The following is a 121,896-nucleotide window of genomic DNA, read 5'->3' on the forward strand; positions in this document are numbered from 1 at the left end:
AAAGAAAGAGAGAGTGGTGAGCTTGCCGTAGTTCCCCTGGAACAATATTGTGTGCCCAGATGTAGCACTAGTCACTATTGTTGTTTGCGTGTTCACGATTTGAGGGCCTAGATAATGAGCCAGATTTGTCTTTATGTGTGTAATGAAACCCAATTTCAAATTGGTCAAACCTCCTGTAGTCTGAGTCCAGCCACACACGTGACACCCTCTGTTGTTTGTTGCTATCAGCTCTTTGAGACTTAACTTGACTACTTGATCCTCCTGGACATGGATGATGCCAGTCTTGCACAAATCTGTGGAGAGATGTTGTTGCTGTTCTTCACAGGTGATTCGTCTCAGCTGCTCTTTGCTGGAGGGGTTTTGTTGTTCTACCTTCCACTTTAAAATACTCCAGGGGGACACACTCGGCCGGATCATGGCTTTCTCTTTTCTTACTATAAAAACTCATGTTGGAAGAATTCCTCTCCTGCTAAGCTTCTTGAGCTTGGGAATCATCTTTTCACTCACTATTTGAGTGTACAGACTTGCGTCCATAGTGGCATCTACAAATATCATCTGCCCTACAACTTTTACACTCATACAGCCTCATATCAGCACACCCCCCCCTCCATGTTTCATGCTTGGCACTATGCAGTCACTCTATTAGTCCTGGCCAGGTCCACACCAAACATGCTGGACCCAATCTGATCCAAACAAATTTATTTTGGTTTCATCTGACCAAAGAATGTGCTGCCAACATTCATCAGGCCTCTTTTCATGTTCTTTGGCAAAGTTCAGTCACTGTCAAAGGAAGATTTTCTGCCATTTAGTGAGTTTGGTTTACTTCATCAAGTGTCCAAAACTGAGGGAGCTGTGGTGTTCACAGGTTCTTTTATAAGAACCTGTGTTTTCTCTTTGTTCATGCACTTAGCCTCAATTAGATATCACAGGTGTGGTCGGTTTTGTTGCAGTGATCACAGGTAAGCTCACTTTTGTTGCACTGAGGTTGTACTTTGGAGCCTGCATTGTCAAATAAACCTATTTAACCTTTTTGTTTTTAGTTATACATCAGATAAAATATCCCACACTTCAACTTAAAAACGATGCAACTATTGTAAGATGGCACAATTTTGAATCATTTATATTTTTAGTGATATTACACAGAGCTGTATTTGGTTTGTTGCTCTTTAATGGAGATAGGGCAGTTACTCAGACACACATTTGCAAAATTAACCAGTTAGTATTCATCCTTTCAGTCAAGCATAAATCTTTCCTTTGTATCGCTGGTCCAAGGTATTTCTCTAAAGTGGTGTCTCCTTGGCCTGGAAGGTGGAAAATACCCACTGATACTTGACAGTTTCTTAGATCTACAGTTGCCACAAGGGGCACCAGTGAGCCCAGTGAGTTTTCTTCTTCATCAGAAGTATTTTCAAAACGTTTTTTGAGGATAAAGACTAACTGGTTGGTTTGGTAAATGAATGTCGGGCTAACTGGCCCATTTGTGTTACACTGCAGCACAAAGCCCTTTGCCTGAGCTTTTCAATGGATCAGTGGGACAAGGAAATATCATGGTTACTTTCACAGGGGTTTCACAGATACATTTACGTGGCAGTTTCTTTTATACTTATATGCACTGCATTTGTTTCCATCTTCGAACCTGAGTCCTGGGTTGCCTGCACAATGTGCTTTTATTTGAATCATTGGAATTAGGTGTAAATGATGATGTACAGAATTTTCCTGTATGGATGTGGAATACAGCGCTGTTTAAAATATATCAAAAAGAAATTAATACCATCTCCACTTTAGGCCTAGATATTTCTGACAAAGTGGCTGTGTATTATAATCATACAGTATTCAGTCTAGTCTTTTTCTCACAGACATCTGCGCCAGTTTCTCTCCCTTTTCTCTGTGCTCACTCCTGTTTCCGTTGGTAGTTTGCTTCGGCCATGCAGATCACCTTTCAAGCCCACTCTACTAGCATCCAGCCTCTCTGAGCACAGTACTCCAGAATCTAGCTTTGCCCCATAAACACTGCTGATTTCTTCCATTCCCAGGTGGCCTGGTTTTGATGAGGCTGTGCTGGCTCCTTTGTGGCCCTGGAGTCTCTTTGAGCGGTCCCACTTGCCTCTCTAGCCCCTGGGTCGCCATAACAAGGCATCCTGTCTGTTTCTCCAAGCCCTCTGTTGCCCTCCAGACCCAACTCTCTTCAAACACCTCTTTACCGTGGGCCCCTGCATCCTTGCTCTGTGTCACCTCCTTGGGCAACAGCTATCACTTTAAGGCTTTGATATAGCTGCAAGTGAATACAAGTATGATTTGAGCTTTAGTTTATGCACACTCATCAAACATGCCACTTCTTCAATGTCAAAGAGATCTGCTCTCTCCTGTCTTGGACTTAAAATTAGTACAGTACAGTAAAATCACACTGGCCAAGTGAACAAGTCTTTCTCCCCACAACACTCAGTGAAAAATACAAATACCACGTCACTCACACTCAGGCTGATCCAGAGCAACAGTTAACGGCTCAGGAATGTCACTGCAGATGTGCAACCACACTTAGCCTCACAGAACACAGAATTTAATATCTACAACGTCCTTGAGTGAGTACAGGATGTTCCTTCAAGTGTTCCTTTCAGTCAGTCCTCAGTGCCTTACCTGTATAGAGAGCACAAGCTGTTTAGGAATTATCCTTTGCACATACTGTTACTCTGGCACCAATGGATGAGCTTCCAAGGATACAGAAAGCTACTTGTCAGTGACAGCTCATTGCATTAGTCCTGAGTGGGAAATAGACATCAGGTTCCAGAAACTTTGCATTTAAAGAAAACCTGCAAGACTGATACTTTAACCCTGGTTTGTTTGCTTCCTTCACAAATGCCGGTAATGAGATTTGCTATTACACTTTTGTATGAATCTGAGGTACTTGTTTTATTTTACCATTAACATTTTCCATTTTATGCCACTATATCCTTCTGTTGTACCACCATTTTACCACTACATTTATTTGACAATTTCAGTTTCTGGTTTCTGTGAAAATGATTATTTTAAATACAAAACATATGATGAGCTAATAAAATGTGATGTATCCTTATTCAGGATTAAACTACCCAAAAGGATATAAAATAGTTAGCATTAGTGCTACCTAAGTTAAATGCTGCTTACACATGAATGCATCAGTACTTCTTATTCAAATAATTAAAGATACAGTATAACACTGTAATACTCACAGGTCTTGTTTTTATGCATTGCGAGTACATTTAATTTTGATACATTAAGTACTTTTTGCTCATAATAATTATGTGCTTTTACTTCGGTGACATTTTCCAAGCAGGACTATTACCTGTTATGGAGTGGGGTTATACTGCTATTTTTCCTTGACAAAAGGATCTGATTACTTCCTCCACCTAATGTTTTTTGTCATGTGAACAGTGCCTGATGTCAGAGAATGCACAAAGATCTCATCTGAGCATGAGTGTTGTACTATGTGATTATTTGATGTTACTTTCACACTGGTAAAATGCCTCTTCTGTCTGATTTGAAAAATGACATGCTGCTGCTATAATGGTAACTGTACTGACTTGAAAACTGGATTCATTGAGGCTGACATCAATAGTATTAGTGACATATATCAGCTGAAATTCTTTTTTTTTACATGAACACATAACAGCTGCAAATGTTTTAATATGGTTGCCTTAAATTTAGGCTGTTGTATGCAAACATACAACAACTGCAACAAGCTAAAGTAAACTAAAAATATTGTTCATTAACTTATTGCATTGGTCTCTGAACAACACAGACTGGAGCCCAGCTGTTTTCAGCTCTTAAAGGAACAATTTGTTTTGTCAAACGTGAGGCGAAGGGTGATGGTGGGGCGGGTGAGGAAAATGACATAAGGAGGAGGCTGTTTGAAGTCAATAGCCAGAGAGGTCGTGATGAGCAAGAGGTAAACATCAAACTGGGGTCGGAACAAAATCATTTGTTCTTTTGTTTCTGTTTTTGTTTCCTAGCCCTGTTAGAGCTCATTCCTTTGATCAGTGCCTCAAAGCTTGTAATGGTGCAAAGCACTGGATATGTCAGATTACTGTGGAAGGCCTGCAGGGGCATAACCAGCTCCACTCTCCCACAGAACCAACCTCAAAGTGTTCAGTTTCCTCTGAGAGATGATCTAGTGTCAAATTTCTGTCCACTGATTTGCATCTTCATTTTTAGGACTAAATGACACTGTGAAATTTGGCTAAAAAACATGCAGTGGTATGTTTTACATCTACATCTACAGGGCATAAGCAAGGTGAGCAGAGATGCAGAGCCTCTTCAGATACACAGAAAAGTGTAGCTTGGGTAAAGAGAGTATCAAATTCTGCCATTCAGCTGAATGAAGTGTAACAGTCCTGGTGGGTGGTGAGAGGTTGTGTGTTGGATTGAAATACAAAATGAAGTGAAATCCTCTTTCTCCACAGTGTTGTAAATATTTTACTGCTGAGGCTGTTGATGGAGTGATATGTGAATGGCAAGCTCAATTTCAGGAGCTGGACATATGCTCTGTTCCTTTGAATGCTTTATTGGGGGGAAAAAAAAAAGCTTGGTGAGTTGGAAAGACGTTCAACTGATCTTTCATGCACCTATTAGACATCTCTCAAATCCTCAAATGCATTTGAGCAAATTCAAGCTCAATTTCACAACTATCACGTTTAACCCCTTTCTAAGAGGTATTGCACTAAAGTTACTTTCTACAAAGATTCACTGTATTTATCTGTCAAAGAGAAAGATTTAAAGGAACATTCTCCTCAGATTCACAGAGACACTTTGACATTTTTGGAAAATGCCTTCTTGGCAAAAAGGTAGTCAAGAAGACTGATGCCAGTCACGTGTTTATATGCTACACACAAAGCAACAATGAGGGGACAGTTTAGCTTAGCATAATATCTGGACACCATGTTAATTAGAGAGGTGTAGACCTCCTAGTAGGTTTTTTAAAATTATTTTTTAATATTAGGACAGAGACAGATTAGCTGTACTTCCCTGATTCTGGTCTTCATGCTAAGCTAAGCACCTGCTAGCTGAAGCATTACATTTATTCATTCATTAATTCATTTATTTAGTCATTATTCAGGCTGAATTTCAGGCTCAGTTTCCCAAATCAGTAAAATGTTTGGGCAAAAGTTTCATTTTACTGACCTTTTTTTTTTTTTTTTCGCAACTTATGACCATTTGGCTGTGGGACAGCTTCACCCCCCCCATTAAGCCAATCTTTGGTCACACTGTGTGCCATCAGTCTCCTCTGAGGCATTTGTGAAAAACTACATTTAATTCAAGTTTCTAATTACTCACTCCCCCTATCCCCAGTGGCTAGCCAAATCAGAGAGGAAGCCAAATGAACTCTGCCTAACCAATTAGCCAAGTGGGCTGCTCAAGCTAATGACATGAACAATAGTCTGTGGCTGCTTCATTGCTGCAGGAGGCCCTAAGGTCTGCCGGATCCCTGCCTCACAGATGGGAAGATTTAAGAAGGATTTCAGTTCCTGAGCCAACTGCAACATTAATTACTTGAAGGGGCCTGGGAGTATGATGTAGCCTCTCTGCCCTCTAGGGCCACAATTGAATTTCTTCAATTGACCTGTACCAGAACATTTAAAACAAGCTGGCTTTAACAAGAGCACTACCTGAAGGGTTTTAAATGACCGTGAAGACTGGAGAAAGATTGTGAAGCTTTTACTTATTGCTATATAATGATGCAATGATCTATAATAGCTGTAATTCAGAGTTCTGCAGAAGCACCAAGTAAACGAGCTTATTTCCTTTTCCTATGCAATTTTTCTTCTTGCTTTTTTCTTACAGTGGCCTCATGTGCAGGGATAAGTGGTCTGCAGAAGGATTCACATGTTGGTGTGAAGATCTTTGTAAATAATTAGGTTTAACATAATAATGTACTGTTGTCATTCTGAGGAGTAACCATGCAGCTTTGGATTGTATTTTCTCATTAGTTTTGAAGCACAAATGTGTCAGGATCTACCTGTGCTGACAGCATAAATAAATGAAATCCCAGGCTCCTCCCCCACATTAATATGCAAACTATTATAATGGTGCCTTGGCATCATTTCTGCTCTTTTCTAAAACAAACAATAGCACATTAACAATTTCTAAATTTCCAACTAAATTTCACCAGCTGAATGCCAGAGTTCATCATGTGGCTCGGCCAAAAGCATCTTTACGTTACCATTTACTTTACCATTTTCACCATATCAATTACCATTGTGCTTTCTTTCACAATTTAGGCAGGACCTCACTCATTGGTGCATCATTTTGTGGTGGTACTAATGGATTACACAATGCTTTGTCCTGAGAAAGTGTTGTGTAGAGTGCTGTGGTAGTACACAGGGGTCTCATTTCCTGAGTTGGAATCCCAATGTGGATTCTAGCTGGACAAAACACCACCTTCATGTAAAGTGCTTTTAAAAAGGCACCCAAATGTTGTTTGCAGAATGGTGACTCCACAAGGTTTCCCTCCTTTGAGTTATGTGAGCTTCAGGGTGTCCTGGAGTTTGCTGAAGGAAATTGGTGATGAAGTTTGAAGCCTGACTAAGAATTATATTCATTATGTCCCTGACCTTTGAGCAAACCTCCATTCACTAGATGTGTTGTCACTGAATAATTTGCTCCAGGGCTCAGGATCTTAATAGCTGTGTGGACTCGAGTTCATTTTTTTTTTTTAGTCTAGGTAGATATTGGACAACTTCAGCTTTGACCTGAAAAAAATACAAATACTTTGGATTTGACTACAGTTTTGTTCAGCTCAGTGGCACCTGAATTATCTTTTTGAAGACCCTAAATCCAAGGTCTAGGACAAACAAAGAATGGCAGAATGGCTTACTGTAGTCCCACCAGTGGTGCATATACAACATTGGTCACAGGATACTTCTCCTCCATATGTCCTGTCTAAAATTACTTGCAAAGACATGATAGCCTGCAGTGGTTATGCTGCACGCGGGCACATTGAATATGAGGCCATGCAAACTCAAAGAGAACAGCACACACCTACCCTAACATCCTCTTTAAGCCTCGGGGGGAGAGGTGTCTGTCTCTCTTGCCACGTCCATAACCGTGAGAAATGAGTTGGGGTCAGCTGTGCCAAAAACAAATCAACTGAGTTAACCCAGAAAACGAGGATACAAGCTTGACAACACCAGATTCCTTCTCCTTCTGTCTGTAATGTAGCCTAGATAACATCTTCTCAATATAGTTCTTTCCTTAGCCATTGGCTATTGCACTAATTTTTCATAACTGCCTGCTGTCACTCAAAACATGTGTGCCCTATAAACCTTATTAGAGAATATCCTGTAGTGATGGTGCTACTGCAAACAGTGTTTCTGTTGTTGAAATATAGCCCTGCCTATTGGAAAAATACAATAACAATGAAGTTTTTTCTTTTGATTTCATTTTTTAAAATTGTGGTCATACACCTATCCACACTCCAAAACAACCTTTCATTATCGCACTATCCTGTAGTCCACAAACAGCCACAAAAAGTTATTTTCTAAGTTACAAACCCTTGTAACTCAAAATGTCCTCTGTGATCACAGCCTGTGAAGTTGATTTTTGTTCACTCCTGTCCTCACTGACCCTTCAGGGTTTGCTGTCATGGCTGTGTCGAGCACTGAGACAGGGTTATCCTGGCAGAGAAGCAAATTAAAAATATGAAATCCCAAAAGCAACAGTGACCAGAGGTGGCTGAGTCATCGTTTGGCTCATAACCATAACTTCAACCAACACGCTCACACCTTCACAAACCATGACATTACTTCCATGCACACATATTTAACATTCATATGTGTGCAGCATCATTTCTCTGCTCCAGCTACATTGAAACGTGTTATTTCAAAATACTCATTGTCACAAACCAAAAAAATTATTTCCCAGAATTTCATTTGCCACTGCTAAAATAATTGGTCTCCCCAAACCCAATTTGTATGACCTTATCTCCTCAGCCCTGACATGGAAATCACACATACTGTAATTATACTGTCAGCAAAAATAATTTTGGTTTCACTTTACTCTTGCAGAAACAGGACAGCAGGCTCTCTTCATACATGTATTACAAATCAACAGCATTGCAGTTTATTTGGAATTTGTATTTTCTGGTGTGAATTTATTGTGTTGTTTTCATGCACAGATCATGTGTTTGCAGCATAAATTGCCTGGACTGGAAAGAATTTCAACCTTAGGACAGTAATCTAACAATCACGCAAAAACAGTTCAAGTTCAGTTGAGAAGGAAACACCATTTAGTTCTCATTCCTTGTAATCTGTTGATGAAAGCGGCAATTACCAACCATAGTGAAATCAGCAAGGAATCCAGTATTTTAGTTTTAAAGATTTTTCAAACTATTGCCACCAATTTGCTTAGCAGAGTGCCCTCAAAGAGATGTAGTAATGATATGCAAGACGAAGAGCTTGATTTTTTTTTTTTTCACTGTACAGTAGTTGACCCTCCTAAAACCTTTCTCTGAGCACTGATTGTGAAATCATATTGTAACCAGGCAACTATAAATAGGCATGGCAAGACTTTCAAGCTTTTGAATCTTCTCGAAGTGCCAAATGATGTGCACCAGGCCACAATAGGAGCGATGCTTTCTAACCAGATCATTTGGAGGGTGGTGTCATTTTGGTGTCAGTTTTCATGTCTACTGTAAACCTGAAATCAGATTATTGAACAAATCATTTTTTGCATTATCGTGCTGACTTAGCACTGTACTGCACTGTTGAAGCCAACAAATACATACTCAAGACTGACATATTTGATCACATTTTGTCTACCATCCTAAAGGATGTCTTTCAAACGCTCTCAAATATCTTTAGAGTCAATTACAGTTACCTGTTGTCCACATATGCAACAGCATCCCTGCACTATGTTTTTATTTTTAAAAAAATGTCTTCTGCAGTGTATCAGTGTTTACCATCAGCTGAATTAAATCTGAGAAAGGTTCACACTTGACTGGATTTTGACTGCAGGGACAGATACTGTACATGCACTTTGCTAATGAATCTTCCTCCTACAAATTACACATTTCCAGTAACATGGCACATCTGTCTCTGAAGACAGGTACAGTCTCTCTCTGTCTCTCTTGTTCTCTCTCTCTCTCTCTTATCTGCATTGTGACTTAATTTCATTCATGCATCTTTTATTTTTCTTTTTGTGTCATTTTGACATTTCTTTTTTTGCTGTGACGCCCCCTAAATTTCTCTTTGCTGACCCACAGTTTGTCTATATTCGCTTCGCTCTCTCTCGTGCTATTATTGTTTGTGCAGATGAAATAAAAATATGTCATCTCAAGCAAACAAATGAAGGAACAAGCCGTGGACACTATCAATAGCATTTTACACTTCCTGGAAATCCTGCTACTGATGCCTTCACCAACATTACCAGTGATATTTTCTTATCACCTGAAACTACTCTGAGTAATCATGCTCGGCATTTTCTTTTGTCGCACTTTGTTGTTGCCTGATATGACACAATAGTGATTTACCACAAACAAGCAGGTAACATTTTACAGTTGAAATCTGGCTGTGCACACAAAGAGATGCATTTCATTTCTATGGAAGTAAACAGAACAAACGGGGTAGTCGCAGCAGAGACAGCCACTCTAAAGAAAATGTGCACCTCTCTTATGTGAAGTCAACTTTGAGTAGCCTTATTATTGTCATGGTTGTCAACATTGCCCGCTGTACATACAGCTACAGCTTGTTTAGACCTTACAACATATTAAGTTAACATTTGTGAGCTAGTACACAGTTAACTGACATCAGCTAACAGACTCACTAACTACAGTACCACAGTATGATACTGATCATCTACTGTCAAATTAAGTTGCCAAACATCTATTTAAAAAGCTTTCAAGAATACACAAATTATCCCTTTGGTCTATTGAACTCTCACTAACCTGATGGCATAACTTAAATATTGTCATTCTTCATGTTACTGAGGTTTTTTCATTTCTGCATGAGCTGCAGCATTTTGTAGTCATAATTTAACCTTCTTATGTGTGTGGTGACTGATTGTTATTCCAGAGGACTCTGTGTAATCAAACAGAGGGTGACACACACATAGCACTGAGACCCAGTGAACAGGGTGGATGGTGCAAGTTTATCGCTCCTTCACCATCCAGCCTAGAGGAGCATGGCTGCCTGCAATCAGGAGAGGCAAGGTGCTTAACGCCTTTTGTCCCTCTCCCGAGCACCTGCTCATTAAAATCACTGTTCAAAGAAAGAGGTGGCTGGTTTGCGTCGATGCAGGTTTGGTTGGCACACTTTGTATGCAAGTTGCTGATACACTGAGCCGCATATGTGCATATGTGTGCACATCTGTTCCTATATAATTACTGTATGTGCACATGCGTACACACAAATCCCAAGAAAGGTATGTCCCAGGTGTTACGCATATGCATAACTGAGCATAATTGCATTCTAACATGATTATAGGTTTAATCTCATGGATATTATCATGAAAGGTCACATGAGCAAAAAGAGTGAAACTTCTCGAGTGTACAAGGTAATGCCGTGTATTTAAAACACTACTGTAAAATAATCAGTAGGGAATGAAGGAGTCATGGTACCAGATAGAACCACTGTAGTACCAAATTTCAAAAGAAAAAAACAAATAGCCGATCTGTTTAACTATGTGTGTCTGAACAGCTCTATAAGTAGGTACTAATACTGTCAGGACTGGTGTGTTGACTCCCACTAATCCCAACCATACAAAAAATGTATGGGGTCATCCATCATGTAAGGGTGTGGTGCTTTAGGTGTCAGTATCCACCAAGTGGTATAGCTTGACTGTAACTGCTGTGCTGCAGCTGCCATTCCCTTGTACCTCGGGCTATTGCCCTCGGGCTAACTCTCTTAGTTCCCATGAGTAGGAATGAGGCAAAAGCTACTTCCTCATTCACTTCTTCAAGCATCCATCTGACTGAAAGCACACTGGGATATTTATGATGGATATTTCATGGACTGAATGGCTTTGTGTCAGGGATGGATGCACTCTTTCCTGTTTTTATTCATGTACACAGCATACTTGCTTGTGGGAAAATGTTTTTGACACGCTTAAGTTCTTTTCTTTTCTGCTTGAAGGAACAACAAAGTTCAAATTCTATAGCGTGTTATTTTCTTGTATCCATGTCTACAATACGCAGACAGGTGACAAATTAAAGGAAAACCCAACATACAGTGTCTTAGTAAAATGTTGAGCCACCACATGCTGCCGGAACAGCCTCAGTGCTTCAGCTGCAGCATTGATTCTACAGAGTCTCTGGACTCTACTGGAGGGATGAACCCTGCTCTCCCAAAAGATGTTCCCTCATTTAATGTTTTAATGATGGGGATGGAGAGCGTTGTCTAACATGTCAGTCCAAAATCTCCAATGTGTGTTCAATTGGACTGAGATCTGGTGACTGTGAAAGCCATATCATGTGATTAACATCATTTTCACACTCATCAAACCATTCAGTGGCCCCTGGTGCCCCTATAGATGGGAGCACTGTCAACCAGCTTCTTATTTTTCAGGTTTAGCCTTTAATTTTTTGATTGTTTCCTGAAAGAAGTAATTTGTGTCTAATTACATAAACAATTATTTCCCGGATTAGTTATTAATGCCCTTAAATTACTCAGTCATGCTGTCAGTTACTCCTTTGTTCCCCTAACAATAGTTATTTAATATCTTCACGGAAAATTCTGAACGTTTTCACGTTCCTCTCATCTGATCAATGCAGGCAAAGCTATTCATACTAAATCATTCGTCCCTGTCCCAGCCTGGTGCCAGGTCCAACAGATGCAGCTTCAGCAGCCCTGTCTCCCCATCCCCATGCTCCTACCAATGAACCAGCCCTACTCCCAGCTGAAGAAGGAGGTGAGCAATATTGTGTTGAATGATATGTCAGTATTCTACAATTAAATGGCCTTTCTTTCTTATAGAGGATGTCAGTCTTGCATCAAATAGTGAATCCCACTGTGTGCAGAATGTTACATGCACATCTGCACAGTTTTATATTTTTGAAGTTAGTGTGGCCTGGGGGTGGTGGAGCCTGATGCGAGATGTTTTCACAGGGCCCGAAATCCCGGGCAGCACCCCTGCTTCCAACTCCTGAGGGAGATATCTGGTTCTTTAGCTGCTAAAAGCTCCACTGTGTTCAACAGCTAGTCTCTAACTGTGTCTGCTGTTTGGCGTTCAGCAGGTAGTGTAGTGGGGTTTCGAAGCTTTTTCTCTGAAAACAGCTGCCTGCTGCAGCTGAAAACTATGAGAACAGTGAGAGTGAATGAGAACAGTAAAGCAGCAGGCCAGATATCACTGGGTGAAGGTTAGTGAAAGACTGTGGTGAGAAAAAGAGGGGAAAAAAACCTGACTTGAAGCACAAGACATGTTATGTGTAATTTAACATTTAACTGAATCCATAATCTTTACTGAGCCTTAAGGTTTCCTTCTAATGAAGAATATATTTTGATTATTGTTTGTTTCATTGGGATGTTTGACCTGCACTGTGCAGAATGATCTATGTGCAGGGTTTCTCACTTTGCATTCATCTGCTGAAGGGAGGAAAGTTTCTCTCTGCTCACCTGTCATCTGACTTTAAGAGGTGGACATACAAGCATGTTGTGACATTACAACTTGGAAACCAGTCATGTAGTGTGCAAACTTCACATCTGCAGTACATTAGAATAGAACTTTTAGTTAAGTAGGAGACTCGAGTTAAACTTACAAACAGTAATTTGCATATTCATCGGTGACGCATTTTTCAGTGAGGGAGCTGTAGTTGCAGATGTCATTAAATTTTTAAAAAATTCTTTAAAAAAAAAACATCGGACACAAAATATTATTCTAAGCAAAGTGTTTTATGTTTTAAAATGTGACTGGATTCATGTATGAGACACATGTACACCATTCACCCTGATCAGGCAGCAATAACATTTCCCTGCAAACATCATTTGGAAAACAATATATATATATATATATATATATATATATATATATATATATATATATATATATATATATATATATATATATATATATATATTATGCTGTAGTGGCTCCACTGACTCTATTTAATGATAATTGGCACAAAAGTTGAAGGATCCCTTTGAAAATCAGCAACCATCCAAACCTTGGTTTTGGTCACATTCCGCTGAAGGAGGGACAGCGAACACAATCATCTACAACTGGCCCGTGGGTCATCTCCGTATCATGGAGGAGACTAACAATGACTGAGTCATCCGCAAATTTCAAGACGTAATTACACTTTGCCGCTGTCTTTGGTGGACAAGTGCTGAGTACAAATGAAAGTGAGTTTTGAAAATGTGCCCTGATGTCATTAGGCAGTAATAAGCCTTCTGGATGAATAACTTGACAATGAAAGATATTGTGGTCAGTGAGGGCATGAAGAAGAAGTACAATTTAGAAGGTGGGAAGCAAATTATAATAAAAGTGATGATGATTGTGATGAATAATCACAGCTGAGGTGATGATGGTGACGATGATGACGATGATGATGACGATGATGACTGATGATGATGCCTGGAACAGAAGGTCTGCACATGCAGGCAAATCGCTCCTCAGGAACTCAGGGGTTAATCATAGTTTCAAAGTACTTCACTTATACAAGCAGAGAAACTCACACAGATTCACAACTCTTCTGTGTGTTCTTCTGTGTGTTCTGAAAACTACCAATGCTTCCAACAGCCTTGTATCATAATGCATCTTAGCGATCACCATAACAGGCTAACACACTTAAATACCATACGCTTCTATATGCACTCTAACCTTTCAACTTTTGGCATGGGTAATATATACCACCAAATGATTCCCATGGTACTGTCAGCCCCTGGATTTACAAAAGAAATGAATGATTTATTAATACGTCAGAGTAATTATGAGGTAAAAATCAATCATCTGATATCTGATACAGGGTTGAGTGTTATTCCAGAATGCTCTCTCAGGAGACGGTGCACATTTCAGCAAGTCAGAAATGTAATTAGCCTTTAGCCTGGGGCTAGGCTGCGTTTAGGCCAACCTCCTCCTCACAACGCCTGCATGGGCGTCACTGATACCAGACCAGGTATTCAGTCAGACTAATGCAGAGATAAATGAGTCACAGACAGAAGAGGAAATGTTGTGGAAATTGCTGTTTAGTAACTGCAAAGTGCATTCTGCTGCACCCAGGTTAAAGCTTGAGCTGCTTATGAAGTCACAGCCAACACTCAGCAGTCTTATTTAGGATGAATCAAAAGGAGCTCAGCTATACCAGTCTGTTCTGTGCTGACTTTTGTTAGCAGAGTTGTGTGGGATGGCAGAGAACAACAGTCTTGCCTTGAGGTAAAGCTAACCAAGACGGCTGTTCATTTTAAACCCTGAAAAACCATGTGGGGAATGTTTTGGACATAGATTGACTGAAGCATGGCTTGAATTTATCTCTGCGGATCCTCCTACACAAACCAGACCAAGTTCTCTTGACCGCTCCAGAAATGTTGAAGTTCAGATGATTTTGCACCCTTTAGCTTTTAAAAGCTCAAGACAGTTCAAGCCTTTGACAGATATGTATAAAAACAAATCAGTAGGATGATCCCAACTATGTAAAACAAGGGATTTCTTTTTATGTAGTAAGCAGTTTTGCCAAAAAAAAGGGGGGCGTGCCTTGCATTGCCTGACCTGTGCACATAAATACAAGATGCTGTGTACACTAAACTAGAAAATGGGAAAAGTCCAAGGCAAGACCAAGCACACCAAAGGTTCTGTAGTTCCTAGCAAGAAAAAGAATGAGGACAATGCAAGATTCACTACGAATTTTCTGCTTAAGGAAAGCTTGTAGTTTCAAGTCAAGGAAATTTGTTCACCCTTGCGTTCTTTATGTTGGCACTGTGCACCACACTTACAGGTTCTTAGTACAAGTTTGTATCAAATGTTTACCTCTCAAAGTGTGCTACATCAGAAACAAAAAAAGATGCTCTCTGCAAAGGTAGCAAAATGAAGATGGATTATTTATCCTCTAGCAAGTGGGGAACCACTAACCTTGAGTCAGGATGTTACAGTGTGTGTGGCACATGGTCGTTGGTCAACCATTAACTGGCCAAAAAAAAAAAAAAACACTCTCCAAACTACTCCACTTGAGGTGCAACCCCAAGGCTGATGAGACCCAACAATTTTAGATAGGCCAGGGGCAAAGGCCGTTGCTGGGACCAGTGTTGTTATTAACCCATTTATCATCGTTGGCCAGGTTTGTAGACATGTCTCTGTATGAATAAACAATGCTCTTCTAAAGAAGCAAACCTGAACCTGTCTTTGTTGATCAGCAGCCAGCTGGACCAACTGTTGCAAGGGCAATACTTGTGCAAAAATATTCTTTCCTGGAACTACATTTTATTGTAGTAGCCTAGAAAAACTTAGATCCATTAAGTGTCTACATGAGCGTTTATTGTTTGACAGTGCTATATTCGGTTAGATTTAGGCACAAAAGCATTTTGGCGAGGGTTAATGAAATATAATGCTTTGAGTTAAAGATAGAGGAACTTCATTGTGGTTAACAATAAGAGGGCAGTGTGTTACTTGTGCATAAAATCCCTCATTTATGCTTTTAAATAGGCAGTATGTCATTGTAGCAGTAAGAAATACAGTTAGGTGTTACTATAGATAATGTGGTGGATTAGGGAGGAGCATCCAAAGCTTGAACAGCAGGTTAGCAGCATTGATTCCTTCATATTGCTTTACTCATTCCCTTTGTCCTCACTCCCTAAACTCTCTGTTTCTCAAACAGTTGTGATGCAACTTTGGATGTTGTTCCAGCAAAGCTGACCACATTTGGCTGCTATCAGTCCAGTGCACACACTGTACTATGGGATGCAGTGCAAAATAAACACTAAAGATGTCAGGTCACAGACGATCTGAAAGAGTTGCTGAAATTTAATGCAGTTTTGTTTCATTACATGGAAATACTTTATCCTTTTCGTGTTGCCTGTTAAACACATTATACAGTATTGTCTTTAATATTTTAAGAATATTTTACAGCACCATATATTGATTCAGATTCAGAGAACTTTATTGTCATTCCCTCTACGTTCAGATACATATTAGGAATGAGATTACGTTGCACCAGCTCAGCAGATCACAGTAGAGGTAGAGAAGGAAAACCACAATAAGAAAAATAAAGTACCATAAAAATAAGGATAAAATAACATAAAATACAAAGTATTTACAAAGTAACAAAGTAAGTATTTTCAGCGGGACTGTGCATAGTGGAGGTTGAGGATGGTAAGAATATACACATATACATTTATATATACACAGATATATATCTATATCTTTCCAAATATATACATATTTTTTTATTTTATATTTATATATACATACAGCCATTAATATTATTAATAATAATAATAATAATAATAATAATAATAATAATTATTATTATTATTATTATTATTATTATTATTATTATTATTATTTATTTATTTTAGTATAAAAGTGTAAAAATAGCAACGGTTATGGTATACCTGGTATACAGTGTATACAGAGTACTATATATATATAAATATAGATATAGATAGATAGATAGATATTATATAGTGATTTTTATAGTAATTCCACATCTCCAGGGTAAGATAAATAATTATACATATAGGAATATGGTCCCTGAGAGAACTATTGCACATGTAATGCAGCAGCTGTACCAGATACGTATTTCAATATAAAAGTATAGGTCAGTGTCCTGTTGGAAGGCTACAGGGCATTCAGGAGTCTGATGAATGAATGAAGGAGTTGTGGAACCTGGTTGTTCTGCTTCTGATGCTTTTCCTCCGCTGTTGATCTTGTTCTGTTGCACCCACAGTGAATTCCATCAAATGAACTACTAATTTGTGCATTTAAGGTAGCCTTGACAGAACACTTTGAATGATCAGTTGCCATTCATGGTATTGTGAATTTTACTTCATTTAGATTTAATATTTGTAAAGCTTTCTCTGTGGGTTGTGTGCTTTTGTGCATTACATCACCTCAGTGATGTCTGTGGCACAAGCCAGCTGGGCCAGACGACATCACAGCGGCACAAATCTTCTGAGTCACACCGGAGACTCTTCAAAGGTTACTCTTGGCCTTTGGACTCACCCTTACAGCCTAGCCGAGCATCTAAGCACTAATCTGCTGCTTTGTTTACATCCCCTACCAGTAAAATAAAAACCTGAAACGTGAACCCATTTCTTTCAAAAGTCAGCCTTCCCTTTTATAAATCACAGTGTGGTGGTGACTGGCTTCTGCGTGTACATAAGCAAAACAACTTTTGGGTCTTTTATTAGTGAGCAGGGATGGACTGGGAATGAAAAATACAACTGGACCTTTAACTCAGACCCACCAACGTTCACGGACATGTTTGCGTATTAAATAAACTGTATTGAAAGCAGCTGGATTCTGACCATGATCTATGATCATGAACCGTGATCATGGCTCCCTCCTCAACCATACTGGGCCAGTCTGGCCCACTCAGTTAATGTTCAGTGTCACAGCCCTCAGTTGATGTGTGTGTGTGTGGTTTTTTTTTCTTTTGCATTGTGTTGCATCAGCCAAAATTGTCAAAGCTTTAAATAGACACTACTGGCAAGTTGCTTTTTTTCTCATTTTGCCAGGAACTAGAATGACTTGCACAGGAAGTAAGATTGACAACTGTGTTACAAGTGTCATTAATGTAAGCAAGGTCCAAAGCTTCCTCTCCACCTCTTTGCTGCAGAAAAGAAAAAGAACACATTTCATATGAAGGACTTGCTCTTGCTTCCAGAGCAGTGGGTTAAACCAACTTCTCACACTCCATTACACTAAATCTGTCATATTTTACTCTTATTTCTCCTATTCTACTCCTATTTCACACACTAGATTATACACAAGGTTTCCTGGAAAGCAGCAACTGCACAAAATACCCAAATGCTTCAGTGGACAAATGAAGATTGCTGGAAGCGAGGAGAGAAGCCTTGCTTTGAAATCCAAATTAGCACCAGTACAAAGGCAGCCTTGCCACCACTCTGCTAGTTATCCTTCTGTTTTCTTCTTCTTTGTCATAGTTTTAGGCTCATACTACTGTACACATGCATTCTGTTTCTGTTGCTGTCCTCACTCTGATTTTTCCCTGACAAATTTATAGACAAAGACTACTTGTCTTTTCATCTTAATCATTTTAAACATTACTTTCATTTATACAAATTTTTTGTCTTCATGGGCAATTTCAGGTTCACTGTCCTGCTCAAGGACACTTCAGCAAGTGGACAGGAGGAGCTAGTGATTAAACCACGACTCTGTGATAAACAGCTAGCCTATTCTGTCCTAACATCTGGGCTGCAGCTAACCCAACATTATTTGTACCATTTACATTTGTATCTTGATAAAAAGAAAATAACACAAGGTCCACTTAGAATGTAAATGTAAAATGTAAACAAAAGCCATGATGACTTTCTGTGCAGGTATTGTAATTCCTTATTTATTAAGCTCACTAAAATGTCTCACCAAACATCTTACTTTAACCAAAATAAATTACTCTGTACATGTTGTCTGTGAAAGTGACCCAAAGAGAAAATGCCCCCAAAGTGTAAAGCTATGATTTTAAAGCTATCAGGTTTTGACCAGCATGTCCTCAAAACATAAAACATCCGTACTTAAAGCCGCATGAATTAACAGTGGGTCAACTAACCGTGTGTGTGTGTGAAAGGCGTCTCTCGCAGTCAGAGAAAATGATCTTCCTTTGCAGTTCCCAGCACCTCCACTGAGCCTCATAGCATCTTTTAACTTGTTACAGCCTGCAGTTTTGCTGTTTACTGTTTACAAAAGGCAAATGTTTTCAGTGAAAAACACTCTAAAAACCCACTGTACACTATTTGTACCTGTCCAGCACTGAATGGCAGACTGACAAAGTTAACAGCTGGTGAACACAGTGGAGCATTTTAGCAGCTGTAGAGCCAGATATTTCCTTCTGGAGTTGGAGGAGGCATTCATCCAGACACGACTCCAAATGAATGCTAATGTTGCTTCATATCTGCTGGATTAGCCACTGTTTGCTAATGAGTTTGCATTATCAACCTAAAAGAAGATAGTATGTCAGAGTTGTGTTTACAGCTTCTTCCAGCAGTGTGGAGTGAGGGTTTATCAGAGCGCTTTTTGCTGGAAATGGCTGCCTGCAAGAGTTGAAGAGAGTCCTCACACACTCACCAATACTGTAAATGCACAAGCGGTTAATCAGTGAACTTAAAGGAGACGTAAAACCTCTGTAGGACTACAGAGCTGAGTGATAATTCTTAATATAACGTCAGCACGAGCAATCTATTCCACACCAACTTACAGACAAAAATATTAAGTAAGTGTGACAAGATGTTTACAGTCAATGTATAAATATCCAAATGCTCAAATTAAATAAGACACGTGTGATAGTTTGTACTGCCATGAGAATTAGCTGCACACATGAGAATGTTGTTGGAGGGGACTTCTGCGGCAGCCATGTTTGAATTCATAGTCATTATCGCCAGCATCTCAGATGTGTCCTGGTGTGGAGGTGAGCGAGTCCATGAAGAAATCCATAATATTTTATTCGCTGTGATGGCATGGAAGACCTTTAGGTGTGTGTGTGTGTGTGTTGTTTGCCACAGCAGATAAAACCTGTGTGTCATGAACCCCATTAGCTGAGAAAAACGATGGATATTCCCATTTAATGAGCTTTAACTAAGTGAAAAGCAATAAAAGCTTTATTTGTTGACACGCAGCTGCCGTTTTGCTTCCTTAATATCATGAGGTCAAGTGTCTTTATAGCCGTGACAGGTCTAAACAGAAACCCCTTTGTTTCCTTTGTAGAGCTTTTACACACGCATGGCTTCTAATTTTCTTGGTTCAAACAGGGTGAGTGTTTTCAGCCTGATGTTGGATTTGACCTCTTTAACTCTGACTCAGAAGCTACATGCTTTCAAGGGGCTTTCATGGTCAAAAGCATGGCCGTTGCTGGCCATATCCCGCCCTGTGTGACAGCAGAAGGTTATGTCCAAAATATATGAATAATATTGAGATCTCTTCGCGCTTTGCCTGGAGGCAGAGACCTAGGAATAGTGTCCGTGTCGTTTCAAAGTGGAGCAATTATCCCAGGGCAGGCTGGACGAATCGATTCCTCCAGACTTTCGAACTGCTCCCGGCCAATTATAGGCTAAAGGCAGTGCATCCTCCCCTATACTGCCTATCTGTGGTGTAGCCATCACCAACTGATAAGACTGGGCCTGGAGAACTGTCTTTCTTTGCATTCTTTTTTTTTCTTTTCTTTTTTTTAAATATTTATTAGTCCCAGTCTGTCTTCCTCTCTTTTACCTACTCCACCAATACGATACTCCAATTATTACTGAGGAGCCAACCCCCCTCCACCCCCACCCCCTTCGCATCATACTCCACGTGATCATAACCAGCTGCTGGTGAAAGAGAGAGAGAGAGAGAGAGAGAGAGAGAGAGCGACCAACTCGTTGCGACTCTGAACAGACACACAAAGTAAACCGGAGGACCGCTCCGTTCGTGTAGGAAAGCCGCTCGTTTCACCCGTGGATACTATTACACAACTGCCGTCGTCTCCAAACCCTGTCCTTGGGATACTCTGGCTACATCCTCTCAGTTTTACACTTTTATTGCCGCCTTATCTGTCACCCTCTTTTTTTTTCCTTTCCCATCTTTCCTCCCTTCCCCTCATCCTTGAGCATCCTCCTCTCCTCGCAAGTCTTCTTGCCTGCCTGGCTAACTTTTTTTAACCCGACTCCATCCCACACAGCCTCCTCCATCGCACACCAACCCCTCGGCAGTTTCACCCCCCCTCCCTCCTAGTTCTGCTCTTATTGCAGCAGCGTCCCCTGGATCGGGCGGAACCCATTTGGTCAGTCTACACGGGGCACTGCTACATGGGGCGCACGGTCTCGCTCGGAAAATGGTCTGCTGTCGGTCTCTAGACGCCCCGCTGAACCTGTCGGGATTGGAGTTGTCGGTGCGCGTCTGCGTCTCTTTCCCACCTCGCCTGTGCTGTCGGGGCCAGTGAGATATGGGTCTGTCCGTGGCGGCGGCGGCGCAGGCACCGCTCGAGGAGCCCCGACGGCTGCGCCAGTGGAGCGGGACGGCGGGAGGCTGGCTCAGGATCACCCTCGTCTCGTTTCTCGCCACTTTACCTGTGGAGCAGCTGCGCGCCTTCCCTTCCTCCCTCAGCGACTGTCAGACGCCGACCGGCTGGAACTGCTCCGGTGAGAGTCATTTTATGAAGGCAGAGTTGCAGTTTTTCTTATTATTTTGGCTCTGTGTTTGTCTCCAGTTAACTATGCCTGGGTTTAGAGCTGGTACCGTGGAGAATTTTTTTTATTTTTTTTCTAATGAACGCTGCAACCCAACGATGAGAGGATGCAGAGTTTTGGGGTTGCTTGATGCGCATTTAGCCTTGTTGAGTTTGTCTCGGAGCATGACAGCAAGGCATGCGCCGCTGATCGTGTGAGAATAAATGCGTGGCAGGCAGCGGGTCGAAGATTTCGATCACTCTAAGTGGAAACGGCAACAATAAGGATCATTTTTATCACACATATAAGCAGAGAATGATTGGGAAGACTGTCGCCAGAATAACGTGATGTGCACCACAATAATAACACAAGCACTGTCAGATCCAGGCTACAGACACTCTCGTCAAGTCAAAATACTTAATGTGATCTCTGTTCAACTTAAACAGAAATGGTTCTGGTCAACTGTTGTGGATTTCATTTAAAAAAAGCTTTGAGCGCTGGCTTTAATTCTCCAAATTGTCGAAACAAATCGTACCGAGAAACAATAAATCTAGTTTTATAGGCTTATTTGGCATCCCGGTTGTTTCATCAAGTGTTACTTTAAATATGCAGTCGTTTCTTTTATAGGCCACCGAGCTGTAAACTTGTTTCCTCTCCTCGGTGCCCAAGGCGATGAAAGGAGCGGATGGGGCTGCAGAGCACAGCGCCTCGCCTCCCTTTGTAAATCAGCCGACTGTGCCGCCATATATTTCCCCTGTCGCCCGTCCAAGTCTGAGCCCTTAAAATAGCTCCAAGCCGCTTCTACACAAATCATGGGCAGTACCAGTATTGATATTGTAGCTCATAACAGTCACGCATCCGTGTGGAGTCATGACTGCCGTTTGAAGCCCGAAACAGAGCAGGTCTACCAGAAGGCTGTTTTAATGAAAAAGAAAGGGGGGAAGTGTTTTCATGAAACATGACAAACATCACAGAAAGATGCTTTATGGTGACCCGTCGCTGGCAGATTCAAGAAATAGCCACTAACACATGTATGATGAATCTACAGTTGACTTGTCACTAACAAATTTCTCCGTCACAAGATAGGGATCTCATTTGGATATCAAAGTTTTCAAAATGAATTTGATTATGATAATCGGTTAATTAAACAGGCTTAATTAAAAACACACACTCATTATTTTAAGCATCTCTGGTGTTTTAATGTTTTGAAAATGATGCTTCGAAGAGATTTCAGTGACAAGTTTTCATGGTGCTTTGTGTATACAGTGTTACTGGTTTGATTTGTTGTAGAAATAGTTTTAGCCTTAGAGTTTTTCTTCCATGAATCCATAGCAAATGCGAATAGAGGTGATGAATTAGCTCATCTGTTTAAATACCGTGCATTTCTGTGATTCACTCTGGCATTTGAGTTTCCTGATCTCCTTAACATATTATGTATTGTATTGCTCTGGAGTTTCTTTTTTTTTTTTTGCTGCTGCTGTCCATGGTGGTGATGATTTGCTTGTAATGATCAATAACAGTACACACCCTGTCCAAATACACATTTGCCTACCTCCCCACTTCCTGACACACTCTCACATGCATTTTGGCGAAGGCTTTTATCCAACACGCCTTGAGGAGACTTAAGTGCATATACTGAGCCTAATGCACAAACAAGCACACACACACCTTTCATAAAGAAAGATAAGCCCCATATAACAACACAATAATAATATTTATAGCATAAATATATGCTATATGCTATATATATATGCTATATATATGCTATATATATTATAATAACAATAATAATAACAATAATAATGACAGTAATTGCCAGGGCTTAATTACTGACTTCTTCCTGCATATCGTGCTCTTCAGCAACACTGGTATTGAGTGACATTTGCTGATGATTTCAGTGTCACTTCACTGAAAAGACACAGATAATTATGAGCAGTAGTGTCATGACAGTTGGGTACCAGTTTCTGCAGTTCTGCCTTTGAACGGGTAGTGAATGAGAGTCTGTTCCACGGAGTAAAACAAAGAGTTGGTGTGACAAAGATTGCCATTCTGTTCGGCTGGCAACTGTTCACAGCCATGAAAAATTACCACTGAAGCCTTCGCTGAGGCGGAGTAAGTAATAAGTAATGTGAAAAGTTGCATTAGGCAAGATTTGTGAAAAGACTAAATAAATGAGTCCTATGTCAGTGAAAATGCAGCAGAAAAGAGCGTTTGTTCTCACTGCTTGAGATACCGCATGTTGTGCAAATGAATTATATCTAGATGTAATATTTGGATGTGGAAATCTCTAATGTACACATAAGAAGTGCCAAAGGAAAACCTCACGAGATTTAAAGATGATGACTGAAATGTCAAAATGTCTGCTGAGAAATTGCTATTTATGTACATTGCTACATCATGACCTAACTAGTAAACTAATTTATACTCATAGCAAGCTCATTTTCAGGATGTAGAAGTAAGATTTGATATGAAAATGCCAAACCCTAGGGAAAAAAACTTTTTTTGGCATTCATTCTGACATACTGTAGGTGTAGACTAAGAGCTGGAAATGACTTACAAATGTTTTTTTTTTTCTTTTTTAACTTTATACTTCCTACTTTTACTCTTTGAGGTATGAAGTTGTCCAGAGCAGCTTTAAACAGCATCAATTTATTTTTATTTATTAATTTAGTTGATATTTTTTAGCCAATTGGAGGAGCTAGAAACAAGATGAAAACACAACATATATTATCAACTTATCAAGTTAATGTGGCACACGTGTTAGCAAACATTTTCTTATGATACATCCACCAGATATGGAGCAACATTAGCATTCATTTGAAGTCATGTTTGTGTCCATCTGATGACTGCAATTCCAATATTGTCCCTTTTACAGCTCTGTTTTGGTCTCCACCATCTCCTGAGGGAAATATCTGGCTCTTTAGCTGATAAATGTTCCACTATCTTCACCAAATTGTTGTTAACTGTGTCTGTTTAAATCTGGGCAGGTAGAGCACAGTGGTTTATCAAAGCTTTATGCTTTTTTCTAACTGAAAACAGCTACCTGCTGCATCTGGTAACAGTACTCAAGTCAACCAGAACAGTAAAGTCTTGGTCTATAAAACCAAATCAGTGAACTAAAAGAATCTAAGACATTCCTACAGTTGATGGGAACTGCACAGTCTGTAATAATTCTTGTGGGTTTATCAATTCGAGCGACCTTTTTCACATACTCATAGTCATTTAATCCAATAATCATATGAAAATATAAATTAGTGCAGCCTTCTTTCTACATGAGGAACGTGTTGGTTAAAGTCTTGTTATGACGGTAATTTTCCTTCATGAGCACAAATGCTGGCGCTCTATTAAGTTTTTTAAGTGACCATGGAAAGCCAACTCTTTTCAAACAAGCATGGTAGGTTTTTAAATTCATCCAGCCCAGTTAAGTGTGTGTTCAACATTTTTTGTAATTATCACAGTCAAACCATTGGTGGCATTTTGCCTGTAAGTTTTGGCTTTTATCCAGTCTACCTTATCTTTAATAGGTGCACTTGCAGACTTTTGCCAGCTATCAGCTCATGTCTTTTTTGCCATTTTATTCTTTCAGACTGAAAAAGAAGTTGATGCTCAGAATGGTAATGTTCATCTCTTGCCGAATGCCTCCTTAAGGACACACTCACACACTCAGTGCAATTCAGATTCATCTTTATCAGAATTAAAATTGTTTTTCTGAGATTGCAGAGTTAAAGTGGTGGCACTGTATGAATGCCTACACATAGTTTATTTACCACATGATACATCTTACATTTCCTGTGGGGGAATTTCTGCGAAGAGGCCACAATCTCTTCTTCACTGAATCCCCCTGCTAAAGTTATCTCTGAAAGGCCATGTGATGCTTTGATAGTTGAAGTGACAGGGATAAGTACAGAATATGCAAAGCCCCCTGTAAATCCCATCAAGTGCAGTGAATTACCAGTAGTCTGGAGAGAATTGGCCATCTGCTTTCAAGCTTTGTCAACAGACAGGTCAAAAGTACTTCTCTTGCATGCAGGCTCCACATAACTGACAGAAAACAGAGGCATAAAACTGTGAATTATAAGACAAGGCAGTGTTGGCAAGGTCTAATCCAAAGGGGATGAAAAGTTACTAAGTGATAACTTGCTGTTTTGAGGGAGTTTTAAAAATTGGGTAACTGAAAATGCTTTATTTTCCCATGTGGAGAAGCAGAGTCCTACTGTAATTTAAGGACCTCATTCACACTGTGATGTGAGTGCACAGTTATTGTGCCTTTTAATAAGCATAATGCTAATAAACTATAACTCCCTCCATGACAAACATTTGAAAACCTGTTGCAAAGATAGAGAAAAAAAGGCCAAGAGAGGTCAAGAAAGGATGTCTCACCACTGTGGTTGTTCAGCCTTCATTATTAATTTAGTCTACTTAATTATTGATCAGCACAATGCTTAAAACAGGGGAGAAGGACTCCTTGTTCTTCTCAGTGTTGTGAAATTCCAGGTAGGTAGGAGGAGATGCATTTGGCTGACAAGCGCTCTCTTTTAGACAAGTAAGTGCTTCGCTTGCCATCTTAATCGTTAGCATATAAACATTACCTTTTCAATATTTTATGTTTGCCAGCTTGTTTTCGTTAATTATTCAGTTCACTGTAATCTCCTCCTGGAACGGCAGGGCAGGAGCAGGAAGTGTAAGTTTTCCTGGCCTCTGACACAGTGCAACTTGGGCTGTGCACAGAGCCTGTATCAACCAGCACCCATTAACATTTTGTTGAAGATGGTACGAGAGAGTGAGATTTCATTCTAATCTGTGTGCTTATAGTAAAAAAGGTACAGAAACCATACAAAGTGAAAATGTACAGAGAACAGACAGACATAAACAACAAACTGAAAATTGGCACCGCACCGTCCTTGTGATGAAACCTTACCTAACAGGAAAAGAAACAGGGCTGGTTTTCGTGCCATGTGCTACATCTCATTTAGCTCCTCTTTCTTTCTCTCTCTCTTTCTCTTATCTTTTCTCTCTCTGTCTCTCCCTCTCTTTCTTTCCCTTGTAGTGCACGCCATAAAAGTAGAGCTGAGTTTTGTTCAGGTGGCACATCATTTACTGTGAAGCTCAACCTTGCAGATTCATTCATGTTTTAGACCTACTGCCAGTGTAGGTAACAGCAGTAGTAGTAGTAGTAGCATGAGTATCCCTACTAGCTTTGGTACACCCTGAAATGTGATAGCAAACTTTACAACACCGTGAAGCAAAATGTCACAGCATGTGTCATTAGCTAACACGATAGGTATCTTTAGCCAACAAGTAAGGTATCGTTAGCTAACACATCACTTATCTTTTGCTGACAACTTCGGCATCGTTCGCTAACACAATTGGTATCATTAGCTAGCACATTAGGTCTTATTAGCTAATGCTGGACACCTGCCCAGTGCTACACTTGCTGCCCTCACACTGCAACTTAGAGTCTTGCTTTCCTCTAATCCTTGCCTGGTCCCTGTGCCTTGAACACCTAGAAGGCTGATCATTAAAAGTCTGGTGTGTGAGTATGAAAATATATTTTCAACCTCAACCCTTTCAAACCTAGTTGTAGGATTCATATTTCTTATTGTTGAACTTGGCCTAGAGTTTGGCAGCTCTGTGTTTATGTAACATACATCATACAACAGCTTCTCTGTTTTGGGGTGTTAAACCACCAACGCTACTGAAGTGTATACAAACTTTTTGAAAATTCAGTTTCTGTATTACTTTTCCACACATTCATGAATAGGGAGGCCAACCTAAATGGTGCTCTTTAAGCTTCTGATTTTGAATCAGGGTGTAGCATTTAATGGTTGATAGTAATACAGTTTTTAACATGAGTTTAAATGACTGAACAAATATTCTGTGACTTACTGAGACTTCTTTGATAAACTGTACTTTCAAAATTTGTTCCAATCAAAAAGACTTAGCTCCCAGATGCTGACTGCTATGGGTGATTTATGTCTTTGGGTGATTATAGTTCTGCACATGCTCATCTTGAAAGATAATTCTTATCACAGGGAGTTTTTTTTTTTTTAAGATGATTTAAAGTATTGGAGATCTAAGCCCAAGTGTTGGTACTTTTCTGAAGTATAATACAGACACACTATTTTTTTCTTTTTTTTCAGACAAGCACTCTCTAGTTGTCAGAACTAATTTTCAGCTCTGAAATCGATCCCAGATGTTGGAGATAGAACAGTAACAGTAAATTCTTTACTTTTTTTAATTGGCGTAAATGTGGTTGTTACAGACAGAAAATTCTATTGTGTGCAGAGCTGCCAGGGTTGGTATCATTATCTGCTGAACAGGGAAAATGGTTTAGTTTAGATAAACCTAGAGGCTAAAGCAGTAAATGTGTCATTTGAACAGGAACTATTGAACAAACAAACAAAACAAACAAAAAAATCCACATAAACTACATTTTTAGCTGTTTTTTTAACCCCCTTTTTCAGGCCAAGACTTATACTCATGTTTAAATGGCACAGAGACATGTCTTATTGTAACAAATCTAGTTAATATTAATGCTGCAACATATGCACTCAGATTTTAGAACTGAAAACAGCTGCCATTTAAGAACATCTGAAAAGGGACTATAGCAAGGGCCAAATTTCTTTTATGCTTGAAAGACACACATCCCTAGGATGATGAAAACTAACTTGCATGTCAGGACGATTGCACGTCATTTATTACTGTGAAAGTAAAAACATTTTTAAGAATATTGTATTCCCTAAGCCATTAACTGACAAGTATGAGAAATTACCTCTCAGGTTGTACAGTACTGTAAATCTATATCTGTCCTTGCTTGAAGGCAATCATTGTCATATAACTAATTGAGATTTGTGCTCTTTTTTCTTTGAAGCCCACACCCTGTTGGCCCTGATGATTCTGAGAAGTGATCATCGGGGAGATTTATTCTATTATGTTTTATACTTGTTTCATTCAGAGGCTTGACATCCACATCAAAAGCTGATATGTCACTGGCATCCTTGTAAACACATCACATTTTTTTCTGATCCTATTGTAGACAAAGTGCATTTTTTTTATTTTTTATCTATAATTCTTGGTTACACTATTGTTCATACATACAGACAATAAGGAAATATATCCCTCTAAGGTACTCTTTACAAGATATATGCATTCTTTCTTACTGCCTCTTGAAGATGTCCAAGCTTCACATCTGTTTCTTGGTAAAGAAGACAGTTTAATGGCATGAGGGGGAGTCACATTCTCTCTTTTTCCTTTCATTTAAAAGTGCTGTTTTTGTTTTCCATAGCCTGCTAACCACAGGAAAACTTGTTGAAACAAATTAAAATCAAACTATCAAATGAATAGCTTGAAGTAATTTCCACTAAATAAATAAATAATAAAATAATAAAATGAAACAACATTTCCCGACTTTCCAGATTCGACTGGCTGGTCTGAAAAGGATGTAATATTTCCGGTTGTTTGTATACACCTAGGCAGTACTATGATTGTCATCAAAACAAATCCTCTCTCCAGTCAGCACCATTAACATGCCAGTTGCCTGGGTGCTAGTTTTTTTTTTTGTTTTTTTTTTTTTGTGGCTTTCCACATTGCCTCGTATGGCCCTCTTTGGGCTAAGGGCTTTGTTCCATCCGTGCACTCCAAGCGTCGAGACCTCTCATGTCACTGTTCTTGGCTCGATGATTGTATATTTGCACAGAGAGCTTGCACTTTATGGTCATTCAGGACCCTGGCAAATAGCAGGTTCGTTTTAGCATGGGCTTCTCTTCCATGGGGTATTATTGCCTGATAGGTTGTTCCATGCCAAGGAGGGCTGTTAGAAGTGGAGAGGGGCTCTGGTTATTATAGTTAAGTTGCAGAAGGTTGTGAGTCTAAGTGTCCATTATAATAAGACATCTATGAATAGAAAATAGCATTGTAAAATATCTGGCTCGTAAAATGGATGGTAGAGTCCAAAACACTGAGAGTATTTCTTTTTTTTTTTTTTTTTTGGTGATAAAATTCGCCTGTTAAAGTTTCTACAGAGGCAAAAGGCAACCTTTTCATGATGTCTATTCTGAGTTTCATTAAACTTTTTATTTGAGTACATCACTTATGAGGTTTTGTACCACTGGCACCTTTAACCCTCTTGGAGATTAAAAATATAAAGATGGCTTCAAAGTGTTCCTTCTGGAGAGCTGGCAGTGATTATTACCCGTACAGTACAGCTTTAAATTTATTTTTTAGGTTCTCTTGTTTGTGTTCTTGCTGATGCAGGTTGGTTGGTGAAAGTTATTTGAATGTAATTTTTTTGAATGACGTTAAAACCTTGAACAAGTGTGACAGAAACAAAGAGCTACATACTGGGGTGGCGGGTTGTAAGTGTGTAACACGAAGACATGCTGCTGAAGTGTCCTTGAGCCTGACAGTGATGTCTTACCTGCTCCTGGAGAGCTGTTAGCAAGCTGAACTTGACATTTGTGCTCCCTGTAGAGGACGGCATGCCAACAGAGAATATCCGTATGAGATCAGTTAAAGACTCAATTAGGAGATTTCTGTTCACACTGGAGCTGCCTGGTTAAATAAGGTTAATTAAAATAGCCTGAAATTTAATTCTGTAACATTTAAAAGACGTTTGTACCAACAGTATCTCACCATCTGGAAGAACAGACACATTTTTTTTCAGGTACTTAGTAACAAAACTTGTCACTAAGAAAGGGACACGCACACATAGTTAACTGTAGGATTTAAATATTTACAATAAAACAACTATCAACATGTTCAGTGCATACTTGCCTGTACTGAGTCACATTGGTAAAATACTTTGCATGCATAGCTTTCTGGATAAAATGATTTTCCATGAGGCCACAGAGCGTGAACTGAGACAAATAAAGCAACAAACTGCACATCAAAGATGAGCGTCTTTGATGTTCATCCTCAGTTTCAAATTCTAATTTTTCCATGCCTGTCTGGACTTCAGGCTTTTTCCCAGCTTAGATTATTTGTTTCATGTATTGCTTACTAACATTTTATACATGTTGAAACCTACCAAGCCCCAAAGCTGCTACAAAGCCACACCTGAAGAAAAATGATGTCTGAAGTTTAAATTAATTATCTTAATCAGTGGCTCACATTTATACCTGTTATATAAGGTGTTGCCTCTATATCCAGTCATGTGATCAGTCTGCTCAGTCTGTGAAATGCTGTATTGTGGATTTAACTATATTGTGCTGGCGTATAGTGAAATACGTATCAACTTCACGCTATGGATGAAACAAAGTACATTGCGTAAACTGGTGTAGTGATTCAATTTCCATGATGACTTCAGTAAGATGTTTAGTCATTACTATCTTCTATTAGAGGGCGGCACGGTGGTGCAGTGGTTAGCACTGTCGCCTCACAGCAAGAGGGTTCCAGGTTCGAACCCCTTCTGTGTGGAAGGGTATGTTTGCATGTCCTCCCTGTGCCTGTGTGGGTTCTCTCCAGGTACTCCAACTTCCTCCCACAATATCAAAATACCATGGTTGGGTTAATTGGCTACTCTAAATTGCCCGTAGGTGTGCGTGTGTGGTTGTCTGTGTGTCAGCCCTGCGATTCACTGGCGACCAGTCCAGGGTGTAGTCAGCTGGGATAGGCTCCAGCTCCCCTGCAACCCTGACAGAGGATTAAGTGTTAGAAAATGAATGAATGTCTTCTATTAGAGGCTAAATGATGTGGATATACACATTTTTCTATGCTGTCACATCCACAGAAACAGTTTAAGGGTTAAACTGTGTTATTTTTAAAAAAAGAAGCTTCAAGTAATCAGTGGTCACAGTCTGATCCTTAAAATATGAGTTGTATTATCATCAATGATGATGGTAAATCTCATGTTTTTAAACTGTATAACGGTTAAATGCAAACTACAGCCTTAAAAAACACCCTATGACTCATGAATGAACTATATTTTCTTTTGCATATCTGAGCATTTATGCAGACAGTGACATAACTGTGATAAGATAATATAAGCATTGGTATATCGGTCGGGCTTTAGTGTCTTTTAAAGCTGATGGAGCAGATTATATAGTTTCATTCTAATGCTTGATTTGTATTCTAAGCTCTCCACATACACACAGTACAAACAAACTGAAAGTCAGAAAAGTCTTCTATGGGGACTACACGACATCCTGAAACAAGGTAAAGTCAGATGGCTTTATGTTACTACTTCATCAGAATAACTACAGTGTATGTTTTTACTTTTGTTTTGTTTTTCTCTGACTTTCCCCTTAACAGCTCAAGCCTCTGCAAAAAATAATGCTACTGAAAAATGTGTATCTCCTCATGAATTAGGATGACTGTGCAAATATCTTCTTTTTCATACTGGAAAGAGTTGGACTTTTTCACCAGTAATTTGAATTTATATCTACAGCAAACATCACCGCTGCTTCCTTCACCTTGGCATTAATGAGATTATAGCCTACTGTTGGGTAAAACGGGGCCACTAGGATAAATCATAATGCTTTAACAAGGAAAAGTTCCAGCTCGATGTCAGCTGGAATTTGGTTAAATTTAGACCTATGTACTTTGAAATGCAAAAGCCCACTTGTACATGGGGTTGCTTTTTGTAAGCAATCAGTTCAGGTAGCCTAATAGCCTTGAGCTCAGTCTACAGTCTCATGCCCATGTGACTCTTTGATTTGATTCAGGATGCTTTGTTGGAGTCATTTGAGATCCCTAACGCAGCCTGAATCAGATCATATCCCAGGTTTGCTTCTCCAGGACAACGCCCCGGGAGTCAGCCTTGTTGTGCACAAACAAATGTCAAAGGAAAAACCTAAATAACACGATGAATACAGATGCTTCCATACAGGGCACAAAATTATGTCAGTCATATGCCATGGCCTCTACGGTCACCAGATGTCACATTTATTGAGCACAAATGGGATATCATCAAAACACCAAATGAAGAAATATATTTTATTTTAGTAGGGTCCAAAGACTAGTGGTTTTTGAATGTATTTTGTCATTGTGGCAGCTAAGGACAGGGACTCGCATTGTCTTTTTAAAGTGCACAGTATGTGATCAAACAGTGCGTCGTGCTGTGGGAGCCATGACTAATGGCAGAAGCTCATTATGGACGACCCTGAATGGGGCTCAGGTTAGAGTTGCTTTAGGGCTGAACAGAGAAACACTTAGTCACTGATGTCTCTTGTTGGCTTTGGTCCTCCAGGTTTTGATGACCGGGACACAGACCTTTTCTTGTGCGACACCAACACATGCAAGTTTGATGGCGAGTGTCTAAGAATTGGGAACATGGTGACGTGCATTTGCGATTTCAAGGTAAGACTTGTGATGTTTCTATTTTTATTTTACTTTTTTTTAATTTTTCTTTTGAGATGTAATTGGCTAGTCGCTGAATGCTGACTGTCTCAGCGTAGCAACTGTAACTATTAATAGCAAGCCAGTCACACTTTGTATTAGGCTAGGCTATAGGAAGCGCGATACTCTGTATTCAAAGAGTTTGAAGGGAGGTGTCTCTTTTTGTATCCTTTTCAAAACCAAAAACTCATGAGAAAAAGTGTAAGGAATGAATTAAACAGTGTCTTTATCTGCTCTAACATAAGACGGAATCATTACCATGTTTGGCTAACTAGCTTACTATCAATTGCAGTAATCAAGCGCAGCTTCAAAAAATGTTTAATTAACACATTTTTTTTATCAGGGCCACTGAAAATTCTGGATTCTGATTGGCTGGTAGGTGTAGATTAACTTCATTAATTAAATCAACAACAGAGAAGAGGCATGAAAGACAGGAAGCTTTGATATGTATTTGAGGATTTGGAACGTGAGCAGCTGATGGGCAAAACTCTGTGAGCTGTGTGTCTGCTTTCAGAAAACACAAAATTGATTGATCGATTTCAACACAAGATGTCTTTATAAGAAAGTAAGACCATATGTCCTTAGAACTGAATAAATTCAGATGTCAGGTGTTCACAGCACGATTCCCAGGACTTAAAAGTGCTCTTGAAGAAAACAAAATGGATGTACATATAGAAAACTTAGCATATGTTAATAAACACTTATGTAATAAACATTTACGTTACTGGAAACATGTTGAGGTGAAAGGTAAAATATTTTTAAAGACTTGTATAATTAACTGGATCGAAGTCCATTGTCTTGATAGGACAATATTAGCCCTGAGGGGAGGTGGATGCGTAGCATGAGCCCAGTTTATAGTTCCCCGTGAAACCCCATGTCACTATCCTGGACCACTGTACACTCCCAACCGTCATAAACAAGACTGCCATTGATGAGGCCAAGGACTGAAAGGCTTACTTTAATGGCATAAATCTGGAAAATTATGCCGTTCTTCATAATGACTCTTTCAACTTTATGGCCAGACCTATAATAAAAAAAAAAGGAGCAAAGCAGTCAGCTGAGTATTGATTTTGGTGTAATGTTTGCAAGCTTTGCAGACTAATATGCTATGCAGAGCCCTAGATAAATGAAGCCACTGAGATCTGAAGACACGGCACGTGTTCTCATCCGGCGCTTTTATCAGCACGTCATCAGCACAAGCAGGCACTAGGCAGGCTGACACTCGATTGGTCACCAGCTTTTATCTCAATTTCGTACTTCCCTGGGAGCAAACGTTAACAGAGGCCTGTAGATAAATGACATTACTGCTCCATTTCTCTTCAGGAGATCTCACACTGATACTGGTGTTACTGTGCACTGAGGCGCTCTCAATGCTCTCAGAAAAGAGCAGGTCATACCACAAATTCTGGCTTAATACCGTGGGTTTGAGGTCAGCTCAGCTATGCATCATGTGTTTGTTGGTGTGGAAGGTTCCTGCTGTCAGTGTCTTTATTTCATCAGTCAACATAAACATGACCTTCCTGGCCTAGCAACTGTTACCATGCCCCAAATAATCAGTCACTCCCAATCAGTGTCAAATAAATAGGTCCAAGACTTTCCTCCTGTGGGCAGTTCGTTCAGGACTGTCAGAGGAGACATTAAAGTTGGATAAATTCTCAGCTTGGATGGATTTTCTTTGTCCCGGCAGAATCTATGGATGCATGTGCACACCCTCTCACACACTAAAAAACCCCAAGGAAGAGACACGCAAGGGGCTCTGTGAAGAGGAAGTGAGTTTGATGTGGTGGAATCAATGGACACTATTCATTGCCAAGATGCATTAGATTCGCCTCACACTGACTCTTGAAAGAGCCAAGACTTTCACTCACTAACTGGAGTCAAACTGCCGCAAAGCAACATGTTCTCTCTCCCATACCAGAAAATGAGTTGCTTTATTTGTCAGCTAACATCACACCCTGACTAATCACATAACATTTCTTTGTAATTCATCTCACAATAGCTGCTGGGAAAAGCCATTGTTGCCAGTTTGGTTTTGTTAATGTCAGGTCACAGTGCTGATTCCCAAAGGGGTAGTCCATTCTAAAAATATGTGTGCTCATGGCGCTGTGAAACACTTCAACTAAAACTGTCCACCAAAGGGTAAATGGCACATTTCATTGCTTTCTGTAATGGTGCTTTGTAATATATTGTGAACATGGGGAATCACTGGAACTATTTCTCATAACTACACACAAACTCTACATCCAGCTCTGATTTTCTGTTGTTTTGTTGTTGTTGTTTTTTTTTTTTTTTTAATCCTGGTCTTTATTCTGCCTGAGATTCTAAATAAATGCAGTTCGAATGCAGAAATCACAGGAAAGTATTTAATTCCAAATTGACAAACATATATATTGTTTTTCTAAAGCATGGTCATTTTATGGATTTTTAATGTTTAGTTAGAACTACTTTGCCAAGTATCAAACAAAACATAAAAATGCATTTTGCATTGCATTTTGTTTAATTTCCAGTAGGTCTGTGGTTGCATTTAGTTCAGGATTGCGTTTTTCTTCCTGCAGTAACTGGTAACAATGGCTCCTGTATATTACTCTTGGAGACGTGATGTTACTGAAACTTAAATACTGCTTACGGTATTAGTGCAACAGGTCAAGCAGTTAATTCAGTCTCTGGAGAGGAGATGGGAGGGTTTGGGGTGGCTGAGAGTACTGTTTTACATACCAGGAACATCATCCCTAGTTCATGTAGGTTGTGAATAACAGTAATTATATCATTTGTTCATCCGTCCGTCTTTCACACTGTAATTTATAAAATTGTTTCATGTCAATGAAATAACCGCATATTTCTTAGACTGATTTAGAACAAATGTGAATGTTGTGAATGTGATTTAAACAAATTGGAGGGTAAGAAACTGAAAAACCAGAGGATAGTGAATATTTGCCAATACAAGCAGTTTTTGTTTCTGAATGTGAATTAACATGACAGTCTGTCAGTGGTAAGTTAAAATGGCCAACAGTGGAAAAATAAACAGAAATGCATTGCAAGAGTTTGGAGGAAAAGGTCTAAGCAAAAGTACATAAGAAAAAAAACATCTAATAAAATGTGTGCAAGCTCATCTTTTGAAAGTTCAGCTGGAAGGAAAAAAAAAATCCAAATATACAGTAACTATTTTTGAAAGGTGTTCAAGTCACAAAGGGCAGGGAGCTGCAAAGCCGCGTCTGTGGTTTTGAGGGTAGCAGCAGGTTTGTTTACAAGTTAGACATTTCGTTGCTGCATGTTGTGAGTGGAATATCTGCAAAAGTGCCCAAGGTTTAGGGAGACTCCTGTGGAAGATTTTGCAGATGAATGGGAGGCAGATGTTAACACAGCAGATGTAAGTAATGTGATGGGTCATTTATGTCAGTCAGCAGCACGGTGCTGCAGCACAGGGCTGCTGACTGTAGACAAGTCAAAAAACGAGTTATCCAGATTCAGTACACATGTCAATAAAATAAATACAAGAAAGTTCTGCCAAGTTCTGACTGCAAACTCTTTTTTTTTTCTGTGGCTGGCACCAGTAACCTCACATCAACTGAATTTTCCTGATATAGTATGCCCCGAATAATGCCTGAATGAGGCATGGCTTGTTGTCAGGACTTAGAAATATGGCACTGTCAGAGACACAGCCTGTAGCCAGATGGGATATCTTTAGGTTTGACCACAGGATGATGCTTTCTGGTTTTGAATGTTTTGCAGAACAAACAAGACAAATGCATCCAATTATATGCAGTGATTGTGTTCCTGCTGTTTTAGGGCTCTCACTGGCTCATGCTGATGTTGCCTGATCCCTCTGTCCTCTTTCTGGCTACTAGCATTTATGAAGGATGCTTGATAACTATACTCATATACTATTTTATCTTTGTGGTTGTTGGTATGTTTGTGTTATGGCGTCAGACGTATAAATCCAAGTGCTCTTGAGTTATAATTGACCAGAATTACTACGTGTGTAGTGCTATATAATTTGTATGTAGACCCTCAGATGACTGATGTTAATATTATTATAAATAATTCATAACTGCTCAGGTAAATTCCATTATTCCACTCATAAAAATGCAGTGTAATGCAAAACGCAATAATTGTTCAGACTGCAAGCTTCAAGAATGAGGTTTCACCCACATTCAAAATGCATTACACAAAATATCTACCACACGGTGTGAGAGTGCAGGGAAGTATTTAAGTGGTAGTTAAATTTAAATGAAAAGGCAATAAAATCAACATAACTTAGAGAATTTTATGCCTCTTCCTTCAGGCTGTTTTGAAAACAGCTCTAAAGATTTCACTTAATGCTGTTTCAAATAGTGTGTTAAAACATCACAGTTGTGTCTGAGTGTGTGGAAAAAAAATAGAAAGAAATGGACATTGCAGTCACGAAAATTAATTGTACTTTTAACTCACCAGCATTGGCTGGGACTCAACACAGATGCCATGGTGGCAATCTAAACATTCCTATTGGCACATGAAACAGAATGCAAAATGAAAACATTCTTTAGTTGGACCCAATTCATGGGCACCTGCAGCATTACATGAGAGATTATCCTCTCCAGAAAAAACAACAGCACTGGCTGTTCATTTAAATACGTAAAACAACCTGCGTGCATGTTCTCCTGATAAGTGACCACTTGTCGGCATGCAAATAATGTGTGTTTCGCAACAAAGATGGAAGAAGTGCAACACTCCTTCACGGCAAAAGATCTCAGGGACGAGGTTTGGTTGGGTGGTCTGATGAGTCAATGAATGGTCTGACCCACTGATTAATTGTACTGATTAATATGCTCCTAAACAGACACGAATGTAGACGGCAGGATGGACAGCAGGTGTGGACTGTTTCTGCTACATGAAGGGTCTCCAAACGTGGGCTCTGTAAGACATGTCCCTTTGTTTGCATACAGTCAATACTGTCATAAACAGAAATCCTAGCAGACCCTTGTGGACATGGATAGATGAGTAAATTTACATCACCCAGACCCTCATGCTACGCCATGCAGAAAGAGGAAGTATGATTGGATCTTCTGTAAGCTCACACAACAGTAGCTTGTAGTCGTTCCTTTACATGCAGACAGTATCCTCCTAAAACACAGTCAGCATCATAAGGTAGGTTCAGCTAGCATGGCGTACTTATTGACTTTATATAAAAGAATTTAGCATAATGTTGGCAGCACATTTGGTCTTCAATATGCTCCCTGCTGGTTGTTTGATGTGGCAACTATTGGCTGTAATGCCTGACCTCAAACTGCTCTCCTGCTTTTCACTGCCAGAAGCCGTCTAATGTTTGGGTTGTGATGGCTGGACTGCTGAAGCTTGCAGCGCTTCAGAGAGGGGATGAGAGCTAATGTGGGTTTATATGATGTTGATGGGAGGGTGTGGAAGGGCAGCGCGCCCTTCATATTGCACTAAACAAGGACCTGTGAAAACGCTTTAGTACACATCTTTCAAAAACACACGCAGGCCACAAAAGCTCGTATTCTCCTCGAACTGCGGAAACACAACTGGCCCGCCCTTTCCCTCCAACCCTCCTTTCACACAGACGCACACATACACAACTCCCACACAAATCCTCACAAAGAGGCTAACCACATGGAATGTAAAATAATGAAATACCTACGATTACACAGATACATATTCACACAGGCCCAGGTGGTACGACACCATGCTTCTGATGCAGACCCCATTCCATATATTTGCATTCATTTACCATCTTTTTATCCAGGGCCATGCAAACGGACTGGGACTGAGATTTTGAATAATGGTGAAGTTCCTGATTCTGGCTCGTGTGTCTAACTGGACACACGTTGAAGCTGTAACAGCAGGGAAAGATGATGATAAACAATCATCTGTGACTAAAAGATGATGTTAAGTGCCATCATGGACTAAAGATCTATGGATTGATCCTAATTTTTTAAAACAAATCATTTCCAAACTGCATTTTGAGTCAAATATTGTTTATTGGCTCATTTACCCTCCAAGGTAGTCTGGCTCCTTACATAATAATAATAATGTGACATTGCCAAAAGCGAGTTGCTTTCTAACACCCACATGCATGACACTTATTTCTGTAAATTTAAGATAATCTCATTACTTAATCAGTCATGTTAGTTGCCTTCGGTGAAATGATATTAACGAGAGCTTTTGCTGTGACGACAAAGCATGCCACATACATTTATTGTGGAACTTTAGATCCACGTCGTATCTCTTTACTGTTAGCTTCTTTCACACTGTACTACTCGACTCTACATGCTCGACTGTAAAAGCAGAATTTTCACTAAACGTGACCTTGAATACGGCAAAGTTTTGCTGTTGAATTTGTGTTGATGTTGTGTGGTAGATAAAGTCAGTTCAATGCTCTGTTGCTTTACCCAAGCAAATTAATGTATCCCTATTTTACATATAAGATAAGCAGTGGATTGTTTCATCAGTACTTTGCATACCATAATCCTCTCAACTCCACTTCTTTCAACCCTGCATCTCCCCATGTCTCTACGCCGTCTGTCATTCCTTCCATCCTCTCATCTGTCTTTTTCCAATTACTGCTCTCATATATGTGGTCTTCCAGCCGGTTTGTCAGTGCCTGTAGGAGAGTTGTGAGCCCTTTAATGTTAAAGTTTCTGTTCATTCTAATCACAAAGTACAAAAATATTTAACCCAAGTGGATTTTTTTCCATGCTGGTAGACTCTATTTTATCTGCTCAGCTTTTGAGATATACATCTGAGATTTCTGCTGCAACTCCATCACAATGGGGGTGATGCAGCAAATAGAATTTGGTAGTTCTAAGCATTTTGTTGTTCGTCCGAATGCTTGTAACTGCTTCATAAAATAAAAATGATATTCCCTACAAAGATCTTTGGAATATCCTGGGTAGTTTGTGTAAAGGTTTCCAAGTTTCTAAAGTACTATTTTAATGCTTTGAGGAAGACAAATGAAATCTCCACCGTCACAGTAGAGCAGAAGTATCAAAGCCGGATACTTCAATGCCGTGGCATAGTAAAACCAGAGCGATGTGTGCAGGCAAACACCACCTGTGTGAAAATATTTTTGCCTTTTTGTAATTTGGGTCAATTAATTCTTCAGGTTCTCACATCTCTTTTATCAGAGGTCTCTGTGGTGGGGCACAACCACCTCTTGTCTTTGCATGATAAATATACCAATTAAAATCAGCAAGATCAGTTGGTACAGGAGGCGAGTTTCTAAGCCGCACATTTGTGGTCTGAAAATGTGAGAGCGTGCAGCCAAAACAAAGCAAGTAACAAGGAATTACATATTTGACACATGCTGGTGTGTTGCATGGGGTGAGCTGTTGACATGATTTATTTAACATGTGCTGTTATGTACTGTTTGCTATACTTTTAGTTTTCTTTTTGATGCAGACTTTTTAAGTAAGCTTTAAACAGCATGCACAAGCACTGATAAGCTGTATGAATGTGTAGCACAACAGTGAACAGAATTTTTATGATGCATGTGGGAAGCCTGTGAGTTTAGTGAGAAAGTATTTTCTCCACTGTTTGTACAGCCATGTTCTGCTGCCACCACAGTGTTGGGGAAGATGAAATGATGATGATTTTTTTTTTTTTTTTTTTTCCTGAGAGGTCAGGTGAAGGGTGCTCATTTTTCTACTCAGTCTGGGAGGTCGCTCTCTCCACGCTGGTTGCCCAAGGGTGCTTTAATATATATATACATTTGAATATAAATCCTGTTCAGTTAATCCACAGAGTGTCATTTCTGAATTGATTACTTGTCCTTAAAATGTCAGAAAACAGTGAAAATGTTCATCCAGTTTCCCAGAGTCTCCATGTGATAAAAAGTGACAAAAAATTTTAATTGATTTGAAAAAATATTTGTTGGACAGCTGTCGATTGAGATTGATTTCAGCCGTGTCCTTGTAGCATAACATTCAGTACCTTTCTGTCACAGTAAAAATGGCAGGATTCCTAATTTTGTGGCTAAGTTTTCTGGTTTGCTGCATTTATCTGTGGTGTTGTGTTTTCTGACCGGTTGATTTGTTTTGAGAGATGCCACTGTGATGTCTGATTTGTTAATGTGTTTTGCATCTCAGGGCAGACGTATTAGTGCGCTGTCTGTAATCACATTAGGTTTTGATTAGGTGATTCTAATCACAACTGCATTTTATTTTTTTCCTAATTAGAATTAGAATAAAACACAGAGATGTGTGAAAAAGTGGCTGCTTCTTTATACCTCAGCCCCAAGATATACTGCATATGATTAACATTTATCAGTGACAACATTAATTTCTATCACATATGGGCTTGAAGTTGTCCATTACATTCAGACCACTTAGAGAAAGCTGAGAATGCAGACACAGGACTTGGGCAGGAATTGTGTCGGGCGTCTCTCCTGAAAAACGGAGCATCTGTGTCAGCTCCACCGTGGCTCTGGCTGGCCTGTCAGACACTATTACAGAGGAGCCTGTCTCCTGTGACTCGGCTGGGGAGACTCCGCAGGGACTGGCGGGCTAGGCCCTAATCAAGAGAAGACTGCCAAGCGGTTAAAGAGCAGAAGCACAAGCCAGCCACCTCCCAGTCTTCCTCAATCTCTCTCCATCTTTCCGTTGTCACAGTAACTCCCGTCTCTTCCATTTCTTTCTGTCTCTTTCTCCCCCTCGTTTGTCCAAATAGCTCACCCTCCCTCGTTTCTGTCCTCTGGTACCCTCTCATTGTCTTTCTTTCCAGTGAAAGGACTTGACCAGTGTTCGTAAACATAGCAAGGCATCATGGGAGAAGAGTTTGTCACTTACTCAGACAACACTTGACACTCCTCTGTCCAGGCGGTCTGTATGATACAACACAGTGTCAGGCACAGAACAGATTTGTCACTGTGACGGCACTCCTCAGGGATCCGTTGTTGGTTTGTTGGTTTTTTTTCTGTTCACCTCCTCTGACATTGACTGTTTCTAAATGTCTGGGGTAGTGTGGCATGGCTTTGCTAAAGTTTTTCTCAGGCAAAATAAAACTTTGCCCGGCCTCTGGGTCTCAGCATTTCTCTGGAACTTTATTTCAGTTGGTACTAACTCAAACCAAGTCTATTCTGTCTAGAAAAACAAGTTTGACATAACTAGAACTGGAAGAAAATTGAACCCAACTCTGTCAGTGACCATTATCTCAGACAAACCAGCCACACCAGTCACTACTCTTCTTACTTAGGGTTTTGGTTGTCCCTGATGCCCATATGAAAGAAGGACAGTTTCCCAGCATGGGGCTAATAATCTGACAAGTACCTGTTTCAGACTAACACAGTGACATGGGATAAACCATGGTGACATAAATGGGTTTAACACGTGTTATCCAGTTTTGGCTTTGTGACCCTTTGCAACACCAACCAACACCAACACAGTTTTCATATTTTGAAATGAAAAGATTTCAGAGACGTGAATTCAATTGTAATGTTTCTGACATTTGATCATATTTGTTACCGGCCACTTGACTGCACTATATCTTGTCTCAAAACAGCCCCGATGTGTCTTTCCAAGGACTGTTTCATGATAATTCAAGTTTAAAAATACTAGAATCAATGGAAACTGCTCTGGGAACAAGTAGAATTAGATAGATAATAAGATCATTCTAAAGCTATGTAATGGATTAATCATTAAATGTTGTGAAATTCAAAATGCATTTATATTTTTCCTTGATGAACCTTTTTTTTAATATAAATATGCACAACTTCAAAGCTTTAGAGGAAAAGATAAGTATGCCCACCCCATTCTTGTGTCAATGAATCATTAAGAGGTCTGTATCTTGAGATGGTAGGTTAGGTTAGCGACTAAGCTTAGCTCTTTGATGTCCTCCAGAAAAAAGCAACTGATTTTTTTTTCTCTGCATCTTTTATTTCCTTAGGGTAATCAGATCAGTGTGTTTTTTTTTTCTTCTTGACCCATCAGTTAAAAAAAAAAAAAAAAGAAAAAGTCATATAAAATACCAACCTTTTTGGTCATCAGATCCATTCTGGTTTCTACCTTATTTAAAGTACTTTGACAACTTTTTTTTTTTCAAAGGAGTTGATTTTTTTTTTATAAAAAAAGTTTTTTTGTCTTTTTCCTTTGTCAGCCACTGATAAAATGATACTATAATACGACATAGTGAATCAAAAAGTACTCGACTACACAGCTGAGCAGAACATTATTAGAGAGAGGGGTGGTTTAGTTACTGACTTTTATCCTTTCCACATTTCAAATTGTCCTTGAGAAAGACACTGAATTGAAAAATCTGCAAGACCTCCCGATACCTGTATCAGCTAGAAAAAAATTAAACAGGATATCCTGTTCTCTTATTAGAAAAGAGTGAATTCTCACTGGCTTTAACAGTTCTTATGAGTGTAGCCATTGTACATGTTCAGGAGTACGCTGAATAAGCAGTCTGTTCACTGTAACTTTTGGAAGAGCTGCACGAGAAGAATATGGCACTGAAAACACCAAAATGCATGTGAACAGTGTCCTGTGGATGCATACATGTGCATTCTTAGATAATATAAACTCAATAAAGATAGACTAATAGAAATGGATAAATGAAAAAAAAAAAAAAAAAAAAAAAAAACTTTATTTTGGTAAGTCTTTGCTGTTACCAGACCAGAAGCAGTAGAAAAAAAACGATGTTTCAGTTTTTAGCAGTAATGTGATGGGACAACAGTCGCAGACCTGAGTGTCAGCAAGCGACATGAGGGATTAACCTCTGACAGAAGTCCCATGTGAGTAGCTCAAACAGAATGCATATTCATTAACATCCGACAAGATGTGTGTGTGTTAAAAGACGCACTTTCTCCCCCCGTTTCTGAGCTCTCTTACCAACCCCACCCTGGGTCATATCACAAACACTGAACCAGCCATCAATCACATGACGACGGGACTAGATGATGGAAAGAAAGAGGCCACATCAGAGAGGCTGAGGAATCTTGGACGAGAGCGTCTGTCTCTTGTCATGAGCCACAGGTGCTCTCAGCCACCACCATAAGCACTGAGATGTCTGTCAGAATTGATAGAGCTGCAGCTTTGATAAGTGCGAGAAGGCATAAGTAAAGATTGTGCCTGGGGGTCTCGGCAGCCGAAGACAAGTCGTGTGGAAAGCAAATGCGGTGCTCTGTATAGGCCGAGCAGGCAGAGGGTTTCATCAGAAGTAGAACGTGCTGGGCGGTGCCGTCTCCATCCTCTGAGGCTAGCCCTAGTTTCGTGGAGATGTTTATTATTGATAGAGGTGGATGATAGCCTTGGGATGAATTGCATAATCTAGAGCCGCCCCTAATGGATACAGGAAATGGATCAGGCTATCAGTCAGGTCTCTGTGGATGAAGGATGTGTCTGTGTTTGTATCTGTCTCTTCTTCTGTGTGCATGCATGCCTGTGTGTGCGTGTGTGTGTGTGTCTGCGCTCAGTAAGCCTGGACAACAGCCTGCCACTGTCAACTAACCATCGGCATACACTGAATTAAGCAACACCTCTGCATTGTTTAACTGTGTAACACCTCTGAATTAAACTACAAAATACACAATTTTGTAACTTCTCACATGAACAACATATGTAAGGCTAATCTGATGTCTGAATCGCCACTGGAAAAATAAATACATTTTCTGATCTGACTACACTATGGTTACAGTTTTGTTAGGTTTAGATAAAACATTAAGATTAGGGGACAATGACAACCACGTTGTTGAAGTTAGAGAATGATTGTAGTCACAGTTAAAAGAAACCGACATGTCTGTTAATAGCGTGTATGTAAATTTACATTTATGTAAATAGCACTACTGTTTATTACTGGACAAAGTTCTTAAGAGAGCAGATGCTTTTCTTTGTTGGAGCAGTCTGAGGAGTCCTCCAGTAACTTGGTAAGAAATTGCTTTCTTTCATGTTTCCTGCAGCCTACTTGATTGGGGAGATGAGGGGCATCCAGGAAGAGAGATTTAACAGGCAGACTGGCTGGAAGGCTGCAGGTAGTCTGGTTCCAGATCTGTGAATCACCCCCACATCTCAAATTTGCACATATTAATTTGAGGTGAAACAAAATGGCAGTTCAGTCTGATTACCAGGCTGAGCTGTGGGGGTTGTAGAGGAGACCGAAATAGTGTGAGAGCGGAGTCAAAAAACTACCGGCCATAATCTCTGAGAGACTCAGAAAAGGTTCACGACAGGTGGAAGAAGAGGGCAGCAGTTCTTCTTCAGGTGAACTTCTTTGATGCACAAACAATGTCAGAATTGCTCTCAGCTCTGTCTCTGTGGCTGTCCTCAAATAGATTTGGATACACTCAGACATTTCAAAGGAAGGACTTGAAGGCCATGTAATAAATTCTTGCTTTAGCACCTTAGTTCCCAGCCGGGATCAATGGATTCCATCCTCTTGAAACAGTTTTCTGCGCCCCAGAAAATGTCAAAGTTGTCATTGAAATTCTATCTATATGCTACACATGCTGATGAAGGGATAGCGGCGTAGTGAAGCATTTCAAACCCTGCCTGAGATGCTTGCACAGGAAGGTTCCCAAGAGTGTCCTTCAGCTGAATGAAATCCCTTTTCAGCAGTTCTGAGCCACTGACTCTGTATTTAGGAGAATACTGAGCTGGCCCTTGTGCACGATTCTCTTGAGGAATAAGCATTCGAGTGAAAGTTGTTGAGTTCACCGTGTAATACTACTTACAGTCATATCATGTGGACTGTGGGTTTCTTCTTTGTTGCTTTAATGCATCTTTAATAACTGTCTCCCACTGTTAAATCAGAACTTTTAGGAAAAGCTTGGGAGACGTCATGATAGTGTGATTGTTAATAGAATGCATTCCAGGTTGTGCACGAGCTTGGCAGCATCCCTGGGGCTAACATTAGCTGGGTTACCATCAGTGGCCTGCATTGCTGTAGAGGCTCATAAACTGAAGTCTAGTCCTAAGTACTCTGCCTGTGTTAGGATGCTCGATTAGACGTTTTGTAACGGGGCTGTCTCAAACAACTTAGGGGAGAGTGGAAGAAACTATTAACTAGAACCTGACCAGTGCTGGATTTTCTAAGTTGATAGGTATAATTTTAAACATATGTTAACAATGAACAACAATCACTTTTGAGAAGGATCTCCTAAATTTAATCAACATTTATATTAAGTAGGAACATTTAAAGTTGAGCTTGTGTGAAACATCATTGATAAAAAAAATAAAACAATGTACTTTATGTAGTTAGTGTACACCTCTTTCTCTTGGTCCCATTACACTTTGAAAATGTGCAATGACACAAAGTCTTAAATATCTCTAAACAGTTTATGTAGGGATTAGCAAATAATAATAATAAGAAGAAAAAAAATACAAAAAATAAAGTGATAATAACAAATAAGTACATAGAAAGAAAAACAAATAAATAAATAATACAGTGACAATATTTATATAAATGTTCCACCTTGCCACAAGAATGCCATGCCTCTCCATGGTTGGTGTCGACACCCCAAACACTTGTGGTTTTCTGATTTCATGTTCTCGCAGGTGCAAGCACCTCCAGCCCTGAAGAGCATGCTGTGTGAAAAGCTTTTTCTTTTGTTTTTCTTTAGACTCAGAAAAATAAAAATGCAGCCTATATAATTCTCACTGTACAGTTTGATGTGTGGTTTTTTGACACTGTGTGATAAATAAAGCTAAATTTAGCTGATTATATCACTCTGGCTCATGTGCCAGTTGGGTTCTATATAAAAACATATAGCAGCAAATCTGGTTTGATGCGGGCAGGCAAGTCAGCAAGAACTTTCTACAGGTTATTAAGCTGCAGCCCTGTCATGTAGGTAGATAGGCCTACAGACATTAGTCTTTGGTGTGAGACACTGGGAGAGGAGACATCTGCCTTGCTGTAAGTCCAAACCAGTATGCTGTTCCACGACTTAGAGTCGCTGGCAGAAAGGCTGCCACAGTAAGTCCATTTGAGTTAAGGCCTTCTTGGGGAATAGCATCTGCCAGCTTGCCTGCTTTCACAGCGGTCCCTTGCTGTGCTAGCATAGCAGCACTCTAAATTTGCCCAACTGAGCCGGTCATATCATTAGCTTGTGATATGGTCTCTGTTGATACTAGTGCAGCTGCTTTCTAAATCTGATTCAAAGTGGCAGGGGAAGTGTTCAGTCCCCTGTGTTTGAAGTCACACAGTACAAGTCTGCTTTAAGTATAATGTATTTTTCATTGCGGTAAAACACACTGCACATAAATACATATTTATATATTTATACACAGACTTCACATTTTGTCCTTCCTCTTCCAGTGTCCCAAACACCTTCATCATTAGAAATTTAAATAAGCACCAGGATCTTTTCATGACTGTAGTTTACTGCTTAGCTACCTTGTCTGAGTGTTAAGCACTTGCTGGTATTTCATAATTGGCTTTCAGTGGCAGAGACACTGGGTCTAACAGCAGCTTATATGTACATCAATGGTAATTGCTGGCTGTGGAGCTTCTGCTGGTTGACATGGTACTCCTTAGGGTGACCATATGAACAGCTGAGAGTCATGGTCTTTGGTCTTTATTGATGTTCCTGTTTCTGATGTTTAATTAACCCTGCAGAAAATATACTAATGGGGAAATGTTCTCAAATATAGATATTGGTGTTGCTGGATATTGATGTTGCTGTTATTGTTTGGAGGATGTGTTGCGGGGGGGGGGGGGGGGGGGTCATGGGTGATTCTTTTTACCTAATTTGTTTGCTGTAGGTCTCTGGTCTTATTCGTTGTCATCGAATTGGACATTCTTTACATCCCAGCTGTTCCTTGAAACTCCATCCATGAATATCAATGATCTTTATGTACTGTAAGGCTTTATGTCTAATCATCACAGACTGAAACCTCTAATGGGGCTCTAGAGGCTTAACTACTCATCTTTATGTATCTGTGCGCTGAAAATTAGCCGTGAAAGTTGGGTTCTTCCTGAGTGTGTTGCTGCTGAGTTTCCCTGTAATTAGCGCAGTGCTCAGGAAGAGTACAAGTACAGCATGTATTGTCTTGACTTGGTAGATGCAGATTCTCAACGTCGGGGCACCTATATGGTCATTATCTGACCACTGCTGAGCATGGCAAACTGTGCGTAAAGGAGACGCTCCTATGGGTCGTGGGCCAACCACCAATATGGAGGACTTGCTGGCTAGATGCCATTCCTATGGAGACAGTCTTGATCTCTATTGTCCCTGATAAATAAAATAAAATAAAATAAAATAAAATGAAATAAAATAAAATAAATAAAAACACTGTCAGTGTGTCTGTATTGAGGAAGGTATGTCTGCTCACTGTTCACTGAGCTTCATTTAAGTCTACAACCAGTGAACAAAACGGTGATTTGCGGTCACAGGAAAACATACAATAAGCACACAATGCAGTGTAGAGCAACTATGATCACCAAGCCAAGGCAGAAAGAGTAGGGATTTCAGCAGTTATGGCACAGGCTGCCGACACGTGTTGTGGCTATAACAACATGTGAAGATAAAGTGGATCATGGGATTAAATGCCAGTGAGATCAATGACTGCAGTAATGTGGGCAACTTATAGGGAGAAGGTTGTTTACAGACACTGGACCTGCGAAGTTAATAACCTCATGCAAAACATGGTTTCACTGGCTGTAAGGAGCCCTGGGACCTTGAGAGGAATCTGGAATCCGCTTCTCTACAGTGAAAAACATTGACTCAATTGCTTGGTAAAGTCAAGCAAAGGCTGCCTCCCTTTCAGGGTATTTAAAGCCCAGTAACCCGACATCAGACCCATGAGGCAGACTGAGGCTACACTGGGAGGACCATCAGTCTGCAGGGACTCCCAGCAGATGGGGAAGCACTTTGGGATCTCCCATGATGAGCTTGAAAAGCTTATTGCTAACACCTAACAACCCAAATGCCCACAGCTAGCAAAGAATTACACTTCTTCTCAGCCATAAGTTAGTGATCTCTGAACACACATGCTGTTAGACTCAGCTTGTTATCAATCTTTCTGATAAAGGAAATCAAATGAAAAGGATGCTCTGTTCAGATCTTTGTTCAGATCTTGTCTTATAATCATCATGTTTGTAACAGTTTCTTTTGTTTGGTACATCCATGGGTACATTGTAAACAGTAACTGCTAATAGCTAATGATAAATTCCAAGCAGTGTAATTAATGGCATTTTTCTAAAAAACCCGACTTATCCTGGATGGATGAAATGAGTGAAAACCGATCAAAACGCTGATAAAACTCAAGAGTTTAAATGCTTAAAGCTTTTGATCTTTTGGTGCGGGGCCTCTGACAGTGACTGTAATATTTTGGTTAATTTCAGATCAGTGTGTTTTTATAATGTCGTCAGAGAGAGAAGTGTGACTCTATGAACCTTAATGTAATGGCTCCACACACTAAATGTTTTACTGTTTGTCAATATCAGCATATTGCAGCAAAAATTCAGTGCAAACCATGCTGTTGTGAAAATGAATGCAAGGCAGTAAAGCATGAGCTTGTACAAGACCGACAACGTGAGTAAAGCTTGATTATCAAACTGCTGCTGTCAGGGAGCTGCATATTTATCAGCTGTCCAAGTACCCACACACACTTCTTCACTTTAAAGACCATGCTTTTCAAGATATATCAAGATTTGGTTGTTAGTGCTTTGACTTACAGTTCTGATTTTTACTTTGCATCAAAAGTTTTCATCTAAATAAATTACATCCAAGATGAATTTTTAAATACAAACGAGTGCATTATTTAAAATAACAAAGTTTTAAAGGCCAGAGTTAAAAAAAAAAAAGAAAAAGTAATGCTCCTTTCTAAGAACTTGAAATCCAGTAATGACCTGATTTTGTACAGTGTGTATCTCACTTCAGAGTGACTCCCCCTTGCTGTGCTGCAGTCCACACTTACCTCAGTGTGAGTTCTGTGTGCAGGATTTGCAATATCTGAGTAATTATTGCTTGGAATGACGATCATTTATTTCATATGTGGAGACAGTGGGGTTTTGGGTGGAGGGGAGCTCGGTTGGACAGACGGATGAGTTATTTGTTTTCTCGCTTATTGATGCTCATATCTTGTCATGTTTGCTCTTGCTACATTGCGCACAGCTCTACCCCTCAAATTGGCATGCTCCTTCCCTCCACTACATAGTCACGCACTGATGCGTGCACCCGCCTTCACTTCGCATCTCTCCTCTCCTTTGTCTCCCACCCGTATGGTTTCCTCTCGTGTGGTTTCTGTTGTGCATTTCCCTCGCCACTCCCCCACAGTGTCCTCCTCGATCCCTCATTCCTGTCATTGCTGCTGTCCTATCATCCTTCCACCCCCATCACTTACACTTTTTCACCTTTCAATCACATCCTTCTTCTCCCCTCTACCTCTTCACGCTGCTGCTGGCCTCCCTGCATCTCCTTTCCTCCTCTCTGTTCTTCATATCCTCCTCTCCATACCTGCTTTTTTTCACTCTGCATTCCCCCCTTCTCCTCTCCTCCCCTCCTCCTCCCACCACCTGTCTTTGTTCCACCCCTGTCAGTCGGCAGTTATGCCGGACGCTCCGTGGAGTCAGCGCTGGGAGCTGTTATAGATGCGCAGAATGAATGATGATGGTTATGCTTGTTTTGCTAGGTTGTTGTGTGTTGTGACCTGGTAAGGCGCAGATGCCTTTTTTTGTGCAAAGTGCTCTCACGGTACATGCGTCGGTTGCTTTGTGTGCGTGTGTGGGGGGGGGGGGGGGGGGGGGGGTGCACCGATCCCAGGCAGGTAGGGAGACAACAGGTTCTGGCTGTAGTCCCAAATCTTAGCTTTTGGAACTCAGATGAGGAGAGTTGGGTAGGCAGACCCACAGCAGCCCCTGCAGGAGGTTTGTGGAAACTATTTGTACAGACAAAAACACAGAATGGGTGGGATATGAAATGGCACAGAGGAAGAATAGAAACTGGCTTAAATTGCAGAATGATGTATGAACAAGTGCACTTAGGTTCACTTGCATGAATATGCATGCATTCTCTTCTGTATTCCCTGTCACTGACCCACTCCAGTCACACATCAGAACACAAGCGCACGCTCACACGCGGGACCGGCAACACCTCTGCTGTAACTGTGTTCTCGGTCGAGACGCCACGCCACTGTCCAGGTTTTGTCACAGCAGAGGTGTGGGGCAATGTCTGTGACTTCTGCAAATCCTGAGCCAGCGGGCACATAAGGCTGTGCCATATGGCTCTGGCCAATTGCCCCCTCTTCCCTGTCTGCAGAGAACTGTAGAGGATCAAATTTTCTCACCTTCTGTCTCATTCACCCCATCTCATTTTTCCCTCATCCTAAATCTTCCTTCAAATCGTCCTTTATCTTTCAGAAACATGTAATAGAATTTTTTTTGGCACATTTGTCTTTTTTCACTTACATTTAGCTGACAGTCATCTGGGCCGACTTACAGTAAAGCAACAGCTGACAAAGCGTAAATTTGCTGACTGCCGACATCGCACACAGCTAGTTATCAAGAAACTCAAGGATCAAAGCTGCACAGCCCTGACAAAGGCCATAACAACAACACCTTTGTCTCTATTATGGTCACGTGCTGCGTAAAGAAGCGCCGTGTGAAGAAATGCAAGTCAGTTTGATCATTTGAAATCCGTAACCTCAGCTCGCTCTCCTCGCTGTCAAGAAAAGTCCCATGTGAACAACTAAGAAGTTGGCAGATAAATATCAACGTTTCTTCAACAAGCCTGGTTGAAGATCAGTTGAAAGATTCAGTCAAGATAAAGATCTGCGATCTTTCATGTCTCTGTGACTGACTTATTTTATGTTTGGCAATCTATTTCCATCCCATACCTGTCTAAGTCCCTCACTTATGGGCGGTATTGACTAAAATATAAAAGCAGTGCATCCAACATGCTTTAAGAGGCCCGTAAGACACAAGATTTCTGGATGACACCGTAATTTGTACACAGCTGCAGCTTCTGTCTTGCATCTCCTCTTAGGGAGACGGAGGTTTTAAATCCCACATCCTCTCATCGCTCCTCTCCTTTCTGCAGGGGTGAAATCCAAATACTGGGGAAGATCAAGAGATGGGGTTGGGGAGTTTTTGCGGAAAAGAAGGCACTCCTAAAAGACACCCGCAGGGTTCTGCCGGGCAGCTTTCTCTTCAGTTGCATCACGCCTGGCATAAAGTGAGAGTCCCCAGGTTAAGAACAGCCTCAGCCAGATGGGAGAGAGTGTGAGAGGGAGGGCGGGAGACAGAGGGGAAGGATAGAGGATGGCAAAAAAGCACGGGCCCTGCAGTAAGCTATTCCAAGCGCCTTTGTGGGGTTGCCATTTTTTCATTCTCTCCCACTCTCCTTTGAGGGGATTTTCTATCCCTCTCCCTCTCTCTGTCTGTGTCCCCATTTCTTCTTCTATTTCTTTTTCTTTTTTATTTTATGATGTTCTTTTTTTCCGTGTGCCTCAGTTTCTTCAGGCACTGTGGTTCTTTTTTTATCGTGCCAAGTTTGTTGAGCCAGGGCTCCGTATCTCTCCCTCTCTCTCTCTCTCTCTCCCCCTCTCTCTCACTCGCTCTCAGGCCGTCTGCGTCTCACTTCTGTATTTTCCTTTACTTTCATTACCCCTCACTCTCCCGTCGTCTCACTCTCATCTATTTCCACTGACTTCTTCTCCCCCCTTAGCCCAATTTCACTCATCATTTTTGCCTCTCGTCTTCTCTACAGTCTCTTTCCTTCCTGCATCTCAATCCCTTTGATCAAGAGCCAGTGTGCAGTTTCTCTTTCCCTCCTGTACTCCTCCTCCTCCTTTTGTATATATTCATGCATCTTTTTCCCCTCAGCTAGTTAAAAACAGTGTTCACACTTGATTGTTGTGATGCCCCTGGGCTAGATGGTGTGGTTACTTTTGCACTTCTCCTTGTGACCATCTGACCCGTGTGTGTTTGCATCAGACAACATCAGCAATAAGACAACTAAATCTGTAAATTCAGTTTAAGTATGAAAACCGTGTGTTCACACTCATGTTTGTCGACAGGTCCAGATCTCGGTCTCTGCTGGTTAGTCCTCTGTTTATTGGCCCCCTCTCTCTGTGATCACCTACAGTGTGTTTTCATAAAGCCTGAAGAGTTTAAATTTTTTTAAGTTTATTTGTTTAAAAAAGACTTTAAAGAAATTACACACTATTTGAAAGAACAGAGCCTGTTCTATCAGGGTTTGCATCCTTAAGAAGTCCACCTGGTGTAAAGTGTCTGGTCTTCACCTGACAGGACAGCTTAAACTGGTAAAGCTAGCTACCATACTGTAAAAGTGAAATATAAAAAATTGGACTGGTTTGGAGCAGAGGAATTTGAGATGTTTGTCATTTGTTGACTTTTCCCTGAAAATTCCTGAGGGTTTCTTCCTCCATGTTTCCTCATTATCTGAGAGAATACAAGACAGAATACAGTAGATGGTTGCCTGTTTTCCCCTGAGCCTTAAATTTGTGTCAAATCAAATTTTATACAGCACAATATCACAAATCGCAGTTTTGCCTCAAGTGGCTTAACAGTATTAAGCGCCTCAGTGTTTTATCCTCCTGGTCTTTCTCATGTTACTTTTCAGCGCAACTTTCTTGTTGCGTTATCGTCATCAGTGCAGCTGGTAATGACTTATATTATGCTAATGGCTAGATGTGTCCAATGGGGCTGCTGTACTTCAGCTTCAGGAGTTCAGCCTATTGAAACGTGTCTCCCCCATATTGATCACACAAATATTAGACCAAATGTGATGCTTTATTTTCTAAAAGAGTAAAATAGAGTAGCTAAGCTATGCTAAGCTATAGTTATTGATAGCACAGGAGATCAAAACAGGGACATCCTTTGTTGTGTGAGTCAGCCAATCACTGTTTAATCAGCTGTTTCATATACTTCTGGGTCCTGTTTTCTGCGCCCTGCTTTATGCTCATTTACTTGTATTAGATGAAGACAGCATCAGTAGGAAGCTAATGTTGAATGTTGAATTAGTGCGTATTGAATGTCTGGGACTGCAACCCATTAGGAAAAAGAGGACAAATTAGACTTTATAGTTTGTGGTTAATTTCACAATAACTTCATTTGTAACAATATTAAAAAGCCTCAAAAGTTAAAACTAATCCATTTGCTCATTTCAAATATTTAAAATGAATTTTATCAAGCTCTGTGACTCTGAAATAAACCTCAGGGCTGGTGAGGCTCCAAACATGTGCCTCCTGTTGACCGACTTCCTCTGCTTTTTTCTAGTTGGAGTGTCATGTGTCCGTAAACATACACAGACTTGCATTATGTGTCAGTGCTTGTGTACACACATGTCTGTTTGTGAGAGCCCTGCAGCGTTCTGCCAGGACACAGACAGGTGATTTGGCCCAGAGAGAACAGATTCCAGTTCAGTCTATTGGAGACTTATAGGGGAACAGAAGTGGAGACAAAGAGCCATGCGCTCCTTAGCATCGTTTCTGTGGGGACTCTCGAGCAGTCCCCCTGTCCTTGTGATGTCACACCCAGCAGGAACACATTTTCACACATTGCCCAGTTTTCAGCACTTTTAAATTTAATCAGGTTATGGGGCTGTGACTACGGAGCAACAATTTCTCTGAAACCCTTAATAGCCATTCCTTCTTTCCAGGGAATAGAGGGGAATTTTTCTCAATTGAATAATCACATTTGTTATTCCTGTGGTGTTGCACAGGCGAATCAATATCAAATCAAATGAATATCTTTCCTCTACAGCCAAGGAAAAAAAAAAAGAAAACTAAGACTAGGCACTGTAGAGCCATCAGTCATCTGAAAAATCTAGAGTTGCTCAGTAGCCAACAAACCATGTGGGGAAATGAATGAGTAATGTTCTCCCGTACCTCAGCAGCTATTTTGCTCTGTGCCCTTGAGCAAGTCACTTAACCTCCTACTGCTCCAGTGGAGCAACAACAGAGGTGAGCAACAGCAGATGCTGGCAATTTTTCAGAAGATATATGCAGTGTGAATATGACCCATTAAAAAGAGCAAATGTTTGTTGCATTTTTTCAAGTAACTAATCTTCTAAATAAGCAACAACAAAGGTTTTTAAAAAAAAGGTGAATTCTGATTGAAATGCTGCTAGATCCTGCCCACCCATTTTAAACCAGAGACAGAAGCACAGAGGAAAAAGTAAAGTTGAAATCTCTCATGTAAAATAACCAAAACTGTCCTAACATTGTCAGAAATTAGTGTGTTCCTGTATGATCCTATCACTCATAGTAAGAAGCATAAATTTGTAACTTTCCAAACTAATTTAGAAATATGTCAAACTGCCAGATGTTCGGTCTGTTTTATTACAATAAAGTATTCTGTCTCTGTAATTTTCATCGCAGTTTTTATTGCTAGATGTTTATGTATACAGTAGTACTACAGTGACTGCTTGGGGATCTATTGGCAAAAATGGAATATAATATTCATGATTCTGTTTTCATCATTTTATCATCACCTGATCCTAAAAGGTGTTGTGTTTTTGTTAGCTTAGAATGAGCACTTCATATCCACAGGTCAGGTCCTCTTGCATGGAGCCTGCCATGTTGCATCGCCATGTCACAGTAGCCCAGAACAGACAAACCAAAACTGGCTCTAGAGAAGGCTGCTTGTGTTTTTACATCACCTGAAGGCTGCTGTGGGTTCTCCAACACGCTTGGAAAGGGGTGGGGGGTGGGTGGGGTTGGGGTGACCTGTTGGTTGCAATCTGCAGCCCTAACACTAGATGCCACTAAAAATTCTACCTACTGGTCCTTTTAACCTAAACAATCATTGAGTAAGTTACAGCCTAAAACTTATGTTTTTCTTCTAACTGCTTTGCCAATAAATAAATAATAAATAAATGAATTTTTCACAGTCAAAAAATATGTTAAGCAGCTTATGTTATCATCAGAGAAAAACAAACACACATTGACTCTCATCCGATTAATCATTTCTGTGCTGCTCTTTCAGATTTTTATTACACTGTGGGATGCTTGATAGTCTCTCGTTAGAATTAGCTATATTCACCAATCTGGACCCAGTGTGGATTCAACAGTGCTGATTTATTTGGCTATTATTATTATTTATTTTTCAAAGTTTAAACCATTTACAATTTTGAATATGTCATTTATTTCTGCTTTGTTTTCTACCACAGTCAAACCCCAGCATTTGAGAAATACATATTAAGTAGTAGGATTTCTCCAGAAGATCGAAGAAGAAGACGATGGAAACTTTATGAATTCAAACAGCAGTCTGTCATGATCAGCCCCCTTAGTACCTCTTTTGGATTCTTGTATTGGCTTCTTTGAGTTTCACTTTAGTATTTCCTGTTTTATTTTGAAGTTATGTTCCTTGTTTATCTGTCCTAGGTTACTTCCTGTCTTTGTTTGTGTTTCCCTCCTTTGTGATGGTCTGCCCTGCCCTGATGTGTTTCACCTGTTCCCAATTACCTCTTGTGTATCTGAGTCTCTGTGTTCCCCTGTCTCCTCTTCAGTTCTTCTGCTTTTGCTCCTGTGTTCGTTTCCTTGTATTTCTACGATTTTGCCTCCTCGCTGTTTAGTTCCTGACTTTCCTTTGACTTTATTGTTTCTGTGCTGTTTCTCCCTACACGGATGTTTTTGGATTTTCTGAGTTTTTGTTCCTGGCTGTATGGACTCTAGTTTCTCCTTCCGTGTACCTGTAAGCCAGTTTTCTGTTATTAAAATATCTTCAGTAATCGGCCCACGTGGGTGTCTGCCTATTTATATACATTGTCGTCTACATATGTGGGTCTTTTAAAGTTAAAACAAGCAGTGTGTCTTTCAAGTTGTTGCATTTTTCACTTTGATTTTCCATTTCAAATGTACACTATGCATATTTATTAATTGTTGATTAGATTTGTAGATGAGAATCTCTCTCCTTTTTCATTTGGAAAGACAACTCCAGGGTGAAATTAAAATACTCATCTTTTGCTAAAGTGGCGTTAATGAAATGGAGTTGACCCTTCACATGGTCTCACACACAGCATATGATTAAGCAGTTAGTAGTGTTAAGTACTTACTCTATCAAGACAATGGCTTTTATTGTCTTTTTTTTTTGATTACCTTAGCATGCCTCCTCTCCTTTTTGCGGTCCTTTTCTTACCTCTTTCTCCCTTTGTTTTCTCCTCTCTTCTCTGCAGTGCAACAATGACTATGCCCCAGTGTGTGGCTCCAACAATCAGAACTACCAGAACGAGTGTTTCCTGCGCAAGGATGCCTGCAAGCAACAGTCTGAAGTACTTATAATGTCCGAAGGGGCCTGTCCTGCTGGTATGTACATTTACATTATAGCACCTACACAGGTGTATACACAAGCAAACACACTTAGAGTAGCACTGATATCAACACCCCCCCCTGCGGTACACACTGAACATATATACAAACAGACTGTGAATATAAAATACTCAGACCACAGAGCTGCTAGAGGTAACATGCACATCTGCTGCACAGTTGTCTGTAAGCAAGCAAAGGATACAAAGCAAATGAAGAGCCTGAAATGTAAACCAAATCAAGTTTCAACATTGCACATACAGTGGTACAATTTTCAGGCCCAAATATTATCATCATCAACATATGCAAATGTTCTCTTGAATGGGATTTAGCAATTACTGAGTGATACATTACTTCAAAGGGATTACAGAAAAAGGTATGATGAAAACATTGCTAGAGGGGACAGACTGATGTAATTTTCCAAAGCTTAATGTAACAAGCACAACTACAGTGGCAGTGACAATTATTCTCATTGAACAGATGAAGATTTCATCATGGCCGCACTAAGTCCTCACAAGGAAGTGAGGACAGCATTTGGCCAAAAGGCCTGTCGAGCAATGAGAGTGCTAAACGAGTTAATTATACAGTTTATTTCATTTCTATGTGTTAAAGAGAAAGTAAAAGGAAGAATGACAGCTGTGACCTTTTGTTATGTAATGCTTAAATAATGTCAAAAGGCATAAAATGTAAATAATTCTGCTTGTGCCAAATTGTCACAGGTAGTTACTGTAACACTGTTGCCAAGAGGCATGTTCAACAAAGCAGAAAATTGAATGACTGAATCACACATCATCTTGATAGCCATTTAATTTTTTCCTGGTTTGTGTAGAATTTTTTTTCCCTTTATCTTTCTTAAAGAGTACTTGAATTGCTGCTGGAAAGGGTCCAGTCAACCTACCTGCAGCGTTGTCAGTACTACAGTACTGTATGACTCATTTATAGAATTTATTGAATATATTATTATATATAAATATAAATTATGTGCTCATAGCTTTATATTTTCAAACAATACAGGAGATTTAATCACTGGCAGGGACATTTTTATTTACGGAACAGTTTAACTGAATATGAATTTGAGTTTGATTTCGTAAACCTGCTGCTACAAGACACATTTTTAGCCACAGGCATGAACAGCGGGATTGAATTGATTTTGATGATCTTCTGACTTAATTTTAAAATTTTAAATTGTCCTATACTTATATACAGCCTTTATTTAATCAAGTAATCTCATACTTTATGACCATCTAAAGCTGAACACAGTCCCTTCACCCTCACTGTACAGAGTGCTTAGTGCTAATTAGCAAATGTTAGAATGCTAACACACTAAATTAAGTAATTAGGTGAACATTATTAACTAAATATCAGCTTGTTAACATTATCATGAGCATGTTAGCATGATGACATTAGCTCAATGCACCACTGTGTACAGCCTCACAGAGCTGCTAGCATGGCTGTAGACCATTATTCTTCTACGTTTTTGTTGGCATTTAAACTGTATAATTATTTTTTTAGGTAGTATCATGAACCAGAGAGTGTTTGTGATGGAGGAGAACATGCATTGATTGGTTAAAGGTTTTTGAGGTTGATACTAAAGGGTGTTATATGGTTGGTAGGCTTACAGGTTATAGACAAATACTACACCATACAGTCGATATACAGTTGGTTTGGTGGCCTAAACTGATTTTCCAAATTTATGCTTCTGTGTTAAGGTACCAAGCTAATGTGAATCTCATTTTAAAAAAGTAACTATGTTTCAGACCTGCTCTGTAAAGACAGCTCATGGGGACCACAAGAAATTGGTCAACTTGGTTGCTTGTATTTTGTCCTCCTCTTTTGATGCTCATAGATACTGTTGAAAGTGAAGGCAACATTGAGCAACTTAATAGCCATATTTTGTTAAACTGCAAAACCATTTTCAGTGCAAATATTCTTCTCATCACAATTGTTGTTTTATATCCAAGTGAAAGAAAGTATGTCAACACAATTACTATGTGTATGTGATGATTGTCTATTTACCCGATAGTGTATTATTTGTTATCAAGGCCATATCCAAGGCCATATCCAGTGAAAACTTTCTCTTTGTTGCTCTGCGTCACAAAGTGAATGAAAGAAAGTAAGCACTGTTAGCTTGGGGTATAATAATGAGTGTGCGTCACAGCCTGGTAACGTACAACACATCCAACTGTGCACAACAACAATCATTAGGTGAATCACTACAATGACCTATAAAACTATTTCTGTGCCAGCAGGCATAGACACACTGGAGCTCAGTGGGTGTGATGCATAAATCCAGCTTTAGTATGGTTGCAGTCTTGGATAAAATCTGGACACTCTTTGGTGCAGTCTTTTAGCATCAAGTTACTATTTGTGAGCGTGCATAGCTTCAAAATATGAATAAAGTACATGAGGGCAAGTGGCTGTGGTACAAGTAGGATAATAACTTTGATGTAATAAAAAAAATACTCCACAGAGACAAACCCCCGTCTGCTCCACGTGAAGGAGTGATTAGGTTCTGACTTGTTTTTGTCTTGTTATATTTTTGAACACTTGGCTTGTTGTAGATTATTCCTAATATGTGGGGAATGTCCTTTTTTGACTAACAACTTTTTTTTTTTTTTTTTTTTGGAGCATTGCTTCCATTTTTATACCCTTTCCCTTGATGACATCGCATATTGTTTTCCTCTTACCATTGACTAGAAACAAAAAGCACTTGGTGTAATTATCTAACATAATTGGGATTGCTGTTTGCTGATATAGTTTGGTGTTTAAGCTGCTGAGTGGGCGTCTTCAGTTGGAAAAGGTCAGGCACTTCATTAGCTGTGTTGCGGAGACCCGTAGTGCTTCTCACAGTATACAGTACTATAGAGGTAAAGACTGTTGGTCATAAAAGGTTTGAGAATGGTTCTATTAACCTACTCTATAGGTATTATCTCTCTATTTCCATCTCAATGACTTAGCACAGCTGTGACTGCTTTAATTAAGACCAGTATACAGCATTTTTTGAACAGATTGTGGTCTCTGGTTTAATCTTACATTAACTCTATTACATCTTCATATTTATGTAACTCATCTAGCAGTCTGTGAAATTGTTTTACACATGCAAAAGCAAAAGCTTTTTTTTCCGTGTTTTTTTTTTTTTTTTTTTTTTTTTTCATCAGAACATGTAATTAGGTTTGGCCAGTGTAATGTGTTTAATCTTATGAAGACAAATCCAAATGGCATATACACCGATCAGCCACGACATTAAAACCGATAACTGATTTTTATGTTGCGGCTGATCGGTGTACTTTAGAGAAAAGCATTGACACCCACGAAGGATTCTACCAATTACTGAGTCATGTTGTGAATAATGTGCTTAGCCCTGAATAAGCAAATCCACAGGCAAGGTGATGTTGGCTGTTTTTTTTTTTAGTCATATGTGAATCACTGCCTAAGCCAAGATAGCATTGCTGGCTCAAGTTGAGCAGGCGCTGACTCAGTTACCCCCACTGACAGGCAGCCGGCAGAAGTCCATTAAAAGGCCCTTGAATGGGAACAGCTCAGCAGAGGGAACGTGTGGAGACTGAGGTGGAAATGTTACTGCAGTAACAGTGGTGGTGTCTGTGTGCCAGTCGGCAGGGCTGTGCACAGTCACATGAAGTGTCCAGCCTCTCTCTAAATTGCTTGTTTGTGGGTTGTGTGTGAGGTCCTATTCAAGACATGTGATAGTCTAAGCCAGTGCGTGTGATATGGATTTGTGTATCTTCTGAAAGAGAAAGAGATAAAGACCCCTTTCTTCCATATAACAAGCAACACTTTTGAGAACTTAAAGCAGGATTCAGATGAGGATGTTTCTGTGGTGCGGTCCTCTGACAAACAGACCGTGACAGTGGTTCTATATGCTCTGTTCGGTGTCTCGTGTTACACTCAGACGTACACTTTATGCTGGCATTTATCCAGGACAAGGCAGGAAACAAATGCACCTCTCTCTCTCTGGCCAATCAGTGTTCATTTCTGTGGAGTCTGATTTATTACACATTTAAGTTGAAAACCCTTTAAAACCCACCACACCGATGCAAAAATAAACGGTTGATCATCAACCTACTTTTTTTTTTTTGTTACTGCTTAATTGAATTACTGCTTTCTTATATTAAATTATTTAATTAAGGGGGAATCTAATTAACAATCAATTAACTACTCTAAATACAGATAAATTTTAGTAAAGGAATCTTTACTAAAAAAATTTCAGAGATATGTAAAGGAGGTGTTACACATGCTTGTTGTTTGTCTGAAAGTTAAACATGTGAGCTTGCTGTGTGGGAGCTTTCTTATATAACCAAGTGTTACACCCAAACCTTTCATGTGGAAAAGTATGGCAGGCAGCTACTTCTGAAGTGTTTCCTCTCTCTTCTCTTCACCACTCAGCCATTTAGCTGATACTCTCAGCTAAGCTAACTTAAACTGAATGCAGCAGTGGAATACAGTATGTTAAAGTATCTCAAGCACCAGTGACAGGAGCAGCTAATAGAAAGCAATGCAAGTGTCAAAACTATTTTACACAAGCTGCACATGCACTGCAACAAAGCATTCTCTCTTTTTCCCTCTGTTGTTGTCTCTCTCTCTCTCTCTCTCTCTCTCTCTCTCTCTCTCTCTCTCTCTCTCTCTCTCTCTCTCTCTCTCTCTCTCTCTCCCTCTCCCAATCTCTCACTGTCCTGCTTTCCATTTCCCTCCTTCAAAATCCCATTAGCAGCAACATAACGCAGTGTAATGGATATATGTCAGCTCGCCAGTGCCAATACTTGTTTCCCTGGCTGGGATGAGAGATATCATGAAACAGACATCTCTGGGGGAAAACTTTGTGAAAAAAAAATCTTAGATGTAGTGTTCATGATGTAACTTTACCTTTCCACTCCTCATATTAATGGATCAGTGTCAAAAAACACGGAGCCCTGCAATGTCCATTTTGTACTTTTTATCTTATCACATGATCTTCATCAGCAGATGGAGTTTCCAGAGGTGGCATGATATTGTCCAGTAGATTTTCCAATCCTGTTTTGGTCTGTATGAAGTCATGAGCAGAACATCATTTTCTTTAGGTTCCAAATTTTCCAAAAAGCTAGTCACTGACTTTTGTCCATCTGCTGTTTTGTGCTATCTTGGAAGTTAACAGTAGGTATGTCAGGTTAAATTAGTAAAGCTGAGGGATATAAAACCAAAACAATAGGCTGAAAGACACTATAGAGCTTTGTGATAATCCTCTGCAGGTTCATCACTATAAATAGTTCCTCTGGCATTAAACATAGTCATTTGCCCCCTTATTAATATGAAAATATTGATCAGAGCAGCTTTAAATAATGGATGACAAAGGAGGTCAGCCCTCCTCCCTCAAGGACACCGCCTTCAGGTCTGGCAACAGCCATACACAATGCTGTTAGAGCCAGCCTGAAGAGAGGCGTCAGCAAGGCTATAGCGGCCTACAAGAGAAAAATTGGGAACCACCTCACCAACAATGACCCTCGGCGGGTGTGGCAGAGCATCCAGTGCATTACCAAGTACAAGACCAGCAATCACACAACTGTCGAAGGTGACACCTTGCGGGGAGAGGTGCTTAATTGTTTCTTTGCTCCCTTTGAGGTGACAGCAAAATAGACAGACACAACACCTCCACCAGCATCCAATAGCCGCATCCTCACTGTACAGGGGCATGATGTGAGGCATCTGCACAGAGCAGTGAACTGAGGAAAGCTGCTGACCCTGCCAGGAAGGAATGTGCAGACCAGCTTTCTGAGACCTTCACAATAATCTTCTACTTGTCCCTGACAAAATCCATCATCCCTCCTTGCCTGAAGTCTGCCACAATCATTCCACTGCTGAAAAAGATTATCATCAGTGGCCTCAACGACTACTGCCTGGTTGCACTAACACTGGTCATCATGAATTGCTTTCAGAGGCTGGTCCTGCAGTACATCAAAGCCAGCCTCCCACCCTCCTTCAACCCACACAATTTTGCCTACAGAGCAAATAGGTGTACAGTGGATGCCATTGCTACTGCTCATCACGCTGTACTGACCCACCTTGAACACCAGGGGTGCTATGTGAGGACTCTTTTCATAGATGTCCTTTATCACCGTTATCCTGGGCAGACGAGTCACTAGACTAGACTAGACCCCTACCTTTCATCCACCCTAACACTCAGCACCAACATCCCACAGGGTTGTGAGTTGAGCAGTCATCTCTATGCCTTCTACAATCATGACTGTGCCCCCACACATCCCATCAACACAATAATGAAGTTTGCTAACTTGACTGTGGTTGGACTTTTCTCAGGAAGAGATGAGACAGCCCACAGGGATGAAGTCCAAAGACTGGCAGTGTGGTGTTCAGAGAATAATCTCATCCTGAATTTCTCAAAAGCTAAAGAACTCATAATAGACTCCCAGAAGAGTAGTGCAGACCCACCACAGCAGTCAAGAAGGCGCAGCAGCAACTCTACTTCCTGAGGATTTTCAGGAAGCTGCTGCAGGAGAAACTGCTGGTGTCCTACTACTGCTGCTCCATCAAGAGTGTGCCGACATACTGCATCTCTGCACGGTACCCCAACTGATCAGCAGCGAGCAGGAGAGCCCTTCAGAGGGTCATCCATACCACCCAGAAAATCACTGGCTGCTCACTGCCCTCTTTGGAGGACTCATTTAGCTCTTCCTGCCTCAGCAGAGCAGCCAATGTAGGACCCACCTCACCCTGGACATCAGCTGTTTGACCTGCTGCCTCGTAGATGCTTCAGGTCCCTTATTTCACAGAAAAACATACTTAAAAACAGCTTCTACCCCAGAGCCATATGAGAACTGAACACTGCTAAACACTGACACTGACTGTTTGAGACCCACATGACTATCTGCTCTACAATACTTAGTTACATTTATAAAACGCTGCACTGATGTTTATATTCCAAGTGCACATTTGTATGTATATATTTTTAACTGCACTACAGGTACATTGAACTCAAATTGAATGCAAATGTGCAATACCTCATCTGCTTTTTTAAAATCCTATCCTGCTGTTGTGTGTCTGTTAGAGGTTAGAACAAATGTATTTAAACTCTTTTGCATTTTTAATTGCGGTTTATGTGGAATGCATCATCTGGATTGCTCTTCATTTTTGTTGTACTCTGTTCAACAATGATGAAGGAATCTATCTAAATGCTCAACTATTTTCTTTCTCTTGGTTTTTCAGCCAACATGAACAGGATTTCCTTAAAGTGCTCAGAAAAAAAATCAGATTTTTTGACATGTGGGCAAACCCCATCTGCTGGTGAAGATCATGTGATATAATCAAAAGCTCAGAAAAGCAGTCTTGTTGTGAGATTATTTTCTAAACTGCTCTTTCTAATGCCAAAGTCAAGAATTAAAGCCTATGTACTATGGGAAGCATTTTGAAATGAATTTCAGAATCTGAATGAATGTCTGTTTTTTTCAAAGGACAACTTGGATATTGTTAAAAAAAAATCTATAAATAGTTTAAAATTAGAAAATGTAATGGTTGATTTACAGACCCACATATCAACATTTGGACATAGCAGTCAGTGTTGTCCACACCACACCATGTTATAGCCACTAATGTCAGCCACTGAGTACTGAAGTGCAATTAAAATGGGTGTTATGACCTGCCTCAGGTAGCTATAACGAAAGGGAGACACAGCACGGCTAACAATTACCAAAGGATATTTTGTTAAACCAGATTAAACTAAATCAAAGTGCTGAATTAAATATTTACAACATGGGATGTGGTAATTAGCAAAGTCAGTGGTGTGTGATGCACGAGTGAAGGATGTGAGTGCTTTTGTTTTTCTGTAAGGTAAGGCAAAATGTAAAGATAGCTGAAGACAACATAACCAAACTGGGATGTGGGGTGCCTGTGGAGAGAGGCAGAGAGAGTGGTCAGACTGCAGCCAGGGCTTATGTAACCTAGAGCTCACTGATCACCACAGGTACCTCCTACCTGCAGAACAAGCACAGATACTGGTTAGTACCAGATAAAACCCCAAGAGAACCCCACAGGTCATCACAATGGGGTTAAGACACGCAATCACCTCAGCAGTTGCTGATAAGGAAGAGTGTTAATTTTGCACTTTACCTATTTAATTTTAAATCTTTACCTATTGTAACCTATCTTGTTACATTACCATATCTCTTCTGATGTTTACTGTACATTGCAGACTTGCAGGATCTTTCTCAATGTTTACCAAACCAAGCAGCCACCTGACAGCACAGCTTTATGTGCTCTCATTAACCCTCTTGGCTCCTGAGGCCAAGAGGCCAGACGCTAGAGTCTGCTGTCATTCCAAACAGTAAACAGGAGGCCTGTTGAGTTGCCAGTTTCATGCTAAGTGACGGCACTGAGGCATAGGCAAACATGATTAGATACCATCGCCTCTTATTTTGTGTCCCCAAGGGAAAGCTTCTTGTAATGGCTGCCCTAGAAAGGTGTGCATGCACAATACTATAGCACAGAGGTTTAGGTTTGTGGCATCACACAAAGTGGGTTATTTTAGCCTATTATTGACTGTTTTTTGCAGTTCAACATCTGTCAGACGACAAAGCTAATTTACACTTTGTTTATTCCAGTTCATTCCAGTCTTTACTATCTTCGTGTCCCTGACAGATAAGGATGCTCTGATTTAGAGGTCGATAACAGGAAGAGCTCTCAGTGGTACAAAGCCTGTGAAAGTTGATTAGCACAAGATGGTACCACTTTCCTATCACATCAAATGCTAGCCCAGCACAGTGAGGATCAGTTAAGCATCAGCTTAGCAAAGTGAAACAAAGCAAGCAGTCTATTTTCCCCAAAGGAGAGAGCTAAGCTAAGGCAACTGCTCACATAGCATTTTCCAACTCAGTTCACAAAGTGAACAATATATAACTTCCAGGAAGTCATTAAACGGGAAGGTGGCAAAGGGTTTAATTGACACGTTGTTAAAATGTTGATGACATGTTTAATCACTGTTTTGTGTGACTGCATTGCCTGAGCACTGGCAGATGACACCAGCCATATGTTTGGCTGATGATTTAAGAAGCACACTCTGGGTTATCAGCAGAGCCGGAGCAGAATGAGAGTCAGCCAGTACATTATCAGAGGGATGCTATGCAGAAATCCATCCTGGCGACAATGTTGCAGCATGGTCTATGTGCAGTGTGTCTCACATGCAGTGCAAGAGAAGTCATCAATGTGCCACTTTAAGTAATGATCACCTAATATGAATGTTAACAATCTGTTATTATTGGGAGATCTTTTTTTACATTTCTGTGTGTGGCAACTATATTATTGTTATTTCTATTGCAGATTTTCCCAATCATCTCCTTACAATGAGTAATGGGTTCTTAAAGGAACACACAATTCTGTGCCAAAGTGAGAGTAGCTTTAGTTATTCCACATGAAGGATTTCTGTGTTTGTGTTTCTCTCTGAGCTCTTCTTGGCTCAGTTTGAAGAAGGTGATGTGATTCTTGAATCAATCAGGATCTGGCAATGGCTGAATCAAAACCTGACGACGGTTCTGTGGTGGTTTGCTTGCTGCCGGGCAACTGTAAACCAAATGTGATTAAACCACATCGTGAAACATGTTAGAACGTGACATTCATGATCACAGTGCTGACAAAACAAATTAGCCTCAGTTTTTGGGTGTTAAACTCTCAATAAATAACATCCAACATGACTGTTAATAAAAATCTCTGTGATGGAACATTTTCTGCATGAAAGTGTTGATATGCAACACCCCCATCTACTCCTCTAACTCCACACCCCCACTTTCCACCTCCCTACATAAAGGATGCTCTATTTCCTCCACTGGCCCTGGATGTAATTTGTGTCTTGCAGAATCATCCAATAAGGATGTAATTTCTGGCGATACTGAGCTGCTTGAGACTTTAAACCTGTAAACTAGTCTCTAATGGCAATCAGGGAGGAAACTTAAACTCCAGCAATTCTGGCAAACTATAGCTGGATGTAATGATGACCAGTGGGCCATCTGCTCTCTTTAGAAAGCTATTTGGTCAGTAAGATAGTAAAAGTTCTTGCTGAATCCTGGCATCCACCAGCCTCTGTGGTCAGTAGATTAAAAGACCCCATTTCCTGCTGAGTTGATGTGATGTTCCTATCAAGTTGTGCTTTGATGGAACTTCATTTCAAAGGTGCAAAAAAAACTTAGCTCTACATCACCCAGGCAGCCCCTGGAGCCTCAAAAGCTACAAATATTAAAGATTTATTTATTGTAGAAATCAGATTCAGAATTGAACATCAGATATGAACATACCACAGCTCAACATCACAAAATGTAAGGGGATAAACACAGTCTGTCTCTCTGTGCTGTTGGAAACATTACAGGTGGCTTGTGTTTGCGTGTTTGTCCAAGTGTATGTGTGCCACATATGTGCATTTGAGGATTTGAAGTTTTTCTACAAAGAACAAAGTGGCCATGCCAGATGACCTGTCTGTGTCACAGACGGGAAAAATCCATTACAAGTGTTCACAGCGAAGACAGCCTGTAAGAGGATGAGCATCTTTTTTCATATGCATAAGTGCTTGTATGCACAAAACTGTGTATCTGCATGCAGCCATATCCTCTGCTTAAGCCTGACTTTCACTGCTTATTTACAGTAGAAGGTGGAAAAGTATGTTCATGTGCAAGCAGGTAGTGATGTGTGTATGTGTGTATGTGCGGTATGTGTGCAGTGCAGTACAACCTCTGTTGTAAGCAGCACTTTAAGGTTAATAACAGTTCTCCTAGAAAGCTCCTCTCCTTCTTTCAGTTTCTCTTCTAATCAATTGCTCCAAAGCTAAAAAGACAAAATCACTTCTGTCGTCTAGTGTCTACGGAGGTAACCATTTCCCCCCCTTGTGGTAGTCCTCCTCTGCACTCTCACTCACTCTTCAGTGCCTTTCGCAAATTGTGTGGTATCTCTTCTTTGTGACCCTTCATTTTGCAGACAGGTGGGTAAAAAGAAAGCCTGTGCCTATCTCCCTTGCCATTTTGTTCTATTTTCTAATGCCAGTCTTTTTCTCCTCAAACCTCTGCCCTTGTACAGATACTAAAGGTTTTTATTGATCTCCCATGAAGCCCTCCTGACTTCAGCCTGATCCTTCAAGCTAAGCCTTTTCATGAAACACTGCACATTCAGTGTCCCTCATGTTCCAAGGTCACTGAAATTGTGAAGATTTGAAAGGAGGAAAGACAGTAGAGGGCAGTTTTCGTGCACAGTGTGCTTGGATTTATTTTTATTTATTTATTTTTTATATTAAAGATGCCCTGTGGAGCTTTCTTGTATACAAAGAAAGTTTCTGTTTCTGTTTACATTCAGTGTTCCTTACCAAAACGCGTTGTGTGTATCCTTGAGGTCTTACAAATTGGTTGGATGTATCTTTCGTCGTGACACACTTGGAAAGCAAATGTTTTTCAATACGTACCGCTACAGTGCACTGTATACGTTTTTTTTTTTTGTGGATTTGTCTTTTCAGCAGTTTTGAACTGCAACCTTAAGGACGCAATGGGGGTGGCCTTGCAGGGCACTATAACAAAATCAGATCAGTCTTTCTGCTGTGAGAGTTTAATTCCCTACCCTTCCATTCATTATGTAGCTCTTACACCAAAATATGCTTTATTTCACTGAAAAATGGGGTGATGTGCATTTTCTTGACCTCTTAAATGGATTTTGCTTTATTCATCTCTTGCAGAGTTCAATCAGCATGAACTTGAAATGCACCTTACCTTCGCAACTTCCAGGGCGTCCTTGTTAAAACATAAAGAACAAGTGTTTACTTACATTACAATGAAATTACATCCAATGCAATAAAATTGCATCAAAACCGAACATGACACAAACAAATAGAACAGTAGACAAACATAAGAATAGTGATAAATCTCAATTCATTTGCAGACATTGTGAAAGAATTGAGAGTCTTAGGTCTGTCTTTAAAACAAAAATAAAATAACCTTTTTAATAGTTTTTAAAACCTCTTTATTGATTTATTTAAATAGTATGGCAGAGAGTTTTATTGAGATGTGGCTCAATATATAAGTTTATATTCATAGCACCGACCTTTGAATCGATGCAGCATAATTTAACCTCTTGTCATCTGCCTTGTTTGATCATTTTGAGCACCAGAAAATAAAATCTTTCAATGCAAATAAACTTGTTGTTTCATAACTGTTACACAAATGTGAGCAAAGTTAAGTGGATGCCTTTGACCAGAATTCTGAGCAGGATTTGAGTTGACACATTACTGTGGCTTATAAAACCTGCAAGGCCACTACACAAATACAGTGATACTGAACATATCAGTAAAATGTTCACAGACAACGTATTTGTTTTCCACCACAACGTCTTATCTTGCAGTACAACGTCCACTTGTAGTGACAACAGCAATTAAACTTTTTATGGTTATGCTTAGACTCTCACAGCTCTGTGAGAGCTCTGGTTAAGATTAGGGAAAGATTGTGGTCTGGTCTAAGACAGAAAAACTTCACAGTGCCTTTGGACACAACATGTTTATTAATATTTAATGAAAACCACCATCTTTCCATAATCTTAAAAAAAAAACACACACACAAACGAGACTGTGGGTCAGTTCTGGCTTGACTGTGGCTTTACTGACAGCAAGTCAACTTTATTGTTTCAGTTAGTGGATCAGTTTAAAATCTTTATGAGCCATTCCTTACTCCCTCATTTCATCCAATAAATTAACCTCAAAACAGATGAGTCTCTATCATCTGTTCACTTTGGACCCAATCGCTTATCACCATCCCCTGTTTTTCTTCAGTTAACTGTACTGTAATGCAGCTTTCAGCCCCTGATACTACTGCTAACTCTCAGACACCAACTTCTCCAGCACCATCTGCATCAAGACTCCACCAGAAGACTCCATCATGCTGACTCATCCCCAGTTTTGGCCTTTGGAAATTTTATTGACAACCTTAGCTCCATAAATTATAGATTATTCAATTTAAAGCCACTATGTATAGAATCTTTATGTTGTCAGTAGAAAAATATGACTGGTTACATTCATACTGCACATGCTTATCAGTATCTTCTTCCTCCATTGAGGGGGAAAGGGTTGCAACATTCATTGCATGTCACCACAGTGTATTTCTTGATTTTACCACATCTACTCACCAAATCACCGGACTGAGATTAGTCATTATACCATAATTAAAATGTTAGATAACTTGTCATGGTTGTTCAAATTGGCAAGAAAATAACTTTGGGTGAAAAGTTAACTAAATAAGAAAAAGAAATGCATGGACACTAGCTGATTTAAAACCAAAGTGCTTGTTCATTAAGAAGCTATTATTCCACCCACAAATAACTTATTTTCCAAAAGTTAGCCACAACTGCAGTATTAAGGGACTGAATTATTCAGTGACTATTAAAAAAAAAAAAAGAGAAAAAAGAAAGAAATCAGTCAAACAAAAGAAAAATAATTCAAAAATATCAGAATTTTAAATTGGCCACTAATTTAATTCAGCTTCCATTCTGGAGTCAGTTCTACTCCACTGATTATATCCAGACTTTGACTGGTTGCTTTGAGAGTTAGTTTCCCCTGGCGCAGCTGACCGTCTGCTGCACTGACCTCAAAGAATCATCACACTGCCAACATGTTTTTGTCCCAGAAGAAATGTATTTTATTGAACCAAAGCTTAAGTCATGAAAGTATCAGTATCAGGACAGCTTGCTCGTCAGACTCCATTTGTTCTAGAGCTATGGGGGCCCCAGTTCTCCAGACAGTGTGTGTACCTCTTCTTATAAAGCCTCCTCACTTGGGTATTCATATGGAGCTGAGCTATTATCCCTCCACGGTCCTCTGAGACCCTGCGTGATCTCTGGCCCTGTGCGTTTTAGCAGATCGTTTTATGCCGCGGCTCAAGTTACACCGGGGCTGTTCTTCAAAGTGCTCATCAGTATCCCTTTCACAACCATAATTGTTAAACAATCCAGTGAGCTCAATATGTTTGAGGGAGCTTTACACAGATTCAGTGGGAAAGCTGTGGAGAAGAAGTCGCTGAGACACAAACACTCTGACAACTGGAAACAGAGAACATTCCCACAGCCCAGCCATGGAAAGGTCTACAGTTGCAGGGGTTATCATCAGCTCGCTGTTGCAGAATAGGGAATATTCATGACGCTCAAAGCCTTAGGGCATCCTCCATCTCACTATCATCCTCCTTTCTGGTTGCCTGCAGTTTTTTTTTGTTTTTAAATCTGACTCTCTGTATCACTTTCTGCATTATCTTTAGAGAAATCTCATCTCGCTCAAACGCACCCGCAAGCACACAGTGTGTCTTACTCTTCACTCACACATACACTCACTAGCAGATATTCAAATAGGCCTAGGCGCACACTTGCATATGCAGACACACGCTTATTCAGCTAATGTCTGTGGCTGTGTGAAGCCTCTGGTTAGTAACTGTGTTTGTTCTCCTCTGCAGATGTCGGCTCAGGATCAGGAGACGATGGTAAGATTACTCACCACCACCTCCTCCTTCTCCTCCTCCTCCTCCTCCTCCTACACCTCTGTTGTAACAACACATGCACTGCTTTTTCATGTATTTCTTCGTTCTCATTTTCCCCATTCACTGAAACTGTGTTTTGCTGTAGCACTGCACAGCCATGCAATAAACAGCCGTGAACTGCACTAAAACAAAGGAACGTATATGCATTGTTGAAGAAGCAAACAAGTCTGACTTAATGTCAGACTTGTTTGCTTCTTTAGGTTCTATAATGAACTTACGCTGCACATTAGAGTCATTTCTCTCACAATTTTGCTGTTTTGGTTCACACTCAGCTTTCTCATGCTGTACATTTTGTCCACAAAGAACAGGTGTTTCTATTACTTGGTCCAGCCCATTTATATCAATGTCTCAATAGCAGAAGCACTATATCACTCTGTATAATGCAACGCAGTTCAACAAACTCAATCCGCCAAATTGATCATACAGTTGAATCGGCACCTTTCTGAAACAGTTTCAACACAAACTGAACATTACAACCTTCATGAATGAGGATTTATTGCAGTAATGTTATATTAGACTTAGCTTTAGCTAGATGTACCTAACAAACTGGCAGCTGAGTGTACATTATTATGCCTTTGTGTAAATGAAGTTTAAAACAGCAAAACCTTTTTCCAGTTACATTATTAGCTTTGTAATATCCATTTCCTTGTGTTTATTATTTTTTGCCAAAGTCACGTCTGCCTTTGCGTGGTGACTGCAGGGAGTGTTTACACAGACAGAAAAACCTGTCAATCAAGTGATCTTGATTACATCATAAATGAAGAGTTTTGAAAACGGTCTTTTCTCACAGCAGCTGCAGTGAAAGATAATGCATCTCTGAGAGAAAATTAGAATGATAAAATAAGTGTTTGTGATGGATTTTCTCTCCAAGCCATTTTCAACTGTCTGCAAGCTTATTTTTATACCATCGTGGAATCTGTGGCCTGGGAGGCAGGAAATTATTCTGAAAAACTGAAAGTATGCTTTGGAAAATGGCCAACCATAACTCATGTATTGTGTTCAAAGTTGAATAATTTGTAGTTTGTGCTTTGTGCATTAAAACATGCAACATTATTGGCACAGTCCTTAAGGATCCCTAATCTCAAACTAATTAATCTGACGAAGGCTTTTTCCTTGTGTAACTTGGAGTCCCAAAAATACAAATCCATATACACAGCACATGTGCACTGCCTCTGTAACGGTCTCTGTCAGGGCTTGTTTCAAAAAGACTTGTAAAGACAGTGCAGACTTGCATGCACTCTCTTCAACGTTCTCAGATTGTGCAAGTGTTACAGTTTCTCCTCCTCACACTGCTTAGTGAGAGTAACAGAGGCTGTTTTCTCAGAATAAGTGTGTGGACAACGCTGCAATTAATAAAAGCTGGAGCAGAGAGAAGATACGAGTTTGGAGCGCGTCATAAGTGTGTGAGAGTTTATTGTAATAAGATGGAAAAGAGCTTAGGGCTATGGGTGACTTTTTATAAATAACTTTTCTGAGTAACTAATCACGTAAAACCTTCAGCTGATTAATAATGTGTCATTCAACTACGACTCTAATTTGTTGGCTAATTGACTAACAAGACTCAGCTTTAACGTCAGCATAGACAGCACACAGTCGGTAGTCGAGCTCATCTGTCACTCCATGTTTGCATGTCTGCACGTATTTGCATTGTCCGTCTCTTCTCTATCTGTCTCTTCTCCTGTGTGTTTACCCATGCAGTTCCTTTATTAACTCTTGTGCATGGAGCTACACCAAGCATATATGAGAGAGAGATGGGGAAAGAGATTTACCCCCCCACACACACACACAAAAAAAAACGGCGGCAGACGGATGAACGAGCGGAAATGAAACTGGTGCTAGGTCAACCAGAGAGAGGGAGAATGAGAGAAGGAGAGGGTGGACAAAGAAATGGCCCGAGGAAAGTCGCAAAATAGATAACAACTGAGGAAACAGAAGGCGAGTGATACGCAGAGAGGGAGAGCAGACGGCGATAAGAAACAGTAAGGAGGAACAAAATGAAACATACATTTTTATGTATGTCCTCTGAATACAATATTCAGAGCATTTGCTGTGCATTATGTTAAACTTAATTATCTGAAGAGGGTCCTTGTTTCGCAGCAGGCTAAGAGGCATACGCTAGATTGTATGGTCACACAAGGATAGTAAAAACTGGCATCATGGTTTATTTCTTTTCTTTTTATTGCATCAAGTAACGCCATGTATGTTGGGTTGTATGGTGGATCACACTTCCTTTACTGCGCCTTCACGGCGTGAAGTCCAGAACAAAAACAGTAAGGAAGAGAATTACACAACAACAAAACATCAATAAAACAACAATACAATTTTCATTAAAGAAATAAATAACCAAAATACACTTTTTTTGTAAGTTATTCTAACAAAGGATGGCCTTGCAGAAAATCCCATAATGGCAGTTGACAGTGATTTTCAAATCCTAGCTTAGCAGCTGTAACTGTGCATAGACCTGTCACACTTTGGATTTCTCAACATGGGGCCATAGGAAGAGCTTTAGTTTATGGTGTTACACTTTGCTGCTATCAGAGCGTAGACTAACCTCAGCCTGAGATAGAGTTACATCGGTTAGTCCTTATCCTAAAAGCCTTTTTCTCTTGTAACATGAGAAGTGAAACATAATGTTTGAAAATATGATCAATAATCTGACCTGCTCAGACCTGTCAGACAGGCAGCCAAATGGAGTTATTCATGGCCAGATTAACCTCATAAGGGAACCCATTATAGTTGATATTCTATTTCAGTGGTGCAAATTTCTAAGAAATTTGCAATTAATAAAATTACATAGCCAGAAATACAGTAGAGTGAATGTGGGGCTTTTGTGGTCCCATGAGATCTGGGGCCCCAGGGCAGCTGCCTACTTTGCCTAGTTGGTAATCCAGCCTTGGGTTTTCCTGATCATATGTAATAATATTTATATTAAGTATCACCCAATACAAGAGTAATGCAGATTCTTTGTATACACGAGTCCAAGGAATTGGATTTTAAATGCCACACTCCATCCATTATGTCTTTAGAAAATAACACAGGGTGACAGGGTTTATTGAGCAATCATTGTAAAGAAACAAAGAATTCACAGGATATGTCTTGCATAAATGTCATTTGTCCCTGTGCAAGACCATCAGGAGAATCACAAAATGTTAAAAATAAAAACATAAAAATAAAGTCAAACGCTACCTGCCCAGTGAAAAGTCCAGAATGAAAATGGAAGTTTGTAAAATCTTACACAGACCATTCTTTACATGATAAAGTGTATACATTTTATATTCAAATACATTTACACTCTATAAAACTTTAGGAATCATAAGGAAACAAAAATATATGATACCAGAAATGTTTCCTGTGTCCTCCAAAGTAAAAGTCTCCATGTAATCCATATAGGATTCCACAGGGATTTACAATGCCCTGTTCCTAATATAGTGTATGACAGGGACTACTTTAGATGGCATAAAAAATTGCTAGTGGCACAGCAGAACCAGCAGAATTGGATCGTGATGCATTAGGCAGGGGAAGGGTGAAGAGTCTAGTGTCATTATGCACATTAAAATAGGCTGTCATCCTCTAAAAACAAGTTATAAAAGGTTTTCTCTGAATATCCCCACGAAAGCCCATTATGAATTCTCACCTTCTGAGACCTCTCAGTGCTTCAAAGTGGAAGCCTGAGAACTGTCCTTATTCTCAAACTGTCAGATAAATCTGACGAATCGATCATTCAGGAGGAAAAGAGACAATTAAGAAAAAATAGCTCGGGGGCAGAGAGGGTATTTGTGCAGTATAGGAGTGAGAGGGGAGAGAAGAGGGCAAGGACAAGAGGAGGAGAAACACAAACACACCCTATAAAGATAGAATCATAGCGGAGGTCAAAATAGATGGAGAGATACAGTAGAAGAGACGGAAGGAAAGGAGGAGGGGACCTGGCAGAGGTGGAGGAACAGAGCTGCTGGTGTTTTATGAGCAAGGAAGAAGGTTAAAGAAAGTGGTTGTAAAAGGCGGGTCGGACTCCTATTGAGAAAACCAGCAGTGGAGAGCCATCCTGGTAAAAATCAAATGTATTTTAATGGCCAATGATAAATCTACGAACATAAAACTTGGGTCAGCTGGGTAGTTTCCTGTTTCATTGGCTGTATAGCCTCTGTGTGAATGTGTGCGCAGACTAGCTGCGATGCATGCATGTGTGCATTCATTCTTGTATGAGTGCCTTTTATTTGTGTTTTTTTTTTTTTCATCTGATAAGTGAAAACACAAGTTCACTGTGGAGGGAGATGCCCTTATGACATGAGTCTGGTCACGTGGCCCCTTTAGTCAGAATCAGACATTTGTCCAAATCAAATTGTACAGTAGAGAAATTGAATTGCGCTCACATGATCATGGAAGTACAAAGGACAACCAAAGCCTTAGATATTGGACTACTGGGTGGATTGCCATGATGCTTTTTTTGTAGTTGATCGCTATGTGGCTGGGAGCAAGGAAGAATAGCAGATGCCTGTTCTTGTCTAATATGTTATCAGTAACAACATCTAACATCAGTGATACCATCTTTGCAGACCAGTAGCTAACACTACATCGGCCCAGCCCGCTCTGTGCAGTTTCAAGATTATCGGTCTTTTTAGCAGTGTTAACCACTGTTACCATCTTAGTTTAGCATGACAGCATGCTAAAATGTCCTAATTAGCACACCCTGTGAAGGTAAAAGTCAAACTTTTGACTTTGATGTTGTTAGAGAAAATGTTAAGGATCAAAACCAAGAATGTCTGTACCGGATTGCCTGGCCATCTAAAAGCTGGTATTTCACTCTGAATCACATGATGGAGCTAAAGGAAAAAGTCAGGGGGATCACCAAAGTCATTAGGAAACATTGTCAGGAGACTACGAATATCTGTCCTTGCCTACCTTGTAGACCTTTGACCTGCTGGTGACAATAGAGGAAAAATCAAAGGATCACCAAAGTAATTAGAGTTCACCCTCTGGGGACCACAAATGTCTGTACAAATTTTAATGGCACTCCATTCATTATTATTATTTTATACTACACCAAAGGGCTGGGCTGACAGACTGACTAACACTGTCATCCACAGAGCACATAGAGTTGATCTGATCACTAAATACCTCTAAACCATCTTTATATAGAGAATACAGCCTGTTAAAATGTTAGTTTGCCAACCACTAACTTTAATTATTCACTATCTTTTTTGAAAAACCAAAATGTACTTTAGGTCTGTGTTTTCTTTATGTCTCCTTCAGTTCAGTATTGAATATCTGCTTTTTGAAAAATCCTCTAGTAGGCCTGAATTAGCCCCAAATAGAACCAACTAGAACACTGCTCAGGAACCAAGTCCCAAAGTCAACGATTCAAACCCTGTCATGCTCTGTGGGCTACTGGCATTAATGTGACCTAATTTTACTGCTGCAGGGTAACTCTTATCTAAATTAAGTGCTTTGTCAAGGTCAAAAAAAGGTGTCCTGTAACTTATCAGAGCCATTTTTCTGTTTGAATGGCAAAAAAATGAGTCCATTATGAGTCTTTAGTGGCAGGGAGAGAGCATCGGTGCTGTCTGCAGTCTAATTACCAGTATTTATGGGGCATTCTTCTAAGTGTCTCTCTCAGTCTTTTCAACTACCTGATTTCCTTTGTGTGTCTCTCTAATTATTTCCTGAGCTTTGTTTAGGCCGAGACATTTTAAGCACTTCAGTACGATCAAGGATATTAAAATGACTACCCTGCCATTCTGTCACTGTTGATGATACATAGCATCTCCAGATAGATAACAGTATTAGATTTGTATTTATATATTCATGTGCCCATGCACCACGCCCTGTCTCCTCTCTTTATTTTGAATTTACTTTTCTGAGTGTTGACTAATGAAAAGATAAACACGGCACTTGGCTTAATTGAAATACAATAGCCTGGTTGGGGTAATTAATCTAATGATCAGACCCACAACACTATGGATTTGCAAGCACTTCATTAATTTGAATTAAGGGCGAGGATCTACCATGGTGCAATTATGAATTCAATTTCAATTGATCTCCATCGGCCGGTATGCAGCAATGGCCAAAAATTATTATACGAGGGAGCAGTCCACACTTTGTTATTGTATTGACTCTCCAAATATTGTGCTGCTATATATTCAATATCCAAAATCATGGAAGGATTCACAACAGTATACTAAGCACTAGGCCTATCATTACCTAACATTAAGAATGATGGACAGTATGCTCTGCTGTGCTGATTCTGGCCCTCTCTCAGTCTTTGGTATGTAGGAAATAGATGTTATAGCATACGACCAAGAGCTGACCTCATTTGCCTGGTTTGACTTTGGAAACTACTGGAAGTCAGAGTAGAACACAATAGAACAGTGTAGAATAGAATGGTGCGTTGCTGAGGTAAAATAACTGGCTGACCCGCGGTTCTCTTGGTGATTGTTCCAGATGTCCATTCCTGCTTTAGCAGCCTCCACAATGACGAGCTGCTGGCCCAGTCACACTGCTATTGCTATGGTAACCAAGTTAGAGGTTTAGGGAAGTGAGTAATCTAATCTTCCCACTTTGTGGCATAACGATAAGACTCGCCATCGCCAGCCCACTCGTGTGTGTGTGTGTGTGTGTCCTGTTTGGTCATTCTGTGCTGCATGTCTTACTCACACATACACACACACACACACAAAAACACAGACACACACAGAACCAATCTAGCCAATATGTTCCACCCTAATAGGCAGGTGAAAGCCGAAGGGCAGATAGGCTTCCAGCCTTGTTGAAAAGTCTGAACCCTACTGACGTTGACATTCTGCACCAATATCCTCAATATTAGAGGAAAGCTCTGCTCTCAGAGTTGGAATTGCATGATGTTTTTGAACTCCAAAAATTTTATCACGTACAGAAATCTTTCTCAGTTATTATGATCACAACAATTTTTATTTTTGTAGTCTTGTAGCACAGACGCTCTTCTGTTGGTGGCAAAATCAAGGTCAAATGTCTTCAGACCACCAATTGCTTGGGAAATTTTCCACAACTCCACCTTGCACGATTTAAGTCCAATGTCAAAATGACAATCTGGCCCTGATGTGGCAAAGCCAAATGTAAGGCTGTGCAAGCTTATGCAGTAAATGAATGTGTGCAGGAGACCAGTGTTTGTGTCTTGCTTAACCAAGTGTTTTAGTTGACTAACCTCAACCATACCGTAACCACAATCCTTCCCTTTTCCTTTACTAAAACATTTGCATAATTAATAACATTCTCATTGAAGGTCATTTGGGGTTTTGCCGAATTCTTTCAAATCAATATCTTTCTACATGTTCTCTCTACAAGTTGTTCCACTTTTGGTTACCAGTGATCTAGAATGGACTCTGTGACGTAACACTGTGTTTGTAAATGGTAATCAGGGTGTGTGACATGTATCATAGCTTGGTAGTATTTAGAAACTGATAGAAGAGGTTAAAAATTAAATCAGAACTCCTTATAGTGGTCAGTTGAAAAATCTTCTACTTCTAAATCTGAAAAAAAAAAATAGAATAAAATAAGTAGCATAAACCTAAAGCAGAGCAGTATTTTTTGAAAATGTTATGTTATTCCTATAAGCTTTATAGTTACAGGACATGAAGGACTCTGTTTTCTGTAGTGACTGATTGTGCAAGCACACTTCTAAGTGCAATATAATAACCCATAATTTACTGTGATCATGATTCCTAAAAATGGCTAATGCAGCTGCCTGAAAGCTAGTTAGGGTAGATGTATAAAAAAAATAGAGACTGCGGTATAACAAGCTCTGGTACAACAGAGGTTGGCAGAGTTTTGTGCAAAAGACTCTTCTGCCTAAAACATGCAATTTAAAACACTGATATTTTAAACCCAGCAGCTTTGTGCATGATACACATAACCCAGCTTAAGGCGTGTCATTCCCAATGTGGCTCTGCTAAAAATAATGTTTTCATTGGTACATAAGTCACTTTGGATAAACAGCAGGATTACATTTCACTGAATTTATATTCAGATTCACACTGATGATGGTGAAACAAAGATAGGTTTTGTACAACATGTTGCATGCACAAACAGCCCTACTTCTCACAGAATACAGAATGTGGAAAGGAAGGGCATATAAGGTTTACTGTAATGTACATCAAGATAAAACATATCTATCTGACGGTCTCACAGAGCATACGTTAAGAGCAGAGCACATGAGAAAGGCTTGGCCGATAAGCCTTTATTTTGGCACAGGGATAACGTCATAATCTAGACCGAGAGGGATAGGATCTGCAAATGAGATAGAAGCAAAGTCGTTAGATCCCTTCATCCACACACATCCACCCGCTCCCTCTGCCACTCTCTCCTTTTCCATCTCTCACCTCTGCTGCTTTTCCTTTTCCTTCGTCTCTCCACGGGAACGTATCCAATCATGCGACTCTGAAATTATTATTAAAAATTCCATCGCCCGTGTGTGTGTCTGTGTGTGTGTGTGCACAGCAGGGGCTCTGAATGAGATGAGGTGGGGTGGGGCGGCAGCGAGGTTCAGACAGTATCTAGTGTGGGGAGAGAATGTAAGCGGCGAGTGGCAGCCGCCGTGTGTCAGAGCTATCAGTGGAGGTGGGTGAAAAGTGGGACAGAGGCTGATGAGAATAGCAGGGTCACCTTTGGGCCAGCCCTCACTCTCACCAGCATCAGGGATTTTATTGTCATATATTTTTTGTCATTCTGAAAATAATGGAACAGGACTGAGATGGAGAGTGGCGCGGGAGGGGAGGAAGATTGCGCCAAATCAAGGCCCACGGAAAGAGAGGGATGTACAGATATTGGGATAGAGAGATGGGAGGATTGGACTTTTTTTTCTGTAATGGCAGGGTTTGACTGGGATTAAGAGAGGGAACAGGGGAATCAGGTGGGCACTTTAGGAAAGAATTTGAGCACCTTGTACGTCTGTGTGTGTGTGTGTGTGTGTGTGTCTGAGGGGGTGTTTTCGCAGAGGGATTTTAAATGGCTAGTGTTGTGAATTGCCCCTTACAGTATGAGCGTAAACTAACAGTCAGCAGTTGTGAGCCTTCATTATCTGACTTGGAAAAAATAGAGAGTGAAGGTGAACGTATAGTAGCTGTTCCTCATAATGTCAAAACATACAGCGGATAATAAAACAAATGACACATTGTATCTTCATCTTCCTGGAAAACGTGACGTACTATATATCAGCTCAGTGATATCCAGTTATATTGTCCCATAACCATTTGCTGTATACACACACACTCTTACAGTGTAACTGTCATGGCTGTAAAGAGTGCACTCAGGGAAACAGATAGGATGTCCCAGATAAATGAGGGCTCATAATCCTTCATGCAGCAGCAGTGGAGACATTCGCTTGCCCTTTTGGCCCTTCACTGGGGGATTTCATGTCATGCCTTCTTATGTAAGTCTGATAAAAACATTCATAATGGTGTAACAATGTCTCGTCTCAGCTCAGTTTCTCTGTGTCTGCATTAAAAATACTGTTATTATTAACACTATTACTACTGTTTTGCCCAATTTATTCTCAACATCACAGGTTTTCAGTCACCATGGTGATATGCTTGTGAGAATTTTTTTTTTTTTTTCTAGATAGTGGATACCAGCTCATGCTCCTTTTACAGTTTCCCCTTCCCCAGATCATTTCCACAAGTTACAGTTTGGTCAAGTCCCACATTTCTATAATCACGCCAGCTGTCATTTCCTTTGTCACCATCGAGCTAGCACAGCTCATTAGAGACTGCCTGTGCCTGGATGATGCTTGCGAAGCAATTTGAACTACGGGCTCACAGAGATAGGTTGGCCTCAATTCCGAGTATGAAGAAAGAAGGAAGGAGAGAGTTAAGAAAGAAAGAAGGAGAAAGAAAGATGAGGAGTCACATTATTGGTCTTATGGTCTCTGGTGGGTCATTCTAGCAGGGAGAAGAACATTTTCTCATTTGCTTGAAGATAATTGCAGCAGTGAGTATTCTGCTGATGCCCAGTTAAGCAGTAACCCTGAACAGGTCATTTTATATGGGGGCTATATTCAAAGCTAAGGTGTAATATCTGCTGGACACCACCTTATTTGTTTGTTTTTTGTTGTCTTATTGTTCACAGAAACCACTGACATAGTAAGCCATAATAGTATGGCCGATGGTTACAGTTATTGACCCAATGCAGGACTCTATTTAGGGCTGCAACTAACAATTATTTTCATTATCAATTTAATCTGCTGATCATTTTAATTGCTCAATAAAATGTCAGAAAAAAAGCAGGTGTATTCAAATGTTCTCAAAATACAGTTTGAATCATCATAAAGAAGAACAGCCATTTCTTTTTATTGACAGTACAAATGAGCTTTCCACTTACTCTCCAGAGCCCTTCAACAGCTTTGTGCTCCATATGTAAACATCTGAAGGCTGTTTATTTATGAGATTCAACACTCATCTCAGGACGTGTGGGCGAATCCCTCATGGCATTAAAGTGGGGGGAAACACTGTACGTGCTAAAGGCTTTGTGTTTTGAGAGCGAAACTTATATGTTGTGCTTTGTGAAAGCTCAGTGTGGCTCGCAGTGTTGAAATGGTGGACTAGCGGCAGAGGGACAGTTGATGTGTTCATGTATTTACTGATGGATATTGCATCTATTGTGAGAAAAGAATTAGCTTTGAATGACACATTTACTGATATTGAGTAACATGTTATTTAGAAAAAATGGCTAGACAAACTTTTTCAACATATCCGACATGCTTATGTCTGTCTGTCTGTCTGTGGACAGACTTTGTCACCGCACCATTGTGCAAGATGCAGTCACAAAATGTTCAGGTGTGTAGTTGAGATCACAATGAAGGCTGACTTGGTTGGTGTGAGTACGGAGCACTTATGGGTCAAAATGTCAGTGCCATCGGCTGCTGTAACTCGAAGATGGTCTCTGGCTTTTTTGAGTGTGCATACTTAAAGTCAATCTACCACTTCTCTGTAAGTTCAGTCTTTTTTTTCTCTCTCTCTCTCTTACCCGAATTACCTTTGAAAAACCTTGTATGTTTAATCAACTATGATGTGCAGGTAAAGATAATGGTGAGCCTATTAGTCACATCCTGTCCTGAAAGAACATTTCTTTAGGTTTCTCTTGGTAGAGAAACTGGTATGGCTTTTTCACTTCTTGTTGCATTTATTCCTGTAAGGCTATAAATGTATATGTAATATTTTTTTTTTTTTCAAAGAGGCTGTTATTCTTTATTGTTCAGTTCATTCAGCACACCACTAACATTGGACCAAAACGAACAAACATTTACACCTCCTCCACTGGTCTGTGGTACTTCACAGTGTCTGGTCCCAAACCTTTTGTCAGAAAAGAGGAGGGCTCGCTGAGGGCTAGCAACCCTGCCCTGTAAAAACCTACTTTTGTTACAGAAACATTGACATCAAGGCAGACTCCAATGCTGGTAGAGGAAGGTTCCTCACCAAGAAGTGAGGAAAAAATTTCAAAAAATTGGTAATCTTGATCAGGCAAGGCTGTTTACTGAATCGGCAAGGCAAATGCTTCATTCATCCAACTAAAGAACATTTAGAACTTCAAAGAAATCAGCCAGCAGATGAAGCTCAGGCTTTTCAGCTCAAGGATCGAGCCTATACTACTCTATGGACAACTCCCTGAGGCAGATCATGAACTTCCACTGTGGAAGAGGAAATCATGGGAAGATGACTGGGATGGAATGGCCACACACCTCTGAAAACCAAATGTCAGCACTACCAGGCAGGACCTTAGATGGAACCCCCAAGGCACAAGAAAAAGAGGTCGGCCCAAGAACATCTGGCATATAGACCTCACAACAGACATCAAGCAGAGCGGGTTGGCATGGAAACAGCTGGAAAGGAAGGCCTAGGACAGAAAACTCTGGCGGACTGCGGTCAAAGGCCTATGCTCCATGAAAAAGGAGTACTAGTCTTGATATGTTGCATTACTTGACACTACAGTTTTGACACCAAGTTGCATTTTTCATTAGTCAATCTTCACAAGTGATGTCTATTGAATAGAGGAAATGTTTGGATGTGTGTTTGTGAGTGGTGAAATGTAGTATTATTCTTCGGAGGGAGTTTGGTTTCCAGTCTTTATTTAGTCTCACTTGTTTTTCTCATAATTATTATTTTTATGTTTTTCAAATGTTTGCACTGATTTTACTACATTTTAATCATGGAGATAAGTTAATGTTACTGTCACTTAACTAAACACAGGTATAAAAGAATGGGCTCATTAACAAGTGACAGGTTGATTATTAACAAGCCTGTCCATAGTTTGCTTATTGTCGTTGAGTTTTCTAATCTTCAAACTGTGCCTTTTCACTAATTGATACCTTGAAGACCAAGCTTCACAGAACAAGTTGCACACTCTAGGCGTCACGTTGAACTTGCATGCACCATGTATCCTCAGCATGTCACAAATTGGGAGAAAGCAAGGAAGTGCTGGATAGCTGTTGTTTACAGGTCTGCTGTGTGTAGGTGTTAATCGTAAGGCCACCATTTTTATCTTTTGAAAACTGCCAAAGTGACTGTAAAGTCACTTTGGTGTCTAATCTTCTTTTCTCTGTTGGAATAATGCCCTGGCATATTTTTCCTTCCAGTGTTTTTCACTGCTGTGGAAACCTCAGTCAATCCAAGAGCAGACTTGTCAAAATTCACTGGCAGAATGTAGAACTCATGTTTTTTGCAGTCAATGCATTTCCATGCAGTGAAATCAATAATTAAACTAAAATTGTGCAAGACTTTTTGAAGCAAATCAACAAAGTGCTTTATAAACAATGCGTACTTAAATCAATAAAAGTAATATAACTAAAAAATAATAATGATAAAGATTAATATTGGAGAAGGACTGGTGTTTGTTTATAGAGGCTGCACTCAGTTTGCTCTCCATGAACTAACTGTATGTCAGTTGTGTGTGTAATATAATGGTTCAAGGTGGACACGTCTTCCAATGTCAGATTCAGTCTAAATCTGAGCTTGGTTTTCTTAGGGAATAGAGATCATTTTATGACTGATTTAATATTTAAAGCTGCATTAATCACTAGTTTTATATTAATACTGTATCAAATAACAGTGCAATGTTGCTCATAGTGACAAACCCACAGAGATGGACTCTCAAATGACGGGTTATTGTTGTATTGGTTTTTGTTTGGTTTTATGGCCCACAACTTCACTGTTTTGATTAATTGTCTCTGCTCTCAGAGGATTTTCAGCCGGAGCAGGCTGCTGTTTTCAGCTCGGCACCAAACAGCAGACAAAGTTAGCAGCTACCTGGTTAACATAGCGTAGAACTTAGCAGGTGAAGGCCTCAAGGATATTTACAGCAGTTTCAGGAAGTATTCAGACCCCTTCACTTTTTGGATACATTATTATATCGTAGACTTAATTTTAAATTGGATAAAATGGATAAAAATCCCATTTTTGCCCATCAATCTGCACTCAATAACCTACAATGACAAAGTGAAAACATGGACTTCTGAAATTCTGTTTGAGTGACTGTTGGGCTCTTGGTTATCTCCCTGACCAAAGCCCTTCTTGCCCCATTACTCAGTTTGGCCAGACGGCCAACTCTAGGAAGAGTTTTAGTGGTTCTGAACTTCTTCCATTTCCCACTAATTAAAGCCACTGTGCTCCTGGAAACAGTCACATCTTAGTTTTGTCCTTATCTGTGCCTCATCACAGTTTTATCAACGGGGTCTACAGAGGGTGGGTTATTTAGTGTAGACTGCTGGACAAAAATGGCAATTTCATTCATTTAAAAGCAAATCTATAGCAATGAAGTGAAGGGGTCTCAATGTAAAAATCCCAGTTTGCTAAGAGACCAAAGCAGGTTTAAGCAGACTCATGTCTCACTTCTTTTAATAGTAAAATATGGACTTCATATTATGTTATATGTTGTGAGGATGCACAAACTAAATTTTCCATATTATAATTTCCTCCATTCTCCCTTTTCTCCAGCTCCTTTCCTCTTGTCTGGTCTGGTTTCCACTTCTCTATTCCCTGTAGCTCTCTCTTTAGCTCTGGCCAATCCTCTCTGGTGGTCTTGTGCACACAGGATTAGCCATTAGCTCTTAGTTTTCTCTTCCTCCTCCACCCCTGAGACCAAACACTGCCACCACTCACCCGCCACCCGGCTGTCCAAGGCTCCTTTCCAACACTCAGCAGTGTGAGATTGGCCCCACAGACTAGTGGCGAGATTAGACGTGGCATAGTGGGGCTCAGCGGGCAGCCAGCTGACACCAGTGCAGTCAGTACGGAGTAGTTTCAGGCAGGAAGCTGACATTTCCTGAGATTTTCTGTCACCGATGCATAATGGAGCAAGCAGGTGATGGGGGCAGAAGGGGCATTACTGTGCCAAGATGTGTGTGTTAGCTCAAAGAGAGAGGGGAGTGACTGCTCAAAGCATCAGTGCATATGTTGTTATACAGCAAAAAAAAAAAAAAAATTCCATCATTGTCTTGCTTTTGTGTATCAGCTGATACCAGCATACATCAGAATATTAATCATCTGTGTGTTTCTGTTGAGCTTGAAGATTCCTTTGAGCTTAGGATGTGTTCTGATTGTTCAGGTCTATCCTAATACAATAGTGCCGTGCCATATGTAATTTCAAAGCCACTGTAGTTCATTCCCTCTCTACGTATACTGTGAAGCAGTGTGCTGGTAGCACAACTACACTGTAAAAGATAGGAGACAAAATCCACAGTCTGTATAGTCAAAAATGTGTCTCAGTTAGTCCAATGAAGTTTTTGTCTTTTTACAAAAATTCTTTTCATCGTTTCTTTGCTGAGCTGCAGTGGGAGGATGGGACCATTGTTGCAGGGACTCAATACGAGCAACAAACTTACATGTGACTGTCAGCACTTCATTTGTCCAGTTTAAAGAGCTGAGTGTGTTTTTGCACATAACAAAGACTATGGAAGGCTGCGGCATAACTGTGAACTTTGTGAATACACTTTAAAAATACTACATGCAGTCAGCCTTTGTTCACATACACTCAAGAAGACACACACAATGTATTTGTATTGCTTTACCTATGAAGACTTTCACGTGTAAATCAACAGTAAGATCCCCCTGCCATATCATTCATCCAAACATAATGATTACTTTAGTCTCAGCCCTCTTCCTTTTGCTCCTCATAGCTATAGAAATTCACACAATAAGGCAAAAATAAAAGCACACACATTTGCACTTTCTCTCTGTCTTTCTGTATCTTTTCTCTCTTTTCCTCTCTCTCTCATTTTGTCAGCTCTTCCTGCCTGAGGGACTCACACACACACACACACACAGATTTAAAGGGTCAGTTTGCTGCTTTTTAACATTAAGCCTGATGCTTTTGGGAAAGCATTAAAAAAAAAAGATGTAAAACTTTGCCCTAGAAAACTCTGCAGAGACTAAGTAAAATATCTGTCAGCTGTCTGTTACAAGATAACACAGTTCAAAGCCACTGGCTGAGGGTTATGCATTACTTAAGCATATGAAAAAAAAAGACTTTTATTATGTTCTGTTGTGATCATGAGCCACTCAACAACTGAACAATAGCTACTCATGGTGCAGTTGGAAAGCACTTGAAACATTGTCAGCATGCCCAAATGAGCTCTGAGAGCTAGCTACTAGAAGCAGCCACGCTAGCCATCAGTAATAACTGCATCAAATGAGACAGTATATAATTACATTGCTGGTCAAACGGTCATTACTCATCTTGTTCGTCTTGTTTGTTTGTCATGGGGACTCATCAGGGTCTGGGTCTGGCGTGTTTCCACCTGAACGGAAGAACACATATACGCAGCAAAATATGGATGGATTTCTGATGGATTGGTTCCAGTTGGGGCTGGTGTTAGTTTTGCCTGTCTTTTGAACTTTTTAAACTTTGGACAGAACCAGGCTAGCTGTTTCCCTGACTTACGGTCTTTACGCTCAGCTAAGTGTGTCCCAGCTGTTGCTTCATAGTTAAAATAAAGACAAACAAAGAGTAGAATCTGTGTTTTCATCTACCCCGCAGCAAGAAAGTGGTGAAGGCTTCCTTTGCAAAATGTCAGACCCATTTATGTCACATACAAGATGTGGGAGCTGTAATTTGAAAAGTGGAAAAACATTTGTTGTCATGGAAAAAAAAGCACTTATGAAACTCTTAGCCACAGTGGTTGCATTTAATTGCTACAGGATTTTGTATTGCAGGAGCACTTGAATACCTTGCACATCCATGGCTCACCACTAATGCCTGGTTAGACTACTTCACAGGATTGAGATTGACATCTCAGACTGTGCTTGACTGACATCTTCCAGACTTGCTTTGTCAGTTTTCTTGTCACCTGTCAGGGCAGGACGATTTATACCTTTATTATAGTTATTAGAGAATCAGGTTTGGTGACCTCATGTAATTCCCACCATAGCTCTGCGTAACAGCAACCTGAGCAGAGATCTTATTAGCCAGAATACCCAGAACACCTCTGTGAGTGATGGAGGTAACTTCAATGTAAAATATTTGCTCATCCATTGTATTTGAAAGGTTGTTGTGTCTAAAATTTGAGGTAATTTTTAGCATACAATCACAGTATAATGAAGTGTGTCTTAGTACCTATCCACTGAAGCGCTACACAGTTGCATAGGTCCAGGTGAGCTACTAGTGGCCCAAGCGGACAGGATATTTTTTGCAGAAGGACCACTCAACAAACAAGAGCACATCACAATTTTCCACAAGGGTGAATAGAAAAAGAGAGAGAGAGAGAAATAGAGGGTGTTTGCTATTCCCTGCCAGTTCATTCCAGTATATTCCCCACATTGTGCTGGGGCTTGGATAGTAAATATGCCAAGGTTAGAGAGCCTAGCTGCTGGTGCGAGCAGAGAGGGAAATTAATTGAATTTCCAACAAGCATGCTGATGTGAGATATGGATAGGAAATTCAAAATCCCTGTGCCCTGTGTGTATGAGGACAAATAATAGAGTAATGGAGGGAAGGAGCGAGAGAGAAAAAAAAAAAAAAACACTGGCCAAATAATGGCGATCCATTGCGTTTTAATGCCTTGGTGGCACTATCTGCCTAATTCATATAAAATTAGAATCATCTTTGTTGGCCAAGTATGTTTGTGCATATGAGGAATTTGACTCCAGTACCAGTAACAGTGCCCAGGGAGATACACATGGGCATACAGCAAAAACAAGGACAACAAAGCTGAGCAAAGATAAATAAACATAACCATATGAATATTATGCACAATCCAGTAGGGGGGAAGAAGCAAAAACAATGGACACAACATAGATTGTCTATATACAACTCAGCCACCAGGAAGTAGGTGGTGCAAGGTGTGGGAGGAGCCCTGAAATAAATACTAAGTGGGCAGTGTAATAAGTTACTTTATATACACTGGGGTCCAAAAGTCTGAGACTACTTTCTCATTCTCTTTTGATATGTACAGAACACAGCCTGCTTGTATTTATATTTAACAAGTGATGGATGATGTATACATTATTACACAATGTGAGTTTATAACTAATATAAGTGTAATTTCTAGATTGTATTGCAGGGTTACTGCACAGAGATTGTTTCTGATATTACATGACTGATTAACTGTTCGTCTGAGTGATGGCATGTGGGAAGAAACTGCTCTTGTATCTGGGTGTTTTGCTGGCTCCTGAAGTCGACTGTCATTTCCACAGTTTTGAGCTTGTTGAACTCCAGGTTTTTGGGACCGCGCTGTGATGGGGGATGTCTTGGGGACCAGGATGATGGTGGAGCATTTGAAACAGTAAGAGACTTCACACAGCTTCAGAGATCCATTGAAGATCTGAGTGAATGTGGGGGGCCAGCTGGTCAGCGCAGACTTTCAGACTGCAGGAGGTGTAGTTGGTTGAGATGGAATGTGAATGTGGGTTTATCAAATCCACTGTAAAGAAGACGCTTAGGTTGTCATTCAGTTGATGGTTCTCCACCGTGTTGGGGGATCGTTTCCTGTAGCAGGTGATGTCCTGCAGACCTTCTACACCGATGCAGGGTTGTTAGCTGAGGACCTGTTTTTCAGCTTTTCAGTATAGTTTCTCTTTGCTACTCTGATCTCCTCGGTCAGGGTTACTGACGTGGTTGCAACAGTGCCTGTTTTAACTGGAGGTGGAGAAAGCCTTAGTGGGGACACACGTCCTCACAAAAACTGAAGTGCAATGTCACGGTGTCAGTGAGTTCATCCAGGTCTGTAGTTGCAGTCTCATAATCACTCCAATCAGTTCAGTCAAAGCAGGTGTGCTCTTAAAGTTACCATAACATAATCAGGAGAAACTCTGGATGTTCCATGCTGGTTGTATGGTCAGTCAGATGTTGTAACACCTCGCCACACAGGCTTGAGTCGGGATGTAAACGTTGACCACAATAAGAGAGTAAAACTGCAGAGATTAAAAAGGTGTACAGTTTATGATGAGAGTTTGGACTGCAGGTTTTTCTTAACATTTGTAGACCAACTTCAGATTCCACTTCCCCTCATTTTCCCAGATTTTTCTGTCGTGGTCCACTCAGTGGAGATAAAACCAGGCAGCTGTAATGAGCTGTCTGGGATGGATTTCACACAGACAAATTTAAGTGAAGCACAAGGCAGCCGGGCGTGAAAACTCAGACTTTATCCTGTTGATGAGCGTCAGTTCATCCGTTTTCTTGGCTACAGAACAGAGATCCGCCAGGTGAATGGACGGGAGCGCTGTTCAAAGTCCCCGCTGTCTTAACTTCAAACGTGCACCTGCGCACTTTTCCCACCTTGCATCTCCTCCAAGCCCCAGAGCTAATGCTGCTCCGACTGAAATCTCCACAAAACTCTCTGCATTTGTGAAGATGGATAAAAACTTTGCAAAAGGTGGAACAAATAAACAAGCTCCATTTATAAATGTTTATAAAATGGACTTGAAATTAAGCAGAAACAAAGGCATGGATGATTTAGTGTGGTTGATTAAAAAAAAAAAATCCTTGTTTTCCAGCTTAATGGACAGAGTGCTGTGGGCCAGAGCTGTGGCTTTGTCATAATGCATTAGTAAAATCAAACTTAAAATAGATGAGTGTCCTCTTTAGGGAGGAATAGCCTGCATTGCTTTTTCCCTTTGTTATTTGAAGTCCAATGTGCCTTGCTTTAGGCTAGTTCAGCATTTTTCCAGATTAAAAGAAGAATCTTGTCTGGGACACAACACAGGAAGGGACTGCTCAAAAAAAAAAAACAAGCAAAAAAAAAAAACCATAGCAGATATAGAGGAAGAAAGGCATGAAAGCTGATTCTACGTCCTGTTGTTGGTGAAGCAGTGCACTGTGAAATGCTGTTTGCATAATAATACTGAGCTGTTCCAAATTCAAGATGTTTAATACTTATACTTATACTTATACTTATAAAGTCTAGGTTTTATGGCATAAGTCACTATAAACACTAGGATTCATTTGTCTTGCAAAGGCACATGACTAATTGAAGGACTATATAAAGAAATAGCCCCATATACCACACTGTTGAAAGCAAGATGGCCAAAAACAGAAAGAGAGCAGGGGTGACTCGTGTGACTTTTGGTGGACTTTCATTGAAACTGACATGAAACTGCTTTGTGTTAAGACAAAAATGAATACTGATGCATCTGGCAATTATTATTGTTCTCAAAAAAATGTACAATATCATTTAAGTATTAGTACCAAACCTTAAAGAAAAAAAGATGGGAAGATCAATATCAAACCATACCAAACACACGTTTGTGCTTTAAGTATGGGCCTAGTTCCATGAGGCTATCATCTTAGCTTAGCATATACACTGGAAACTGGGAACCAGCTAGCCTGGCTCTGTCTAAAGCTCCAAACAGGGACCTTCAAATTCTCACTAATAAATATCTATTTGTACCCAAACAGAAATATAAAAACAAAAAAAGTTGATTTTATTGGGAGTAACTGTTTCTTGGTAACGAGTTGCCAGGAACAGTGACTTCCGAGAGTCTTATCGTCTCTATGAGGTTGCCAGACAACCAGCGGAGACTCCATACACCATGTCATTAAGTGAGCTTTACTGGTGTTAGTAGGTGTATCATTAAAATTTGGACAGAATCAGGCTGCTGGCTTCCCCCTGCTTACAGTCATTATGCTACCTCAAGGTAATTGTTCAGGCATAAAAGTGGGGTCAGATAAAATGTACATCCTTAAATGGCAAACTGTTACTTTAAGTATGCTGTGTGTGAAAGAGACCATATCCAACCTTAAACGGAAGCTTGCAGTTAAATTTATTTCACTTATGTATCCAACACTGAAGAACTACACACGCCATATCAGAAATAAAGAGGTGGTGCACATAGGTCACTTTTCTTGAAGTTTTTTGAGCAACCTGTATGTACTTTTCCAGAGCTCTGGTTGACTGCAGATAGGTGACAGGATTCAAAGACAGTCACTGAGCCATTCAGGCGAGAGGGGAACAGAATGCCGGGTTTAATCCTCTCAAAGCTGGGGAAGATGAAGTTTTAAAGCCATAATTCCTTCTTTTAATCCATTCAGAAAGGCTCTGACCCAGTTGGGGACCTTGTTCATGGATTCGTTAACAGCTGCACAGTCACTGCCAATGGTGGTTGTACCTGGCTGCCGGTGCACCTAGTTACTGTTGGATTTGGGGCAGTGAGTCAGAGGTCACTGTGTATGTGTGTTTCTTCAGGCTTTGAATTTGGATTTTGTCTTGTTATTTTTATTGACCTGTTCAGGGGATGGGGAGGATTTTAGATGAACATTTATGGCCATAACTGAACTTGCCCTGGTACCCATATATCTTGATTCACATCCCCTATCACAGAGAAATGCATGCACGCATTGTTTCATCACCCGTCTATTACTCTGAGCAAAAAGTGGAGAGAATGAGAAACACAACTTCACACAACTTTCTACTTGCAGAGTGTATGTATACCGTAGTAAATGGTCAAAACTCCTGCAGCTAATTATTATTTACCTTTTTACCAGACAGACATGTTCTCAGACATGAGGATAATGTAACATTCAGCTGCTTGGAAACTGTAAGAATCCATCTCCTCATCAAACGGTGTGGTCCACAGAGCCTGTAAGAGGCAGAGCCCAAGCAATTTAACAAAAAGCAGGTCAAGGGTAGTAAGTAAGTAAACAAATTTCTTTTGGGGGATTTTGTGAGTGCTCTGCACTTGACCATATCTGACCTTTTTGAATCAGAATCCGAAAAGGGACGGAAATTTGTCTTTGACACTGCTTTGCCTTTGCACTACAAACTACCTGTGAGATGAATGAGGAGAACCAACAATCTGTTGAGACAGTAAAGCTGCAAGGTTGTATGTGAATCATCTTCTCAATTGCAAATGATGGGTGTCATTTCTGATTGGATTGTGTTAATACATGAGAGTAATCCAGTTATAAATCCACCTCAGTGAGGTCATTCTCTGAGTTATGGTGTGGTCAGGCCACACTTGGCCAAACGAAATCTCCTGCGGCAAAACTCACCCGCTGCAGTCTGACAGCATCACTTCTTCTCTGCTGCATGTATAGTATTATTTTGCTTATGCGATTATAAACAAGAATATTTAATCTTTCTGTTCCCATTTCTCAAACAGGCTGGATAATGAAGTGCCTTGCTTTTTTGCGTGTCAAGGTTCAATCACATTGAACTCTGCTGAGATCAATTAGCAACCAGAACCAAAAAGGTCTACCCGGCTCTCTCTCTCTTTAGATGAATTCAAAATAAGGTTTGGTCTGATTGCACCTTCAGTCAGGTTACAAGGCTCCAACTGTTAAAATCTGATGCCTTTTTGTCAGTGGGGTGTAAATAAAAAGAGCTTTGTGTCCTTTTAAAATATAGCTTGATGGATTTTATTTTTGTTACAGTAGTGCTAACATACAGTGTGCTTTGTGTTTCCCTGCCAGTGCCCACCAAGCATTTTGACGGCATCATTATTTATATCGCAGTCATTATTTTCCCGTGCCTGATTCATTTTGTCATTTACGTCACCAGAACAACCGCCCTTGGCTCACTTTTTGGAGGAGCTTGGCTTCTCCTCATCGGCCTTATGGCTGACAAATGACTTTGTGAAAAGCGATATGGTCTCCTGTAGGAAAAAAAAAAAAGAACAGAAATTGAATCCTGGCCTCTGTCTGCAGTCTCATCTGTCATCTTTTCAATATTGATGTCCATTATGTTTATGGATTATTCTCTGGCCCAGCTCACCCTGTCAGATCAGCCACTTGGGGCAGTGGCCCGTTGATAATGTCATTTTGATTGATGGCCTTTATAGTTTAATTGTCAGCACGCTCTTCTTTTAATGGAGCTCCCCACACAATTGAAAGATTACATCTTAGATCAGTCAGAGTTCAAACCGTGTGTACAAGTTGCACTGTGATGCTGATGCAACGTGACTGTACCATGGATTCTGTATCATCATCCTGGGCCATTATCAGCTATTTGGCTCATGTTTATTGCTTCCTGTATCACCTTTCATGGATCACGTGTCTGTTTGCGGGAAGAAAACAGCCCGCGGTAAGATTTATCACACCTGCCAATAGGCACAGTTCTGTTTTGCTGGCTTTGTACATTTATCCTGTGGCCTGTATACAAGTCCTTTGGAAAACTCAATGCAATTGAGTGTGTTTATAATGAGTAATTTATTAGGTACATCCAGCTAAGCCTATTGCCATCTAATACAACAGACCTGCATCTTCATAAAGGTTATAATGTTCAGTTTAAGACTGCTTTAGAGCGTGCTGAATCAACTGTGTGATTAATTTGAAGGCTATAGTTTGTGCTACAGGGTGTTTTGCCATGTGCCTTTACAAGTATTTTGTTTTTTTTTTCCCTTAACTATCTTTATCGTTTTACAGTTTTGTGCATGGCGAATGACGTAATATAATATGATACTACAGCATAGCCGTCACATTTTCCCATAATCCACTGACCCATCCAGATAAATCAGTTAAATGCACCAGGGAGTTTGAATAAATCGCTGTAAACATGTTTTTTTCTAAACCTTCCGAAGGGGGATTCAGTAACAATAGTGAGCCATGTGGGGTTTTCACTGCGTCTGTTTCACCGACCACACACAGCCACGTGTAGGATGTATCAGCCTGAGTCTCTCTCTCTCCCTCTCTCATCCCTCTCCTCTCCTCTCCTCTCTGTCTCTCCCCAGTGTATTTGCAACCAAGGTCGTAGTGGTCCTGCTCTGTTTTCCAGGGGTGTGTGGGCTTCATTCATCATCTGTATGATAGCCGCACGCTAGAGTGCCCTAAATCTCCTGTCTGTGTTTGGGTGTGTGCCTTTGTGCGTGTGTGCTGGGGTGTGTGTGTGTGTGTGTGTGTGTGTGTGTGTGTGTGTGTGTGTGTGTGTGTGTGTGTGTGGTGTGTGTGTGTGTGTGTGTGTGTGTGTGTCTGTGTCTGTGTGTGCGCGCATGCGTGTGCTCACTCAAAGAAATGGTCTCTCATCCTCTCTGTATGCTCTCTCAAATGAACGATTGCTCTTCCTCTCTCACTCTCTGTTCTCTCTTAAACTTCCTTTTAGTTTCACTGATGTATCTATATAAAGAAAGGCACCAACACACCATGACTGTGTCCGTGTACATACAGTACAATACAGTGTGTGCTCATCTGGAGGAAATATGCTACATATACCGTTATATACTGTAACATCCAGCACAAGATGAGATAGTGTGTGGAAGAGTGAAAAGACAAAAACAAATACAAAATCAGAACAGAGGAACATTCGCCCCCCCCTCAGGTCGATATGAAGTGGAGGCACCTTTGGCAGCAGTTACTGCCTTGAGTCCACATCAATAGGTCTGTATCAGCTTGGCACATCTCGACACTGTGATTCGTCCCCTATTCTTCTTTGAAGAGGGACTTAAACTCAGTCAGGTTACATGGGGACTGTGAAATCTGGACTGAATTGAGACTGGGATGGTTGGTTTTAAGCCATTATAGTCACACCAGCATTACCACCATAATCTGCCGCTGAGACCAGAGATCAGTTTGTCTGTCGTTAGAGCACAGAACATTGTTCTTCACTATGCCTTCTGGCAAAACACTGGCCCAGATGTCATGGGAGGTTTTCAGCAGCCACAACACTGCGGCAGGTGAATCGCCCTGGCAACAGTGTGTCCCACCTCAGACATTTAACCCTGTATATCATTAAAATGACTCATGATGGCTGCTCTCACTGCTTTTGCATTGGCCTATATTTGGCACCTTACTGTACACTGAAGAGTATTCAGTGCTCTTGTATTTGTCTTCATTTCAAAGCAATGCTTTATATCAAAAGGATGACTGTTGTGTAGCTCTATTATAGTGTCTTGCTGCTGAAGGCATTTTAGAAGCAGTTGACATGAAGTAGCTCTCTGACTGGTGCCTTTCATAGAATTGTCTAAAGGTGGATTGAGGCAGCACAACACAGAAAATGTAACTGGAGTTAGTGCAAATTGTGGGCTTATCCCGACTTCTAAATCTGGAGGAAGATTATAAAAACGAGTCGTGTTCCTGGTACGTTTTGAGATCAGTGAAAGTCTGAGCTGTCACGGAAACACATATGAACCAGCTCTGTGTTCAGATGGCACATATGTTTGTTAGCTTTCAGCTGCAGCTATTAACTACACAGTCAGTTTCCTGGCTGTTCTGGATGAATAAATAAGAACCTAAATGATCCAGCAACTTTGAAAGAATAATTAAAGCAAAAATGTATTTGTTAAACCTGATTTTTATTTATTTATTTTTTTTATAATGTTGTTTGTCACAATGTAGTCATAAAATCACGTTGTTGCCAGCAAAATGACTGATCAGCTGTGAGCTTCACAGTTAAAAGTTTATCAACTGTTGCCACTGCAGGAGGAATGACATGTAGCACATAGATGCTACGTGTAAGACAACTGTTGGCAAAATGTAAATATTTTTTGTTAGGTAATGTACGCTAAAACCACGCAGCACAACTGTGCAGCTCTAACTTTGATAATATGGTGCGCTTGTTTCCACCTACCAAGTATTACTCTAATCTAATTTACAATTAAAAAAAATGCATTCATACTATTAAGGTAAAACCTTTCCAGCCTTTTTCTCTTTCTGCAGTGGAAAATACCGTCGTAGAACAGAGATCATTTGCAGTGCTGATGTGCCTAAAGTCAAATCAATTCTCACCATGATATAAACAAGTATGTGACTCAATGAGCTAATGTGCAAAATGCAATCCACACTCATGGCTTCCATTTTGACAGACCCCAAAACAAATATCATAAACTAAAATGTAATTGTTACATCATCACAGGTATTTTTTCCAGTTTGCTGTGCACAGTGGCTGCCCCTGGTTCCATTTCACAAGTTACAGGAGCTGAATCAGTCGAGCAGCGCTTGTTCACAACCGAAGCGACTCAGCCAGCTGCTGCAGTTAAATGAGCTCCGAGCTTGTCACGCTGGTTTCCTCCCTCACAGTAAACCTTTCCCATTTTCTGTGGCATCCTGCTGAGTGCATGGCGAGCGTCGTCGATGGAGTCTCAGGTTAAAATGCAGAAGTCACATTGCTGAATTCTGATTTTGTTTTTTTTTTTAATATGAATTTGTGCGTATAAATGCGTGCATAGTAGTTACAACATGGCCAAGCTCCAGACACCAGTAACAGGATTAGAGACGCTCTTTAACCCCAAGAGGAGGCCCCACAGCACCGTTGTGACTGATCCTCCATTTTTTGCTCCTCTGTCGTTTTATCCTCCTTATCTCCCCTTTAGCTCATCATTTTACTCTAATCTCTTCTTCTCTTCCTTGTAACTTAATCTTAACTTTTCCTCTCTTTCTCCTTCTCTCTCCTCCCGTTATAAAGTACCACAAAAGCTTCACTTAGATAGAAAAAGAATTGTGTTTCTTTAATTGTAGTGATTTAAAAAAAAATGTACAAAGGAAAGAAAGGATTTGTTGGAGATAAAGGTGAGGCTAGGACAGTAATCACGGAGGAGGCCAGTGTGGTCTGGTCCAAGGGTGGATCAATACTAGGTGGTGTAGGAGCTGGTGGGGGGTGATTGTGGGGGCACTAGAAGGGCTAATCATTTCAGTCATTACCCAGCCATGTCTGCTGATTCCAGGGATTAGCAGACACAGAAACAGGGGAGATGTTGTGTTAGTGCTACAGGAGACTCTATCAGGGATTTGAGGACTGGAAAACACCGCCTGTCCCCAGTCACCTCTGGTAATTGTGCCTGCAGTACCACGTACAGGGATCCGGTTATGAGCGTGTGAGAGTGTGTGAATACCAGAAGTGTCAGCTGTAGTGTGGAGGAGAAAAGGACAGAAGGAAGAGGGAAAGGAGACAGTGTTGGCATTTGCGTTGTGCATAAACATGGGCACACGTAAGAAATCCGAGCAGGTATCACAGAGACGTGTATAGGCTCTCTGGCTCTCTTTCTCTCCTTCTCCCCCTCGCTTTCTCTTGTGTGCAATTGTAGGAGAGTCGTGGGAGAGCTTACATGCTTGCCTGCCCACAAGCCTTTATGTGGAGCTGATCATTTAACAGAGTGCAGAGAGGCTCGAGAGGCTGGCTAGCTCCAGTGCCTGCGAGAGCGCTGCAAAAAAATTCACACACCACAACATACACGGCAGGTGGAAATAAGGGAAATTACATTTACGTCAGTGGTCAAAGAGTCACACCTGGCTAATTCAATCAGCAGCGGTTCCAGTGTCGACAGCATCCTAAACTCTGATGTGAGACAAAACAAAAAAAAAAAACAAGCCTGCATAATTGAACTGTCATGCACAGTTGAACACTTGAGAACAACACTGACAACAAGCATTGAAAGTATATGAATTAAGGTAATTGGATTTGCAAACATTGCTTGCATTAGTGGATTTTAAAGGGGAACTTGAATGTTTTTTTCACACCAAGATCAGTTTACCAGTCATGGGGAGTAGCACTCAGCCTGTGAGTGGTGCTGTGAGTTACGTAACGTTTTCTGTGGCTCCTGAGGAAAGTCTGAAATATTAACACGAGTGACAGAGATTACAAATAAAAGCCTTATAAACTGAGGGCACAGAGTTCGAAATAACACGTATATTTATCATGGCATGGAGGGTCCAGTGAAAATTATGCTATTGAGTTGAATTATGGTAAATGCAGGATGCAGGGTTTTTAGAGCTTGATCATTGCTAGGGGCTAATGACTCTCAAGCTGATACAACATTATAATAAACTCACTTTAAAGTTGCTACAACAGCACATGTCTTCTAACATCATAAATCAAAAAAAGGAGGAAAGAGAACATAGCACAGTGCAGGTTCAACATAATAATAACAATAATGACAGGAGGAATAACAAGACTAACAATAATAATAAAATTAATGATTGTAAGACTAATAACACAACTACAAGTAAATTAGATGTTTAGGTTTTTTCTTTCTTATTTTTTGCCTTTGTTTTTGGACATTGGTTAAACAAGCCACTTAAAGTGGTTTAGTGTTGCATGTGAAGCGACAGATTATGACATGACCTGATGACATTATGTTTTTCTGAACATGGAAAGCTCCCTCCAGAGCTATAAAAACACATTATACAACTGTTGTCACAGGGCTGAGTAGCACTCCTCGTAAGTGTGTAAGAATTGGTGGAGTGCCACTTAAATGAAATTAGATACTAAAACAGCATAGTGGACACATTTTGTTACGGTGAGGATGTGTGACCAAGTGTTTCCCCTCAGATTTCTGTCAGGAACTGTAGATAAATGTGAATTGTTTGTCTCGAGGCTGGTGGGTCTCAGTGGTGAACCGGTAGCTTTTAGTTTTGTTTAGCTGTGATGAGGTTCATGGTATCAGCAGCTGAGACAGCTGTTAGAGAGACAACTCACACAGCTCATTATTTTTAATTAGCTCCACCTTTTCATTCTGGTTACCTCCAGCTTTGCAGATTCCTCTGCTGGTCTTTCTCTTAGCACATACGCCACAGCACCGTGAAACTAGATGGCAAAATGTTTTTCACAACTAAAAAGCCATTTGTTTGAGATACCTTCACTTTATCAGCATTCAAAAAAGCTGATTTCAGTCATTTTCTTAGCATCAAACGTGGAAATTTTTTGAGACAAAGTTTTAGAAACACATGCGACAAGCCCAATGAGAGAAGAAGTGGAAGCAACTTTAAATAGATTTTAAAATTATATAGGATAATATTCCCTGAAATGAATTTTGTAGTGCATACTAAGTTGATTTGATGTTCAAGCTCCACCGGTGGGCTACGTGCCAGCGCAGGCTCACAGCCTGTAGTCTTGCCAGTCCTGTGACCTGAAGGTAAAGCTGTGAATACAGAATGTACATCTTGCCACCTGACTGCAAATGTTCAGCATTCAGACGACGCTGCCTCACCTCCATGGCTGCAACACCTGCAGCTTCAGACACAGCTTCAAAAGGGAAAAAAAAAAAAAAACACTGAAGGCAAAGGCAGGATGTTTGAAAGGAGCTTAACATCCTTAGCAAAGGAACTTTTCAATCTTGCAGGCTGCATTGTGTTTTTGGACACAGGCAAAAGAGACGAATGAAGCTGTTGGGATAATCTGACCCAACAGCAACAAAATCCAAGCTGAGAGTTATGGAGGAGGCACATCACATGCTAACTAGATTCAACAGGCAAAGAAAATGAACTAAAGTTAACTGACTTTGACCTTAAAACAAGAGTCATACCCAACTTAAGCTTGACAGCGGAAAATCAGGTTAAACCTCTCTACCAGAGTTCGTTCCAATTCATCCAGCATGTCACAGGGGATCATGAGAAATGACAAAAGTTTAAGAAGGGAGAATGAAATAGGCGACACAAGGGAGCAATGCGTGGTGGCAGCAGTGTGGGTGTCTGTGCATGTGTATGTGTTGGGGAGATTAAAGATACGACATGGGGAAATGATGCCAAGTTCCACCTCTTCGTCTTCTTTTTCCGCAGTTGTCCTCACGGGCCCTAGTAAGTTTAAAAATAGAGCTTGTCTAATGGAGAAGAGGGCCGAGGGGGAAAGAGAAGAAGAGTGAAAGCGTGCAGAGGCTGGAGTAGTCCTCTGTGGTAGGAGAATGCAATTTGAGATTGGCCAGATTGCTTTTTTTTTTTTTTTTGCTTTTTAACTCCCCTCTCCCCCTCGGCCGCTCATGAGGCGTGATATGCACCAGCGGGGTCCCTAAGCCGCCATAAGCCTGACGCCAGTACCCACACCGCCGCCAAGGAGTCGTCGCACTCACAGCATGAGAAAATCAGCGCGATGAAATAAAAGAGGGACTCCAAAAAGATCAGCAGGGATTTGAGAGTGATAGATGAGAGTCAGACGAGGAGAGTCTGGGAGGGAATAGAAGAGGGTGGAGACAAGGGGGGGAAGAGTGAATGGATGAGGCAGATAGCTTCTGTGGGATTATGGCAGAATATGGCAGAATATAACTGCACTGTTGTCCAAGGCTGATTTCTCACGGTCGTATTGCATTGGGAGAGATGCATTGTTATAGTTTTGTACACCTTCTGCTGCATGAACCAGTTGGGCTTTAAAAAGAGACAGGAAGTGTTGCCCTAGATGAAGCAGGTGTTACATGCTTTCCTTTGTCTCTTCCTGTCACTTTTAGGAGGAGAAGGCTCAGCTGAAGCCGGACCGAAGGACACATCCACCTGTGACATTTGCCAGTTTGGGGCGGAGTGCGATGTGGATGCAGAAGATGTTTGGTGAGTTTGCCCCCACAAATGCTCCTGTGAAATATATACTTGAAACTGCTGCTACTTTTCACGTCAGAGCCACGTGACACCGACTGACCTACACATCTAGAATTATCTTGGTATTTTTTAACACTCAAAAAAGAAACACAAATTTTTGCTATTTGAGACATGTTGGTCAGTTTGAACGCTGAGAATTTAGATAAAGAAACATGTCTTTATACTGCACACACCCGCTGATGAACACCCACTGAGGTTTAGTGTATGGTTGACCATTTAATTTAACCTCAATTACTAGAGCAGGGCACAGAGAGAAAGGAGATTTTCGCTTATACTGGAAATCCAATTACTGTCCTTACAGGACTTGGCAATGTCGGGCCAAAAATGACTTTGACTCACACATGGAAAACTAGTTCAGTGAAGAAACCATGTCTGTCATAAATTTAACCATTTACTACAGATGAGACAGGTGCAGGTAATATGTTATCAGCTCCCTGCATGCACTATACCAAGGAAGCAGCACTAAAAACAACCTCAGGGGTACATAATAAACATGCGGATGCAGAGCCTAATTAGATGGAGGCCCAAACGGTGAACTGTTTTCCAGCAGCAGACAATATCAGCTTTTATTTATTTGCACTCTACGGCATGAATGAAGCTTAAATGAACCACCACTAAGGATTTGGTGTGGAACAAGGATCAGCTGGTATCAGGGGAAGAAAGGCAGTGCCTATAAGAAATCCCAGACATACGACTGGAAATTAGAAGTGCCCTGAGAGTAAGACTCTCTCAAACTGCTTGATGTAATGGAAAGATAATGTACCCTGGTGTGCAATAACTGTAATGCCAGGGAACAGCCTCATGATGCATACCGAGCCTTGTTCCAAATACCAAACAGCTGGAGTCCACTCATCCCGATGCCACCCACTTCTCCAAATGCGCCTTAATATTCCACTAAAACACAGAAATGGATTTATTGGCAATTTCTCAATCCCCAAAGGGAGAATTCATAAGGTCAAAACAGTACAGTGTACTGTCAGTGGTGTGTGCACACAAAACTGAAAACATAAAAGAAAATGGTAAGGACATTTGCACCCACACGAGAAGACAATGGACAAGACGAGAGAGGCAGCCAAAGTCAATAAAACAGACAAATATTTCACAAATATTCCAGTGTCCTGTCTTGTTAAATGAGAAACACAAGTACTTCCTAATCTTTCAAAAGCCCCAAGGTGTTTTGATAAGAATGTTTCTGCTGAATAATCAGGCTGGTAATTGCAACCCAACAGCAGGTAATTTTCATCAAACAGCAGCCAACCACTCGCCTAGTCCAATCAGACAGCAGGTGATTTTAATCAAACAAACCGTCCGTTAATCAAACAATGAGTGGAGAGAGATGACTCTAATCAAAGGTGACTGTAGTCAAAGGTGACTGTAAAGAGATGTGTTATAATAATAATATAGGATAATGTTATATAGCATTATATAGCATTATTCTTAGTTTCATCCAAACAATACAGAGTAATAAATAAATGCTGTTTTTTTAATTTGTTAGACTCTGTTTGAAGTTTTCTTCACACAGAGCTTGAAGTAGCCTGACAATCAGACTCAAGTGGCATTTTCTTTCCACTGCATTGTTCAGTCTGACATTTGGTCATGTTGGTCATGTTCTGTTTAAAAGGGGGTTTTCATTGTGCCCTAACCAATCAGTAGTGAGCCTGTGGTGAAATTTAGATGGTAATGTTGATACCACTGTCATGTCTGTTAAATAAGAAACTACAGCCAGGAGATGGTTAGTGTAGTTTAGCATAAAGACTGAAAACAATCTGGCACTAAAACAGTGATTTTATTTTCTTTTTTTAAACTTTTAAACGCGTTAATTAGCGAGCTTTAGATTGGACAGATCCATCCAACCGTCTGGCTGTAGCTTCATATGTAACTGTGCAGACATAAGAGTGGCGTCAATCTTACAATCTAACAACTGGCAAGAGAGCGAATAAGCATATTTCCCAAAATGTCAAAGCCCAGTCATGCCCAATGCACGTTTTTGTTCCTAATGCCGTGGGTCTGTTGGATTGGGGCCATTACTGGGATCACAGCATGAGGCCTGAACACAAGTTAACGTACAACATCCTGTACAGCTACATCAGTCCCATCAGCGCTTGTCACCAATTTTCTGTTGCAATTTTTGTGGCTGTGGCACAGGAAGATGACCTTCACATTCTTAATGCCACCTAAAAAGCTTTGACAGACTCAATTGCTACTGTGACTCCAACCGAGTCACTGAAAATCCCTGAAAATTCAGAGGTCTGGAACCAGACTAGGCTCAGATGGACTCTAAAAACCTCTATGCAGTTGATGCATTACTTTTCAAAATGCAAACATTTTTGAAGGCACTTACAGGCTAACTACTGGTGGCTTTAACAATACTCGCATGTGGCCATGTCGCTCTCCAGTGCCATCTTGTCAAGCCATTTTGATGCTGTTATATATTTGTTTTTAAACCTGATTGATGTATTTATCCAATTTGACAGCAAAAAAGAATGCCTTTTGTAATGATGGGTTATTTTCATAATGTGCTTAGAAATGATGCTTTGACTTTCACTGAGCAGCCTGGTTGCAGAGAAAATTTTCAGCCCATTTCCCTGCAAAAACAACATTCTATTGATTCAGTTTGTTATCATTTCTCATTCACCCTCTGGATTCAAATAAGGAAAGGAAACACGTGCTCAACGACGTGAAACACTGTATGTCTGCCGCCTGAACTATAGTGCACTTGACCCTGCTGTAGCAAAGAGCCTTGCAATCCTCACACCACCCTTCTGTCGCTGGAGGCAGGCAGCAGGCAAAAAAAAGACCAATTTACCCCTCAAGGATCAATAGAGAGGCACGAAAACCCATTTAGATCCATTTGTGGTGTAAAACTGTAATTACCCACAAAAACCCATGCTTTCAAACCCATCAATAGCACCCATCGGTGCTGATAGAATTAAGGTAGAGGAGGAACAGATAGCGAGCCAGGGGCTCGGGGACACTTGCTGTGTGAACACCGGGCTTAGACCTACTAACAAAGGAGCGAGGGGCTTCTCAAAGCCAGCACTTATGTCCTTACTGAAGTCCATTCTATGGAGAGCAAAAGGGAATTTCAGTGAAAAGTCAAACACGGGACAACTAATAGGGCAACAGGCACCATGGGAGACTACCTTATTTTTCTTGAGCCAGGTCCATACACACACACTCACACACACACACACACACACACACACACACACACGCACGCACACACACACGTTTATACACAGCGTCCACTGGAAGTCCTCCACACACCACTACCACGGACAAATTATGAGACAGTGGGCCACTGGCCACATGTCAAAACCCTCCACACACAACTCCTCCTACATCGTAACAGGACACCCAGAATGAATTTGTGGTTTGCTTTTCATTTTGCTTGTTTTGTGTCTTTTTGTGGTGGAGCTTTTCTTTCTTTTTGTGGTCATTTTGCATCTCTTAGTGGTTGTTTTTCATCTTATTGTCTTCATTTTGTGTCTCTTTGTAGTTGTTTTCACCTCTTTGTGGAGATTTTGCCTCTTTGTGATTGTTTTGCATCTCTGTGGTCATTTTGTGCCTCTTAGTAGTCTTTTGATTGACTTTAAATATTAACACTTCAAACTGAGGCTCTGGCCCAGGGTCACTGACCCCTGTGACCTGCGTGCCCATTCAATGATCCATCCATAATAACTGAACTCACAATGCTTAGTGGTACAACACACCGTGGTGTTATTTTTACCTATGTATGTGTCTGTATGCGTGTCTACACAAGCTCTGATCATTTGTATATATACACCGTATAGCGTCTCTTCTCTCATGCCTTTTACTTTCTGTCACTGTCTCCCTCTGCTCCTCTCTCTCTCCTCCTGTCAGTCTGTCTGCCTCTCAGTTTTCAAAGGATTACAGTGAAATTTGAGGCTAAGGATTATGAAAATCAATGTTATATTCCGTTGCAATAAGGTTTGCTGCTAAGGATTTGTACACAACATGAAGCAGTCAGTGGATACGTTGGTCTCAGCTGCTTTGTGTGTGTGTGCGTTATACCATGTGTTTGTGTAAAGTGGCCTTTTCAGTTGGGAGCCAGCAGACAGTCTAGGGGGGGGGGGCTTTGATGGGAGGGAAATCGCAGGGAACTAATCAATAAGACACATCCTGCTAAGAAAGTATCCTTATGTGCACATGTCACACACACTCAGATATGTACAGCACACACATTCGCACAAAGTACTAACTTTCATTTAACACTTCCATACCCCTTTGAACCTCTCAGCAGAAAGTGTGAAGCAATGATTTCGTGTGTGTGTGTGTGTGTGTGTGTGTGTGTGTGTGTGTGTGTGTGTGTGTGTGTGTGTGTGTGTGTGTGTGTGTGTGTGTGTGTGTGTGTGTGTGTGTGTGTGTGTGTGTGAGAAAACAGGCAAAAACAAGATTTAGCACACAGTGATTGGTGTCTAGTGCATGTATATGACTGTTTGTGCACGCCTGTCTGCGGGTGTTCAAGTGTGTGTGCGAGTAGCATTAGGATGTGTTGACGCACTGCAGTCTAGTGGTATAGTGCCTATTGTGGAGAAAGTGAGAGGCCTCATTAAAAATGTATGGAGCCCAGATATCAGCCACCGACCAACAGCGGCCTCTCGGGATGGCCGAGACTCTGAAAGCTCTTCAGTGGTGGGAGGTTGGAAGGCGGTCATTTGCATGTGTTTCAATGTGTGCAGTGCTAAGCCTGTTCTCAGTTTGTTTTTTTTTAAGTGACGGATGTGTGGAAATTTCCTTTTAGCTCAGAAGCTCCAAAGACTTTGTTCTTAACTCGTCACAGTTCTTCTCCCTGCCTCCTTCGTGCCAAAGCTTTTTCTCATTTAGATACTTTTTATGATAACACAGACACATTTAATTGTAAGCCTAATCTTGTCTTGGGGGTGGCTGTTGCAGATTTATAGTCTGGGTTGTATCATTTTTAAAGGTTAAGCCCATTTTCTTTTCTTTTTTTTCTCACTAGCCTCTAGTGGTATCTGACTATGCAGATCATTTTGGTTTGAACTGATGGGGTTTTGAAAATTCTGTTTGTGGGACATCTGCATCCACCTTAACACTGTGAAAATAAGTGTGTGTACCTGACCCTCTCAGAGGATTTGACACAAAAATGATAGGTAAATTTGTGAATACAGAGATTTAAATCCAATTCGGTACAGAACAACATTTGACCATGAGTAACTACAAAAGATCTTCATTTATATATCAGATGCTTAATGAGAGATACCCCAGAAAATGATGTTTGCTGCCACAACAACAGCAATAGCTTCTCGGTCACTATTCTCAGTTGTGTAGAAAGATATTGCAATATATTGCTACAGATACATTTTATTATAGCACTGTGTGTTTTGCAGACTGAAAATTCAATGTAAATTCCAGGCAATGTTGTACAAGTTAGAGTCTGATTGGTTTTTTTCTTCAGTGGGAAGCTCGGCATATGTGAAAACACAGCTAGGTCGAGCACACTGACTGAGACACACACACACACCAGCAGAACAGACGGTACAGAGTGAGAAAGTGTTGAAAAAGATTGGTTTTTGATAGATAGCCATATCAAGATTTGCTAAATGTCACAGAGAATTTGTGTCAGATCTGTGATGTAGCTTTATTTCTGACTCTTATTGTGTTAATTTTTACCCCGCAAAGAATGGAAGGGAATTCAAATTAATTTTGGCCGCTCACAGTTAAAAAAATGACATTTAAAAAATTCAAAGACATCTCTTCCCACAGACGGTATCCTTGCTGTGGTGGATAGTACTCAGAACATGTTGTCACAAACAGTTTTTTTTTTTTTTTTTTTCAGGACTGTTTCTCCATTTCCTCTGAAAACTGTTGACAGTGAGGTATCAAGGCGGAAATCTCAAAACCTCAGCAGATGATACCAAACTATTTGCATGGCTCGAAGTTGTAAATCAGTGAGAGAGAAAATATGTTTTCTGTAATTTGGATGAGCTTATCCTTTATAGCAAGTCTCAGCAATTAGGTGCAGCAGTGGGCTAATTTTTTTTTTCGGGGTTGTTCTATGTGGACCTAACATATGTAAATACATATATACATTGACTATGTTTTTTTTTTTTTTGGTTGTTTGTTTTTGTTTTTTTTTTTTGTTTTTCAACAATAAAACAGATTTATAACTTGTTGTTTTAGGGCTTATCCAAAGGCAGATGCCACTTTTCTCATTAATTAATAACACTGCTAATCATTACAGCAGCTTCTGTGAGTTTAAAACTCCTTTGGTAATTAACATGGCACAGGCGTTAGGGCTGCAGCTAACAATTCATTTTCATTACTGACTCATCTGCCAGTTATTTTTTTCAGTTGAACAGTTAATGATTTTGTGTGTAAAATAGCAGAAAAGAGAAGCTGGACCCAGGGATTCTTTGCTGTTTTCACAAAAGCTGATTAAAATGAATATTCAGTCGACTAATCGATTAACTGAATGATCATTGAATCTGTAACTAAAATAGATAAAGAATAAATAATATATGTACGCTTTGTGTTGCATATTGACACTTTTTACATTGTTATTTACAGAAAATCAAAAATTACAAAAGTTTTGAGGCTAACCTTGAAGGGGAAAACTTCAGCTTTAGTTAGTGGCCCAAATATTTTTGTTGAAGGACCAGATTTGACCCACGGGCCACTGGTTGCCTACCACGGGGTTTGAAACGTGGTTTCACAGTCCGCGTGCCTTTATACAGCTGTGTCCTCTCAGATGCATAACGAAGCCTTTCTTCACATCACTCTGACTTTGCTGATCCATCATTACAACAGTAGCTGAGCACTGCCACGCTTTGCTGCACAGCATTTCAATCAACATCAATGTCAGCGGTACGAATCATCACGGCTGATTGCGAAAGTGTGTGTGCCTCTGTCTGTGTGTGTGTGTGTGTGTGTGTGTGTGTGTGCGTGTGTGTGTGTGTGTGTGGGCACACGTTGATGCGTTGGCGGGCGCCCACGTGGGCGTGTATGCAAATGCAGCTGTAAGACAGCTGAATGCCTGTGCTTTACGGAGAGCTTGGCACCAGGGGAAAATGAAAAGACCGGGAGAATAATGACAGATTTGTAATTACAGAATCTAGTGTTCAGCGCTACTCAGCAGCAACTGTCTGGGGAAGGCAATCTGGGTGTAATTTCTGCTGATCAGGCCTGCCACAAACTTAAGGGTCACGTATGCCAAAAAACACACACACACACACATATATATACACAAACACATATATGCACGTGCATGCAGGTGTGCATGCTCTTTCTCTCTCTCTCGCTCTGTGGTTTGTGCAGACGTTGTGTGCGCAGAGGAACCCACGCAGGCTCGCACAAACATAAGCACCGAAAGTCTCACACTGAAATTTCATCGAAAATTGCGCGGCAGCAAATTGCCCGGTTAATTTGCGAGAGCTAAAAGCATCAAGTAAGCTCCTGATTCACTGAGAAATGAATGCATTACAGCCTGCCACGAACACACAGCAGAAGCCTCAACTTTATGGAAGGAAGTGACCGATTCAGTACACAAAGAAGACAAAATATGACTCATTTAAAAGGGTTACAGATGAAAAAAAAAACAGCTTCGGCGTTTACTCAGTTAATCTCAAAAAGCTGCTCCAGCTTATACTTAAAGTAATCATGTGTTGCACAGAGTAAATATATTAATTTTAGGCTAGTGAGTGATTATCACTTGCTTGGTGAAATAAGAGAGAAATTTCCATTTAAAGGTAACACAGGCCACGCATTTGTGCTGGGCTGTTACAGTAATACAACAGACATGACCGTGGCCTCGAAGCCAGTGTTCTGCAGTTGTCCTCATCTTCATCAAGATCATTTTTACAATTTCTCAGCTCAGTGGGTTTAGTTGAAGGACTTTATTAAGACATGGTGTAATACCAGAAACAAGCTGTTCTGCACCCTTTGTCGACTTTTTTCTTTTCTTTTTTGGCAAGCTGTCTCAGTGTGTGCTATAATATTATTAGCTTATAGGTTATTATTTTCCATTTAGATTACTGTCAATGTTATCTAACATACATTTCCTATCTGAGAACTTTCAAAAAGTAGCTGCTCTTTGTGCTACAGTTTCCTGCACAACACTGAAATGTACAGCTTTGTTATCAGTTCTTTCATTATTAATTGCTTCCTGCCGTTGTAAGGGTACATCATTTGTCAATCACGCCCTCTGTGCAGCATGTCCCTTTTTGCAAAGTTAAATCCATTTGCTATTGTGTCAAATTGAATGTGCCAAAACCCAGTTTGAACAGGATTACTATGCATGGTCCAGCATCCTGACTGAGAGCAAGCTGTACAGTTCTTTTTTTTGTTTCCTGTCTGATTTTTAATCCCTGAATGAATTTGGGTCTGTGTCTCTTCGCAGTCAGACACACACATAAGTCCCTCAGGAATAAAGATGTTCTCATTTTCATTCATATTTCAGATCTTATTTATTTTAGATCTTGACTTCGATAATAAATAAAACACCAGGAACTTTACTTCTCTAATGTGATTTCCTGTTCTTTAGGTGTGTGTGCAACATCGACTGCTCCCACATCAGCTTCAACCCGGTGTGTGCCTCAGACGGTCGTTCCTATGACAACCCCTGCCAGGTGAAGGAGGCGTCCTGTCAGAAACAGGAACGTATCGAGGTCAAGTACCTGGGCCACTGCCAAGGTCAGACATTCAAACACACATGCACGCATTCACTGACTCTAAACGGCGACACCTTCACACACACAGCGGAAGCCGTCAGTCTGTCTGCCTGAGCAGGTGTTCACTTCAAGTTGAAGTGAGGCCATGAGGGCAAATGAGGCAGCTTGGAGAGCTAAATGCAGACAGCGTGATTCTGTATCTCCCTCCAGCTGCAGTTCCAGCCACATTTCATAATTAAAGATAGTTTCACTCAATCATATTTTGGAATAGTGCGCAAAGATAATCCTCAAAACCCCACATAGCCTTCGCTCGGATGTATATTGAATGGTAATCCTCCCTTTTTAGTGTAGTATCTTTTGTTTGAATGCAGCCTTTGTTTGTAATGGTTCCAGGGATAAAGTTATTTTATTAATCTGTGTGGTTAAATCCCTAAACTGAATCATATTGCTAATCCATGTGGGAGATGACAAAGGCACATACGAATTCTTCTTTTGAATATGTGGGTTTTTTTTTTTTTTTTTTTATATCGAGTGTTGATCCACCGACATCTTAATTTCTCCTTTGATTCATTTTTGCTTTAAGATCGAGCTGAAGCTGTCAGCAGGTGGAAAGAGAGGCAGATCCTTATCCACAGTCGCAATCTCAGCGAGGTGTCCAAATCTCAATTGTTAGCGGCTTTTATTCTGAACGAGTACATCTGAAAGCATTTGATTGGCTCCGCGTCCACACGGGACAAACGCGACAATTGATCGAGATGTGAGAAGCAAGATGAAAGCTTTGAGACGTAATGGGGAGTAAAGCAATCAGGGCTAACCAGCTCTTGGAACACAAACAGAAATCTGTATTCCCACGTGTTACACTCTTTGGGTCAGACCAGCCTGATCGATTTGATAATGCTTCCACACATTCTCTTTCAGGAAAAGTGGAGAGAGAAGCAAATGTCATGAAACTCTGGTATGAAACTACAGGATTTAGAAAGCCCACGTTAGCCTGGATTCATAGTGACACCTTGACATTTAGATTGCTGGTTTATAATATTTCCCCATGTATCACTTGTCATTTTATTGGGAAACAATTTTACATTTCATTTTTCTTTTTCTGGAAATAGCCCAGCCTTCTGCTGTAGTCTATACCAGTCAAACTAGTTAAAAGTAACTGGAAACATTGCTAAGATTTTTCTCACCTATACACTAGCACATATACATTTAACCAGATGCTCACAAAATCAAGCCCTGCATGATAAAGACCTTGAGTTGTCTTTGATGTGACGAGCTAGAAAAACTGAAATTTTGTAGCTGTAGTCTGTTTAGTTCGCAGCATTTCCCCTATGAGCAGTTTTAAAATTCATCTATTTTTTTCTTGTTTGATTTTTCTTAAGTAAATGTCATACACGCAAGACTCCAGCTTCTGACCTCATCCAAGCGCTTCTTTGTTTCTTTTCTTTTATTGTGCCTCTGGTGCTTTCTAAGCAAATAAAAGAGAAAAAGAAATAAGAATAATCGCAGTTTCAGGCACATTTCATGCCACAATTCTTGCATCATAAATCTAGGAAATACTTTTGCACACTTGGTTTGAGGGAATAAATTCACTGACCACCGAAAAAAATCAATTGCAATAAAATGATTATGATTGGAAGGAGGTTTTGTCTAGCCATTGTGAAAAGGGGAATTCAATGCAACCTCAATAAGGTGAGCAAAAATACATTATTCCCTCTGACTTTTTTTCTACCCGACTCTGCTCCACTCTACCTTTTGTTCAGTATAATACATTAGGGGAGATGGTCTCTGACTTCTGAAGAGAATGGTTCACATTTATACGCATTAACTAGACAGGCGCACATACCACAGGAGCCCTTTGTTGAGATGATAATTTACATTCAAATGTCTCTGCCTGCTCTGACATCAGTGTTAATGCGTAACTCCTAATGGTAAGGGGTTGGAGCTGTGGGAGAGTTTGTGCTGACCTGGGATCGGTTTTAATATGTCTTTGTCCTCTCCAGGTGACATCATAACTGGGAACAAAGGAGATGGACACTTTGCACGGACTGACCTCACAGGTGAGTGCACCTGTAATGGTGACAGATGCCACCTAGAAGTTGTGTTTCTATAGATCTAAACTACGACAGCAAATATATTTTGTATAAAACGCAATCGTGGGCTGGATTATGTTCAGAGGCGACATATTTTTTTAATAAATGAAGCGCCGCAGTTATTAAAGGCAGCGAATCACTAGGAGGTGGTTGAGGTGGTGGCAGGCGTACAAAGCACACGACTCTCACCAGAGACCAGGGATCCACAGTCCCATCTGTGCTTAGGTTCAGGCAACAAAAGCTCTTTGGTTAAGGTTAGGGAAAGATCATGGTATTTGTTAAATGTAAATCAGCACATTCTGTCTGAAGCCACTGTGAACCACAATCTTTCCCTAACATTAACCAAGTGCTGTGAGTGTCTAAATATAACCATAAATAAGTGCAATAATGCATCTCTTCCTCTGTTTTTAAAATCTGTCTTTCTTGTACAGTACAGTAATGTATGTGAGCAGGTGACAGGCAGCCACAAGCAAATGTGCTTTCAGTATTTATGGATTTTTGTGCGTGTGTGTGTGTGTGTGTGTGTGTGTGTTTGCACAGTAGAGGAAAAAGAGGACCCGAGGAATGGGCTGGCTCGCGGCCTGTACATCCCCTGTCCAGATCACTACAAAAACTACTGCGTCCACGGAGAGTGTCAGTTCCCCAGTATCCTTGCCCAGCCCTCCTGCAGGTATACACACACACACACACACGTACAGTATTACAATATACAATATGTGATGACTAGTGATGAGTAAAGTATTTTGGGGAATTTTTGCCTTTTATTTGAAGCTGGACAGTAGACAGGTGACAGGACATGAGCGGGGGGTGACGGTGGAGACACTGCAGTCAAAGTATGCGATTTGCATCTCAAGCTCTCACAAACATTATAATATTTAAATACATGCTCTGGAATCTCCTTCCAAAATAAGGTATAATTTCAGCATAATACACTGAGTCAGGACTATTGATTATTAATTCACAATGAGAGGAACAATTTTTCAATAGCTAGCAATCAATGAGGCTACACTTATATTGGCTTATGGATTCTAATGTAACAATCAATTCAACTATATTGATCTTAGCTAATATTGGCTTCAGTGTTTTTACAGTGTAACTCTGAGTGAAGTATGGGTGTAAACAAACCATACATTAAGCAAGAGAGCTCAGTCTGGGTCTTTGTTTGCACCAGAGGTTTAATGATGCTCTCCCACTGTCTCCCTCCCCCAGTATGTGGACACTGAGAGAAAGCATGTAGCAGATAATCAGTTGTAAAATGTAGCAGTTGTTAGGTAAGTGCTGGAGCCCATTTAATTTTTTAATCAGACTTGCTTATGTTTATATATTAATTCAAGTCAGTGTGCTGAGATGGATTTTCTGAGATCCCTCCTGCTACAGTAGTAGTAGTAGTAGTAGTAGTAGTAGTAGGCGGCCAGGCTGTTGACCAGTCAAAATAAGCTCCAGTGCTTCAGATAAACCCCATAATGAATTTATCACTACTTGATGTAGATGCTCATTGCTCCTTTCACCAGGCATTAATGATCTTGTTTCGGAAGTTACATTTTGATCGGGTAGTGATTTCATTATCAGAGCCCACACTTTGTGGCATCGTCATCTGTCTGCCAGTGATAATACTTGGCTGTAAACACGCCGCTATACTGCTGTCAACTTCACTGATGACTGACTCCTCCAGTGTGTCATCAGCAAGGCCCTGGAAACTATGAATTTTTTTTTTTTTAACAGCAGCAAAAAAAGGAAAATGGAAACCAAAATAGAAAATATAACCAAACCCTTAACCTTAGTGCAGCTCTAATTGATATTTTTGTATTATCAGAAGAGGAGATTACTATGTGTAATGTCAAAGGGGTTGTTTGTAGTGAAAAACCTACATAAATTACAGTTTTTCATATTTGAGCCTCACAAGTATAGAAACACACAAAGATGTGTCAAACAGCACATAGACATATTCACACACACACACACATACACACACGCACACACACAAATTGCTGAGCACCAATCAAACAGGTGCAAATGATAGAATCTGCACATACAGTGTAGATACACATTCACATAAGCACACAAAATGCACTTGAACACAGCGCAGGGCAGACGCACATTTACATACAGGCATATTGAGGATTGGTATTAAACCTCACCACCCACACAGTCCACACATGAACACACACACACAGAGAACCCAGTGTGTGTGCATGTGTGCTCCTCAGGTCTGCCATCTTTTACAGCCTGATAGTGTAGCAGCCAGGGGGTCTTGGTATCTCTCTCTCCCTCTGTCTTTCTCCTTTCGCTAACCTCGCTCGTCCCAGCTCGCCCAGCCAGGCAGTCTTCTTGCATACAGAACTCTGCTTACCAGAGGAGGAATGTGACAGGTCTCTGCTGCCCCCTACTGGCTATAAGGACTGGAGGCTGTATCGAAACACAGCGGTCTCTGTGGGAGTGGTGCATGTCTGTGTACACGTGTGTGTGCATGTGTGTGCAAACAGAGCGCGAACCCCGAACAGAACAAGGTTGCACTGTTCATCTCGCACACTGTCAGGTCGAAGGGATGGAGAATGTGAAGGGGACTGTGTTTGTTGGTACCAAACAAGGATATGCAGGTGTTGGTGGGTAACAACCTCCCCAGAGACAGGAAAAGCAGGCAAAGAAGAGGAGCTGAAGAGGGAGAGGAGAGGGAGAGAGAGAGAGAGAGAGAGAGAGAGAGAGAGAGAGAGAGAGAGAGAGAGTTTAGAAGGGGGACCATTTTAGCTTGTCTCTGAGGACAGAGATCATCTCCATTAGTCTTTCTCTTTCTCTCTCTCTGTGTGTGTGTGTGTGTGTGTGTGTGTGTGTGTGTGTGTCTGGCTCTCTCATATATCTACACTATGCTGGCTATATCTGAAAACACCAAATACTGATACATCTAATGTAATATATAGGTGAGAGCTGTGTCTCCTGATAAAGAGGCTGAATGCATCCTTAATGGGCCACTTCTAAGTACACTTTCATTATCTCTGCATCGACTGCCAAATATTAGGCATCTCTCTTTATTGTTTTCTCTTAATCACTTAATCACTTGCGTTAAAACACAGGACAGATTTCAGTTTAACTACCGAATGTTTATTCTGTGAATTCTCTGAGCAAACGAGGTGATCGCTGTGCAGAGGCTGCACAGGAAAAACTGCACAGAAGCAAAGGGTGTGTGCCCCGAGACAAGCGTTCACATGCCCACACTCTGATCTGATGTCAACTCATGCTTTCCCATATCACAAAGCTGGCTTACTTTTAACCAGAATAGATCACCATGGTAACCTGTGCTGCACGGGTAACTTGCACTGAGAAGGCTGACGTTAGAGGATGAGATCAAAACCCGCCAACAGCTCGACCGCTTGACCAATCAGTGTCATCATTACTACAAGATCCTCCTGACATGGACCTGAGTGAACTAAGCATCTCAGCTAAGAACTGAGTGTTCTTAGCTGAGAAGGTACTGAGTAATAAAGAGCAGCATTTGTGTCGGTCAGTAGAATCATTTCCAGTCTTTCCATTTCCACACTGGTTTTTATAATGGAGCCTCTAACATAGAGGGAGGATTTACAACACCAAAGACATTTAATTCCCAACAGGATTCCTGACAGAGATGATTCCTTTATACTTTTAGCTCAGGATAACGTGTGAGGCAACTCTGTGATAACTGGCAATAAAAATAATACCATGTGTTATCTTTTATTAGAAAATAATCAAATAATAATCAAAAATCATATATTCTAGTTATGTGATTAAATTGTATACATGTCATATTATTATTTAGTATTTCATTTATGGTTCTGATGATGTTGACTGTCATTAACAACACCTCCTTTTGCTCATGAACACCCTCAGAGCTGCATTGGAAAACCCACAGTTAACAGAGCAGGTTGATAACCAGCTTCATGATACCACTCATCCAGGATCTCCAGTGTCCTGGTTCAGTGAAGCCAAGTAACCCAAAGAGAGACAGACTGAGGTGAACTTGCTTCATGGTACGAAGACACAAGCAGCCAAAGCTGACCAGTCACAGTTCTTGCGGTCTCTGTGGGGTATCTCTGCAGCTTCTTTAGGGCCAGTGTTAAATGTTTAAGTAGGTCCACACCAGCTGTAGCAATAGGCTACAATGTAGTTGTGGTGGCAAGAATTGACACAATAACTATGCAGTATCCCCTTAAGGCATGACTATAATTCCAGCTTTGGCGTTGACAAAAGCCCACAATGAAGAGAACATTAGGCATTTCAAGCTGCTTTCTGTGGACATGCTCGCACTCTTTCTCCCTGCTTCCGTTGCCCACTGCAGGCCCCATCAGTTGTTTTCATCTCAACAGTCACAGCAAAGAAAAAGCACAGTCACCACACTGTCACACAAATGCATTGTTCCACCACAATGTCTCTATCAAGCAGGTACTGACGTTTCAATTAGAACCACAAAAATAATTTACCTGTCACTCGGTGCAAAGAAATGACTTGCTTTCTCTTTCTCTCTTTCTTCTCTTTCACTCGTGTGCATGTGTGTGTGTGCATGCGATCTCAGCTGTCACTCTGGGTTTAGGGGTCCCCAGTGTGACATCAAAGAGTACAATGTGCTCTATGTGGTGCCGGGCTCTGGCAAACTGCACTACGTCCTCATCGCCTCTATCATTGGAGCACTCCAGGTGGTGATCATCTGTGTGGTGGTGCTCTGCATTACCAGGTGAGTCATGCCCTAACACACACACCTACACGCGCACACACACACACACACGTTCAAACACAGCCTCCTAATGACCCTGGGAGCAGTACTTTCCATGTTGTGTGTATTTGGGAGTCACATGGGGGGGTGTGGAGCTCCTAAGCCTGGAGGAAACTGCTGAAAGGTCACCTTGCCTACACCACAGAGAGAAAGTACTGTCTGTCTCCCTCTGGACACACACTCTCACGCACGCACACACACACACACACACACATACACATACACACACATCTGAAAACATGCAGTGTGTGCGTAGAAGCACTGATACACAAAGATATCTGTGTAGGCAAGCATACACACTTGTGCTTGAACAGGCGTTCTGTATTCACAGTAAAACCCACACACACACACATACACACACGCAGCCTGCAGCTTGTCTGCCTCCGGCTGACCTAAGCAATTTATGACATTTAATAAAAGATTTTAAAAGAGTTTTGGCCGAGACAAAACTGCTCCTCCGAGCAAAGGAGGGGAGGAGGAGCAGGGACAAAATGAGAGAAAGGGAGAGCAGTTGGAAAGGTGCAGGATGAGAGGGTGAGGATAGAAGATAGAGAAGAAAGAGAGAAAATTATAGCACTGAATGCAGCTACAGTATCATTGAGCCCTGCTGCTCAGCGATACTCACTTCAAGCAAAGGATACAGTTTAAATATAAAAATACTCAACTTCATAGAAGTCCGCTATACAGCACATGGCTCTCGCTTGTTACCATGGAGACTACTGATTAAACAAATGTGTAAATGAACAAATGAATCTACACAGACATGCATGCCGTTACCCACTGACTGACTCACCTCATTGTCCTGTCTCTGTTGGACTCACTGAGCTTTGTCTTGTGCGTTTTCATGAATGCCTTTGTGTTGTGTGTGATTTCCACTTATTGTAAGCACTTGCCATTCACTTAAAGGACAAACAGGTGGGAGCGCAAAAGGTCACCTCTGTGCTTTGCCTCCTGTGTATGACATTCTGCCACTTCTTGGAAAAGGTCTCCTCCAAAGGGTTTCACTGCAAGACACCATGTTATTTATACATTATTCTATATTTTCACCACAGTCAACAAATTATATACAAAGACCAAAACCAGCAATGCGTTAGTTTCTCTCTGTTCTAACTCCATCCCACTGGATCCTGCTGAAGATGTATAGTTCTATGCAAATGTGCAAATGATATATTTAGTTGATTTGTGAAGTAAAAAGAAGAAAATAAAACCCCTGCAGCAAACCGATGTTACAAATGAGTCTTTCTTCAGCTGTTAATGTGCTGTCACTTTCTATTTCATGATCTCCAAAAGTGGAACTAAATTAAATAGTAATTGTGCCAAGTTCAAAAGTTTGGGCACAAAGTCACTACTTACTTCCAGCCCAATGCTTCACAGCTGGCAATGTGTGCTTTTCATCAAATGTTCCTCTTGTTTTTTTTTGTTTTGTTTTGGGGTTTTTTTGCTTTTCCAAACACACCTTTGGTGGTTGTGGCCAAGAAGCTCCATATTAACTTCATCTGACCACAGCACTTGCTTCCTAAATGACTCTGGCTTATCCAGATGTTGCTTTATATTCTTCAGACTTCGGTGATGACTCCTCCCTGTAGACCCTGGTTGTGCATCAATGCTGCCAGAGGAACTGTTCACCAGTACTCCTGTGTCAGCTAAACCTTCCTGCAGCTCCTCTGCAGCCATGGGGCAGTTTCGCTTGGCCTTTCTGTCCAGCAGACATGCAGTTTTATCTCAACGTTTTCCTCCACATCTTGTCTCAATGCCCCAGTTCCCACTGTGGAAATTTTAAGCTGGAAGCACTTTGATACCTTTTTATAGTCCTGCTTCGTAAGCAGCAGTTAGCTTCATTTTCAGATCCGCAGTCAGTTCCCTAGAGGAGGCCGGGCTTGTTGAATGTGACCACAAGGTTTGAAAAGTCAGCGGATTTATCATCATCTGATAATAATGATAATTTTTGACCTGTCTTACAAGTCCTTATGAGTCAGTTATAAAACCTAATAAGTTAATAAAATTCTGGGTATTTACGAGAACACGTCCATGAAATAAAAAGTAATAGTGCATTAACGTTTGAAGAAAGGCTCATGTTTCACGTCTGCTCGTTGCAGGGGTCGTATTTACTTCTGTTCCCTTCAAAAATCAACATAATATGTCATTTGCCAAGAGGTGCCCAAACATTTACATACAACTGTAAATCTTTAAAATAAACAAACAAATAAATAAACATCTGTTTTGATGTGTGAAAAGGCTCAGTAATTTCCTTAAACACTTTGGAACTGTAGTTTTCCTCAAAAAGGTGTACTCATCTAAATCCTGTTTTACAGTTTCAGGTTTTTTTTTTTTTTTTACTGAAGTCTCTCTTAATAGTATCCTCTCACTTTCCAGCTGCAGAACAGAGGAGCTGATTAAAAATACTGACTGACTCATCTGAGTCTCCTTAAGTTATTACTGTAACCTCACAGCGATGAGTTTTATCAGTAGCTGTGAATGTTGCATTGAGCTCCTTCAGACTGTTTTGCTCTGAATTTCACCTCTCAGGTAACATACAGGCTGCCTGCCCTGTAGCCATGTTGCTGAGCTTATGCAGCCAGAGAGGAAGACCTCAAGTACTACTCAGGGCTGACAAAGTATTTTAACCTCCTCTGTTAAAGAAATTATCTACATGTTATTTCACATTTTAGTTATTGTCTATTATCTACGTTATCTAATTTTATGTTTGGTGCCAATAAGAAAAGTGTGTGATTTCCAACTTTAACCCTTAAGAAGTTATTTAAGGGCAACTTTATTGGGATCTATAAAAACCATCTGAATTGCATCAAAATGAGGTTTCACAGCTGCAGATTCTAACAGTCACACAGCTAACCACTGCCTACATCTCCCTAAACGTCTTCTCTTTGTACAGGAAGTGCCCACGGACCAACAGGATCAACCGGCAGAAGCAGAACAATGTCCACTTCAGTTCAGAGAACACCATGCGCGCCTCCACTCGACTTATCTGAGCCCAAACACACTGGACAGAGTCCTCCTCCACTTTACGGAGAGCTACGGCGTTTGATGTTGCCCCCCTCGTAGGCCAACCCCCCAAAATTTAGAATCTGCTTCCCCTCACTCCTCACCCTCTCCCTCAGTACAAACTTTAAGAATGCCCAGGGAGGACGGTGGCGTAGCAAAGACAGAGCTGGAATATGAGTCAGTGGTGAGACTCACTTCGTGGGGTACTGTTCTCATCATTTGCCGCCACCGCCACCAACCCCCCACCTGCCCCCCCCAGTTACCAATGTGTCTCTGTGCACCTTGTCACTTCCGCCCAGGGTTTTTCTGACAAACTGAACCATGAGGTGTTTGGGGGTGCTGAGGATACTGAATGTGAGTGTGTGTGAATGTGTCTTAGATGTGTGAGCTTTGGTAGAGGCGGGCTAGCCAGTGTCTGTTGTTTGTAGATGAGGGGTTAAAGCAAATTGGGGTAGTGCAAAGCAGGGTAACGGGTTTTAAATGAGGTGTGTGTCGTTCGGTCTGGGAGGGGAGGGGAGTGGGGAGGGTGGGTTTGGGGCTACACGTGATGCCTTGCACCTTGTGTTATAGGAGACCTTTGACAGAGGGCACAATGTTATTATAGAGCTCTCTGTTCGGTTGTGACGATGACGTCAGCTACTGTATCTTGGGTTCTATTTCAAATAGTTATTACTACGTTGTCTTGATGGGGTCATTTTTCTGTAAATGTAAATAAATAATTTATATCATGAAATGTAACATGCCGCGTCCGCCTCTGTTCATTATTATCAGATTCATATTGTTCTCTGAGATGCATTGGGTTGGATTTTTCACAAGCGTAGCATGGAGCCTATTATCCTTTAAGTTCTACTAAGCTTATAAACACCGTACAAAGTAGATAGAGCTGGTTTCATTTTGACCAGCTACAACTGTAAAATGTGACATTCACATGAATGTCATTGATAATACTCTAATAATGAATAATAACACATCTCTCTGCATTAAGTGCATTTTGCTAATAACACTTAAGTACTGTTTTCAGTGCAAGAGGATTTAAAGGAGTATGTTTACAATGTGGTATTTCTACCTTAAGTAATTTTTATTACAGGATCTGAATCCTTCCTCCACCGCTGAGCCATTGTATTCACTTAAGATGTTTTAGGCAAAGGCATAGGTTTGGTTTTATCTGATAGAACTTTTTTTTTATCAGATGGCCAAAATAGTGTTTTTCACTGATTTCAAACAGATATTTTACCTTTTTAAATTAAAAGAAATGTTGATAGATTTTCAAGAAAATGTTAAAAAAATCCAGCTGTCTGCCGTGAGCCATTTTCAGATCTCACCTGAGATTCTCTGGCTCTGCCCTTCTTTCACCTTGTTGTTTTGAACAGTGCCCTGAGATAACCTCGGCTAGAATAGAATAGAATAGATCTTTATTGTCATTGTCACAGGTACAACAAAATTTAAAGTGCTCTCCAGTCAGTGCATTAAGAAAAATATTAAAAAGAATAAATAAATAAAACATATAGAACATATATATGTTCTATGATTCTATGATTTGGCCCTATGGTTTGGCTCTATATAAATAAAACTGACTTTACATCTGTATTTCAGGATTACCTTTCCTTCACATATTTCTCACTGCTGAACAGATTTAATCAGCTGTTACTTTCCAAAGCCATTTAAAGGCAGTAAAGAGACTAGTTAAGGAGAGCAGATGTCAATAAATGAATGTCCATCACAGCTACATCACAGCTACAGTCCACAGCACCACAAGATGGTGCTGTGGACTGTTCTCCACAGTCTGGACGGAAGCACAGCACTTGTCTGCTATTGGCTTCACAAATGAAGTGTATAGTAGCGGCAGTAGTATAGTCATCCAAGCACATATGGGATTAAACGGCATGTTCTTGTCTCATGTGTGCATGGTGCCAAATGTATGCTGTAGCGGTTGTCGTGGCCGAGTGGTTAAGGCGATGGACTAGAAATCCATTGGGGTCTCCCCGCGCAGGTTCGAATCCTGCCGACAACGTGTTTTCCTTCCACACGGTAGAAGACACGTGATGCTTTTCTCATTATCATCCACAAGAAGACGGCAACATGAGAAGCATGAACAGCTAAATTCACAAGCTCCTGCCAGGTAAAAAGTGCCCACCTACCGTTTAACAGCTCTTCTCCCCCTCCCCATGTCCCTTGTCCCAAGACATGGGACATGACTCCATCAGCCATCTGAAGAGATTTCTAAGAGAAATCATTTGATTTCTGATTTGAGGTCCAGAACAAAAGCCCTTATTTGTATTTTACTTAACTACTTACATGTTATGATACAATAATTAATACTTTTTATATTGTCTTGATAATAATCATGACTTGTAATACAGTCATTTTACAATGTGATAGAGCTGTTTTTACAAAGCTTAGA

At 40.5% G+C, this 121,896-nt stretch overlaps 1 protein-coding gene and 1 non-coding gene across 3 annotated transcripts; both read left to right on the forward strand.

Moving 5' to 3' along the window:
- Positions 1-20,719: 20,719 nt before the first annotated feature.
- tmeff2a (transmembrane protein with EGF-like and two follistatin-like domains 2a) lies at positions 20,720-119,989 on the forward strand. 2 transcript variants are annotated; one of them, XM_041057497.1, is made up of 10 exons: positions 20,720-21,242; positions 32,455-32,564; positions 56,668-56,797; positions 71,254-71,280; positions 100,872-100,968; positions 109,541-109,689; positions 111,668-111,724; positions 112,298-112,427; positions 116,298-116,456; positions 119,386-119,989. In XM_041057497.1, exons 1-10 carry the CDS (start codon positions 21,047-21,049, stop codon positions 119,480-119,482), a joined length of 1,152 nt encoding a protein of 383 aa, XP_040913431.1. In that variant the 5' UTR covers positions 20,720-21,046; the 3' UTR covers positions 119,483-119,989. The 2 variants fall into 2 exon arrangements, with proteins under 2 accessions (XP_040913431.1, XP_040913432.1); XM_041057498.1 differs by having other exon boundaries at positions 112,301-112,427.
- A 1,435-nt stretch (positions 119,990-121,424) lies between these two features.
- On the forward strand, positions 121,425-121,506 carry trnas-aga. The gene has a single exon. It is a non-coding gene; the product is annotated as a tRNA-Ser (tRNA).
- The last annotated feature ends 390 nt before the right edge of the window (positions 121,507-121,896 follow it).

This window comes from Toxotes jaculatrix, chromosome 15 (genome assembly GCF_017976425.1).
Source record: "Toxotes jaculatrix isolate fToxJac2 chromosome 15, fToxJac2.pri, whole genome shotgun sequence".
Classification (NCBI taxonomy): domain Eukaryota; kingdom Metazoa; phylum Chordata; class Actinopteri; family Toxotidae; genus Toxotes; species Toxotes jaculatrix.

Bases quoted from the DNA above. Each gene is read 5' to 3' on its own strand.
- tmeff2a (XM_041057497.1), top strand. From the start codon at position 21,047: ATGGGTCTGTCCGTGGCGGCGGCGGCGCAGGCACCGCTCGAGGAGCCC. The intron at 32,565-56,667 runs GTAAGACTTGTG...TCTTCTCTGCAG, and splicing joins CGTGCATTTGCGATTTCAAG to TGCAACAATGACTATGCCCC. The intron at 71,281-100,871 runs GTAAGATTACTC...TGTCACTTTTAG, and splicing joins CTCAGGATCAGGAGACGATG to GAGGAGAAGGCTCAGCTGAA.